The following is a 144,179-nucleotide window of genomic DNA, read 5'->3' on the forward strand; positions in this document are numbered from 1 at the left end:
GGAATTGCTCTGAAGCTGAGTACCTTGGAGATTGCTGAACAAAGTCATCTGTTCACAATACATAGGATGTGCTTAGGAGTGGACTATTCCCAAACACTTACTTCTGAGTAGCCCCATTGATGACATCAGAAAATGGATTCAGAATTGTATCATTGCTGCTAAATCAGTATAGCATCCTCTTATCCTCTTCCAGAGGGACATCTATGTAAGGCTCTTGGAGCAAAAACAACAGAGACTGGTGGCATCCTAAAGACTAATATATTTATGATGGCATAAGCTTTCATGGACTATGGTCTATTTCATCAGATATATGAAATGTTATTCTCAGTTGCTGGTATTTGTGATTTAAGAGAACAGCAATGGCTTACACTCAGATATATCTCTTAGCTGGCTCCCTATGCATTTTCCCCCTTCTTACAGGTTTGCTTGAAATCTCTCCTGTGGAAAGAGGAGTGGTGAGCCTCTTTGGTGTTAAAAGTGGACTCTTTGTAGCCATGAACAGTAAAGGCAAACTCTATGGAGCTGTAAGTAGTCATGAACCTGCTCAACTATGTGTCTTTAACCCCCTTTTAAAAGTGTTGATGTGTTGTTTTGATGTATAATGGAGTGCTCCTGAGTCTTGACCCTCTCAAAATATATTAACATGGAAACCAATGAGAGATACCCAGCTAAGTAATGCTCAGAGCTGAGTAGTCTATTGATTTTAGTGGTTCTGCTCTAAGCAATACTAACATCGAATATCAAACAATGATTCCACTCCCTTTTTATTTGATGAAAAACTCTTTAAACTGCAGGAAAATCAGCATAGAAATATTTGAACTAATGCATATTTTAATAGTCAGGTTAGGTTACTGAGCAAGTCCCAGTGGCAGCTGTTCAGTTATCTTGGATGTGGTCTATGGTAGAGAACTAGAAGTGCTTGGGTACCTCCCTTGCCACTGGAATCTTAATGTGCAAGCTTAACGTGCAAAAAATTAAAATAAAAAATACAAGCACCTGGTCATCTTGTTTGGCAAGTTAAAGGGCAATACAAAAAGCTTCAATCTGGTAATATAAGGATTTACACATATTTGTTTTTACGAAGCGATAAAAAATAAATTCCAATTTATGTTCCAGGGACACATTTGTGTGGTGCTATTGCACAAATATATTTAAATAAAATAAAATAAGGATGCAACCCTACATACAGTACGCTTACCTGGGAGCAGTGCAGGTCCGAGAGTCTGCCACAGGGACAAAGTAGCAGTAAAGAGAGGAGGCTGTGCTTGCTGTGTCTTGACACCATCTGATGCTCTGGCCTTCCCCCTTTTCAATTAGCCTCTGCTGGAGGCTGTATTGAGTGTGACCAGTCATTCTGATGCAGAGGTCCAGTAGAATTATCTGCCCTCTGAGAAAGCCTGTGCAGGGCAGCGACGTGTCATTGGACACCAGTTCCGTGGAGAGCCACAAGCTCCCCAAAGCTACTTGATTTAGAGCATCCAAAACATCACAAAATAGTGAGCAAGCTTTTGAGTTCTTCAGAGTTTTTCTTCAACCTGGGTGTTAAATAAAATGAGCTCAGGGAAGGAAACATGGGAGAAAGAGCTGGATATGATGTTGGAGTCCCAAAGCCTGCCACTTTTCCTAGTCTTAAGATGGAGGGCCAGAAGATTTTGGGATGGGGAACTTGGACTCTGGGTTGGACTCTGAACTCCCATCAGCCCCAGTCAGCATGGCAAATGGTCAAGGCTGATGGGAGTTGAAATTCAACAACATCAGGAGGGCCACAGGCTCCCCATCCTGCTTTAGATAGTCTCAAGGAGCTCCCAGGTCGAAGGTGGTTGTGGAATTGGTGCTGCTCATCCACACCGGTATTTGCAGGGTCTGCTGAACATTGTCATCATCAAATTGCTGGCATTTTAATCTGCATTCCCCCTTACTTCAGAAAATCCAACATGGAAAAACAACACTCTCTCTCTCTCTCTCTCTCTCTCTCTCTCTCTCTCTCTCTCTATATATATATATATATATATATAATGGTTACTGGTGGTATGGAAGCTTATGCGTGCATTTCCGACAGGTACATTGTTACATGTGTAGTGATGTTTCTGTGGCCTCTAATGCTATGTTCTTACTTCCATTTCTTCTTCATTGAGGAAGCCATTTTGTTTTTAGTGGCCCAAAGGATAGGACCATGCCAGCAATTGCTGAATGCTGAATTCACATTTCAACAATCTAGTTAGGAAGAGCTGCTCTCTCAAGATCTCCATCCAAGACATTACCTTGCAGTTGGTAATGTAGCACATACCATCATGCTATAATGATAATAATATTGATTGCAATGATATTAATAATAATTCTTCAGAATGCTTGAGCAGTCAACATTATTCAAGCAAGCAAACAAACAATGGGAAACGGATATTCTACCACCATCCCTTGACAGCACAAGCCTTCAATTTGTCTATCATGACACATGATAACTAAGTCAGGTAACATTTGCTCTTGTGCACTAAGTGGCAATTTTTGGTGCATATTCACAGGTACAGAAATACCTGTGTGCATGCCCAGTATTGAAGATGGCTATGGATATATTGCATTATGGTCAACCCACTAATTTGGATGGCAAGCAGTGGAATAGCAATGAAGATCTATGACTGGAAAAATGGGAATGTGTTGAAGCTAACCAAACACACACAGGGAACAATTGGATCTGAATGACCCAGTTGTAGTCTGGAAGCAATCCCAATCTGGAAGCACCAAGCACCATTAATTAGCTAAGTCCCAGCAAAGTTCAAAAGAGCTTTCCTCTTGCACAAGGAGCTGCTGAAACTAAGAAGCAAGAAGTGCTGCTTCCCATATTTTCAAAATATAAAATCTAGCAATGACTCAGACCTATCTCCCGCACAGATTCGGTCCCTTGTAAGGTGAAGTTTGGTTTCCAATTTTAATTTTAAAAAAACATGTATTAGAGTTATCTAAGTGGGGAAAGCACATTGTGCCGCAATCTGATGAGCAATTGCACCATTTGCTTATTGGCCATTTTTTGAAAAAGGGACAAAGCAAATCAGTAAATGATATTCAGACTTCAGATACACAAATATTCACCTGATCTTCTGGAGAAGGATTTAGTTGTTTGTATGTGCATTTTTACAAACAAAAAAAATGTTTTACAAAAAACACACAAACAAGCCATACACGATCTTGAGAACAAATAGCCAAAGGCATTTCATTTCTTGAGGCCCACTTGGTTACTAAAAATAATACAAGTCTTGTTTATGGTCATTTCCAGCTGTCCTTCTCTTGTGGCCTCACTGTTTGTCTAAGCTCGTGTGAGCAGGGCTTTGAGTCCAATGATTCCGCAACAGGATCACTTTTGCATTGACTTGTCCTAAAGGGAGCTATGGATGCAAAAGGCTCACGGCTTTCATTGCAAAAGTCTTTAACCTTGGACTTCTTCTCACTTTGGGAGATATAATTGAGTGTGACGCTTCCTTTTGTTTTCTGCGTCTATAGAGATTTGTCACCAATTATCTTTTCCCTTCTGCAGTATTATAACATTTTGTGTGTTTGAGCAAAGGCCGCATCCTTTGCTCTACATCTCAGAAAAAAGCCCTTAGAGCAGCTCTGCAGCAGCAGCGGCTCAAAGGCCTTTCTATTCCTTCTAGCAGGGCTCAAAGGCAGGAACCCCTTTCCACTGTTGCTCCCCAGCAGCTGGTATCCAGTGGGTTACTGATTCCAGAAATTCCTTATAGCCATCATGACTTGTGCCTATTGATAGCCTGGTCTTCAATGAATGTCTCATTCTCCTTCAAAAGCAATCTAAACCAGTGGCCATGATCACCACGTCTTTGTGCTACTACATGCCATATAAGAACATTTGAGTATAAAATGTCCAAACCACAGTCCACAACACCTTAGTTCCAGTTGGAGAAAGTAGTTTGTGGATTACTGTGGTCCACAAGGGCCTTGAGATGCCACACTTGCATTTATGTAGCGTAATGAGTGATGGCATATGTAGTCTTTGGGTTGTAGTATAAAAATCTGCATGCAGAGAAGATGCAGGTCAGTGGAGACTTGGAACAGTGCAAGATCTTTTCTTGCAGTGTCTCTGAGAAAAAGCCAAAGCCATGGGCTTGTAATGTATCCTCTAGCTGTGATGTTGCTATCTGCAACATTTGCAAAAGTCAAGATCAGCTCAAGATTAGCAAAGTGGAGGGGAGAACTAGTGAACTTAATGTGAAGGCTCGGAAGGTCTGTGTTCCAGTGACCAGGGATTTTGATTTCCCAGGAGATGGGGCAAAATCAAACAATGGACAAGGCTTAGAATTGTGTACCTGCCAGTAACTCTGTCTAGCTTCCTGTTTTACTATATCTTCCCATTAGGTTTAGTCATTTTCCTCATCAGTGTGCTGTTCTGAACTTCAACTCTTTGCAATTTGCTTGGCGGATTCCCATCAGTTTCAGAAAATCTGTTTCTAATAAACCAACAGTTCTGACTTTGACCCTTGGATGGTGATCAGCATTCTATGATGGAGATACATGAGTGTTTCCCCCCTCCCCCCTCCCCTCCAGCGCTAGCTATTCCATATATGCTTTTAACCTGGGAAAACACCATTCTCTTTCACTCCCTACCCAAGATAGTGCATCGATACAATAAAGATTGCACTGTGGAATGTGGTAGTGCAGGTATCATTGGGGCACCTATCAGATTTTGCCTGCGATATATATGGAGATGAGCCCCACGACTCTTTCCCTATGCCATTTTGTAACTTTGAAACGCCCTATTTCAGCAAGCCACCAAGCAGTTTTATTTAGGAAGAATGCTGGGAACACAAGCAAAACTCTCCCTGCCCCTCTCCCACCCTTGCCTCTTTATACAACCTTTTTAGCTTACTCCTCCGGGGCTGAAAATTCTCCCTCTCTAGTACTAGAGTGCATAGCTCCCCTGATAAAAATCTCCCTTCGAGTCCAATCTCCCTTCTTCGAAACATCCTTAATGTAATGGAAAGATGTCTCCCTCCCACTTCATTTTTAAGGCAGCTGCCTGAGGATTTTCCATGCATGTACAGATCCTAGAGGGTTTACAGTTGCAAGTGTAAGAGGAGACTTTTCCCTGCAGTTGAGTGCATGCACCCACATGCTTCAAACAGCCAATTCATTTAGTTTAGTGTGTGTGTGTAGCATTCAGCTATGCACTACTCAGAGTAGACCCATTTAAATTAGTAGACCTAACTTAATCATGTTTCATAATTTAAATACGTAATTCAGAGTAAATCTTAGTTGACTTTGACCCATAGATTGCTGAGATGAGGCTGGAGGTCTGACTGGCCAAACAGTCAGAGAGCAGATTCCGTGGTGGAATCACTGTTGGGGTAGATATCCCCGGAATCATTATTGTGGTGGATTTCTGAGGTGGATACTGAGATCTACCCCCCAATGTGGGTCAGAAGATAGTGGAGGCTATTTGCAGTTTGTACCGTGTTGCTGGATGGAGACATGCTACTGGAAAGCATTATGTACTAGCAGCTGAAAGAGCATGCCAGTATCCTTAACTGCAGGCGGACTTGATGCTGTGTTTGTGCACCAAGCACAGATGAATCGTTTTGTAAACCCGTATGAAGCATACAGGTAGGAATGCAGACACCTGAAGATATCCAGGTGCTGAGTCCCAGTGGTGGTGGTTTGTGTGAGCAGGTATGTAAGAAGCATTTCCAGGGGGAGGGAGAAGGTGTACATTGCAGTCACAGGGGTGGGCAGCTACTGCCAACACTGTATTACCAATGCTAGTGCTTTGTTAAGGCCAAAAGCCCAGAAATGGATCTCCTAGGCCTGGAGTGCCACCGTTAAGAAACTGAAAAGTTTGGAGACAATGTAGATTTTTATTTTGCTGTTTCTAACCATTTCAGATAACCAGCATGAAGTGAGATGCTGGGCTGTGCACCAAACAAAAGATTCAGTACGGCCTACAGTTTGGCACATTGGGAAATTGCCCAATTTGATCTCAAATGCTTTGGAGGCTGCCCAGTTTGGCTTGGGTCTGAATTTGAATTCCTATTCAGAAAAAAATGAAGTGTCAGGCCTCTCCCATTAAGGGGATTTTAAAAAATGGCTGTAGCCTTTCCCTTTTGACAAAATTGGGTGAAAGTTTCATGCACCGTGTGTCTTCCTAAATGAATAAAGCCTTGCAGAAAAATAGGTCTAGAGGATTGTTTTGTTGTTGTTGTTGTTCTGGATACCTTTACTTTTTGTTTTTAATGGAACTGTCCACATATCTTCTCTATATTTGTTGGCAGAATTGGGTAAAATTTGCAGGCAAGGTTATAATAATTTAATAATAATTTCTTATTTCTACCCCCAGCCACTCTGGGTGGCTTTCAACAGAACCTTAAAAACAGAATAAAACTTCAAACATGAAAAACTTCCCTAAACAAGGCTGCCTTCAGATGTCTTCTAAAAGTTGGATAGTTGTTTGTTTCCTTGACATCTGATGGGAGGGCGTTCCATAGGGTGGGCGCCACTACCGAGAAGGCCCTCTGCCTGGTTGCACCTTATAGTGGGGTAGGAGAACTGGGGGGAGGATCCCCTTTTATTTTGTGGGCAATTTGCATAAAAGTAATGTATGTTATTCAGTGCTCTCATATAAGAAACCTGCCAAATTACAGGCAAGCAGGTCTGGGGTGCATGTGCTAGGTGCATATAAAAATTATGGGTTTTTTTAAGGGCTGGGGGAGAGGAGCGAACCTGTTTCCCTCCCTGTAGTTTTGTAGGCCATGAGATTAGTATGAAAATGGCATCTTACCAGGAAAGTAAGATGTAACATTTCAGAAGGATGGGTGCTGGGGCTACAGAGTTACAAGGAATGGGAAGACAAAGAGCTTCACTTCTGCATTCTTTTTAATCGGCACCAAAGATCTCAGAAATACACTTCACAACAGATTTGACAGGCGTGGATTGTGGACTGTGCGTCTCTCCCAGGCCACACCCCTCACTTCCCCTGCTCTGTGTTCTCCGTTAGTGCTTTTCCTGGCTGGAATGTTCCCTTAAACTGTGATAATGTGATGGAGAGGGTGTGTGTGTGTGTGTGTGTGTGTGTGTGTGTGTGTGTGTGCATGCGAAATCCTTTGGTTTCTGTGTGGTTGCAATGTAGCCTAATGTTGCTCCACCCACTTTTGCCTATGACCACACCAACCACTGGCATGCAGCATTCAGAAGGGAATCCACAGCAGACCTACAGCATTTGCCATCCCTGTGCATGGATTTAGGTACCCACTCTTATCCTGTTTTCTCTGATCTATCATGTGGGTGAATATGCCATTAGGGCAGGCTGCTCATGAGTGGCTTGTGGATCTCAGAGGATTGAGCCTGATTGAATGTGTCCACGACACGTCAATAAAATCTCCATGTGGAAGTGCTCCTAGTCTAGGCATGGATTATTTGTGTTCATTCATAAATCTGTTCTGTCCAATTTCCTCATCAATCTGCATATGTTTTTAAAACTCCTTTATAAAACTGCATTGTTAAAAGTATTTTCCCCTCAGTATCTACAATTTTTTGTACATATTTCATTTGAAAAATACATATTTTCTGTATTACAACCTAAAATGCACATTTCATTTGCATATTGGTACTTTTTTTTTTTTTACCCAAGAATTGTATTGCAAACTTCAGAAAAATGCAGAAACCACAGTGCCCCTATCATGTAACGTTTAAAAATGGTGATGGGATGAAATTCTTGAGCAGCCCTCCAAGCATGATTCCAAGCCTGTGGGGTTTTTTTTTAAAAAAAATCATGGTCTCTGTCTCAAAAGGGCAATTTGAAGCCTCAGTTGTACAGTATGATACACTTGAAAAGAAAACTAGAAAAAAGTCAGCTGCTGAGGTGTATCGTTCCTGCACCTGTTCTACAAAACAAACAAATCTTTTCTACATTTAACTCCCTGTTCTGCAAGAAAGAGCTTGTAGTCCCTGTGGCTCACAGGAAATATTAATGAACGCAAAATGGAGCATCAAATACCACTTGTGTGAAGTTAACTTTCTGTCTGCTGTGCAGCTATGAGAAGGCACAAGAGTCCTCCCCCCCCCCAAAAGTTGTCAACCTCTAAATTCTCCTGTCAAATACTTTGAGAAATATATTATTCTTGAAAAGTGGTATACAGATGTGCTAAGAGAAATATAATAGCATATTTATTTTTTATATTTATTTAATTTTGTAGACCGCTTTGTTTTTCAGCAGAAATCTCTGGCTTCTGATCCCTAACAGAAAACTTCCATCGTTCTCTCTCCCTCCCTCCCTCGACCCCCAAATTCTCATTTCAGAACCATTTCAACGATGAGTGCAAATTCAAAGAGATCCTGCTGCCCAACAACTACAACGCCTACGAATCCCAGATCTACCCGGGGATGTACATAGCCCTGAGCAAAAACGGACGAACAAAGAAAGGCAACAAAGTCTCTCCCACCATGACAGTGACACATTTTCTTCCTAGGATCTGAGCGCTTGTCCCTTCAGACTTCACCTCAGGGAAGTGGGGAGGAGGCGAGAGACCCGAGAGGCGGAGGAGGGGAAACCTATGGTGCACTTTTCTTTTAAGAGTTTTATGCAAGAGTAGATGTAAGATATTTAAATTATTTAATTCTGTATATATTGCCAGAAAGTTATTTATAGTTCTGATTTTTAAAAAAGAAATTCCTTTTAAAAAAAAAGACAAAAAAAGCATAAAACAAAATCCTCCGACTTAAGCTATTCATTGCACAATGCAACGACAGAGGACTCTTTTGCATTGTGGCTTATTTTACTTTGTTTTGGGTAAGTTATCACAGGTGTGCTGCTATTATGTGTTGTTGTTTTTTAAAACGTGAAATCCGATTCCTATATTTACAATGTTTTGCACTGTTCTCTGTGTTGTACAGTGTTGGCTAGTGAACATGATTTTTTTGTTTTGTTTTGTTTTTTTAAAGAAACCAATGATAACTGCCAGGTAATGTCTTTAGTCTTTGAAGAATGAGTGGGCAAAACCTCCCTCTTGTTCTGATGCCAGCTTGCTGCAAGCAATGCACAATGTCTGACCTCCTTTTGTGCAGCATTGCTGTTTCATTGAAATGGTATCAGTTTACTTCTGGTGCAGAAAGTGCAGTGTTGAAGTACCACCCTGAAAAGCTGTTTTTAGATCTGCTGCTGCTGAACTCTGAACTTCCCTGCAGTCAATCTCTTCGGAGCCCCTGAGACGCAATTCACCAAGTAATATGGGAGAATGACTCTTTTGAACTAACATGGAGGCTGCTCAGCAGCAGTGCTTGGTGAATTGTGCCCTTAGCAGACAACTCTTAAACATATAGAATCAATTTCCAGGAATATTAGTCTATTTTAACTTTAAAAACAAAAACAAAAAACTGGACAAAAGCAAACCTTTTGACCCATCAGTAACTGTGCTCACTTTCTTTCCCCCATCAAGGTTCACACTGTGTGAAACCAGTAGGCCACAATTAATTAGTAACATTTAATTTAAATGTGATAACTCTATTACTCTTCCCTGCCAAATGCGTAATTCTGGCAATGTCTGAAGAGCATGTCATCAAAAAAGATCTCTCTCTCTCTCTCTCTCTCTCTCTCTCTCTCTCTCTCTCTGATATGGCCAGATGACTGAAGTTTCTCTACATCCTTATTGATGTATTGATGTATTGTTCCTCTTCTTCCTTATTGATGTATTGTTTTTAATGCTGCTGCCTTTAAGGCTGCAATCCATAACCCACTACAGTATGTCTAAGTTACCTTAGAACACATTGCTGTAACAGAAACTGGTTTCGATGCTCTGGTTGGTAGCTGTGCTTGCTGCAAAGTGATCATCTGAGTGATCGCCAGAGATGCACGAGGGCAGTCCCTCGCTGGGAAAGGGCCTGTTAGTGGTATGCTTGGAGATGAGTCATTCCAGTGATCACCGGCACTGCTAGCAGCTGGAGATACAGCTCTCCTACTTTCTTTCTTTTTTTAAAAAGATGTTTATTAAAATTTTCAAAGTTAATACAATAAAGATATAAAAATCAAAAAGGAAAAGGAAAAAAATATGAAAAAACAAAAGAAAAAAAAGATACATAAAAATTAAAAACACATTAAGTTCACAATAATTTACTTTCATTGACATATTTTCCCGACCTCCTCATACCTCCCCTTTTTGTATTCCAATTCAAATTATTGATTCAGCAAATCCTTAACCATAATTCTTAACCTAATTCCACCTCTCTTTTTTTCCCCTATCCCTCAGAACATTACAGCTGAAAACCTCTTAAATTCCATCCAACATCATTCTAACATTCATTAATTTTACAATATTTCTGTAAATAATCCTTAAATTTCTTCCAATCTTCTTCCGCCGATTCTTCTTCCTGGTCACGGATTCTGCCAGTCATTTCTGCCAATCCCATGTAATTGATCATCTTCAACTGCCATTCTTCAAGAGTGGGCAAATCCTGTGTCTTCCAGTACTTTGCAATAAGTATTCTTGCTGCTGTTGTGGCATATATAAAAAAAGTTTTGTCCTTCTTTGGCACCTGTTGGCCGATTATGCCTAGAAGAAAGGCCTCTGGTTTCTTCAAGAAGGTATATTTAAATACCTTTTTTAGTTCATTATAAATCATTTCCCAGAAAGCCTTAATCCTTGGGCACGTCCACCAAAGGTGAAAGAATGTACCTTCACTTTCCTTACATTTCCAGCATTTATTATCGGGCAAGTGATAAATTTTTGCCAGCTTGACTGGGGTCATGTACCACCTGTATATCATTTTCATGATATTCTCTCTTAAGGCATTACATGCCGTAAATTTCATACCTGTGGTCCACAACTGTTCCCAGTCAGCAAACATAATGTTATGTCCTACATCTTGTGCCCATTTAATCATGGCTGATTTAACCGTCTCATCCTGAGTATTCCATTTCAGCAGCAAGTTATACATCTTTGACAAAATCTTAGTTTTAGGTTCTAACAGTTCTGTTTCCAATTTTGATTTTTCCACCTGGAAGCCGATTTTTTTGTCCAAATTATATGCCTCCATTATTTGGTAGTAATGAAGCCAGTCTCGCACTTTGTTCTTTAGTTTCTCAAAACTCTGCAATTTCAATCTATGACCTTCTTGTTCCAAAATTTCCCAATATTTCGGCCATTTGGCCTCCATATTGAGCTTTTTCTGTGCTTTCGCTTCCATCGGTGACAGCCACCTTGGGGTTTTATTTTCCAATAAGTCCTTATATCTAATCCAAACATTAAACAACGCTCTCCTGACCATGTGATTTTTGAATGCTTTATGTGCTTTAACCTTGTCATACCACAAATATGCATGCCACCCAAATACATTGTTAAAACCTTCTAAATCTAGAATGTCTGTATTCTCAAGAAGCAGCCAGTCTTTCAGCCAGCAAAATGCTGCTGGTTCATAATAAAGTTTAAAGTCTGGTAGGGCAAATCCACCCCTTTCCTTTGCATCCGTTAATATCTTAAATTTTATTCTAGGCTTCTTGCCCTGCCAGACAAATCTAGAAATATCTTTCTGCCACTTCTTGAAACAGTCCATCTTGTCCACAATTTGCAATGTTTGAAATAAAAACAACATTCTAGGCAATACATTCATTTTTATAGCTGCAATTCGGCCCAACAAGGAAAGCTTCAAATTTGACCAAATTTCTAAATCTTTTTTCACTTCCGTCCAACATTTTTCATAGTTATCTTTAAACAAGTTCCCATTTTTAGCTGTCATATTAATCCCCAAATATTTCACCTTCTTAACCACAGTCAGACCTGTTTCATTCTGGAACCTCTCTCTTTCAATCAGTGTTAGATTTTTCTCTAACAGCTTAGTTTTTACCTTATTCCGTTTAAATCCTGCCACCTGACCAAACTCTTGAATTAGTTCCAAAACCCTTTTAGTACTAGATTCTGGCTCCTGTAACGTTAAGACTAAGTCATCTGCAAAAGCTCTCAATTTGTACTGTTTGGCTCCGACCTGTATACCTTTAACCAGCCGGTCCCTTCTAATCATGTTCAGCAGGACCTCCAGGACCGATATAAAAAGCAATGGGGAAATTGGGCACCCCTGTCGTGTCCCTTTTTCAATCTTGAATTCTTCCGTGACCACGTTATTTACAATTAATTTGGCCTTTTGTTCAGAATATATTGCACCTATACCATTCTCAAAACCTTGACCCACCCCCATACCCTGTAAGTTCTTTTTCATAAAACTCCAAGAGATGTTGTCAAAAGCTTTCTCCGCATCCACAAATATCAAAACTGCTTTAGTGTTTATATTCACTTCTAACTTTTCCAAAATGTCAATTATGTTCCTCAAATTGTCCGATAGATGTTTTCCCGGAAGAAAGCCCGCTTGGTCCTTATGGATCTCCTCCATCAATACTTTTTTCAGTCTCTTAGCCAAAATGTCAGCAAAAATTTTATAATCCACATTTAATAAGGATATGGGACGGTAGTTCTTAAGTTGAGTCTTTTCAGTCTCTGTTTTTGGTATTAGTGTAATATAAACCTCCTTCCACAACTCTGGTGCCCTTTTCCCTTCCATAATTTCATTGCAGACTTCCTTCAGAGGTTGTAATAACCACTCTTTCAAAGATCTATAATATCTGGAGGTCAGCCCATCCGGTCCTGGAGACTTGCCTAGTTGCATATTTTGGATGGCACCTTCTATCTCCTAGTCAGATATTTTACAATTCAACATTAGTTTGCTTTCTTGTGAATTTTTTTGTAATCCATTTGTTTTCAAGAAACAGTCAATGTCCATTTCATTCTGTGGCCCTTGTGCATATAGTTGTTTGAAGTACTTCTGGAAGCAATTCCTAATCTCATTTGGGTTATGTATGTCTTTCCCTTCTACTTCCAAGTTTGTGATGGTATTTAATTTTTGTCTTTTTTTCAATTGCCAAGCCAATAGCTTCCCACATTTATTCGCTGATTCAAATGTCTTCTGTTTCATTTGCTTAATTTTCCATTCTATTTCCTGATTCATCAATTCCATGTATTGTACTTGATAAAGTTTTATTTCTTCAAAATCTCCGGAGACTTTGGCTTTACTCTCAGTTTTTTCTTCCCTTCTTTTATTTTCTCTAAAATTTTGTCTTTTTTCTCATTTTGACTTCTCTTCTTTATTGCATTCTGTTGTATCAGAAACCCTCTCATCACAGCTTTACTTGCGTCCCAGATTACTCTTTTTTCAACATCTGTTGACATATTTATTTCAAAATAATCTCTCAAAGTTTTTTGGGCCTTCTTATATACTTCTTCATCTCTAAATAAGGTGTCATTCATTCTCCATCTGAAGGTGCCGGTTGATGTTTGCTTCATCTCCATCTTTACAGCATTATGGTCAGAGCAAGTTTTAGGGCAGATTTCCACTTTCTTTATCTTTGGTGCCATTCCTCTAGTAATCCAAATTTGGTCAATTCTAGTCCATGTCATCTTAGTCTCAGAGAAGAAAGTTCCCTCTCTCCTCAGGGGGTTCTTAATTCTCCAAATGTCAATCAAGTCCATATTGTCAATTAGTTCAAAGAAAGTTTTTGGTAGTCTACCATCTTTGGTGACTACCTGTTTTTGTGCCTTGTCCATATTAGTAGATACGACTCCATTCATGCCCCCCATCAGGATTATATTATAGTCCATATAGTCCAAAAGGATCTCATGCAACTTCTTTAAAAATTCGGATTTCCCCTCGTTCGGTGCATACACCCCTACAATCAGAAATTTCTCTCCTTGAAGTTGAATTTCAATTGCCAAATATCTTCCTTGTTCATCTTTAAAAATTAATTTCGGTAGTAGTTTCTCTTTCGCATATATCACCACTCCTCTCTTTTTAACCTTGTCAGACGAAATAAACTCTTGTCCCAATCTTTTATTGATAAGTATTTTCCTGTGTAGCCTCATTACATGTGTTTCCTGTAAACATATCAAGTCCAATTGTTCTTTTCTTAATATATGAAAAACACCTTTTCTCTTTCGAGGGGAATACAGCTCTCCTACTTTCTGGCATAGCAATAGCTGATTATCCTGGACCTCCGTAATTTTGTGAGAAAGCCTTGCCCGTGAATAGCAGCTTTCAGAAGCCAGGATCACTTCTGGGGAGGCCAAAATCTGCTTAGAGTACAGTCAGGATATGGCAGCTGAAGGGCTCTGGGATATGGTGAAAGCCTTGCTATACTAGCAGGACCTGGATTATGTCTTTGCTCCTGGACCAATCTGGTGCAAATGCATGGATACGCTGGCACATCTCAACGCTGGCATATCTGTTTTGCAGGTGCATCAAGATGTGGGAAGGGAAATGGGTGGGGCAGATGTAGAGCCAAACTGCCTCCAATGACAGTGCAGCTTTGCACCAGCTGTAGAGTGGGCATAAGGAAAATCCCATACTGAGGATGAAATGGAGAGAGAGAGAAAATTACTCCTCTCTCTTGCCCCCGGCATGATGGAGTAAAGGATATGGTGCATTGCTCCAGCATCAGTGCTCCCACAGCATCAATGGACTATAGGATTGCTCTGCCTGTTTGTTACATAGGCTTATCCCTATGCAGTTGACCTACTGTGATGTAAACGGTTTATGGGTTGCAGCCTTAGGATTTCATTCCCTGACATAACTGATTCATGTCTACCTCACTCACTCTTGAAGCCAGTTTCCTAACACAGTCTGCATGGAAGGTGCATACATTTCTCTCACTCATCCCCCCCTCCCTGTTCATTCAGTGTTGTAATTCCCCTGTGGGAGGGGGCATCCAAAATCCCCCACTCCCTATGTAGCCAGAAGTATTCCAGATAGTGCTGGTTGCATCCAATTTGAGCCTTGTCACATTTGTGCTATCTTTACCCAGTGATTTACTTTTAGTAAGGATAATCATGGTGAAAATATTTGCAGACAGCTGTCAGGCTGCAGCACTATATGGCCATCCAGTAACCCTATATTTTTCTTTATATATTTTGTGAATGTAAACCATGTCTTTAAAGCAAAGAATGAGCAGGCAGGTTTAAGAATGGTGGCAGGGGGATGGAGAGGCGGAGAAAAGGAAAGTCTAAAACTTCTACTAAGTTTTGAGCTGATTGGATGTCTTTTTTAAATAGAAGTGAAACTTTGAAAGCAATATACAAAGTTCTTGGAAAACCACAGCTAGGAAGCCTTAGCAATAGCTCACACGGTTCTGATTTGAGACCTGCAGCCCCAGCAAATCAAGGGTTATGATGAGGCATAATTCTAGTTGCTGCAGAAGAGCAATATCACAAATACAATATTATGCTGCTGTTACTGCAGGCAGCCTTGCTGCCACAGAGATTTATGATGGGAGTGGGCAAGCTGATGCCCTCAATCACTTTGTCTAGATAGGGCTGCTTTAGACCACAATCTGGAAACTATTCCCATTGACTTCAGTGGGGTTTCTTTTGAGTATATATGCAAATGTCTTTAATCTATAGCCTAACAAACCTTGAGTCGCCTGGTATTCAGTCTGCCTTGTTCCGCTTTCCTCTTTATGGCAGGGATATAGGAAGCCAACTTATATCAAATTGAACCATTTGTCCATCCAGCCTAGCATTGTCTCCTTGTGGCTGTCAGTAGCTTGCTAGGGCTTCAGATGGAGGTCTATCCCAACATCTGCTATTCAATCCTTGTAACTGGAAATTGATTGAACCTGGAACCTTCTGTATGCAAAGCAAGCGATGATCCTGGCCCACCAAGTCTCAAGGGTGGATCAAAATGGCTGAGCTTGAGCCATTGTCCCCCTTTCAGGTGGCAAAATCAGGTGTGGCCATATTGGGGGGATGTGGGGGGATTTTTTAGTTTGAGACATTTGTGTTTGGGGCAGGGGTGTTGTCTTTAAGGTAACCAAGTTTTGTTCCCCAAACTTGGTGAAATTTGTGGGGAAGGGCTGTAGTTTAACATTCAAACATTTGCTTTGCATGCATAAGGTTCCAGTTTCAGTCCCTGACATTTCCACGCAGGGCTGGAAACAGATCCTGTCTGAAACTCTGGAGAGCTGCTGCCATTCAGAGTAGGCATCCTAAGCTAGATAGACCTTCTTGGCAGGAGAAGATAAGGCAGCTTTCTAGCCAGTTTGTTTAAATGCTGGTCAGTATCAAACCATGTCTGATAAACTTGACTTGCTGACTACTTGTAGTAAGCTAACCAAGTTCAGACACTGCAGGGCATTCTGCTTAGTTTAAAAGTGAAAGTGAAAGCTCCTCCTGTTCTGCTGATAGCCACAGAAAGCAGAGCTGGGAGCCTTCAAGCCTGGGGCTCATATAAGCTCATGCCTGTGCACGTAACAGTAAACTGTAACTGGTGCCATGGGCGTAGCCAAGAGGGGCAGCTGCCCCCCCAATCAATAAAAATCAATAAAATTACATAGCAAACTGAGGTTCTCCCCCACCCCACCCAAAAAATCCTAGCTACAATCATGGTGCTACATTAAAAAAACAACAACAACACCTTATGTCCTGGAGTCATGTGTGTATCATCAAAATACCAAGGCTGCAGAAATTCATCTTTCATTTCATTTTCTTTTCTTTTTTTTACATTCCTGTATATTACTAGAGTTACACATACATGAACCGTATTGTGCTTATGAATGACTTGCATAGATACTGTAATTAATGGATGATCTTGAAGAATAAAGCTACTCATAGGTATTGTTGGAAGCTAATTCAGAATTTGGGGAGTATGGAAGATGAACTTCCCTGGTCTGAAACACACACACACCAATTATAAGGTGAGGCCAGACCCCTCCAAAGTTGGGTCTGGCACAACGTGGGGTTGCCCCATCCCCATTGCTAGCCAGTTCTCTCTCAAAACCATTTACCCTCTCCGGTTCCTCTCAAAACAACCTTACCCTTGAGAAAAGGGAGGGGGTAACAAAAGTGGCAACGGGCAATTTTATGTTTTGGACTTAATGCTCTTGCATTAAGTGTGTGTTACTTTGCTCCAGAAATGTGGTAAGTCAGCCCTACTGTGTTTGGAAGCAAAAGATTGGTTTCCCATTTCCTATTTTCCCCCGGGGATAACTTGGAAATAACCAAAGGGGCTTCTCCAAGCATTATTTGAGAAAGCTGGGACAAAATCAGCTGATTCTGAATAGAGCCAATGAGAGTATTCCATCAGTGCAATCAGAATATAGCTGGACCAGGGTTTCTTTAAACATAGGATGGGAAACCTGTGGCTCTCTTGATGTTGTTGGACCACACTTTCCATCATCTCTGGCCATTTTCCATGACGGCTGGGGCTGAAAGGAGTCTGACAAAACCTGGAAGACCACAGATTCTCCCATCCTCCAAACCATCTTGCTTCTGTTTATTTTATCCTAAGTGAAATAAGCTCTTGGCATCATGGGATGCTAAAGTGTTTCTGTGCAGTCTGAGGTATTTCTGTATCCTTCCTTCCTCTCTCTCTCGCTCTTCTCCTCTTTTCCTCTCACATGTGGGTATTTGCATTTGTAACCATCATGACTACTATCTGGAAGCTCAAGTATTTCTGTTTCCAAAGTCAAAGCAACTGGAAGCATTGGCTTTTCCTAAACCCATTGGGTGTAGACAGTTCTCCTTCAGTGTCCCTTTTGACTTCCTTTCAGTGCTCAGCTGACAGCCTCACCCTTGGTGTACTCAGAGGTAGTTTATATTGTAGTGTTCAGATAATGTTGTAAAACTTTGATATCAATGTTACATGGTACAAGCTTTCACCATTTACCAGATCTGTCTGTAGTTTTATACAGGTGTTGTTTAATATTGTGGTGTATGTGCTGTGCACATTTAAATGCATAATAAATAGATAAATGTTTACAACGGGCATGGTGTACAGGTTGAAATTATTTCAAATGCCATTGTGTCCACAGGTAGAAAACAAAAGTACTATATCTCCCTTTTATTTAAGTATAATAAAATGACTGCTTCACTTACAGCACAAGTTGAAGCATTTTTTTATGCAGAATCAAGTCCTGCTGCATCCATTTGGACTTACTCCCTAATCCTAAACATGCTTAATGAGGATCACGTTCTGTTGAACATAGTGTGGCTGTCTTTGGAGTAAGCATGTGTAGGCTCAGGTTACTAATCATTTATTAAGTGACTAACAGCACAGACCTATGCTTCCTTACACAGAAATAAGTTCCACCCTGTTCAATGGAAGTTTGCTTCCTGATAAGTGTGTCCCTTTATCAGGAATGGCTGCAATTACACTCCCCAATAGTGCAATCTTATGCATGCCTATTCAGCACTAAGTCATCTTGGCCTGGTTTGCACATCAGACTAAACCATTGTTAAAAATCTGTGGTTTAATGTGAACGTCCTGCATGCTGGTGCATGCTAATGATACGTTATTGCTCCGTTCCACTTCCAGTCCTGCTTCGGCACCAGGAAACCAGTCGGAGTTCAGCTTGTCCTGATATATGTCTAAACCCAAGTTTTGACCCACAAGCAGTAACCAAGGTTTGTTTGCTTGCTGCTCATGGTTTAAAGGAGACAACAATAAATGAAAAAACAACAGCACACACACACATATATGCAAATAAAATAATAATAATAATAATAATAATAATAATAATAATAATAATAATAGTTCACAGCAAAGACCTTCACACAAACGTTTCTTCTTGAACTATTTGGTCTCCACATTGAATCAGGATTTCTATCTAGACCTCCTTTCTGAGAGGAGAGGAAGACAAAGCAGGGAGAAATGGTCTCTCTTCCGAGCTACTTTGAGTGACAGTAAGCAGATGCAGGCTGCAGGCATGGGATGCGGTGTGGCCCTAGCAGGTTGGATGTACAAAACAGATGCACTGACCTGTTGTAAATATCTGGTGCTGACAAGCATTTCGCCTTTAACCGAATTGTATGAGCGACCGAGCTGGGTTGAGGATTTTATGTCACATATAGGCCACCCGTGATGAATCCTTGAGGCTTAGGCAAAAATATATGAGCTGTGCTGTAGCCTTCCCATCAGCACAATCCCAGCGGATGCATATGGCCAAGCACTTCACAGAAGAGAGTGACACAAGGCAATTGGTCAATATGTGTCTCAAGTTATCTTGTAAGGGACTCCCATAGCTCCTCTTTTTGTGGACAATAGTGCAAGAGCTTCCCAATAATGTAAAGCAAAGGAGAAGGAAGACAGAATTCGCCATGGAGTGCAGAGTTGTTGATTGCAGTATTGTGTGGTATTACATGTGTGCTAAGTCACACTAGATCAAAACACCCCAGAGAATTCAGGTCACCTCAGGCAGGTCACATATTCAACAGCAAATCACTGATTTGACAAGATATCACATGACATATGTGCATGCATAATTTGTCCTTTTCTCTTGAAAAGATAGGAAAAACTCCCAGTGTCTCACAAAGTCCAGTACCGTCTCCTGAACAAGCAGATCTCTGGACTGGGGCAATGACATGGCTAGATATCTCAGATGGGTTGCCCATCTGAGATATTGTAACACTTGTTGTTGTTATTTAGTCATTTAGTCATGTCCGACTCTTCATGACCCCATGGACCAGAGCACGCCAGGCACTCCTGTCTTCCACTGCCTCCCGCAGTTTGGTCAGACTCATGTTTGTAGCTTCGAGAACACTGTCCAACCATCTCGTCCTCTGTCGTCCCCTTCTCCTTGTGCCCTCAATCTTTTCCAACATCAGGGTCTTTTCCAGGGAGTCTTCTCTTCTCATGAGGTGGCCAAAGTATTGGAGCCTCAGCTTCAAGATCTGTCCTTCCAGTGAGCACTCAGGGCTGATTTCCTTAAGCATGGATAGGTTTGATCTTCTTGCAGTCTATGGGACTCTCAAGAGTCTCCTCCAGCACCATAATTCAAAAGCATCAATTCTTCGGCGATCAGCCTTCTTTATGGTCCAGCTCTCACTTCCATACATCACTACTGCGAAAACCATAGCTTTAACTATACAGACCTTTATTGGCAAGGTGATGTCTCTGCTTTTTAAAATGCTGTCTAGGTTTGTCATTGCTTTTCTCCCAAGAAGAAGGCGTCTTTTAATTGTGTGGCTGCTGTCACCATCTGCAGTGATCATGGAACCCAAGAAAGTAAAATCTCTCACTGCCTCCATTTCTTCCCCTTCTATTTGCTGTTGTGAAAAAGCAAAACTCAGCAGACATAATTAACACTTTTGAGGATATAGAAGTTGTGGGTGAATACAGATGAACAATTAAAGCACATAATTGTAGAGAACTCTGTTGATGAGAAATATTTTGAGAATATAAGGATTTTCCTACTCAATTTTATGATTCCCTCTCCCCCACAAACATCCACAACAACTAGTTACTAACAAAACGCTAGCCCTCATTCTTTCACCCATTTCCCCCTTGGGCCTTTTGATGAGTCTCTCATGCCTGATGAGGAATGCACCTCAAGGCTTGATCACTAGATTAGGGTGGGAGCAAATGAAAGGACATGGGGGAGATGAGAATATATTTTATAATCAGAATCAAAATCAGTAATCAAAATCTTGAACAATATAAGGAAAGTGAAGAAGGCTCCTGGAACAAATTTTTCCAGCTTATTGCAAGAACAGTGATTAGAGAGAGTACAAAGGTGGGTCCATAAGGGGGGGGAACACACAAACCAAAAAATTCACAATCCTTTATTGGATCCAACCAAAATGTCAGAAGAATGTGGCAAGCTTTTGAGTTGTCTAGGCAAGAAGTGATACCAAGCAGAGGGTGAGAGGGATGAGCAATAATGACAACAATAACAATAATGTAGTCATGAGGTCAGCTTGTAGACTCAGTTCCACGATACAGTTAGCAGGCTGAATAAGTCCTTCCTCAGTACAACGGATATCAGATTCTACACAAAGGATTCTGGAATGAAGAAGCAATGGCTGCTCCTGATCTCTGAAAAAATAAAGCTTGCATCCCATATCTAAGTACAAGTAATAAGGGTTCCACGAGGGTTTGTTGAACTTTTGTTAAACATGGTGTGCTCAGTCGATACCTCAGGAGTATTTTCACCCACAAACACGTGGAATCTCTATCATTCAGGCCATGGAAAAACATGTTTCTGCTCATAATCTCTTTACAGAGGTTTGCTTTAAACCCTGGAATCTAAACATTCTCTAGCCTTCCATCCCCACCCCAAGGGACTGGCATGAGAAGTATTTCTCCAGGTGGGTCTAAAACCCATGCTCTTTCAGGGTGACCTGCTGTGCATCATTTGACATTAAGCAGCTGTGTTGATCATCAGCTAACATTCCCAAATACATTTCTTGAAACCACTGGAGACAAAGTGTGGAGTGAATGCAAGAGAGAAGTAAATACCAATAGCAACTTACTGGGAACCATAGTGTTTTACTAAGTGGCTTTGACACTTCTCAGACTCCTTTAAGCTGTTGAAGGACAGATTTGTACTTCAGAGGTAGCCTGATTAACAGGCAGTTTGAACTGTGAGATGCTAATGGAGACAAACATTGTCAAATCACTTTCTTCAACTGCTATGAAACAGTGTAAATGAAGAAGCATGATGCTCCATAGGAGTGTGGTGTAAGGACCACAGTGATGCTCAAAGCAACAGTGAGTGATACATGATAATATTCTAGTCCTCTATAACTGATAGGAGCAAAACTCCACTTTTTAAATAATCTTTGAGTGTCATACAGAGGTTATCTTTTCATCTTGACTGGAATTAAGTATTATAATTTGTCTCTACAGCATTGCATTGATTCTTATTCACAAATCAATCAACCAAGCAAAAAGGTTTCCCAATACAAAACAAAGAACCCTCAGCTTGAATGTCCAATTAGATATCAGCAAAGAAATTTCAGCCTTTTAACTAAGCAATCCAGGATGCCCTTTGTGCAGACTGCATTCTTCCTAGTAATTTCCCTTTTATTTCCCTCTTAAAATAATAATAACACAACACAGTCTTCTTGGAAAAATAAGAATAAAGTTTACTCGCATCCAGTAGCAATCTGAAGGCAGGCTTGAGTTGTAGTTACAGGTACATTTGTAGATTGTAGAGAAGTCTGAGCTAAGTCTTAGACGTACAACATGGGCTTACATCCTTTGTTATGGATGAGCCATGTGCTGGCTATGAGCCAGGAGCAAAAGTTGGTCAAAAGAGAAGTCCAAAAGAGAAAGAGGGCTGTGCGCCTGGCCTTGGGTCAGCTAGGGTCACACCCATATACCTGGTCACACGCAGGGGGAGGTGGCTTCTAACCAGTATGACAGGAAGTCCTCCCTGTTTGGAGTCACATTCCCCTACGTGTCTATTCTAGGAAAACAGGAAATCTTGGACTTGACTGCTCTAGCAATACAGCCCACAGATCCTACACAGCTCTTCTTAAGTTCTTATTAACACTGTTAAATTGGTAGGAAGCCTGTGGTTCAGGATAAATTTGATATGCATAAAAGGTGTTCAGTAACAGATAGATGCAGTTATGCAATACAGCCACAGGGAAGAGTGAGATCAAGAAAACAATACAAAACAAAACTCAACCCCCTCTCTTTGTAATATGAACTCTTGCAGGCATAATCCTCTCACGTTTTTCCATTGACAGACCTTTTAATGCATTTCAATGGAACAACAACAATATGTGAAACACAAATACAGTGTCTTCGGGAAAACTAATGAAGTGCTACCTTGATATGTCAAATGTGCAAGTTCAATTCTGACACATTTCTCTGACATGTTCATTAGACTTCTCTGCTGAGATTACTCTCCTATTTTTGCCTCTTGGGCAGTTTCTGAAGCCCCACAGAACTTAATCTACTAAACTTTTACATAAGGCACCGATGTCCAATACTCCTATTCCTTAGTGTAATCACAGTGAAACAATTTCCATTCGTTCCAATGGGACCGATTTCCACATAGCGCCTAATGGAGAAGGTAAGAACGTTCTTTCATATGTGGTGGACCTGTAAAAGGGTAAACAAAGTATTGGGAAATAATCCATAATGAATTGGGGGGGGGGATGTTTAAAAGTACTTTCCCAAAAAAACCAGAGCCTTTTTTGTTGGGGATAATTCAGACGGAAATTCCCAGGTGTCAAAAAAGGCCACTTATGTATGCCACTACTGTGGCCCGTGTTTTGTTAGCCCCAAAATGGAAAACGAGCAAGGTCCCAACTAAAGAAAAATGGCAACTTAAACTGATGGAATATGCGCAGCTTGCAGACCTAACTTATAGAATAAAAGAACAAGAAGAACGTACATTTAAAGAAGACTGGAAAATGTTTATTGAATATATGGAGGGAAACTCTGTACACCTGAAAACGTTGGCAGCATTAAGATAGATTCAACAGTGTAAGTAAGTTTTGATGGATGTAATAATGGAATACGGAATGGTTTAGTTTATATAAAATATGCAGGGATTTATGCTATGCAAAGCGAACCATGGAAAGAGAAGAAGTGAAGTCATTGATATTTTAAGGCTCTTTAAATGAATCTTCTAAATTGTAAAACAGAAAATTAGATATATAGATCACATGACAGGAGCCTGCTGGATCCTGTCAGTGGCCCATCACAGCGGCTGATCAGATGCCTTTGGGATAAGCAGGACCCGAATGCTCTCCCTACTCTCTCCACTTGTGATTCCCGGCAAATAGCATTCAGAGGCATACTGGAGGTAGACCGTAGACATTGTGGCTAGTAGCACTGATTGCCACCTTCTTCATGCATTTGTCTAATCCTCTTTTAAAGCCATCCACATTGGTGGTTATCCCTTCCTCCTGTGGGAGTGAGCTCCAGAGTTTAAACTAGGCATTGCATGAAGTACTTCTTTGTATCTGTCCTGACATCCACCCTCATTGGATGGCTCCTTATCGCTCCTGGGTGGGTGTGCTTTGATTTACAGAATAAAAGAGTTTACTAATAGTCAGGTGAGACCCCCCCATGAGTTTTCAAGTAGTACGTTAGGTGGGGATAAGGAGTCTGAGAACTACTAGGGTATGACATTAGGGTGAAATGCACAACACTCATTAGTTGATCACAAATAGCTCTCATTCTGTAGAAATATCATAGACTGCTCTATGTTATCACTGCAGAGTCTGGTTAATTTTAACAGTTTTAACAACATGAAGAACACTTGGTAATAATGTATATAGAGTTTTTCTGTTGACTAAGTTAAAGGCACAAGATTTGTTTATCCCTTTATGTGCAAAATAAGCCTAATCCTGATAATTGAATTACGCACATCATTTGCATAGGCAAACAACAGTTACTTCAGGCAGAGATGCTAAATTTCACTCATCATTTGTTCTTATCTTTTTAAGCCATGTCATGACATATGTATAGTAAGTGGCAATCTAACACTCTATTTTCCCACCCATGCAACCATTAACAAAAGCCTCCTACCAGTTTTTGGAATAGAAAACAAAAACGTTCATCTTTGACAGAAATCCTACACACACACAAAGAAATGCAGAGGATTTAGAAGTAGCAGAATAAGAAATTGGTAAATTTGATGTCAAAGAAAATAATTTATCATACAAAATTCATTTATTCATTCAAGACTTTTGCCTTGGGAGTCATTTAATTTCATTCCACAATTCATAATATCTTTATAAGGCAAGCTAAAATGTCACATTTTGAATTATGGTGCTGGAGGAGACTCTTGAGAGTCCCATGGACTGCAAGAAGATCAAACCTATCCATTCTTAAGGAAATCAGCCCTGAGTGCTCACTGGAAGGAAAGATCGTGAAGCTGAGGCTCCAATACTTTGGCCACCTCATGAGAAGAGAAGACTCCCTGGAAACGACCCTGATGTTGGGAAAGATGGAGGGCACAAGGAGAAGGGGATGACAGAGGACAAGATGGTTGGATAGTGTTCTCGAAGCTACCAGCATGAGTTTGACCAAACTGTGGGAGGCAGTGGAAGACTGGAGTGCCTGGCATGCTCTGGTCCATGGGGTCACGAAGAGTCGGACACAACTAAACGACTAAACAACAACAAAAATGTCACAAACTGACTTTTGAAACCCACTGAATTTCACCAGTCTTTTAATGCCCCAAACCCTGGAATAGGAGGCAACAGCAATTAAAAGGAAAATAGGTGCTGAATAAGCTTTCAAGTACCAACAAGGAAGTCATATCTAATGCACAGGGAAATTCTCATTGTGCCAAACTCTGCTCTCTGTGGGATTTTACCATGTTCTGGCAATGTGAGTGGAAAATGACTTATGAAGATGAAAAATTATGCGGACGCTAATAACTTATTGCCTATGGGCGAACATTTTTCCCAGCCTAGCCATCATCTCTGGAGCCTCTACTTTCTTGAAAGAAAATGCATACAGTACTTTTAATAACTGTACTGGGAATTAAAAGGCAGGGCAGTTATCTGCCAGCTCAGTCGTTAAGATTGGTGGCTGCCGGCTGGTAGTGGGGTTGGGGTCCCTTGCCATAGTCTCATCAACAGGTGCTTCCTGGCTGATGGTGGGTCACAAGAAGACCTTCTCCATAGAGCATCCTACCCCTGGAATTGCACCAAGCATCTTTAGTGGAGATTTCTTGACAGCAGCTGAATATGCTCTTACCCAGCCAGACTTTGGGGACAAATTGCTTGTAATCTGGGTGTTGCGTTGCGTTGATTTTCTGCTGCTGTACAATTAAAAGAACATTGGTTTGGATACTTTGCGTTTCACTGATGGTTAACTGAGATTGTTGGTATTTTGGTGGCGTGTGGATTGTCAAGTACCCTGGTATTGCTGACTGCGGAAGACAATAAATAAATAATATGCACTCCAATCTTCCTCATTTTGCAGGAATTTCTGGATCTCTATTATACCTGTGGGGAAAGGATGCACTGGGCGGGTACCACACAACCATGTCACAGAAGGGCGTCCCATAATCAGTATTTGTAAATGCTGAGGACTCTGGTGCTTGAGCTTTACAAAAGAACGAAGTTGGTTTGTGATTTCATGTGGTGAAGGAGTCACCCAGAGCAGTGGTGGCCTCTGCCACTCGACATGGGTCAGGATCACAAAGGTTAATACCCTTGTCATGTCAGCGGGGTCAGCATACCACACACCAGTGACTACTATTATGGTCTGTATTAGGAATGGTGCTTGAGGAAGACAGGTCTGACAGCTGGTTGCCCTAGCAAGTAAGAGTTGTTCAGACTGCACATAGAATATACAAAACCTAATCAAAAGGGCCATTTTACGAGTCATTTTCCTCCATTCCATTTTGCTAAGCAAATTCACATCCTCAAGTCATGCTTTCAATACAAACAACTGCAGGCTGTCCATGGAAGCCAGTTTTAACCAAGAGAAGATTAATAATTATCTGCTCCCTGTTAATTGGCCTATATTAATTCGTTCTTTCATCCACGCCCTGTTTTTCTGCACATAAGGTAAGGGCAGCCATGTGTTCTCCTTAGCAAGCCTCGGCAGGAAAAGGAGGCTTTAACCAGAAGCTTTTTTTATGCCTCTGTTAGTTCCATTTATACCTGGCCATTCTCATACAAAAATGCTGGAGGCAGCTATCGGCAATAAAATCCATGATATAAAACAACTAGTTCAAAAGCAAGTAAGCAATATAACAATAAAAATCAGATAAGATAGGAGCACATTAAAATGCAGTTGGTTAAAAAACAGAGAGGAATTCAACACAGCACTAAGGCAATTGCCCCACCAGCGCAAGCATTTCTTCCTGTCTAACGGAGGGTCCCCCACTCCTTCCCCACATGTGATCCTAGAACCACCAAATTGTGGAGGTGCAAGGGACCCTGAGGATCATCTAGTCTAACTCCCTGCAATGCAAGAATATGCACCTGTATAAGAGAGAGAATTAATTGGGGGATGCTGGGGGATGCAGTGGGAGGAGAGGGGAGAAACCCTATTGTACTAGTGAAAATCTTTGTATGGGCTTCCAGGACCAATCAGTTGAATCCAGCCACAAACCTTCTAACCTGTTATATATAATGCAGTTTCCTATGTGCCTCAAAGTATCTGAGACCATTTAGCACATGGGTAGGCAAACTAAGCCCCGGGGGCTGGATCTGGCCCAATCGCCATCTCAATCTGGCCTGCGGACGGTCCAGGAATCAGCATGTTTTTACATGAATAGAATGTGAGCTTTTATCTAAAATGCATCTCTGGGTTATTTGTGGGACATAGGAATTCGTTCATATTTTCCCCCCAAAATATAGTCCGGCCCCCCACAAGGTTTGAGGGACAGTGGACCGGCCCCCTGCTGAAAAAGTTTGCTGACTCCTGATTTAGCATTTCAGAAATTAACATGAGAGGCAGGCCCTGCAAATTCTATACAAGGCATGGAGTCTTGGGCTTGCTATCTAACAAACATAGAGAAAGGTCGCTCTTTAAACGGTCCTGGAGACCAAATGCATTTTTATCAGAAAAGGAAGTAGTTTTTTTGGGGGGACAAACTGTAAGAAAACTAGCAAGGGGGAAAAAAGCATATTAACTGGCTTTAACACAGACAAAATATGGTAGCTGAGGGGGAGTGCTTGTTTCAGAAAGGTCATTTATCCACTTTGCATCTGCATTCCTTCCCCCCCATTTACACGCCCGCCAACGGTACTCCTCAAAGCTCTTTATTATTCTTGTTTTGGCACACATATAAAACAATCACTTTCACAGGCACTGACATAACCACCCGAAAGGAAAAGAGGAAAACGGAAAGTTGTTTACTTCATTTACGCGTTGACTTAAGAGGCATTTGAAGGATGTCACAGATGTTTGAGCTGAGATTCCTGCATTGCAGGGGGTTGGACTAGATGACCCTTGGAGCCTTTTACCAACTCGACAATTCTGTGATTCCTTGAAGAGGGAAAGTGGTGGGAATTCCCACATTATCATCACAACATACACACTTTCAGGAAAAGATGCTTTTAATATAATTTCAATGTGCCCTTATTTTTCTTCTAATAAACATGTTTGCTTTTGAAAAAATATTTACCTCAGGTGAAGGCCGGGCAGCTATCTAGGCACTCAGCATGCTGAGTTTTGCACATGGCTGGTACTCCCTCAGCACTGCAGCTGCACCCCGGCATTGCTTAAGAGGGGTGGGGAACCTCAGGCCCAGAGGCTGTCTGTGAACCTCCAAGCCTCTCTAACCCTTGGGGCTCTCTCCAGGTCACGCCTCCTTCCTAGGCCGCACCTTCCCTCTGCCATGTCCCTGAGGGGTCCTGCTCTACACAATCCTTGAGTGCTTTTGCCCAGCTGCAATATGTCCTTCAACTGTAAGGATGCCTCTTGGTTGCATAGACAGAGGTGCTTGTGTGTGCATACAGTGGTACCTCGGGTTACATACGCTTCGGGTTACATACGCTTCAGGTTACAGACTCCGCTAACCCAGAAATAGTACCTCAGGTTAAGAACTTTGCTTCAGGATGAGAACCTCAGGTTAAGAACAGTTTCAGGTTAAGAACGGACCTCCAGAACAAATTAAGTACTTAACCCGAGGTACCACTGTATGTGGAAACACACTTTTGCACGGCTGGAGTGCAGTCCACTGCAGAAAAAGGAAGAGTCACACTGATTGCTCTGCCCACTTTTCATCTCTCACCTCTTAGCCCACTCATCTCATTCCATACATCGCTGCCATGTGGCCCACAGAAGGTGGCCAGCAATGGAATATGGCCCTTGGGATGAAAAACGGTTTCTACAGCCCTGCTGGGGGCTTCTGGGAGTACATTCGCAGACCAGGTGAGGAGTCAGTGGGAGAGCCCTGCCCCTCTTTGTTGAAAGTAGCAAACCCTTCTGAGTTTATTCTGATTGATCAGATTTTGCTAAATAATATAAACATCTACCAATCAATGTTATCAGCGGGTGTCATGTCAAAATTATTTCTAGAAAGCAGCAGTAACTGACCAGCATTTCAAAACTAAGGTGCAGACAATGCTGGCCATTAGGCTGCTGTCAAGGTAAACTGTATTTTAATGTATTTGGCTGTGCTCTTTTTCTAGAAAAAGAGGTGCTGGAACTCACCATGAACACCTTCCTCTCTTAGAATGGCAGTGGCGCAAACCTGAGAGGTGCTGGAACTGAGTTCCAGTGAGTTCCCGTTTTAAAAAAGCCCTGCCCCTTCGCCACACAAGTGTTCGCGTTCCAAATTTGTCCTGTTATGCTCGTGTCAACACACATTTCCACATGACATGCAACCAATCAGACCCCACAGTTTGCCTTTGTAATTCCTACGAGTTCCCCTCCTCAAGACAGAAAAGGAAGAGCTTAGTCCCAGAAGGGTCATATGTGTTTGACCCTAAAATGCTTGGTGAACATCAGAACGTTTATTATCTCCTAACAGGAATAAGAAGGATATTCCATAATGGGCTCCCTTCTTTGGGCAGTGGATGCCTTTCTTTGAAGAAGGCCTCTATGGTAATTGATGTTAATGAGCAACAAGGCGCAGAGAAGCTCTGGGTCACCAGGTACGAAGCCACCAAAGAGATAATCCAATTACTCTCCAAAAACAAATTACTTTCAACCAAAACAAATTACTTTCAATCACTCGGCAGCAGATAAGATCAGCCAAGAGAGCTGAAAACCGATGACAGCTGGAGACTGGGGAAGGCTTGAAGAGTTGATGTGCTGATCGCTTTCCCCTTTGGTCCCATTTGCTGAATGACAATGGAGTGACAGAAGAGGGGAGCCATGAAGTGTGCTTGCCTTTCATATCCTTTGGAGAAATGCAAAAGATCTCACCAGCCCAGGACTGTTGGCAGTGACATACTATGATTGATGAGAGGCCTTGCCGATACTGAGGCCAAAAGATGTGCTACCTTGACACAAGTGACACATTAGAAAAAGAGGAGGGGGATTCTAGATCCATGGCAGACAGCAAGTGAAGATCTGGGGATGATTTGCAGGCTATCGGTAAGGGATTCTCTAACTCCCAAATGTTTATCTAAAGCACGTAAAAAAAAGGGGAGGGGGTGTTACACCATACCCTTAAAGATCAGTCAGTGTTTAAAGCACACAACTTCCTCCAAGAATTCTGGAAACTGTTGTTTGTTAAGGGTGCTGGGAATTGTAGCTCAACTACAGTTCCTTGGGTTTTGGGGGGCAAATCGAGCACTTTAAATATGTGTTGGATGTGCTTTAAATATATTGTGTGGATCTACAGTGGTACCTTGGTTTACGAACTTAATCCGTTCCGGAAGTCCGTTCTTAAACCAAAGCGTTCTTAAACCAAGGCATGCTTTTCCATAGCAGCGGGGGACTCAATCTACAAATGGAACACACTCAACAGGAAGCAAAACATGTTCTTATTTCCAAGGCAAAGTTCACAAACCAAAACACCTACTTCCGGGGTTGCAGCATTCTTAATCCAAGTTGTTCATAAACCAAACTGTTCTTAAACCAAGATACCACTGTATCCTAAGAGATTTTGAAAACATTAAGCAGTATATACATGCTTTAAAATCAAATCCAATAATAATAAACTGTAGATAAATAAATAAATAAATAAATAATGTCCTGCCAAGGCTGGCCTTCTGTTACTTTTATCAATTTTCTTTCAGTCTCATTAGAGCAATTGCTTCTGACCAGGTATTTGAGAAGCTCTGCTGACTTGATTTTTGAGGTGTGTTAAGTATCTGATTTATTGTAACTCAGTCTTGTCCTTACCTGTTTATTTTAAATCAGATGTAGACTGATGTATGCAGGGCACCCCAGTCTTTTGGGGGGAGGCAGGAAAAAAAATCCTGGTTGTATAAATTCCACCCCACAGCTGCCTCAAGTAAAAATAGTTAGTGTGTTTGTGTCACACCAAAGTCAGAAAGGAAGATTATCACCTGCTTTTCAGAACGGTAGTAATATTGAACTACAGTGGTACCTCTAGATACGAATGGGATCCGTTCTGGAGCCCCGTTCACATCTAGAATTAAATGTAACTAGCAATGGCACGTCTGCGCACGCATGCGTCGCTTTTCGCCGCTTCTGCGCATGCGCGTGCCGTCATTTTGAGCGTCTGTGCATGCGCAAGCGGCGAAACCCGGAAGTAACGCACTCTGTTACTTCCAGGTTGCCGAGGAGCGCAACTCGAATGCACTTAACTCGAAGCATATTCAACCCGAGGTATGACTGTACTACTTCTGATGGCACCTTCAGAGGATTGGGAATTGTAATTGAATGTAGTCATGGTGAAAATTGAAGCAGTGTGGTCTTTTGCCCAGATTAGTTAATCCAGAACACTACTTGTCTCTGACTCCTTCCATCATTTCTTTGGGTCTGCCCACTGCCAGTATGTGGCCCCTGATGAATTATCCCTGGATGAATGTGGCCCTCAACTAAAGAACAAGGTGAACCCCCCCTTGCAGGAGATAATTGACTTCATTCCCAGAGCAGCATTTTGTACCTAGCTTCCTTCTCCCTCTGGCCAGCTCTGAACCTTGCATTAGGTTCTAAAATTGGTGTATCTCAATATTCCGGGGACAGAGGGGAAAACTCACAAGCTTGAAGTCTGGCCACTTCTGATCTAGATTATTGAATGGCTTTAAAAAGTTGGTCCTGTTAGAAAAGCCACTTAAATAAATACACTTTATTATGCATTTTGTGTTTTTTATTGTGATTTTATGTTGTGAGATCTACAGGTGTGGGAGGGATACAAAATTAATAAATAATGTTAAAATATTGCAAAATAATGCATATAGTCTTGATAGCACTTTGCTGAGGAAACTGAACAAAAATAGTGTATAATATGGGGGGAAATAAGCAAACAGAGGTTTTGTCTTTCTTAGTATAGGGCTTGTACATAGCAGGGACCATGCAGATGGGAAACTCCCTCAGAACCACACAACCAATCAGGGCATATGCTAATTTAGTAAGGATCATGCTATTCTGCCTGGTTGCTAAGCAACACCTCCACCACCTCCACCACCACTGCTGCTCTGATTAGTTGGCTTACTGATAACAGAATTAACCCTTCAGTTACACATGAAATGATCCTTGCTGTTGCACTCCCAGCAGGTCCCATATAAACCCTATAAAGCCTTGTCTCAGGGACCACCTTATCCCATCATCAACCTTCCTGAGGTCCGTCATCAGAGGCCCTTCGCTATATGCCTGCTCTAAGGAAGGTGTGGAGCATGGCAACGTGAGAATGGGCTTTTTCACTGTTTGTGGAGTGCTCTCCCCAGGAAATCACACCTAATGCAATCATTATAGGCTTTAATTTAAGGCATCCGGCTAAGACATTTTTGCCAAGGCCTTGGGCTCTTACTTTTGGATGATGCCTTCATATGATTCTGCCCTCTGCTGAGGTTCTCATCTTTTAGTGGGGTGGGGTCAAATTTGCCCTTTTTAAATAGTATTATTAGATCTGCCCTTTAAGAATCTTATTTGTTATATGTGGCTTTTCCTCACTGATTTCAGCTGTTTTGTACTTTATGCTGTTGTAAGTCACTTGGATACTTTTCTTGTACAAAGTGACAAACAAACAAAAGAAATAATTGTTATAATTATATATCCTTTTAAAGAGGCATGCTATTTCCTGCAGCCGCCCTGTTCCTTATTCTGCAGCAGATCCTTACACATTGCCAGAGAAATCCCTGAAGAGGTTAAGAGAAACTGAGCTCCCTCAAGCACTTCAGGAACACTTATTAACCACCTCCTTTGAACTGAACAGAGTTTGTTTTCCAAGGAGTGATATGGACTTCTAATTTGGTAGATGCTGTTCGGAAAAATGCTCTATATTTTTATCAACTACTTTAAACAAAATGAATCAAAGTGTCTGGATTCATTCCTATGATATCATTGGTAAAGCAACACAAGCAGTCAGAGCCTAAGAAGTTTCAGTGCACATACACTTTTTCATGCTATTTATAGCCCATATCTTAGTGAATGGCACCATGCAGTAGACAGCTTATAATGTCATAAAAGATATACTGTAAATAATCATCTAAAAATGGGTCAAATCAAACACAGGGAATAAATGGGAAGAGCCATGAAACTTACCCACACCATACAGTGTGAAGACATATTAATTCACCAGAGTGTCCAAAATTGTCTCCAGTATATCTTTCTCTATTTAACCCGGACCTTTCCTCTCCATGGATTATTTTATTACGACTTAAAGTAAAACTATTGAACAAAACACTGACCAAGCAAATCTACCACTGGTCGGCTTTCGTACAAGTGTGCAGCCTCAGCAGACTCAAATTAAGATGCGAAGCATTTTATTAGTTAACTTTCTCTGTCTTTTCGTTATCCGTTCTGCTCATCTTACTTTCAAATCGCCTTTTAATTGACCATTTAAGTCTGATTACAATCAATCCAAATGCAATGTTCAGATGCAATGTTCAGATGGCCATTTGACTACCATTCTTTCAGATCCCAGGTTACTTCTGTTTTGTCAAATAAAGGTCAATTATAGCTGCCATGGCCAGGATGCTTCCAGTGACCTTTGGCCTTCAATTCTTGACCTCCACTGTGCCTGAGCCATGACTCATGGCGACAAAAAAACCCCAACATGATTAGTTAAGAAACTGTCATGAAAGCAGGGGGCAGTGCACATCACAGCAAATAATTTATAAAACATACTCTGGAAATGTTAAATGATTCACCAGTGGATGTAGGGCTCTCCTTTTCGAATTAAAATTATTTCAAAAGCTTCTGGAGTCAACCCAATTTAAATAACCTTCAGCGAATGTCATTTGGTCCAAAATATAAAGACTATAAATGATTGCATACAGGGCCTGATGATGATAATGATGATGGGGAAAAGGATAACATTCAAAAATGCTTTTCTCTATTTACTTCCAAAAGAAAGTATATGCAACAAAATGACTATTTCTATTAGTATACTAATGTATACTTATACTGTTTGGAGTCTCTCCATGCTCATGCTTATGTGGCAAAAAGTGCGCCCTTCACCCCAGAAGAGGCAAAGGTAAGTAAATGACCCCATGATGTTTAAGTCCAGTCAAAGGCGACTATGAGGGTTTGGTGCTCATCTTGCTTTCAGGCCAAGGGAGACGGCGTTTGTCTGCAGACAGCTTTCCGGGTCATGTGGCCAGCATAACTAAACTGCTTCTGGCACAACAGGACATTGTGGCAAGTGCCAGAGTACATGAAAATGCTGTTTACCTTCCTGCCACCTATTTACTTGCGCTGGTGTGTTTTCAAACTGCTAACTAGCCTGAACAATATGGTGCTAACTAGCCTGAACTATATAGGGTTCATTTCCAGGTGCAGTTAATGTCCGATTGAGCGGAAAGGCTATAACTTGGTGGGAAACCATTCACCTTGCATGCAGAAGGTTCTAGGTTCAGAAGGCTCACATCTCTAGCTTTGGAATGTCTTCTGCTTAAAACCCTGAAGACCTGCCCCCCCACCCCACCCCACCCCACCCAATCAGAACAGACAATACTGAGCTAGATGGATCAATAGTCAGACCCAGTATAAGGCAGCTTTCTCTATTTCTATATTCCTGAGTTAACCTTAGAACCAGGTTAGGTAAAGGTAAAGGGACCCCTGACCATTAGGTCCAGTCGTGGCCGACTCTGGGATTGCAGCGCTCATCTCACTTTATTGGCCAAGGGTGCCAGCATACAGCTTCCGGGTCATGTGGCCAGCATGACTAAGCCACTTCTGGCGAACCAGAGCAGCACACGGAAACACCGTTTACCTTCCCGCCAGAGTGGTACCTATTTATCTACTTGCACTTTGATGTGCTTTCGAACTGCTAGGTTGGCAGGAGCAGGGAACGAGCAACGGGAGCTCACCCCGTCGCGGGGATTCGAACCACCGACCTTTTGATCAGCAAGTCCTAGGCTCTGTGGTTTAACCCACAGCGCCACCCACGTCCCTTAGAACCAGGTTACACATGTAGAAATCAGCCCAGTGTTGTCTGTTTAGAGCAGGGGTGGAACATCTGCAGCCCTCCAGATGCTGGTGGACTACAACTCCCATCATTTCCCACCATTGGCAGTGCTGGCTGGGGCTTCTGGGAGTTGGAGGGCCAACATCTGGAGGGTCACAGGTTCTGCCCCCTACTCTAGGGCAATATGAAATCTCCAGAGATACAGTAGTATACCAAACATCTGGCCAGCTCAACTAAGAATTCTATTGAAAACAAGCAAGATTCATCTTACCATAGGAGTGGAAAAACAAAACAAGACAAAACATTGTTTCGGTCTACAAGCATTCCCAGCATGCCAAACCCAGGATGGCTGGAATGTAATGTGTGAAGAAAGCCCTAGTAAACAACGTCAACAACCCCGATTTACCCTTCTCAGGAGAGCTAGAAAATGTCTCCCCCCCCCCCTTATTTCTTTTTCCAGAGAAGAGTTGGGTAAGCTCTACCTGGGGTCATTAATCCATAGTTCAACTGAAAAGAACACATGTAAGCCAAAGTGTTTGGCAAGTAAACTTACAAAGAGAAATCAGTTTTTGAACACTGAGAGCAAATAATCTGAAAATGAATGTAACAGAAGGGCTATTTCCTTCTAAACCAGAGGTCAAGTTACATATGGCCAAAAACACTGGGATAGTAGCACAATAACACATAGGTCATTCACATTGTGACTAATGGGACATAAATGTGGGCAGGTTTGCAGCAATAGATTTTATCTATTTTAATTATGCAGAATTTCCTCTAAGGGAATATATTCCAGAGAAGAACTTGGAACTGCATGCTTAGATTTAAAACATGATAGAAGTTTGTGGTGGCATTCAGTGCCACACATACACAAGGAAACTTTGCTGGGCAGGGAGCCTGGCTGTCATTTACATTTCCCACAGGGTCCCAGAGCAACATCAGAGGCATTCTGGGAAATTTAAATGGTGACTCCAAGTCATCTTGGACTCACTGTTGTGTTGCTGCTGTTCTCCAGCACCACCAAGGAAGCCCACCGACAGAGGACACTTTGCTGACAGCTCCTTAAACCTGGAGCCAGCCATAGTGCTGGGCAAGGAAAATAGGTTGCACATAAAATATTTAGTATACAAAAAAAGGAATCCATCTATCTCATGTCCAGAACCAGGAGGAACTGGGATTCTAAGAGCTGCCTAGTTCAGACATAGGCAAACTCCAGCCCTCCAGATGTTTGGGACTACAATTCCCATCATCCCTAGCTAACAGGACCAGTGGTCAGGGATGATGGGAATTGTAGTCACAGACATCTGTAGGGCCGGAGTTTGCCTATGCCTGGCCTAGATTTATAAAGGGGATTACACCAGCCTTATTCAACTATGAGTTCCCAGATGTTGTTGAATCATGACTCCCCTCACCCCTTACAATTGGCTAAACTGGGTGAGGATGATGGGAGTTGTAATTTCATCATCTGGTGACCCAAGGTTGAGAAGAAATAGCCTGATGGACTTTGAACAGCTAGTGCTCATATCTATATCTATATCTATATCTATATCTATATCTATATCTATATCTATATCTATATCTATATCTATCTATCTATCATCTATCATCATCATCATCATCTATATCTATCATCTATCAGAACTACTGTAATCTCTTCATTTTCAAGAGCAGCTTGCCATGGGCTATAGCAGAGGTGTATGAGGGGAGCTGTTGTTTGAGGAAAGAAGTCTAAACACCAGTAGACTTATGGAACTGGTTTCATGAAACTTGGAATCTTGGCCAATATATTTATAATATTGGAAAGTAATTTTGTCAACTGATTCCAGTGACTTTTTAAAAAATGAAGTGACACAACAGTACAGCTGTTTGTTCTTTGTGTTTCTTTCTCTGTAGCAAGAGAGATCCCAAGCAAGGAATGTTTTTTACAGGAAGATTTTGCAGGGGTTTTTCTTGGTCAACTTACAATTAAAAGATGATGAAATGAGAAGAAATAAATAAAAAATAAGCTGATTCTTTTAAAGCTGATTTTTTTAAAAAAAATGTATTTCAAAGTTGTCCACAATGTGTGTGTAGGGAGGGGGGGTAAAAGATCTTAAAAATAAATTTGCATCACTTATGTATGCATTCCTCAAATGGCATCATCTTGAAGGTAATTGTATCTACAGTAGGAATGAATGGTGAGTGGGCAAGCAAACAGCAAGATGGGAAATTGTCTTATACTGAGTCATACCATTAATCCAACCATCTGCTCTGCAATGGCTGACAGCATCTCTGCAGGGATTTCCAGTCCTACCTGGATGTCCTCACAAGAACCCTGTGAGGTAGGTCAGGCTAGTGGCTACTCAGCCACTGAGCAATGGTCCTCTCCCAAATCATGTTTGACCTTGTGAAATTTGTTTCAATTAAGCCTTGCTTTCAAAACACCCGAAAGAAAATGAAAATAGTCCCAATGACTTCTGAAACTGATTGCTTGGGGAAAGCTGCTCCCTTTCTTTTTAATTAGAGGAGTTTCTGAGAAGTCTGAAGAACTGTGCGTCTCTTAGGAATATATTCACTACCAGCAGTGATAAAGAATCCATTACGTAAAATATCTGTCAGTGCCTTTTCATCAGCTGCACTTAAAATTAGCTTTCTAATTGTATTGATTTTTGAAAGACATCTGTAACTAGAGATTGAAATGCCATCCCAGTCTGTGGTCAGAGCAGAATATTACTTTTCACATTGTTAGAACATAGAATGGAATCCTTTATTTATATCCTTGCAGGGTTTATTTTAAAGTGTGGCGTCCAGAACGGGACACAGTATTCCAGGTGAGGTCTGACCAAGGCAGAATAGAGTGGTACTATTACTTCTCTTGATCAAGACACTATACTTCTGTTAATGCAGCCTAGAATAGCATTAGCTTTTTTTGCTGCTGCATCACAGTGTTGACTCATGTTAAGTTTGTGGTCCACTAAGACCCCTAGATCCTTTTCACATGTACTGTTGGCAATCCAGGTCCCCCATCTTATATTTGTGCAGCTGGTTCTTCCTACCTAAGTCTCTTTCTGCCTAAATTCATTATTTCACCTTTAATAAGCTCCCATTATCTGGGGCTCCCAAGTTGCACTGGTCAGCTTTTTCTGGACAGGGATGGTGGGACCTGTAGTCCACTTTGTGGGGTTTTTTATGCTCAAAGGTGTATATGTTTTAATTAATAAATAGCCCATCAACATCTGGGGGACTGCAGGTTCCCCACCCCTCACTTCAATTAATGGAAACTTTTGTGAATGAAATTGATGCCCCAAGAACAAGACCCTTTATGAATGAACCAGCTCTAACATAGCTGTCTTAATGGACTTTGTCGTGCCTAAAGCAGAGGCAGTGATAGTGTCCACAGCTTCTGCTACACAAAACATAAAGCCAAGTATTTGAGAAGGCAGCCGCAATAAGCTTACAGGGCACTTTCAAAACTGGCACTGCTTTATGTAGAATCAGAGAGAGGGAGAGAAGTCTTATGGCTTAAAGCGTCATCCTGTGGCCAAACAAAGAATTAAGATTAGCTGCAGAATTTGAGCATGGCTCTACCAGATGAGTCCCTAAATACCAAACATATATTGAGTCAAAATAAATCCATTCCCAAAATAAACCCATTTATCATAGATGTGTCTAATTTCAGAGCCTTCCTATAAAGCTAAAGAATCTCTGTATTGTCATTCACTAAGCACTTGGTTCTCCCCTTGGAATACTTGATCTGCGATTTCCCCCAAACGCAGATCCATTAATTCTCATGGGGAAGTTAATGGGCTCAATCCCCAATGCAGCAAAGCATTCTATCTTGCTACAAGTATTCTAATGTATCCACCTGGTCTTAGTAATGAAACCAAGACTTGCACAACACTCTGTATGTGACAGTGCCAGGTGCTTATATGTATACTGTTTCCTATGCAAACGAATTGGATCTCTACAGGGTAAGAGGTACAGAACACTTCACAGTGTTTACTCAGAAATAAGCCCCACAGAATTCAGCAGGATATGGTCTCACACAAGTGCATTATTTCATTTTATATATTAAATTTGTATACCATCCTTCCAACAAAGATCTCAGGCCAGTTCACAGCATCATCATCACCACCATCATCATCAACAACAACAATTTTATTATTTATGCCCCACCCATCTGGCTGGGTTTTCGCAGCCACTCTGGGCAGCTTACAACATACCTAAAAACATAATAAAAATATCAAACATTAAAAACCTCCTGATACAGGGCTGCCTTCAGATGTCTTCTAAAAGTCAGATAGTTGTTTATTTCCTTGACATCTGAAGGGAGGGTGTTCCACAGGGAGGGAGCCACTACCAAGAAGGCCCTCTGCCTGGTTCCCTGTAATCTCGCTTCTCACAGTGAGGGAACCAGAAGAAGACCCTCAGAGTTGGACCTCAGTGTCTGGGCAGAACAATGGGGGTAGAGATACACCTTCAGGTACACTGGGCCAAGGTCGTTCAGGGCTTTAAAGACCAGCACCAAAATACATAATAAAAACAGAAACAAAACAGTAAGGGTGTAGCTCTACAGGTCGTCTTCAAACATTTATTGACGGCTTCCAATCATTGCAAAAAGCAAAACAATTTACTCAAAAAATTGCCAGGAACTCATGTATTTTGTACTCATTTTATGAGATGATGATGTTGATATTATGCTGTTCTTAATGTTGGAGATAAAGACATTTTTGCGTATAAATATGTAAAAGTCAAGTACCAAAATGTTTCAAGCATAGTTTTATTTAGGAAAACTGTAAGATGAGGACAGTCATTGCAGCATAATTGTTGGGAAGTAAGTCCCACTGAAATCAAGAGAACTCATTAGTGAACAGAGAGCTGTATTCCAAGGAATTCATCCTCAGAGCAGGCCGACTGAAATCCATGGATTCCTCTTGGGGTTTACTCCCAGGGAAAGAGCTTTAGTACTGAGTGAAAGGTGACATTAGAGGCTTTGAAGAAAGTCTCCTGAATGTACATCATTAGGCAATGACCTGCACTATCCTTTGTCAGGACAAGGGAGTTGGCCCCGTGATACCTGGAAGCCCAACAACTGTGTGGCTCCAAGAGCAGGAAATCTAACGGAAAAAACCAAAGCTAATCAGCGCTTCCACCTCTGTTTTGACAGTCCAGCCTAGGAACTTTGGGAATGGGTGGAATGCTAAGTTAACCAAAGATGGTCTGAGAAGTCCTTGCCTATTGGCCTTGGAGTGCCACCCAGAGGTTCACTGTGTAACTTTTACATAACAGTTTTACACACACATCACTGTGTATGCTTGTACCAAATGCATATACATTTATGTAAGCACACATTCTATACACAGTGGTACCTCGGGTTAAGAACTTAATTCTGGAGGTCCATTCTTAACCTGAAACTGTTCTTAACCTGAGGTACCACTTTAGCTAATGGGGCCTCCTGCTGTCGCCATGCGATTTCAGTTCTCACCCTGAAGCAAAGTTCTTAACCTGAGGTACTATTTCTGGGTTAGCAGAGTCTGTAACCTGAAGTGTCTGTAACCTGAAGCGCCTGTAACCCGAGATACCACCGTACATCCAGAGTGTGCTACTCAATGGCAAAAAAATAATTGAGGTACCTCTTGTAGTACCTTCAAGACTAACAAATTTATAATGGCATATGCTTTCCACATACTCAAACCCACTTTGCCAGATCTTTATCACACTTCAAAATTGCATCTCATTACCTTCCAGCTCCTACCTTCCCATTTCTCCTTTATTAATTTACCTGCCAACTACCATTGCACTTCACCCATATCCCATGAAGCGGGCTTGAGCCCATTAAAACAATGTGTTCATCTTTTAAGGTGCCATGAGACTTTCTGATTGCTCTTGTTTACACTGCAAACTTTTTAACTGTTTTATTACTGAATTCCCAGTTTTATCTGTTTTTAGAATACTGTTTTGCTGTTTTTTATGTTGCAACTCTGTTTTTATGAAACTTTTTTTAAAAAGTCTTTAATGCTGTATTTTTTTGTATACAGCTTAGAGATTTTTAAATATTAAGCAGTTTGGAAATGCTTTAAGATAGATACGTAAAAAATAATATTAATAACAATATAAACTAGATAGATATGTGGTGTTATGTTATGATTTACAGTATATTAATAAAAAGCATATTAATGAAAATATTTCTTTAAAGCAGGGTAGCGTTGGACCTGGAGGGCCACAGTTCAAGTCTCTCCTCAGCCATGATGCTCACTGAGAGCGACTTTGGGTCAGTCACTAGTTGGGCCTAGCCTACCACACAGGGTTGTTGTAAATTGGGAGGGGGAGAGGGGTCCTTTGAGGAAAGGTGGGATATGAATGCAATAAAGAAAGGAAGAAAAGGAAGGAAGGAGGTTAGACATCTATACAAATACGTGCTGCTTGCTCTTTCCTTCACCCCTGAGGAGAGGCACGGATGCAGGGATTCCCTTGCTTTGCAATCTTGGGAGGCGTTGCATCAGCCAACGCGCTTCTGGCCACCTTGTGGAACAAAGGCGAGGCAACCTCCCCGCCCCCTAAGTGGGCGATTTTCCGGGTCATTAGTAAATTCCATTGAGATTTATACTTTCTCCAGCCGGCCTTTTTTCAAGCTCTGTGGTCTCTGGCGGGATACAATGAGCGACCGGGCCAGCCTCGCTCACGCCACTTCCAGAGATGCCAATGGGAAAAGGGTGATCTGCTGTTGCCTTAGCAGCACGGGGAAGGGGTATTTTAAAAAAGGCGCCGGGGTTCTCGTCCATAAAAGGGGCGAAATTCAAAGCAGCCCTTTCTCAACACATATGAAATTGCTTGCATTTTTGCAAGGAGTGGGTCGTGGGAATATGTTTTGGGGAAAGCGAACAGATTGAGGGGGAGGGAGGGTCAACGCCCCCACCCAAACCCTCCTCCCGGAAAGAATTTGGAACGTCTCGGGTGAATTCTGCTGCCTTTGATCTCCCCTCTCACTTCCATTTCTCCATTGATTTCCTCGCTCTTCCTATTCTTCGCGCCTCCTGGTGCACTCGGCTTTTCAAAGTTTTCTTTCTCGCTTCCCGCGCACCCATTTCTCCTCCCTCTGATCCTAGCTTTGGAAGCACGCTTGCTAGTCTTCCGAAAACTTTGCTCGTCGTGCGCGTTTTTTAAAGCCACGCTGGAAGAGCGGTCAGCGAATTGCTTTGGCAATAAAATAATGCGCGCGGGAGAAATGCAACCCGAAGGGGTGTCCCGGGGCTTGTGATGTAATCCTTATCGATCCAGCGGGGCGGGTATTGGCCCTAGTCCTGCGATGGAGCAGTGTCTATATTGGAATTAGCCTTATCGATTGGGCTGATAAGGAGACCTATAAAAGGCCACGGATTGGCTTTGCCTCTCCTGCAATCGCTCCTGAAGCAAGTCGCTCCCAAAGCCCTGAGCTTCACCACCACCCCGCCCTGTCTTTTTTGGCCACCTCGGTCTTCTTCTTCTCCGCGGGAACCTTTGCGCCTCTGCCTGCGTTTGCGCTGCGGTGGAACTCCTCTCCTCGCCGAAAGATGTGGCCGACTTTGCGCAAAGCTGGCGCGCTCCTGGCTCTGGTGGGGCTTTGCTTGGTCACGCTCGCCCGGTCCCTGCCCCTCACCGATGCTGGACCACATGTCAACTATGGCTGGGGAGAGGCCATAAGATTGAGGCACCTCTACACCGCCGGCAGACACAGCTCGTTCAGCTATTTCTTGAGGATCAACAGCGACGGCCGAGTGGACGGCGCCAGCGCCCAGAATCTGCATAGTAAGTAACCGGGCTCGCCAAAGCGCCGCGCAATCTTGCAGGGCCACTTCTCTTCTTCGGTTCCTGAGCCATGGGCGGGGGCGGGAGGGGGGGTCAGCTGACCCCGCTAGATCAAGTAATAAATACTTAACTAAATGTTAAAAAAATAAAAGTACAAAGAATTTGACACATTTTTTCTGAGTACTTGGGGACAAAAGAAAAGAATTTAAAACAATTGCTATTGAGATATTTCATTCCGAATCTGCTAGACAGAGCCGGACAGCGGATGGTGACAGGTTGGTGTCCTGCCCCCCCCCCCATAAAATCCTGGCTATGCCAATGTGTGGGTCCTTGATGTGTATCTGGGGGGGGGGGATAGGTGAGTGCAGGTTGGGACAGGGATCTAAAACACCGACGGGCTTGCAAAGCCGCGCGCGCTAGAGAGGGAGAGGTTGTTTCCCGCAGAGCCAACTTTCCCGTCTTCACCTCACCGCGTACTAACGCTGCGTTTTGTTTCGCTGCGCAGGTTTGCTGGAGATCCGAGCTGTGTCCGTTCGTACGGTGGCGATCAAGGGCGTGGAAAGCTCTCGCTACCTCTGCATGGAAGCGGAGGGAAGGCTGCGCGGGCTTGTAAGTTGCGGCGGGGGGGGCCCTCGACCTAGGCACGCCGAGAACCCCCGGGGGGGAGGGTTTTGCATGCATGCATTCGCCCCCACAACGGCTTCTGGCGATTTGTATCCAGCGCTCCCGGGCCAGACAAAACAATAGCAGCCTGGCCAAATTTATTTTACTCCCACACAACAAAGCAGTCTAAACACGTCGCGCCACGCTCTTAAACGGGTTTGAAAGGAAACCTATTATTATTATTATTATTATTATTATTATTATTATTATTAATTAGTTAAGCTCTGGGCTCTGTGCTTAGGCAACAGAAAGAATTTTTAAAATCCAACCACGAGGTAATTTGGGAACTCCAGTCTCGCTGGTGATAAGGTTCAGGCAAAGGGAAGAGTCCACGCTGGATAGGATTAAGGTAGCACGGTCATAAAATAACCATTAAGGTAATAACAATAACTTTGAACTGGACAAAAGAGGAAATGGAGGAATAGCTTCTTCTTTGCACTTACTCTGTGTATTTTTTTCTCTATGAATAGTGGCAGAACCAGCAGCATTCCAGAATTTTGACTACTAAGATTTACGATTTGTTTAGATTTCTTTTCTGAACTATTTAAAGGGGCTCCAGGCTGGATGGTTGATCTTTATCTCATTCTGTCCTCACAGCAACCTTTAAGGTAGGTGAGGCTGAGAGATAAGGATGTACCCAAGGCCACCCAGTAAGCCTGCCCTACTAAACAGAGATTTGAGCAGGGCTTCCCATGTCAAAATACAACTAGCACATCACACCATAACATTACGGAAGGTGTTTGCACCCTGAGATCTTTATTACATAACATTTGTTCCAGCTCCAATTTCTTACTCTTTTTATCCTGTTTTTGATTAGGATCATGTATGTGAAGGTGTAACTTTTTGCACCAACACATGATTCCCGATGTTTAAAGCTAGAAAAGGCATTATTCAATCTTGGTCTGAAATAACTTGGCGTGATTTGGTCAAAGTTAAGGACTTATAAATTCCAGTGAATTTGATGGGACAGTTAATCATGGGCTTAAATTTCTCCAATTGGACTGGGATATATGCCAAATATTTATTGCATGGAATTACTAAATTAGCACAAAATCGTCTTGCTCTTCAGGTTATTCTGCAGATAATCTGCCAAAGATTGCTCCTTTTAAGAGCAAATGCATTCCTTCCCACCCCAGCTCCCGAAATCTAGGTGTGGTTTTGTAGAAATCTAGCTATTGGTGAAGGAAATCGGCGCCTTTTGTTGCTTTCTTAACTGAAGTTGAGGGAACCTGTGATGGACTCAAAAGTTTGTCTATAGTGTCTGCAGCTGTCTTCCCCCAGCCTGGTGACTTCCAGACACTTTGGACTACAACTTCCACCTGCCCCAGCCAGCACAGCTATTCCAAAACATCTGGAGAGGCATCAGGTTGGAGAAAAGCTGGTCTACACAGTGGTAGCTGATGCAATGCCCACAGAGACTTGTTGGGCAGAAGGCAGGGAGACTGATGATAGGCAGATGCAGAGCTAATGCCAGGTAGAACTAATTCTAGGTTTGTCCTCATCCTCTTCCCTGCCAAGTCCTAAAAGGGCAACAGAGCGACTAAGGAGGAGAAGCCGAAAGCCAAGGTCACCCTCTGGACCAGTTCAAAGTACAAAGGCAGGCAAAGGGGGGCTGGCTGAGATGGGCAGAGTGCTGCCTGATTTGCCTCCACCAGATCTACAGGCTCTCTGCTACAATTGTAATGGGGCATTCTTAAGCTCTTCTACGCAACCCTTTTTCATTCAGTTGATACACAGCGTTTCCGTGTTTAGATGAGGGCATGAGCTAAGGACAGAAGTTGCAGTCTTGCCATGGCCTTCAGTGGAGCACAGACTGCATGCCAAAAGCTACACACATCTAGCCCAAAGTAATTCCCATTGAATTCAATGAGGCGCACAGGGAAATTGAAGGATTGAAGCCTAGATTTCCAAAAATCAATTACGGTACCTTTAGTTTTAATGTCTCTAACAGTGCAATCCTGGGCATGTTTTCTCAGAAGAAAATCCCCATGGGGCTTACTCCGAGGTGTGTATGTGCCCAGGATAACAGATAACAGAGCAATCTAACCCCCTCTTGCGCTGGGTGGCAGCGGTGGAAATGTTCCTTCTCTGAGCTCTCCTGTCTAAGTCAGCCTTCTACCAGGTGTGTGGGCAGGAGTGCCACTGGGGGAGGGGATTCCTTCAAGCAGGGCGGAGCCACCCCATGATTCATTGAACCCTGAGCCAGTCTCACTGCTGTAGCATGACGGCACTGGGCCATGTTGCTCCATGAGCAACTTCAAGCTGGCACAGTGATCTTCCTGTCCCTGAGCTTCTGCCTCCGCTACTGTGTGCAGCAGGGCTGCAGATAGGGTGACTGCTCAGTGCCGCCACCAGGAGGGAACAGGCTTGAATTGCAGCCTATATCACTAAGGTCCACAGAGCTCTAATCCCCATTCGGTTTGAAAAGCCTACATAACCTACTTGGAGGATAATGTATTCTTTCCTACCCTTGTATATCTGAGAACTGAGATGCTGCTGAAAAATCACCCTAGATAACCAGCACCAGATCTCAAAGTCTGATATGTGTCATTCTTATTTAGTTAACTTCATAAGAAGACTAATTTAAGAATATATGGCACTCTGCTCTGTAGGAAACCAGATTTGTTGTGAGGTGGATTGCTGCGGTTTTATTGATGTTGAGTCAGTTTTAAGTAGGTCAATCAGCCTAATCTAACCAGGATAGTGAGGGGTCTGGACATCAAGTCCCATGAGCAAGGCATGAAAGTGCTGTGTATGTTTAGCCTAGAGAAGAGACTATTAAGGGGAGATATGAGAGCTCTCTTCAAATATCTGAAGTGGTGTCAGACAATGGAGCAGACTTGTTTTCTGTTGCTCAAGAGGGAAGGATTAAAAATAATGGGTGGAAATTGCAAGGAAGCAGATTTCTGCTACACGTTAGGAGAGACTTCCTAATGGCCTGAGACGTTAAGACAGCAAAACAGGCTGCCTCGGGGAGTGGTGGTCTCTTCTTCACTGGAGGGTATTAAGCAGAGACGAAAGAGTCATTGGTCATGGGTGTCGCCATTGCATCCTGCAGTTACAGATCTTGCACTGAGGAGGGCTGGATTGGATGACCCCAAGGTCCCTTTCCAGCCCAATAATCATATAACTGCTTACCAGCACAACAGCTCAAATCACACTTATAGATGGTGGTGCCCTGTTGAAATCAGTGCATTGAAATGTAAATGCATATTGGGCAGTGCTGCTATTTTCACTTGAGCTTAACTAATCAACAAATTGTAGAGTTGGAAGGGACCACAAGTACTATCTAGTCCAATCATGCTTTCAAAGTGCTGTTTATGTGGTCTTCTAGCAGATGATAATATAGAAATTTAACAGGGACCTTGGGATATACTAGTATCTCCATCCCCATTCATAACTCTCTAATGTGCATATCTTACATGCCCCAATGTTATTTTTCAACAGTAAACACAGATATAAATAACGGGTTTTAAGTTTGGTCTCATTCAAGCTGCTGTCTGTAAATAGTGACAGAACTTGTTGTAAACTGCCTCTTGGTTAAGAACTAACATTACTTTTTAAACTACAGTGGTACCTCAGTTTTCAAATGTAATCCGTTCTGGAAGACCGTTTGAGTTCCAAAACATCTGAAAACCAAGGTGCAAAGGGGGGCCTGCAAATTTAATAGAGAAAATTGAGAAAAATACAATGGTACCTCAGCGGAAGCCATTCAACTTCTGAGGTGCATTTGAAAATGGAAGCATTTACATCCAGGTTTATGGCGTTCAAAAATTGAAATGTTCATCAACAGAGACGTTCGAAAACTGAGGTACTACTGTATAGTTTCTGTATAGATCTGTATCATTCACATTACAAAAAGTAAAGCTACACTTGAAAATAAGCCCCTCTGAACACTTTAGAATTCATTTCTTTGTAAACATGCCTGAGGACTGCCTTGCAAGTCAAACTGTTATTGCCATACTGAATTTTGTTCTGCATTGTGACTGTGTGAAAATTAATGAAATAACTCAACAGTTAAAGGCAGTTACCGTAAGTGACTTGCATGGCAGCAGCCTCACATCTCAAGATGTTTCCCTAATCTAGACAAAAACCAAAAACATGTTTTTCCACATGCCTGATAGCCCAGTCCACATCTGAAGTGCTGCACTTTAAGCCTATTTAGTCATTAAGAGAATTCTGCTCTAGCCTCTTCTACTTCTTAATGATTGTCAGCATAATATGTTACACGTGTAGGGGGGAAAGTATGACACAGGGACTTGGCAGGTAAAGAGTTCATGCACGAACACCATTTCTCTTATCATCGAAGCCCCAGACGCAATCAGCGATACTTCTGAGTTGACAGAGAGTTCAGTCACCTCTAATGACCGAACCAGAATAGTACCAGAGTTTTAAGAAAAACAGCAGTGACACAGAGAACCTGGAACAGACTAAAGTCACCATCCTGTTTTGTTTTTTGTTTGTTTTTCTTTTATTATGTGCTAATCTTTCTGTGTTAGCTAGCACATTTTTTGGTTCCAATACACAGAATATATGTTAACACTACATAACCAATTCTTACTCTGTGACATTATAAAATACAAATCCTCATTTTGTCAAAGTCAAAGGGATTTTTTCAATTAAGTTAGCTTACTAAACATGGTTCATGTCTAATTTTTAAATGCTGGCCACATTGCAGGGACTGTGTGCACACTGTTTAAAAATGCTTATCATTTAAATTTTATATTTTAAAATATCAATGGTTCTCTCACATAATACTGGAAGGGGCACCCTGAAAAATGTTGTCTGGATACCGCTGTGCTGATGCAATGGTGATGGAGATGAAAGTGCTCTGCTGTCACCATAATCATGGAGATGGTCTCAAAATAGTGTTTAGTCTGTGTTCGGCGAACCCATGTTAGATCTTTCTCCATTTGTGTTCTAGTTGTCAACTCTATTGCTTCATTGCCCTAGTATATAAAGAGGCAAATCAAGTTCTGGTAAATGGAAGAGGACACCTAGGACTCCAATAAAACACAGAAATCCCCCTAGAGTCTAACACCACAAACTTGATAGGGCATAGTTGGGATAGGTTGACACAACTTAGGTTATCCAGTCAGGACTTGGCAATGGCAGCCTGTTCAGCAACCTCATCAGAATCAAGACATGTATGACAGTTGCTTTAACTATGCAGCAATCTGTTTTACCATGAACCTTTCCCCTATTATTTGCCTTTAGCTTCTGGTAGCCTGTGGTGTCTCATGAACTCCAGTAAACTTTGGTTCAAGTGCACATTGAGCTGCAATGCTTTTGCTATGTTTACATAGCGAAAACAAGCCTTCTCAGCTAGGAACTTTGGGTTGCTGTGATGGGCCATTGTGGCTTCAAAACAGTTCTTGCTTTACAACCAGTTAGCAGAGTAAGAGAAATCAAATTGAATCTTACTGCATAAATCTATAAAAGCAGAACCACACCTATTCATAACTCCATGGAGCACTTCCATTCTCCATGTTTGGGTTATAAATGACTCCTTGTATCTTCCTGCACTAGTCTGTATCAAATTTAGCTCTATGGAAGAATGGTTCCCAAATAATAATAATAATAATAATAATAATAATAATAATAATTTATTTGTACCCCGCCCATCTGACTGGGTTTCCCCAGCCACTCTGGGCGGCTTCCAACAAAGATTAAAAATATATTAAAGTGTCGCACATTAAAAACTCCCCTGAACAGGGCTGCCTTCAGTTGTCTTCTAAATGCTGGGTAGTTGTTTATCTCTTTGACATCTGGTGGGAGGGCGTTCCACAGGGCGGGCACCACTACCGAGAAGGCCCTCTGTCTGGTTCCCTGTAACCTCATTTCTCACAATGAGGGAACCACCAGAAGGCCCTCGGTGCTGGACCTCAGTGTCCGGGCAGAACGATGGAGGTGGAGACGCTCCCTCAGGTATACTGGGCCGAGGCCATTTAGGGCTTTAAAGGTCAACACCAACACTTTGAATTGTGCTCGGAAACATACTGGGAGCCAATGTAAATCTTTAAAGACCGGTGTTATATGGTCCCGGCGGCCACTCCTGGTCACCAGTGTAGCTGCCGCATTCTGGATTAGTTGTAGTTTCCGGGTCACCTTCAAAGGTAGCCCCACGTACAGCACACTGAATAGATTATTCCATAAGACAGGTGATTTGGCTAAACACTGTTGCATCATATGCCATTTAAGAGTGCAAAAAATGTATAAAGCCAATGTGCAATATTTTTCACTTCCTCTCAGCTCAGTTATTCTACAGAGGATTGCTCCTTTGAAGAGGAGATGCGCCCAGATGGCTACAACATCTACAAGTCCAAGAAATATGGAGTCTTGGTGTCCTTAAGTACTGCCAGGCAAAGGCAACAAAATAAAGGGAAAGACTTTCCACTGTCTCATTTCTTGCCAATGGTCAACACTGTGCCGGTGGAGTCAACCGATTTTGGAGATTACGGCGACACTGGGCAGCATTTGCAATCCGGAGTTTTCAGTCCCCCTCTTGAAACTGACAGCATGGATCCCTTTGGCATCACCTCAGATGTATCCGTGAAAAGCCTTAGTTTTGGGAAATGAGAACAAGTGCTCCTTAGGTGAGTTGTGCTCCATAAAAAAAGCACTGCCAGCAGGATATTATTTCTAGCAGTGATATTTCACACATGGCTACATTCAGATGCGGCGCTACCCTTTCTTGTCAAACCGGCAATACGAATACCATGAAGACTACAGACACACAGGCACGGTATTTAGAAAGCTTTCCTCGAAAATATGCCATTTAATTCAGGAATGACAAAAATGCATAGCGTGCAGGTATTTCTTCTGTCTTGAAGGATGCTTGGAGGGATAAGATCGTGAATATTTTGCTTTACTGCTTGCTTGCTTCCTTCCTTCCTTCCTTCACCTCTGAGGCCTGATGACAGATGTAACAAATGCAATTCATTCAAAGAGGGATAAGTCCTTCTCTTCAAGACCCTTAAACACATCAGTGGCAGAAATTAAAGAGGAGCAGCCAGTTAAAGGAAGCTAAACAAGTAACCACTGACAACACTTAACACACAATCTTTTCACAAACCTCTGCTACTGGATTTCAGAATATTAACTATTGAAATGCAATTTCTGTCCTTGGATATTTGATCCCTACAGGAGGTCACATGAACCACAGGGAATGGGACAAATGAAACTAACAAGCAGTTGTGTTCTAGCAAGCCTCTTCAGGTTTTCCTCTATGGAGTTGACTAAACATACGGGAACACTATGCACACTAGCTCTGTCCCCTGACACCATTCCAGTTACCATCCATGAATCTGGTTGGGAGTCTGCTGTGCTCATGGAGGCTCCCCCCCCATTTTAGAACCATGGTTTTCCAGGGTTCTCAAGCACACAGTGGGTGTTCTCCATCAGTAATTGAGGCTCCCCACTTCGGACATTTGCCCTCTAACTTGTAGAGAGTGACCAGAATGGTAATGGGGTGAAACTAGCAACCCCTTTGCTGTGCTGCCCCTTTGAGTGTTTAGTGAACTGAAGTTCAGAGTACCTGAACGATGGTTGCCAAAAGAGTAGGCCAACCTTCAGGTTACACAGGGTTCTTCATCAGGCAGAACACGTGCACAATTCCAAAACGCTATTTGTTGAAAGAGCAAAAGTATGATAAGGCTGCAATCTCTGGAGTGAGTAAAAACAATTGAACAGGTAACCAATTCTATAACCAGAGGCTGATTTTGCCTCACCCAGAATTTTATGTAACTAAAATACTTTCATGCTACTTCAGCAAAAAACAAAACCAAACCCTGATAGGTTATTTTTTTGTATCATCTATCTGCTGGCTGGCTGAATTTGATTAGAAGGTTAGTACTAAGGAATTGTGATGATCAGGCAGGCAGATATCATCATAGCTCACATTCCAACCAGACGAAAACACTCAGTGGGTGAAGCAAGTTCTGTGAAGATGTGCCCAAGGGAGAGAAGGCGTGGCCTAAGGCGAGTGGCAAGGGCCAGACTGAGGGGCACGGAGGGCCAAATCCAAATCCTCAGCCTGAGGTTCCACACCTTGACCTAATGGATAAATCCCATCTATGACTTGTAAGAGATGCTTTGGGTATAATTCAGTTATTTTAAATCTCTATAGACTAACATGATGAAATTTTTAAAAATATATAATTGTGAGTATTATTTCATGGATTTATTTTTTTTGTAAATAACAGTTTTTACTACCGTTAGATTTTCCTCTAGTGAATAACTAGCTTACTATGGGATAACATTCTTTCCCAAAGGGTTTTGTATGTATATAGTAGCATGGCTCTGTAAATAATTATTTTCCTGATGTAGCACTTCCTTGTCAACACAATATTTATGATTAATTTATTAAACACATACATCCATTTATTTTGTTACCATATTTATACTTAAATTTCTATTTATGTACTCCAACAGTGTCTTTTTTTAAAACAAAAAACAGTCTGGGCCAAAGGTAGCAAAGCTTTGTAATTTTTATAAGGGTGAGCAGAAATGAAATGTAAAAATGTTTGTGAGTGTAAAATCCGTAGCTTGAGCATGTAACATTTTTAATAAAAACCAATTAGAACAAAAAGTTCAGTTGTCTGTTGTCTGTACTGGTGTCACTCAGATTGTTTATATGTGGCATCAAGGAAAAAACCAACCCTGGAATTTGTGTCCTGGGTACATTAATCGAAAGGGCGCATATTTGCTAAGTTTGCTCCTGGCAGTGCTCAGGAGAGGCTAAAGAACTATGCAGCACTCTGAAAACATACCCCTTCATTACTGGGATTCTGTGGTATCTCTCCCCTATCCAGTTTCTCAGATTTCTCTGTCTGATATTGCTATTGTTTCAAGGCTATTGTTGCAGCCTTTGAGATAGAAGCTTGGTTGTTTGCAAATGAAAACAGAGATTCTTACAGTGTTCTGTGCATTCCAGTTAGAGGAGATAAAAAAAACACCTATATGTTCCTGTGGTAACATATCAGGGAAAGCTTAGTAATAGATTCTATTGACTTCATAGACTCAGCTGCCAAGCAGGTGTGCAGTGTGTGTGTGTGTGTGTAGGAATGCAGCTATAGATTAACATCATACCAGATCAGTCTAGTCAGTTTAACTCACTGTCACCTGACTGCATTTCAAAGGTAGCCAGGAGCATCCACAATGGATCAGTCACTTGTGCAATACAACACAGAGAAAATTTCTCCTTACCAGTAAGGAATTTTGCAGCAGAAGAGAAGTTTCTTTCTGTCCTTGAGCAACACTCATCAGTTAACTTCCTTTGATGTACTAGAAAAATGCACTAGCTGTGTCTTCCTGAGACCCTAGATATAATATATAGGGAGTCTACATTTCCTTAATCTAGGCATAGGCAAACTCGGCCCTCCAGATGTTTTGGGACTACAATTCCCATCATCTCTAGCTAACAGGATCAGTGGTCAGGGATGATTGGAATTGTAGTCTCAAAACATCTGGAGGGCCGAGTTTGCCTATGCCTGCCTTAATCAAATAATTGATTCCTTTAAACAGACAGTCTGACTCTTTTTAACTACCCCCGTTCTCAGGAAAATAGCTGTCCTTTTTATTCTATACCGAAAGTTAGTATTATTTCTTTACATTTCTATCCCACACTTCTTCCATCATAGAAATCAAGGTGGTATCATTACCAGAAGTCTCCCATCCACATCCATTGAACACTAGGAGGCTTACCTCTGAGTAGACATGCATAGGATTACAATTTTTGTTGCTGTTTTGCCCATTTGCACTGCAGCAGCTAAAGCAAGGGCAGGAATAGGCTACATAGCTGCCAACACAACAGCTGCTTTTACAGGCGCCTAAGCTCTGTGGAGGGATGCGGGTGGCACTGTGGGTTAAACCGCAGAGCCTAGGACTTGCCGATCAGAAGGTCGGCAGTTCAAATCCCCGCGACGGGGTGAGCTCCCATTGCTCAGTCCTTGCTCCTGCCAACCTAGCAGTTCGAAAGCACATCAAAGTGCAAGTAGATCAATAGGTACCGCTCCGGCGGGAAGGTAAACAGCGTTTCCGTGCGCTGCTCTGGTTTTCCAGAAGCAGCTTAGTCATGCTGGCCGCATGACCCAGAAGCTGTACGCCGGCTCCCTCGTCCAATAAAGCGAGATGAGCACCGCAACCCCAGAGTCGGTTATGACTGGACCTAAAGGTCAGGGGTTCCTTTACCTTTTAAGCTCTGTGGAAATGAACAAGCCTATCTTATTGATGCATGTTTGTCATAGTGGGTTCAGCAACAAAGTGTTGCAGTAGTTCCTCACCTCCTAACGGGAATCCTCCCCATTGAGCGTTCCAAGCAGCCTGGTCCTTCTTAAGCAGGGAATTCCATCGCCCATCCCTTATATTTTATTCTTCCCCACCCTCCATTGCTACTAAATGTTCTGTGACTACTGAGCAATCTCAGTCCTCAGAGGGCTTTTCTCAGGATTATTTTTTAAAAAAATAATTGTATTTCTGCAAACCTCAAGCATGTTATTATATTGTTATCATTTATTAAATTTGTATATTGCCCTTCATCTGCAGATCTCAGGGCACTTCACAACATAAAAGTACAAGATGAAAAAACACAAAATACATGAAAAACAAGAACAAGCCAATAACCCTCTCCACATCTCTCACCTTCCACTTGCCTCCAATCCTGTTGACACTTGATTTAGAGGGAGTGACTGCAAGTATTCAAAGATACAAACAACAAACTGTAATAATGATTGTAAACAGAAACACAGAAATACAATAGATGATAAGTTGGAAATCACCGTAAATCACAACAGATGGAATGTACAGTGGTACCTCGGGTTACAGAAGCTTCAGGTTACAGACTCTGCTAACCCAGAAATAGGACCTCGGGTTAATAACTTTGTTTCAGGATGAGAACAGAAATCACGTGGCAGCAGTGGTAGGCCCCATTAGCTAAAGTGGTACCTCAGGTTAAGAACAGTTTCAGGTTAAGAACGGACCTCCAGAACAAATTAAGTTCTTAACCCGAGGTACCACTGTATGTGCCACATCAGCTCATGAGCATGGGTTCCTTGGGGCAACATAGAAAATGGCTTTATACAGAGTTAGGTCCATCTTGCTGTCTACACTGATTGGCAACGGCTTTCTGGAATTTCAGACAGAGAACATTCCCAACTCTACCTGGGGCATTCTGCGTGCAAGACAGATGCTGTAGTACTGACCTATGGCCCTTTCCCAATACTCAATGAATGCCAACCATTTCATTTTGATTGTTTTTTCTTATGCAAATATAGTTTGTAAGTTTGTTTGTTTACAAAAAAATTGTTGATTAACACTTTCCCATTCAGGCATCAAAGCCAGTATCTTGTACTTCTTGGTACGTGTTGCTTGCATCTAGGCAGGAGGCTGCAAGAGAATCAACTAAATTGGACCTTGCTCTTTGCTCAGTGTCACCCTGTGAAAGTTACTAGTTCTCCCAGTTTCCCCATAAACAATGTGTTTTAGCAGCTGAAATGACTGTTTACAGAAGGAAATTTTGACTGATAACTTTGGATGGAATTGCTCTGTTGTTTCAGCAGGGAAGATTAGATGGATGTCTCAGCGCTGCACTTGAATGACCATGTCTGGGTCTCTCAGTACTTGAAAAACTGCTCAAAAATAATCTTTGTCAATTTTTAACCAGCCAAGAAAAGAAAAAGAACTCATACATTTCACTATAGAATATTTCTAATCCATCTCTCTCATATACTTTCAAAGTATTATACTCTAACCACAGCAACCCTGCCAGGATAGTAGAACACAATAAAAGACACCAATGCAGTTCAAAATGCCGCAATTTGTTTTCGCATTTTGTGCCATTTTTGAAAGAGCAAATACATGCATGAATATTGGTAGCACAAAATTTTAACCAACCACAGATGAGAAGAGGCTTGCGGTTTTTGTTGTTTTGTTTAGAAAGGGGAATTTGTGCAAAACTCAATTAAACCAAATGCAACATATGTAATTTCTAAAAATAAAAATGTGTCGGATAGTTCTCAATAAACTCAAGCAGTACGATAATTAAATTGCAATGTCTCATATTATATATCAGAGAAAAAGAACTCCGTAAAGCAGAAAGTTGGCTCCTTCCTTGCGCGTCACGTGTGAAAACGCTCGACGCGTCACACCGAAAGGGGAAGCCCTTATCCTCGTGATAAACAGCAGTCAAAGGCGGCGCGCTCAGATTCAGCTTCTCTAAAGAGACGACACGTTTTCGCAAAGAATACCGGCGCCCTCTAGCGGCTGACCTGGGAAGGAGCAAAGAAACGCGGCGCTTGAGGAAAACGGCCCCAAACTACACCATGAGGGCGACGCTCCATCCAGTCGGCATGTGACGTCACGAGGGAAAGCCCGAGTCCCCCCTCCTCCAATCCATCTCCATCTTTGCAGCATGCGCGACTAGGGCGATCGCGTTTGGCCCCGCCGGCTTGCCGTCCGTTGCCCCCTTACGTCACTGCACGGTGAAAGAACCAGTCGGTGGTTGGGAGCCGGTGAGGCAGGATCCGTCGTAGGCCATGGAGGCTGACGCGGGCGGGTCGGACGCCTTCGATACCATCATCATGGCGGAGACGAGGTAGGTTGTGTTCCCGGGTCTGCCTTGGGCGTTCTTCGCGGGGAGCTTTGCCCGCTTCCTTCGCCTCCGCAGCGGGCAGAGAGGCGCGGCGTCCCTGGGGCCTCCCGCTTCCTGGGGCCCGTTGGACTCCTTGATGAGGCTGGTGGCTCTGAGCCTGGCTTTATGGGCCCCTCGGGGAGCGGGATGAACCCGGTGCTGAGGCTGCTGCTTTCGCCTTGAGAGATCTGGGCCCAAACTCGGCCCCATAAAAAGAGCCCTTCTGGATGAGGCCTTCGGTCCATCTCGCCCAGCATCCTGTTCTCACAGCGGCCAAGCAGCATCCAAGCTCCCCTGCAGTGGTTTCCAGCAACTGGTCTTCGGAAGCATTGCTGCCTCGCAACTGCGTCCATCGACAGCCCTCTCTCCTCCCATCCATTTGGCAGCCGTCCGCGTTGGGTGCCATCGCTGCCTTCTGGGAGCGAGTTCCGTGGTTTGAGGAGGTGCTTTCTTTTGCCCCTCCTGAAACTTCCAACATTCAGCTTCGTTGGCTGCCCACGAAGTCTAGTGTTATATGAGAGAGTATAGAATGTCATAAACTTATATTATGCCCCCTGTGGCTGCTGTCATTTTAACACCTGTGTGTTAGAAATGCAGTTTCTCATCCTCCCAGAGATGCAATAAGAGAGGAAAGTTTAACATGCTAGATTTCTGCCTGTTGTGTCACTGTTAAAAAATGAGATTGCACAGAGAATGATGGGGTGGCGGTGGTTCTCTCTCTCTCTCTCTCTCTCTCTCTCTCTCACACACACACACACACACAGAGAGAGAGAGAGAGAGAGAGAGAGAGAGAGAGAGAGAGAGCTCCAAGCTCATGGGTAGGCCTGGCCAGTTTTTACTTTTCCTCCATTCTCTAGTCTGTAAAATAAGAGTAAATGTGACCTGCCTTAGAAGGGCAGTTCTGTGTGATTGTATTGTTTCTTTTCACTTTAATGTTGTATTTGCTTCCCCTAGAACCCTAATGAGAATAGTAGCTTTTACAAAGTATGTTCATATTCACTAGCGTTAAGAGCACTAGGCGAGTCATTCAAGTTTCACTGTATGACCATATATCAGTAAAATTGTAATGCATGTATTCTGGCTCATCGTCATCACTTTATTTATATGCTGCCATTCTATAGTTAAAACAATGCTCAAGGCGGCTTACAGCATGAAACCAATTATGTGAATGCAAACCTAGCAAAAGTAAGTAAATGATATATATAAAACACATTAAAAAGTACACAACCAGATTGAAACAATTTCCACATAAATCATAAGATCTAAAAGTAGAGATACTCCCCAAACAAATAACAGCAGCAACAACAAAGACCCCGCCCCTAAATAATACTCCAGCCCAAGAGTCTGTTCCGCAGCCTCATCTTTTGCAGCTTTTTGCAGAGTCAGGGCCCTGCTCTGTCAGGCCAGATGGGAAAAGACCTGGAAGGCTGGTCTTCCAGTACTCACAGGCTCATATCTGCCATACCAGTTTATCTGCCTTACAACTTAGAAAATTTAAATCTATAAAACCATTTACAACCTTGGCAGCTTGAACACTTTTTGTGTGACCTGAATCAGTTTGGGCTAAAAGTGCAACCCTGTCACCTAAAGAGCATCTAACAGCTTTAGAACATAGCATGGTATAACTTCAACCACCTCTCTGCCCATGGACAAGTACTTTCAAAGTGTGGGAAATTAGTAAAGTGCCTATGCATTACCATAGACTCAACACCACCTAAAATAAATACTTGACTTAAACTAAGGGAATTCAGTTGCAATATAATTTGCTTGCTGGGGGAACTGCTTCAAAGAAGCTTAAGATGACTTTCTAAAAGTATGGCTTGCTGCTGGATCGCCTTGAAGCTCTTTTTCCAGAAGTTCTGTCCTGTCCTTAGGTTTTATGAATACAGTGGTGCCCCGCAAGACGAATGCCTCGCAAGACGGAAAACTCGCTAGACGAAAGAGTTTTCCGTTTTGGAGGTGCTTCGCAAAATGAATCTCCTATGGGCCTGCTTCGCAAGACGAAAATGTCTTGCGAGTTCCTGCGGTTCCCCCCCCCCTTTTTCTAAGCCGCTTATCCGCTAAGCCGCTAAAAGCCGCTAATAGCGCTAATCCGTCAATGGGCTTGCTTCGCAAGACGAAAAAACTGCTAGACGAAGAGACTCGCAGAACGGATTCTTTTCGTCTTGCGAGGCACCACTGTACAACAGAATATGAGTTCTTGTTGTTGTTTAGTTGTGTCCGACTCTTCGTGACCCCAAGGACCAGAGCATCCCAGACACTCCTGTCTTCCACTGCCTCCCGCAGTTTGGTCAAACTCACGTTTGTAGCTTCGAGAACACTGTCCAACGATCTTGTCCTCTGTCGTCCCCTTCTCCTAGTGCCCTCAATCTTTCCCAACATCAGGGTCTTTTCCAGGGAGTCTTCTCTTCTCATGAGGTGGCCAAAGTATTGGAGCTTCAGCTTCAAGATCTGTCCTTCCAGTGAGCGTTGCCGTGGCGAAGGGGCTTGAATAACTCAGAGAAGCTATGAGCTATGCAGTGCAGGGCCACCCAAGATGGACAGATCATAGTGGAGAGTTTTGACCAAACGTGATCCACCTGGAGTAGGAACTGGCAAGCCACTCCAGTATCCCTGCCAAGAAAACTCCATGGACAAAGACAATGAGTTCTTACTTTGGGGGGGACGGACCCATATAGCTAGATGGCTTTACTTAACTGTATAACTTTATTTTCTTATTTGCCTTATTTGTATGCCACCCAATAAAAAGTATGTAGCACTAAGATGATGTAGCGAAATTTGGTCATACTTGAAGAAATCAACTGCACATAGTTAATCCCATTGAAGCCGGTTGACACTCAGTGGGACTCCTTTTGAAGTTAACATGCATAGGATAGGGCTGTTAGCCTCCAAGGTGCAAGCACTCTTTCGCTGCTTCAGCCTAACGGCTCTTTCAAAATCTTTCATTTCAGATTTCATGGTGAAGGCTATCAGGAAGGATATGCTGAAGGAACACGTGCCGGACTCCTTGAAGGAAGGCAATATGGCATACAACAAGGTGCAAAGATTGGTTTAGAAGTATGTGTTAAAAAATAAAATGAGCATTTTGATCAAAAGAAGCAACATGACAATCTATGTTTCTTGGAGCCTGAATGTATATTCATCTAGAAAGTGAGCATCACTGTTTCTGCTGTTCTGTTACTGGACATATCCAAGTTCCATGCAAAATTCATATTGTAGTAACAATCCTAGATTCAAACAGGTTCGTTTAGGCTTCATTCTTAAGTATGTTTACATGGAAGTAAGTCCCGTTAAATATATATTTCTTAAATGAAAAAGACATAATTGGCATAACAAGGAAAATTAAATGATCTCTTTCCAAATTTGTAGATTGGATCATATCTTGGTTTTGCAATGACATGGCAGAAATTGCTTCATAAAGGCTCTGATGAGAAAAACAGGTAGGTTTTAAAAAATAAAGCCAGCGTATCATGCATTGGTTCTCTTTGTTTCCTTCAGATTAAAAAGAGAAAGAGAGAGAGCGAGAGAGCAGATAATATCACAGTAGAAGGAAGAGAGAGAACGTAACACCATAAGACCATAACACCAACAATAAAATAACTGGGGAGGTAGCAGCGCTGGTCACTAAGAGTGACCAGGATTTAAGCATCAAATATCTATTAATTTTATTTCATGAAATTTATACACTGCTTGGTTGTGTAAAAAAACACACCCTCAAAACATTTTACAAAAAGATAGAACCATAAAGTGAGGGGGAAATTACAATATATTAAAACATACAAGAAGTTAAAATACTAAAACAGTTTAAAATTCACACCAGCTTTTCTAAGCAACTGGGTAGGCTTGTGTAAACAAGAACATTTTTAGCTGGCACCAAAAATAATACAGTTCCAAAGTGTAGATGCTACCACACTAAGTGATTGGGTTTTGACAAATGTGGAGCGAGTATTATGTGACACCTATAATATCATATCATATACCAATAACTCTTAGCACAGTATCGTACATCGTACCATTTTATTTGTGTTCAGCAACATTACATCTATATCAGGATTCAGAAAACATGATTCTGGCTTTCCAAATTTAGCAATGCTCAAGCATGGAATTCGGTTGACTTTCACTGGGCAGTACAGATGTTTTTACCTTCTGAAACAAAGGGATGTAAGTTAAGCCATGTGTCTCTCCTCTCTCTACCACCTCTTTATAACATTCTTTCATGCTGGTCTGGCTGGATTACCTCTGTATTTTTAAGTGTTTTGGCAATGACCACCACTAAATATCATGTGGATGCAGTTTCCATTCCTCCTTCAGATACAGAGGTGACTGTTAACTGGCAGGAATCCACTGCTAGACATTAAGAGATGAGGTCATGTGTAGGATATCAGGGTTTTATATATATATAGACAAGCATTTCTGGGCTCGCTGCCTGGCAAATGGATGCCTCTCTGACCCAGCAAGTGCCAGATTGCTAAATAGGGATGTTTATTTAAAAGTTTTGATTGCATTGCTAGTTAGTACTCTGAAAAACAACTGAAATGTAGTATTTTTTGTCCAATGCACGGCATACATGATGTAACCTGTGGCCCTAACCCATGTCATTTGTTCTGCTGCATTTGTTGCTGAATTGCCCTCACTAAGCATGCTGAAAACCTGTGTTTACATGAATTCTTTAAGATGTATATGAAAAAAAATTCTGAGCTAGTGTTGTTCCGCATACAGGTAGAAGATACAGGTGTGGAACATCTTTGTTCAAATTCCATTTGTTCAAGCATCTTTTTTAGTTACTGAATGTTCCCTTCTATGGAACAAGAAATAATTTAGGGTTGTCATTTGATTTAAGGAATCAGTTGGTTGATTAAGCTTCTCTTGGGGGGCCCATGGGCCCATATGCAAACTGGAGAAAATGAACTCTCTTACCTATTCTGTTGGCTACAGTAGAATGCTTACTTCAAACCTATTTTCAGTGGAGAGGAGACCCTATGAATGCTAGGGAAGGCTGCCGTGTATGCTTGTGCGCTCATGGGCACCATGTTGTGAGCACAAAGCAGGAGGGCTTTTTCTGACTTCAGCCAAGATCCTGTGCAAAAAAGACAAAATGGAAATGCAGACATATTTGCAAAGCATTGCACTGGAGGTGAGGAAGGGTACTCTCTTCACACATTCAATTTGAATGTCCAAAGTGTGCTACTGTCTATATAAGTTTTGAAGATATTTCAGAAAAACAACTTTTCAAATGAATTACTACTTATAATTCTAGGGTAGCATGGCTGCATCTCATGCTGGTCTAATAAGGGGGGCACAAAGAAATTCTGTGGATTGGTCAAATGGCAAGGCTCCTCTGTTGCAATCCCTCAGAAAGAGGCAGTGCTAGTCTGGGTATCACAGTCCTGACTTGCGTGATTTGCCTTTCCAGGTATTATTGATGCCAAGGCATAAGGGGCCATTGTCAAAGTGGGTCCCACATCTCAGTGGTAGATATTTGTGAACATAGCTTTGCTTTTTGTGAGTTGTCCATCTTGGTGGTATGATACTGAAATGAATAACAGTTGCAGAATACATTTGAAGGGATTGTGTGACCAAAGTCTGCCTTTCAAAACATCAAATTATTAAATACTGTTTGTAAAATAAAATGGTCTTATTTTTTCAGTAAAAAGATAAAAGCTCTAGAGTCATTAATAGAGATGATTCGGATATTTCCTTGTGAGGATCCAGCCTATGAAAAACTTCAGGAAGACCTGGAGAAAATCAGAGGACGGTTTAAACAGGTTAGAAACTGATTTTAGTGTTGGAATAAAAGGAGTATTCATTTCAGCTGTATTCAAATTGTATGCTATTCCCATGGAATAATAATGTAATCATCATAGCTGATATCCAGTGTTGCATGAGCAGACCCGCCCCCCTGTTTCCCACCCCCCTCCATACCTTCCCATGTCTCCCAAAATCTGCTTTGGAGAATATGGAACAGATTTTGGAGGTGTGCAGGGTGCTGTAGTTCAGAGGGAAAGAGAGGAAAGTCCCACTGCATGTGCAAAAAGCCATTCGTGAAGCGTACGGACACAGTAAGATTAGTGCTTTTTGTCAGGGGGCACTCAAGGGGCACGCAGTACTGGCACATCTTTTGTTGCTGTTAAAAAATGTGGCCCTTACCGTAACAACATGGTGAGTACCGGCACCTATTTTTCTAGGGGGGGAAAGCACTGAGTAAGATGTCACCCAATGTAACTTAACTAACGGGTAATATCCAACTAAATCATACTAAGTAAGCTTAGGTTCATTGGCTTTAATGGATCTGTTCTGAGTGTGACTAATAATGTATATCACTTGAGGATAATGCATAGTATAACTATAAAAACCATTGCTTACAATTTCTGTTTTTCATTTTAGGTTCGTTCATTGCTGCATATTCCTTCTAGTGTTAGACTTGGTGCTGAAGGATCTGCACTTACATTCTGAAAAGGACCACAAATGGAGAAAAGAACTCCCATCAGGCTACTAAAGAAGTGGTGAAATCTTGAGTAGAGAAAATGAGGCTAGAAATTAATATTGGAAATTGGACTACAACACAGTGGCTTGTTAATATACTGGTGTCATTTTATTGAGTAGGTAACTCTGAAATGACTTCAGATACTTTGATCTGGGTCTTGTAAACACTTTCAAAATTTCATTTGTAAACCTGACATTCTCCTGGCAATGTGTGTAAAGATATATTGCACTATATTAGTGCAAGAAATGCAGCAACCTAATCTGTAAAACAGATGTTATCCGTATATGTAGTTGTGTCCCCGTCCCCCGCATGCTGTGCAGTCTCAGCTGATATTACTATAGTGATATAGTTCACAGATGAAAGCATACTTTTTAATAGATATCTGACCTGCTGGCCTTCAAAGAATGTTTTATTCCAAAACACCACTTTTCCTTTGAAATATCTCACACACTGAGATAAGAAATATCTTCAGTACTGAGATGTGGAAATGACTTAGCCTGGCTTTAATACATTTTCTAGAAAATACAATTAGACTCTCATCAAAATAAGGAAACAGAAGTGGGAGCCTTTGCAGAACATTTCAAGTGCCTTTATGGGCCAGTACGCACACCCCTGCCCTGGCTGCGGTTCTTTAAGCTTTTTAAAGGATCCATTTGGGAAGGGAACAAATTGGCCCAGTGTACCCCTTTTCCTCCTACCTGTGTCCTTAACTGGTTGCAGTTAAGGGTAAGTAAAGTAAGTACCAGTTTAACTCTCGGCTCTGGCTAGGAAAATCTATTTCTTCACTCTGTTCTTTGTTGCCACATTACTTGACAACATGAGACCAGCAGTTAAAGGAAGTTGGGTGGTTTGCTTTCAAAAGCCAGTGTTTCCTTGCAGTTTTTGGGATTCCCACTGACAGTGTTGTCTCTTTCTGCCCTACCCATTTTTAATCTCAGCATCTCTGCACTTGGAATATTCACTTTTTAAATGGAGGGGGTGATATTCCTGGTGCCTATGAACATGATTATGTAATAACTAGCTCAGTTTAGGTGTGATTCCCCCCCCCCAAAACAACAACAACAACAACAAAACCCATGCATGTTTGCTGGGGACAGGGCAAAGAAAAAGCTGACCCATAGCTCTGGTTTCCCCCTGTTATCTTGCTCTATATACATGTGCTGCATCCATGCAAAGATCCTTTCTGTGTAAGCTACCAAATAGATCTCCGTAAGCAAGCCGCTAGTTTAAGGCCACCTAGTGGGAAAAGTAAATATATCATCTAGAAAATAAAGATGTAAAACTGCTTTTGTGTTTCACTGGAAATTCCAAAGGCGGTTGATAATTTTTCAAGAGATCCTTTTTTCATATATAGACATGTAAACCTCAAAACCTAACCTCCAAAATGAATGGAACGTTGTATGCTTAAACTGCTTTGGGAAAATAAAATACTGAAATAAAATATTGTTTGTAATGCTGATCGTGGAACTCAAATGTACTGCATGAGATGGTCACATCCACAGCCTGTTTTGTATTGTGTTCTCTGTCTGGTGTTAGATGTCATTTTGGAATATCCTTTTCTTTGTATTAAAACCTTTTTCTTCATATTCTCTCTTGTGGCAGTCCAGTTCACTATCTAAACTGCAGACTCATGAGAATTTATTAACCCACTTAATTTAGTCGGATTTTTGTGAGGGGGCACAAATTAGCTAAAATAAACTAATGTGGAAACACAGTGAAGGGGGAGGAGTCTCTAGCAAGGGGACCAGAAGTAATTTAGCTATATGCCCCATTAAGTAAAATTGAGAAAAACAGTATACATAAGCCCTCTTCAAAAGTTACAATACGCTAACGCAACCAGGTCGTAGGCTGGTAGCATGTTTGCTTTCTCCCACTCCATCACCAGTCTTAATTTTCCAATTCACAGAGGCTCCCCCATCACTACCTGTTTTAAAATCCTGATTTTTCTAGGGTTCTAAACCACATGGGAATCCTCCACAGGTACAAAAGGTTCACCGCTACAGAGGCTTGCCAGCTCTGAGTAGGAAAGCAATGAAAATGGCAATGGGGGAATGGAGCTAGAGCATTTGTTCATGTGTTTACATTTACCTAATTATAATGGCTGAGGAGGGTGAAATAATATTGCAGATTTGCAGTCAAGGGCATGGATCTAGCCAGTGTTCAGAGTAGATGGGCTTTAGAGCCCACAAACAACATGTTGCCCTTTCCCAACCTAGCACCCAATGTGCACCAGTAGAACTGCAACCTCCTATGCCTCACTCTTGCCACTCTGGAGATGCTCCAACCCCACATGAGAATATTTTTGGCTGGTGCAACTGACTGATGTGGGGAGGAAGAGACACACAAGTTCCTTTGTCTGAGTGACTTTCCAGTTGCACATTTCTGAATCCAAGCACATATGTGTGCAGTAACAGAGACAGGCCATTTGTTGCCCAGAGACTTAATTTTCAGTTTTATAAAATATGCTTGGCTAAAATACCTTGCATTATATATGGCAGCTATCTCTTTGTTTTTCTAGAAATGGCCAACTACAGAGACTTCTCTGCCTCCTTGACAGAAATCTCTATTGCTTCAACAGGTGAGAAGGGACTATAGGTTGGAGCACCAACATGAGAGGGCTTAGAAGGGATCCTCTGGCAGTTCCTTCCCCCACCTAATCAGGACCACTATACCAGAAGAAGATGATCAGTTTATTAAATCTGATGGTTTGATTTATGTTGTAGGACTGATAAATGCACACACCCATTTTGGAAATAACAAGGTACAAATTGACACTTGTTAGAGACACGTTTATTGATTTAAATTTATTAAATTTATATACTGCCCTTCATCCGAGGATCACAGTTTATTTGTAACTTTAAAGTTATTTCCAAAATGATTTGTGTGCAATTTATCCATTAAGAGTTAATTTGCATATGGATTTCTGTCTAGAGACATTTGTTGAGTTCCTCTGCTTCGGAAGTTAGCCACTGAGACTTTTACATTAGATTAATTTTTGTTAAGAGCCAATGACTGTGTATGTAAAAATCTTTGGTGACCTCCTTATTGTCCAGCTGTATAGTGTGTACCTTTGGAGGAATGGTTGTAAATTAGCAACAAATCCACCTGCCCCCTAATATTACAGACTAGCTTAGGAAAGGTGTTGATTCCTTTATATGGGATCTGGTTTACACAAAGGAGATTAGATTAATCTCGGTTTGCAAGGTTTTTGAAACCTAAGATCCATAAACTCTTTTATGTCTACGCCTATTGTTCTCGGTACTACCAAATTAAATATACACCATGCCAAGTGTGGAATGTCTCTTTCTAGGCGGCAGCTTTTAAGGTGAAGATTTAATTATATCAAAGACTCTACACTTAGGAGTAACACAACCTGGACCATTAAAATATATAAGAAAATGTCTCCCTTGTACAAGATATTACACTCATGTTTGACACAGACAAAAATGACCCTTGTGCTTTGATCCTAAGTAGCATGCTGCCTTTTATGTTTCCTTGTCTGCAACCCATTCTGCCAATTAGTTAATTTGATTATTTAAAAAATGGTTAGAGCAGAATAGCTTGAGGTTTAGAAGACTTTAAACGTTGTTAATGCCACTTGGCTTGATGGTCCTTTTGACTATTAGTTAGAATGCCATGTGAACTTTCCTTGCAGGGATGTATGTCTATACAGTTGGCAAAGCAGTCAAACCAAAGATCACAAAAATATTAGTAAATAAATGCATTAATATGTAAAGGGTGACCCTAGGCAGAAGGGGGGGGGACATTTTCAGCCCAAGGGCTGCATTCCTTCATGGGCAGCCTTCTGGGGATTATGGCTAGATACATCTGTGGCTGGACACACGCCACTCACCATCCATGCAAGCAAGATAATGTTACAGTTCCAGGACCTCGGAAGGGGACACTGTCTGGGAGGATTGCGTTCAGCCCCTAGGCTTGAAGTTTCCCACCCCCCGTGTATTTACCATAAACCACTGAGGTCAGTGGAGCTTTTCCCCAGGTATATGTGTATATGATTGCAGCCTATAAGGGTGTGTGTGTAATTTTTGGTATTATAAGTTAAATAACTTCAATAGCTTTCATGAGTGCAAATATAATAGGACCTTAACGCAATTTTGCCCAAGTGCAGCTTCATTGCTCACATTCCTTAAAACGGACCATTAATTAATTTTAATATTTTTTTACCACTTATATCCTGCCAAAGTAGCTCAGTCCTGCCCTCAAGAGTGTTTATAACATTAAAAACACACAGCCGACATCTATAGAAATAACCATCCATGGTAGCTGCAAAAAACAACACCTCACCCCAAAATGAATAAAATCACAATTTTTGGGTGAGTTACACATATTGATTTCAGTGGGACCTAAGGGTGAGCTATTTATTTCATTTAAAAGCCTTCTAACCCACCACTCCTGACAATGAGTCTAGGGCAGAACATTGTGTCCCCTTTTAACATAAACCTCTAGACCAGTGGTTCCCAACCTCTTCTTTTTTTGGCCATGCCCCACCTCAGCATCTCTAAAATCCTGATGCCCCCCCCCGACTTATAATTCTTATTTTTCAAAAAGTGAACTATTCATGTGGAGGAAGCCTAAAAGGCCATTAGCTGTTTACAACTCATTCTCAAATTGCCCCCCTTAAAAATTGCCCTCCTGTGGGGCGTGTGCCCCACGTTGGGAACCATGGCTCTGGACCTTTTGCATATGGATGTATGAGGGGTGGCAATATTCTGCTCACTTGTTCACTAACAGCATAGTCCTATGTATGTTTACTGAGAAGTGAGTCCTCCTATGTCAGGGGTCAGCAGCCTTTTTCAGCCGTGGGCCAGTCCACTGTCCCTCAGACGATGTGGGAGGCCGGACTATACTATATTTTGGAAAATAATATGAACAAATTCCTATGCCCCACAAATAACCCAGAGATGCATTTTAAATAAAAGGATACATTCTACTCATGTAAAAACACAATGATTCCTGGACTGTCTGCAGGCCGGATTGAGAAGGTGATTGGGCCCCATCCGGCCCCCAGGCCTTAGGTTACCTACCCCTGTCCTATGTTTAGTGGAACTTATTCCTAGGTAAATTGCCCACAGAACTGCAATTTGCAGCCTAATTTAATCCAGTACCGGCTAATTCTTGTAGGGAAGTCAAGCCTCTTGACAAAGCACTTCATACTTGAATGAATTATTTGTGGTGTACTTTGGCTTCATTTTAATTAAATTTAACTACCTGCATTTAGGGGTGCTCTGCTTGTCTTGTTGCTGCATACAGTCTGAGCTTAACCCAAATAATGAAGAATGGTCAGGGATGATGGCTGCTGTAGTCCAGCACTCTCTGGAGGGCACAAAGAAAATTCCCCCAACCAAGTTTAAATGAATGGAGAACATTCTCCCTCATAGTTTAAAGAATCCAGTAGATCTGGAGGTTGAGTTCAGTGAATTCCTTCCCCAAGAGCATTTGTTCTCTGAGGCCAATTCCTGCCTCCTGAATTCCGGAGTTTAAACTGTGAGGGTACATTCCTTGTAGTTCAAAGGGCTGTGGGGGTAAATCAGATAAGCATAAGAGATCTCTGGGCATCATTTGAATACCAGTAAGAGCAGAGAGCCAATCTTGGAGACATTCTTCGTATCTGGTTTCTGGGCTTGAATATTAATTTTTCACATAGTAGTCCAGGCAGGAAACAAACAGCAGGGGAGTGCTATGATTGCTGCAGTTTTTATTTCATGATTATTTTTAAACAGCAGCAAATAAAAATTTTCAGGATGACCAGAAGAATACAAGATAAACAATTTGTAGAAATTATGAGAAATTATGAGAAATGAGGGAACAGTTTAAAGGCCAGAAATAAGGTATATGAGTTTGAAAATGTCATCTGCAGTATACCACTTAGAACAGTTGTGGGCTGCCCCTCGAAGAATTCTGGGAACAGCAGTTTGTTAAGGGTGCTGAGAGTTGTTAGGAGACCCCGCGGGTGGCGCTGTGGTCTAAACCACTGAGCCCAGGGCTTGCCGATCGGAAGGTCACGGTTCGAATCCCCACGACAGGGTCAGCTCCAATTGCTCGGTCCCTGCTCCTGCCAACCTAGCAGTTCAAAAGCACGTCAAAGTGCAAGTAGATAAATAGGTACCGCCCCAGCGGGAAGGTAAACAGCGTTTCCGTGCGCTGCTCTGGTTACGCCAGAAGCGACTTAGTCATGCTGGCCACATGACCTGGAAAAACTGTCTGCGGACAAACGTCGGCTCCTTCAGCCAGAAAAGCAAGATGAGCGCCGCAACCCCAGAATCATTCGCGACTGGACTTAATTGTCAGGGGTCCTTTACCTTTTTTTATTCCCCTCACAAAGCTACAATTCCCAGGTAAGAGGGATTGACTGTTAACATACAGTGGTACCTTGGGTTAAGAACTTAATTCGTTCTGGAGGTCCGTTCTTAACCTGAAGCTTCTTAACCTGAGGTACCACTTTAGCTAATGGGGCCTCCTGCTACCACCGCGCCACCACCGTGCAATTTCTGTTCTCATCCTGAAGTAAAGGTACTATTTCTGGGTTAGTGGAGTCTGTAACCTGAAGAGTCTGTAAACCGAGGCACCATGTACTCTGGGAAATGCAGGTCTGGGGGGGGGGGTCTCCTAGCAATTTTCAGCAGATCCCAGCATTTGGGGGGGGGAGCATTGACTACTTCAAATAGTATGGTGCTGCTTTAAATGTAGTGTGTAGTTTCATAGTTTCAGCTCCCAACACCACCAAAATATTGGCCCAAAGCTGTTATAAGGATTGCTAGTGTGCCATGTACCAAGTGTGCCTGCCACTTGTAATATGCTTATTACCAGTACTATTATTGCTTTCATCCCAATATCTTCTCAGTGTCCTCAATGCATCTTCTACCTATTTGTAGTTCTTTCTATAATGCAGAGTCCCAGGGGCACCTCAGGCAGCAGATATTGGAGGATAAGGAATGGTCTTGAGGCGTTGAAGGACCAAGCTGTGTGTGTCACTAAGTTAACCTGCTGTCCTGTGGTGAAGGGGGCTATTCTATCACCGGTGTTCCGATAAAATTAAATAAACTTGTGAGGTGCCATATTGTCCTTCACTTCAGGCAACAAAATGTCTTGGTATGGTCCTATAGATACTTGAAGTGAGAGGAAGAAATTATCAGCTAGGTAACCCTCTGTGTGTAATTAACATGCTTTTATGCTGTACAATTGTATGGTATGACATAATCAGCTAGAAATTGTCAGCAAATTAACAGTAACTTTCTCAATTTGAAAACATTACAGGTGCTATGTTTGTGTGTCAAATCCATTGGGAATGTTTCTGAAAGAGTTGCATGAGAGAATTTGTATGGCCATGACCATCATTTACAAAACCACACTTCTCATAAAATGATTATAGTTCTCTAACGATAGCTTGGTTGTATGAAAACATCTTCACACAGTTTTCTTATGAATGGCAATGTCACCTGCCAATGAAAACAAACTTATCCTTTGTATACACAACTGCCTCTGAAATGAAGCGGGAGAACTCTTGAGAAATGTCAACTTCCTGTTTAGAGAATTCCTATAAACTAAAAATTATAAAGTGACGGTGAGTACAACAAACAGTGTTGCACATGTCAGCCCTCTACTTGGTATTTGTAAGGTAGAAAAAGCCTACTCTGCACTTCAAAGGAAGCTATCAAGTACAAAGTAGCCCTCAGCCTTTTAAATTTTGGGAATACCAATTTTAGATAGACTGTGCTAAAAGCAGAAATGTTACAACAACCATTTCTTATTGTTTTTAATTGTATCTGGTTTCCCCCGAAGTGTTCATTTTCCTTTCCCCAAATAATGTTCCATCATGCTTCTTAACTATAAATCCTGCTTGAATACATTTTGGGAGCAGCATCTATCTTTTGTCTTGCTGAATAGAATTTAGAAGTGTTTCATACTGGGGCTCAATGATTTCATAGCAGACACAACAATTGTATTTTCAAATGGGTCTGCCTATTTTTAGGGCCCTTGTTGAGGAAAAGATTGTGCGATGCCTAGACAGCCTCCTCATCTAGCATTGGTACAAAATGGAGATCGATTGCATATGTTGTTGCTTTTCGTTGGAACATGAGTGAGTGCTTTCTTCAAATAATCTGAAGGTATAATGAAAGTTTTAAATCTTTCAGCCCCCTCTGAATCTGGGGACTAATCAATATTGCATGGAATCTTTCTTGAATGTAGGAACTGTGAGTCAGCAGCCCTTTAATTTTTTTAGTTGGTGCTATTGTTCCAACAGCAAGCTTTACTGCTATTGTCCAGTGTTTGTCCAGCTCACGTTTACTGGACTGTGGGAACGGATTAGGGTTTCATGGCTCCCCCCTTCTTGCATAAACTCTTGATCAAAGACATTCCTTGGATGACAAAACACTGTATACTGTGTCACACAGTCCTGACCAGACTGCACGAACAGTAGTTTAAAAACACATGCCTACATTGTTCTCTAACTGGCTTTTAATTTTTTTTTCCAAAAACCCAACACAAATTTTTGTATAGGCACACTTTTTTTAAGGCCCAATTTACTATTTTTATAAGCAAATGCAGCCACATATACAATTTGGTCATGGTGAACAGCTACCAGAGAGGTAGCCCACTCCCTGAAAGTAATGCAAGACTGCATCTTTCTATGGTCGTTGCAGTCGAGATTTGGCAATAATAGAGTAACGTGCCACCCTAATCCCTGAGCAGTGTCAAAATTGCAGGGGTTCCAGGCACTTACCAAGGGTTCATGTTTCCATTTGGCACAACAGAGACTGTGGTGTCTTTATGATATAAGGTTTATTTACACATATATACCACCTGAGCATACGATGGAGGTATTCACAACATCAACACCACAAAAAGGGTCTTCTTTCTCCCATAGCCTTGAATTCTAACAGAAATCAAATGTTGCTCTGCTTCTGTCTCCAGTCTGCAGTTTTTTCTTCTATCCACCATCACTGCAACTCAACTATGGCTTTTGCTGCTAACTAACCATGAGCTGGTGGAGGGGCACCTCCCATTTGCCATCTCACACAGAGCCCCTTTCCTTTGGTTCCCTTAATGGCCCATCACCCAGGCGATCACCTCATCAGGGAGCTAACCTGACCTCTATTTGAACACTTGCTGGATCCAGGGCTCAGGAAGGTATCTGCATACAACCTACTCCTCTTGCCCCCAACTCATAAACTAGAAAATAGCAACAATGGCATAACTGGTTTGTTGACATTGCCTCTCCAGCGTATCTTTTGCCGGCAAGAGCTATGCCATGTGATGCAATCTGTAAAATGTAAACACGGACCACACTTATTTTTTAAAAAAAGTTTCTGTGAGTTTATATACTCTGTTTTAAATAGGATAATATTTTATATGGTTGCATGTTCTAGAAATGCATTTTCTCCTTCATAAAAGCAAGATACTGTTATATAAAAACTGAGCCAATTCATTATGCACTTATTCCATTTTAAGGTACGTATGGACCCTGCATTTTAGTCTGGTGATTCCCTAATGCACCTTGCAACAGATTGTGACAAAGCAAATTAACTCCTCTCTTGATGGCAGGGGCAGCAAAAGATATGCTGGAATGGGACTGGGAAGAGAATGCCTCTGGTTCTCTGGAGTTTGTTTGTTTGTTGCTACTGCTGTCCATGCAGGGTCCGTGGTGGCAAGCCTATGCAGGGGAAACAAGCTTCTCTCACTGCCCAGAAAGGATACTAGGAAGCACTGGAATTAACTGGCACTAGTTGGGAAGCATCTCCTCAGTCAGGCTGGATGGAATGATCTTCCAGGGTTATCTCTGAGAATCCAAAGAGAGGCTGCCTCTAGACTTGTGTCGCTATTTTGTAGCAGGGATTCGAGCACATGGGTTTGCACAAATAAAGTGAATTATAGGGCAATGTCTGAAGGGACAAGGGTGGCGCTGTGGGTTAAATCACAGAGCCTAGGACTTGCTAATCAGAAGGTTAACGGTTCGAATCCCCATGACGGGGTGAGCTCCCGTTGTTCAGTCCCTGCTCCTGCCAACCTAGCAGTTCGAAAGCATATCAAAGTGCAAGTAGATAAATAGGTACCACTCCGGCAGGAAGGTAAATGGTGTTTCCGTGCGCTGCTCTGGTTCGCCAGAAGCGGCTTAGTCATGCTGGCCACATGACCTGGAAGCTGTACGCCGGCTCCCTCGGCCAATAAAGCGAGATGAGCGCCGCAACCCCAGTCGGTCACAACACTGGACCTAATGTTCAGGTGTACCTTTACCTATAGGGCATGTCCCAGAGCAATAAATCTACTTAAAAAATAAAAACCACACACAACGGTCTTTTAACAATTTGGAAAGTGATTAAAAATGCATTGGATGCATCAAAAAGTGTGGGATGAATGAATTATTGACAGGAAGGTGTGTAAACACCCTGTAAGCAAATCAGGATGAATGCTCATTGCTATAGCGTGACAACAAAAATTATGGGGAGAGTTGTGAACTTTTTAATATGCTTTTACACATGCAAGACCTAAAGAGACACGTAAAAAGATTAAGTGCATTCTTCTTCTGGACTTTGAAGACACTCAAACCTAGAACGCAAGGGAGAAATGTGCTAAGAGGAAGGCACACTTGGCAAATCCACACCATGATCAACTCCCGCCCAGAAACCAATGTCCCCACTGTGGAAAGACATTTGGATCCAGAATTGGATCCAGAAGTGTCCACAGTCACTTATTGTTAAAAACAATTGTTTAACATTGTTAAAACCGTGTTTATGGAAGACAATCTTACTTGGCTACGATTGATTGCCGAAGATCTATCCAAATCATCCATATTCTGAAAGTTACAGTTGAATCCATATCACCAAACATATGCAAATGAAAAATAAAATCAAGTACATAACAAAAACTATATTCAATCTATAAAAACTCAAGTCCAACAGAGAGCTTTCTTAACCCAATCATCTTAATCTCTTGATCTATTAAAAGGTTTAACACTTCATTTCAAACATTCATTAACCTTTCTTAAAATAAACCCAAAATGTTAACATCTGATTTGCATTAATTCAGCTACCCAGATATATTAATATATTGTAAGCCCAGAAGACTTATGTGGTCCCAAACGGTGTCTTTTTGTATTGTAAGTAAATTTCTACCAATTTGGCAAAAGCTTATTTTGTCTATTTTCTGCTACTATATAGGAAATTCTTTGTCTTCTGATCTCACTGTTTGACACTTTTTATAATTGGGCATAATAGGATTTCATAGGTAACATATTTGTGATTTATTATCTTCCGATATTTATTCACCATCTTGCACTTCCACCACATGTGAACAATCCCCCATCGCTTCTTGACATTTTCAACATAAGGGAGTGTGGCTCTTACTAATTTTATGTACCTTGGCTGGAGTACTATAACATCTTGTCATTACTATAAAATAGTTTTCTCCTTATGCCTATGTTCAAAGAGAATTTGTGAGCCGCTTCCCGTACGTTTCTACAAAGATCTAGGTGAATACGCTCTCCTATCATTTGTGCTCACTTAATCATGCACTTTTCAATTTGCTCTGGTTCTGTTTGATATTTGAATAAAAGTTGATATCTTTTTGCTGGCCTGTGTGTATCAGCAACATAAGACTACAGGAGTCCAGTTGTGCTAGCGGGGCTTGTTGCATTGGCTTCTGCTAGTGTTAGTTTCTGTATGTGCAATTTCTAATGCCTTATCATTCAGATACTGTGAAAGCTTTTGCAGATGATTTGGTTTTGACTGTACAGGAGCCGGAATCTAGTATGAAAAGAGCTTTGGAATTGATTAAAGAATTTGGTCATGTGGCAGGATTTAGATTAAATAAGTCAAAAACTAAAGTATTAGAGAAGAATTTAACACCAATAGAAAAGGACAGGTTTCAGAATGAAACAGGTTTAACTGTGGTTAAGAAAGTGAAATACCTAGGGATTAATATGACTGCGAAAAATTTGAACTTATTTAAAGATAATTATGAGAAATGTTGGTCAGAAGTAAAAAAAGATTTAGAAATTTGGTCTAACTTGAAGCTTTCCTTGTTGGGTCGAATCGCAGCTATAAAGATGAATGTTTTGCCAAAAATGTTATTTCTGTTCCAATCTTTGCAAATTTTGGACAAGATGGATTGTTTCAAGAAGTGGCAGAGAGATATCTCTAGATTTGTCTGGCAGGGCAAGAAACCCAGAATAAAGTTTAAAATTTTAACTGATGTAAAAGAAAGAGGTGGATTTGCCCTGCCAGACCTTAAATTGTACTATGAATCAGCAGCATTTTGCTGGTTAAAAGACTGGCTGCTTCTTGAGAACACGGACATTCTGGATTTAGAAGGCTTCAATAATGTTTTTGGGTGACATGCATATTTGTGGTACGACAAGGTTAAAGCACATAAGGCATTTAAAAACCATATTGTCAGGAAAGCTCTGTTTAATGTCTGGACAAGATATAAAGATTTGTTGGAAAGTAAAACCCCAAGGTGGCTGTCACCTATGGAAGCTAAGTCCCAGAAAAAGCTCAATATGGAGGCCAAATGGCCAAAATATTGGGAAATTTTGGAGCAAGAAGGTGACAGATTGAAACTGCAGAGTTTTGAGAAACTAAAAGACAAAGTGCGAGATTGGTTTCATTATTATCAAATAAGAGAGGCCTACAATTTGGACAAAAAAATTGGCTTCCAGGTGGAGAAATCAAAATTGGAAACAGAACTGTTAGAACCAAAAACTAAGATTTTGTCAAAGATGTATAACTTGCTGTTAAAATGGAATACACAGGATGAAACGGTTAAATCGGCAATGATTAAATGGGCGCAGGACATAGGTCATAACATTATGTTTGCTGACTGGGAGCAGTTGTGGACCACCGGTATGAAGTTTACGGCATGTATTGCCTTAAAGGAGAATATTATGAAAATGATTTACAGGTGGTACATGACCCCAGTTAAGCTTGCAAAAATTTATCACCTGCCTGACAACAAGTGCTGGAAATGTAAAGAAGCTGAGGGAACATTCTTTCACCTTTGGTGGACATGCCCAAGGGTTAAGGCTTACTGGGAAATGATATATAATGAACTGAAGAAGGTATTTAAATTTACCTTTCCTAAGAAACCAGAGGCCTTCCTTTTGGGCATAGTTGGCGAATTGGTGCCAAAGAAAGACAGAACATTTTTCATGTATGCAACAACAGCAGCAAGAATACTTCTCGCCAAGTATTGGAAGACACAAGATCTACCCACCATGGAAGAGTGGCAGATGCAAGTGATCGACTACATGGAGATGGCAGAAATGACCGGCAGAATCCGTGACCAGGGAGAAGAACTGATGGAACAGGACTGGAAAAAGTTTAAGGACTATTTACAAAAATATTGCAAAATGTTTGAGTGTTAACATGATGTGGGATGTGAAGGTAACAGGGCATGTGGGATTTGGTTAAAAGTGAATGAAAAGAAGAATTTTAAAAAGGAGAAGGGGGTTATGAACAGAATAATATTATGTCATAGTATATAAGATGAGGAATGGGCTAAGATAAGGGAAATTTGGGACATAATAACTAGAAAAATATAATTTTAAGTATGGTTTGAATAAGGGTTTGAACTTGCTGAATTTGATCGGAATAAAGAGGAACACAAAAAAGAAAGATGTGAGGAGGTCAGGACAGAGGGACATGGAATTTTGTAATTTAAAAAGTGGATTTTTCTTTTTTCTCTTCTTCTTTTTTGTTATGTATTCTTGTTTTTTGTTGTTGTTTTTTGTGGGCTTTATCTAATGGATTGATCTATGTGAAATGATGAATTTTTTGATTTGTAAAATTTCAATAAACATTTATATATATATATAAAAAATATCATTCAGATACTGAACAGGAGGAAAGTCCAAATTGTTTTTAAGTCCGGCTGCAAGTAGTACATGCTCCACTTTCTCACACTGAAATAACGAAGACTTTTAAAAGTGCTTACCTTTGAATGGATCCTCCCTTAAGCCTACGCATGTTACATGGCCTTGGAGGATTAAATTTGGAACTAATTTTGTTGGGTTTGGACAAGGGAAATCAAAGTTCAAAACCTTGATCAACCATTATGTTCACCTTGCAAAGTTGTCTTGAGGGTAAACGCAGGACCAGCGCCAGGGGTTGGCATTGTTTGGCATCTTCCAAGATGGCACCAGGGCTGGGTCCCCACTGCTATACCTCCTGGAGCCCCCTGGCTTTTGCTGCTGTCAAGATAGATCAGTACCTTCCAATGGGCAATTGTGTGGACTCTGCAAACGAAATGTCTGGGCAGTGGTAACTTTGGAGAGGAGGGCCCATTCAGAGAGGGAGCTCCATTGAGAGACTCTTGCCCACTAGCATAGGGTGATCATAGTATCAGGACATGTTGTAACTCACAGAATCAGGCACACAAGAGAACTGCAAGGACCTAGAGATCAGAAGACTGTATTGTAAAGGTATGGGATGTAGTCCACATGTTAAAACTAATATAATTAGTCAGAGCAGGTAGAGAATCTAGTGTTACACTTAAGAGAAAAGTGGAAGCTTTTTTTGGTCACGTTTAACAAACTGCAAGAAAATGCTGGCCCATATATTTCATTAGGAACTTTGCAAAACACTGTCAAGGACTGAGAGAACCTTTTTACATGGGTCTGTAAATGCATCATATTTGTGAAATAAAGGCTTCTTTAAAAAATGTGATCCATTATATAGAAACTTTGCATTGTGTTAGTGAGTGTGGGAAGGATTGTGCCAAGAATATATTCTGATCATTGCTTTATTCTGGCAATGCGTGAAAACATTAGGCAACATCTCAATCTTTATAGATTCAGTATACTGAATCATGAACGCTTTTAAAAATAAAGGATAATTGAGTGCAGATTTGTGGTTCACAAACCGTTCCCACTGAATAAAAGCACAGGACACAAGCATTGGGTTTTACAAATTTATTTCTAGACTTTTAGGGGAGGTCTTTATTCTTCTTTCTTTTGCTGGAAACTTATCTGTTACAGGTCTGTTGGTGAACATGTGCATTTCAGACCAGTGATGCCAATAAGTACAATATTATTATTTTTTTAAAGATACAAATCTGATTTGTTTTGTTTTCTATAGATCGTTATAACAATGTGACAAATAAAGCATCTCTGTTGGCACGTGAACCCGCTTAACAGCATTTGGCCTTTTAGTACATACAATACTTAAAATTTTGCAGTACACGCTGCTGCTTCTCAGTGAGCAACACATAATATAACCAACAACCACTAACTCAATAATCTTGTTTGGTTCAGAGACACAGAGATGCCACAAACAGAAATGTCTATGAGGTAAGCAGTAAGAAATGTTCCTGAAATTTGGACAGAATGAATCCAGTCCTCGTGGGTCCTGCGGATGCTAGAAGCCTTACAAGCCTGCTGTCCTTTTCCATTTGAATAAGCTTAGGTAGGATCTTAACTGCGTTTGCCCTCAAAAATGAAGTTCTAATTCTGTTTTGGTTTAGCAGCATACAGGCAACTAGATTATTCTTCACCATACAACTCTGTTAGCTGGCTTACTTAATGAGATTTACAGGTTGTTGTTTGTATTTTTTTTTTAAATTAGCATTATGCTATAATTAACATCAACAAAAACCCTAATATATCATAACAGATTAAACACACACAATACTTAAATTCCAGAAGATAACCTATCATACCGCATGATGATTCCCCAGTGATGGAAAGCATCGGGCATATAAGAGTTATATTATAATGCACCTTTCATATATCAAATGTGGCTAATAACACAGCTTAAAAACTACTATGATAATAAACCCCAGATCAGAAAAAAAGAATCCACTTTATAAAAAAACAAAAAAACACATAACCAAAAGAACCTGACATTACTCAATCTTCTGAAATGTCTGCTGTTTTAACATTAGCACAAACTAGTTGCAAATCGCGAGACCCATTCAGAATAATGTCCAATGCATTTCAGCTTGCAGTAGAACTATGAGGCATTGTGAACGAACATTAAAACCTGATCTAAACACGGTTAACTGAAGTATGAGGTATTGTGAAGCAGGAACCTTTTTTGGAATAGAGCAGTAAATCACATTAAGTAAAAATTGATCACATAAAAAAAAAATCTACCAAAAAATGTCAATAATATAATTTTCTATGAGAAAATTTAAAACCTATAACATGGCAGTATATGACATTGTATAACCAAAAAAAAAAAAAAAAAAGACCACAAAATAGCAGCAAAACACAATGACAAAGATACAGAAAAGCAATGTTAATTTTTCTTTTCAATTCATGCTGGGAATTTATCCATAGCAGCTCAATAAAAAAAACGGGAGCGTCCGCTCCTTTTTTTTTCCTTTTTAAAACTTTTTTTTTTGTTTTTTACAATCAACACCTTAGCGGCAGTTTCTCACATACATTTTGCCATCACATTCTCCTCAAGCATCAACTTCAACAGCTATGTCCACGTCCCTTCAGCTACTTTCTACAATAATAATAAAAAAGATACATAGCCAAGATGTGCAAATTTTCTATTTGTAGCTAAATTAAAAAAAAAGGAGGGGAATTACACTGGATTAAGAACTTTTCTTTTCAAGTACACCAATTCTACACTTTTAACTATGGTGCTTTCTCGTGGTTATTTTGGAAACAACTGGGTCGAATGTGGTACTATCTTGACATGTCCTCATTTCTTAGCAAGATGAGTTAAAACTGCAACATCAAGGGCAGAAAGATCTTTTTGTTTTCTCAGAATCAAGGGGGTGATTTATTTTACAAATTATACTGGCCTTCTGAACATCCTCTGCAATAAATATTCTTTTAAGCCTTAACTATAAATTATATATTTTAGTGTTTAATAGCCTTCAGTTGTACAAGATCTAGAGACAATTCTCAAAATATGTGTCCTATAGGTAAACCTTTCAGGCCCCTAAATTTATATTTTTTTAAAAAAAATGAATTGGCACCAAAAGATTTCTAAACATCTCTTCTATTGAAAAGGTTAGGAAGATATCCTGGCAATTTTGTGAATGCAATTTCTCTGACTGGAACACAACCCTTCAGAAAAAAACAACAACCCCACCTTTCCTCACACCATAGTTAAATGCACTTGCTTTGCAATTCTGAGTTTGCACACAAGCACTTTATATATATATTTATATATTTATATATATAATTTCCAAACCATTCCATTTGAAGAAAAAAAAAATTCCCACACACAAAAAAAGAAAGTATTTCCTATACCTAATGAACTGAAAGTGCTTTGAAATGGAATGGTTTTAAAACAATAATAATAATAAAAAAGAAGATAAAACTGTGGATTCAACCTGGATATAATTAGGCTGTGTATCGTTTGGGTGAAAACCAGCACGTTTTTGTACACTACAAAAATAGGAAGGTTACAAAAATATATTATATAGCTATTGGAACTTCTCTTTAATGTTGGAACAGAATGTCGGATCTTTTCCTGGCCATGCTAAGCTGGAACCCCTAGAAGCCTTACACACAGGTAATCCACAGGCACAGAAGATTAACATATAATAATGCTGATTGCTAACATATACTAACGTAAAGGTTACATTAAAACCATTTATAAGGTGAAGAGGATAAAAACCTAAGGGGATAAAATAAACATTTACAGATGAATTATAAAGTGACTAAATGCATAAGCAAGCAAGATACAGAAAAGCCTAGAACTGCATTAAAGCTATGCTTTTTAAAGGAAAAAAACACACACCCAAAACACATATAACCTATCTAAAAAAACACACCCTCTTCTACTTTAAAAATGGTTGGCTTTTTAATATGCAAGAATCAAATCTAATACCTCCCCTGGAGAGACTGTGTGTGTGTGTGTGTGTGTGTGTGTGTGTGTGTGTGTTAATGCCTATTTTTACAACATAAAGACAAAAACACTTTAATATATAAAAAACTAATTGATTATTATTGTATAAAATCTTCTATTTTTGTAGCACAAACCCCTGGAGATCATGCAAATACTATTTTTTTTTCTTTTTAAGACGGTTGAGAGTGAAGGGGGGGTTGTCTGTTAAGAGTCACAAAGGGTAGGAAGGAATAGCGAAGAAAAGAATGAATGACATTTTCCCTTCTGGTATAAAAAGTCCTGGAGAAAAGGTTTTCCTGGGTGGGGGGAGGGAGGGGCGGGGGGAGAAGATCCTGATTCCACTTCCTTCTCAGATGCCCTTTCGTTGTTTGCTGGTACTGCCAAGCAAACCCAACTGCAGAAGTCCTCCTTAAATATTCACATCTCTAACATCAGTGGGTGTGCAGGAAAGATCAGCTTCATCTTCAACAGTCTTTGTTTCTGAAGATATGTTGTGTTGCTGCGCCTGGCGTAGACTAGATTCAAGGAGGGATTCAATCTGTTCTTGGCAGGCTCGTAAACAATCCTGCGAAAGAGAAGGGGAAAACTCTTTAGCAAAACAGAGAGAAGTGTGCACAGCCAAATAGCTTATCCCTAGAAAGCAAATAAACAAATGGAAAAGAGTAAGTCATAAATAAGCCATAATAATACAGAAGTGGCCACCACTGTGTTCTCCAACTCAAAAGCCCAATGCATGTGACGTAGATATGAAATTGGAGGTGGGAAGAAGAATCAGGAGAATGCCTGGTGACCCTGGCCCCTGATGTTCACACTTTGTTATTATTTCCTTTATTCCTTGTATCCTGCTTTTCTTCCCCAGGTAAAGGTAAAGGGACCCCTGACCATTAGGTCCAGTCATGGCAGACTCTGGGGTTGCGGTGCTCATCTTCTGGGTCATGTGGCCAGCATGACTAAGCCGCTTCTGGCGAACCAGAACAGCACACGGAAACGCTGTTTACCTTCCCGCTGGGGCAGTACCTATTTATCTACTTGCACTTCGTGCTTTCGAACTGCTAGGTTGGCAGGAGCAGGGACCAAGCAACGGGAGCTCAACCCATCATGGGGATTCGAACCGCCGACCCTTTGATCGGCAAGTCCTAGGCTCTGTGGTTTAACCCACAGCGCCACCCGTGTCCCCAAAACAGCCAACAACTCAATTCACACAAAATATTGAAATAATGAATGCAGGTAGCAACTGTTTTGGGCGTGCCTGATATGTGTGCTGCTTTTGGTGTGGCGCAAGCCAGGTGATTCGCAGGGCCATGCAACACCAAAAGCCATGCATTTTTAAGCTCTGTGCTGCCCCACATAACAGCTGACTGGTGCCGCACTGCAGCCGTGCCAGCCAGTTAAGAGATGTTAGGTGCCAAACTTGGCACCCAGATGTCTCCAATTCCTCGCAAAAGGCTGGTTGCCTGTTGAGGAATGCAATTTCTGCTTCTGCACATATAACTTCCAAGTCACCCAAGGCGGAAGACGCAAGTATCACCCAAGGCAGAGGGTGCAAGTGTTCATTTCAATAGAAGGTCACCACTAATAGACCACTAAATGGTCCACAGCTATTATTCTCAACAGAAAAGCCAGTAAGCAAGCAGACCAGTGGAGCATCTTCTCTAGGTCTCCTTACAGGACAGAAGTATCATCAACAGCTATGAAGTAATCACTGGAAGATTCACCAGCTAGGTTTTGAGGCTTTGTCTTTCTTTCCGAGGGCGCTCTGATCTGGGCTTCTCCAGTCAGTTCAAAGGAAATAGCTCCTTTGCACTTACAACTGAATGAGTAAAGAAGCCTTCCTGTGGAGTAGGAGGCGGAAATTCGTAGCCCTCCAGGCCACAGGGAACTGTTGGGACTCCAGTTCCCATCAGCCTCACCAGCATTGCTCATGGCTAGAGATGATGGGAATTATAGTCCAGCAATGTTTGAAGGACCACTCTCTCTCCCCCCTTCCCTCCTGTAGTGCACAACCCAGTCAATAAACAAATCTGAGAGCCTGAACTTTGAATCACTGTCCATATTTGCTGTGTGAGCCTTAAATGCTCATTGCAGATATAGGCTTTTTCGGGCAAATGTATTCTGAAGTGAAAACTTAATGTGACACTAAGCATATTAAATAATTCTGCATGAAGCCCACAGCCATCATTAGTTTCCCATTCAATGGCTATTATAATATATACCATTGGTTTTCAACTGATGGGTCAGGACAGAGTACCAGAGTATGTCCTGATCTAAAGTAGCAGAAGCAAACAAATAGTAAAAAATTAATTTGAATTATACGTGGGTTTCTGGTCTGAAATGGCTGAAGACTATGGATTTCATATATACAACATGAACTAGGCCATTTCATGTATGCAACAGAGGTCAGAATGTATAGAAAGCTATTAACATATAGGGCTGTGTGGGTTTTTTTCGCCAGTAGTAAAATGGTAAGCATCTATTGATGTCTAACTATAGGAAGGGCTTTAAAGAGTACATCATAGCTGATGAACCAAGCTATTTTCTTGAATGCCGGCAGTGTAAACACAGCTCAACGAACTTAATATACTCTGACAATATGGCATACTTTTCTATTTTGAAAATACTACCCAGAGCCCCTTTATTGTATTTTATATGGCAACCACTTAGTACTCATCCACACTGTCTGCAAGGAGAATGCATTGAGATAGGGTATTTTAGGAGATTTGGAAACATTTAAACAGCATAAGAACAGCAAAAAGGAGAGTTTTGACATCTTAAGAAGAGTAACAAATTGATTGCGGCATGAACTTTGGGTGCCAAAGGTCTCTTCCTTGTTGTTTCTGCAACAAACTAACATGGCTACTTTTCTGGAATTGGTCCCAAAAGGATCAGCCATGCCAACTAGGAATTAAGACTGGAATGAGACCTGGTTGATCACCAGTACATGCATCCCTGTGTGTTGGTGGGATACCTTCTTCAGTGCCAAGTGCTTTAAATAGGCAAAACAAACAATCCCACAGCAGTCTGCCGAAATTCCTTTGGCTCACTGTTTACTCCTATCTTTCTAACAAACATCGCAGAAGCTTTTTTCAATATGTTTAACTCTGTGTATTAAGAACTTTGAAGTTTCCTTTTGGGATTGCCTTTTCTGATTTAACCTATGACATGTGCTAGCCCTTGCGGTGAACCCAGTCTTCCATGATAAATTGCCGTCAAAAGTGTTAGGATGTGCATGACTGAGAATGAATGTTGTTTTCCTGAGATGGTGACCTGCCTGCTGTTTTCTTTATTTTCCTGTTTCAATTCTGCCTTCATTCAGAAGCTTCTTGTGTGACCTACCAGCTTTTCACTGATTCCGCTGCCACAAGAACCTTCTCTACCACATGGCATTTGGGGGGTAAAATAAGATTAAAAACCCAAGCAAACAATTCTCTGCAAGCCTCTTCTGAGAGAGAGGGAGGTTAATCCTACCTCTAAGCAGATCAGACCATCAGTTACAGCTCACTGAAAACAAATAACCTTTGACCTTTACTGGTTTAAACTCTAGTGTAATATTTCCTCTTGACAGAGAGACAGTATTTTAAATTGCAAAAAGAAACACCCTATATCCTAAAGCAATTATGCCATAGGCACCCTACACAGTGCTGGCTTTTCTTAATAGATACGAATATGGTGTTTCCATGGTATGAAATACCTACTCTGATCTCACACATTCTTATTTAACCCAAATAAGAAATATAAAAAGAAATATATAGGCTTTTCCACAAGAGTTTTCAAAACATATTCTATCACTTTCAGAAAGTTTGGGGAAAGTTGTGAGTTTGATTCAACCATAACTGAACAGTATAGTCAACAACTCCGTATTGAATGAAGGCATATTATATTTTTTCTCATATTCAAATGCTGGCCACCCACCTGTGATACACTCATCACTTGAAGGTCCCCTGTTGGGACTCTGTTAAGCTGAGTGGCCAGACCAATTCCACCTATCGGGAGCTGTTCCCAACCTGGTGAGATCCAGGTGTTTTGAACATCAACTCGCATCAGCCCCAGTCTGTAGGGCTGTGCTGGATGGAATTGGTGGAAGCTGTGGTCCAAAACACCTGCAGGGCGCAAGGTTGGGGAAGGCTTACCTATAACACTTAAGAGGAACTCATATTCACACACACACACACAAACACGTACACACAAATTAACAACTGAGAAAGCATTATCAAACCTATAGACGTGGTCGGAGTTCTAAAGAAAGCAAGACCTCTGGCGTCCACAAATTCCAGCTGCTCCAAGGGGGCACAGGTCTTTCCCCTAAATTCATGCTGTAGTTTCCAAAACTCAGCATGACATCAGGGACAATCCTCAGCCCCATCCCATCTCCATGCACAGCAAGCATGCAGTTCATTTCTGTCACACACTTCCAATATGGCAGTCACATCTTACAACTACGGTGTTGACAGAGACTAGCCCCAAACTCTAAGCTTGGAGGTAAGGAACACAATGGTCTCGGCAGTCATCATCACCACTACTATCATTTATTTATCCTTTGCCCTTTTTCCTGACGGGGACTCAGTTCTGCTCTTGGATTTGGAAATCACCACACACACAAACACATGCCCACCAGAAGATGCCTTTGAAGCAAAGTGCAATGTTGGAAGGATCTCCTGGATTAGGCCAGTGGCCCACCTTGCCTAGCATCCTGTTTTCAAAGTGGCCAACTAGAAGCCTGTGGGAAACAAGCAGATACCTGAGCACAGCAACATCCCCCCGTCCTAAAAGCATACTGCCTCAGTCAGTGGTGGTAGAACACAGCCATCAGGGATAGTCGCTGCTGATAGCTTTCTCCTCCATAAATATGTCTTCTAAAGCCATCCGAGTTGATGGCCACCCCTGCTTCTTGTGGGAGCAAATTCCATAGTGGGATCCCTACTCCCTTCTCCAAGTGCAGTCCAATTGTGGAGCTGATACCCCAACATCTTCCCAGGATTTGGGCTGGAGGAATGCTGAAGCTCATCAAGCTTGCAAGAGGGTGACTGGACACTCACAAGATTTGTAAAAACAAACCAAACTGGGTGCATAGCACATATGGTTTTAGGGATTGTGACCAAAAGATTCGTTGTCACTGGAGGGGACCTGCACATTTTAGCTCCATGCTGCTTTTTCTCCCCAGTGATTACTGGCAAGTCTTTCAGCAGATGCAGGGAACTCAAGAGTTGGTACTGATGTCTGAAACTCAATTTTGAGCTTTGGAACCAACTAGAACCTTGCTGTTTCTGACTTTCCCTTCTCAATGCTTGACATGAATGTCAAGGGAGTTACCATGGGCCAGACACTGTGGAATCTCAAAAGTAGCAAGCAAAACTCATGCAGCATCCCATCTTCTCCAAAGGCAGTCGGAAACTGTCTGGGTGGAAATCACTGGAATGTATGGCAAGCTCAACAACTTTGCCAAAAGCTCTCACTTTGCACTAGGCATCCAGGGAAGAAATACAGGTGGTAGTATTAAAGTTATGTCTGGCAGTGCTGACTCTGTGATTATGTTTTTGGAATCCTGTTCCTTAGAAACTAATATATATTTGATTGCACTGGGCTACAACTGCCTAGTATTGAATTATTGGCACCATCAATCATAATGACATTAAAACAGGGAACCTGTGGATTATGAGAATTGTAGTCCAACAACCTTTAGAGGGCATCAGATTAGGGAAAGTTTACTTAGAGCTTGTTCAGACCAGGCCTGAGAGTTGCGAGCAAATGAGTGTGCTCTACTAACATAAAGACATAACTTTTTACTATAACTAAGCTGTGATCAGGCTGTATGTCAGTCAATTTGGGATTTGGAGATCAAAGAAAAGTAACAGAGACAACTTAAGAATCCTGCAATATTTATTGCCTGGTCCACTGTGGTTACAGACAAGATGCTCCCAGTGTGAAGCCACACAAATTCCAATGTATTTAACAGATAGCCTCAAAAACAAATTGAATGTAGCAATTTTCTGGCCTTGAAATGAATGTCAGGAACAGAGCCGATGGAAGACAGCCCAAGAGTCTAATGGTGGCTATCTGACTTCTAATTACCACTGATCAAAAGCAAAATGGGAAATTGGATTCCTACCAAAATGAACCATAAAGGAATTTCAGTCAGGTGCTATTAATTTTAGCTTTTACTTTCTCGTGGTTAAAAGTAAAAAATTAACCGTAAATTATTATTTTTTTAATCCTCTAGGTCATCTATTCCAGCCAAGAATTTTAAGTATATTTTATGATGTTCAAATGAAATGAAATGTTGATCTCTGTGGTTTTTAAACTTTAAAGTTGACGACTGTGTGACACATTATGAAAACCCATGCACTTGTAGAAGTTAAAGTGCAAGTTCTATGTTAAGCAACCCAGAAAAACTTTTGTGTGCCCTCCTGATTTTTGGACTGCAACTCCCATCCACCTGATGATTATGGACAATCAGCCTCAGCCAGGAATGGTGGCAGCTGTGGAAGGCCACAAGTTAGCTGGTCCCCTGTGCAGACAATGCGGCAGTGGTCTGACTTGGTTAAAGGCAGGTTGCCATGTTCCTACAGTTCAGAAGCTGCTATTAGATAAAAACTGAGCTTGAAAGGGGGAGGCATCACTGACATTCAGCCTCTACTGCCAAAGGGTGGTAAGCTTCAAAAGCTGATAAAAATGTTTTATTTACAGAATAACCCCATTTTTCTTTTGTCCACTGCATTTTTAGTACACCATACTCCTTCTTGGAGACACCTAAAAACAATTCAAAGTATGACAACATAAAATTTAGCAAACTGGAATTATGTACAGACACATCAAGCCTTTTTTTTTTTACAAAAGAATATCCATGGAACCTCAGAGATTTTTAAGAATGTGTTTCTACATAACGTTCATGTGCCAAATTTTATAATAGAATTGCTTGAATCACACTCTTGTCTGTAGCTGTGTCTAATGATGAACATAGTAACTAAAAATGCATGAGGCAAGAAATTGAGTGCTTCTGTAAATAAACAAACCACAAACCATTTTCTCTAGCACCTTTTGAGGTTCACCTCCTTTCTGTGGTCAGGAAAATTTAGTCCCAGTGCATACTGAACAGAGTTCTCTGGATCATAGCTCTTTTGAAAGACACTGGTGGGTTGAATCCAAAGAACAGAAAATCTTTGGAAAGCAGCTGTGAATGCTATTCCCAAGGGCTTGGACAAGTGCTAACAGAAATAATTGCACCGTGATTCCGTTTGTGCAAGAGTTTCAGCAAGTAACCAAACATCTTAGGTTTTATATTTCCTGCGTAAGGTAAAAAGGTAAAGGACCCCTGGATGGTTAAATCCAGTCAAAGGTGACTCTGGGGTGCAGTGCCCATCTCGCTTCAGGTTGAGGGAGCTGGGCTGGCGTTTGTTCACAGACAGCTTTCCGGGTCATGTGGCCAGCATGAATAAACCGCTTCTGGCACAACACAACACCGTGACAGAAGCCAGAGAGTGCACAGAAATGCCGTTTACCTTCCCACTGCAGTGGTACCTATTTATCTACTTGCACTGGTGTGCTTTCAAACTGCTAGGTTGGCAGAAGCTGGGACAGAGCAATGGGAGCTCACCCTGTCGTCCAGATTTGCACCACCAACCTTCCAATTGGCAAGCCCAAGAGGCTCAGTGGTTTAGACCACAGCGCCACCCGCTCCCCTATTTCCTGTGTAACACTCCAGTGTGATGTGTAAAATGCTCCTTCAGAAGAGGACCTTTGGATCCAAACCATTGTTTTCAATTATAAAAATCCCTCTTTCCGAGAAAAGCTCAGATATTGACCAAACCACGTAAGAATGCATTGTTTCACATGATTCAGAAGACCACAATGCAATAGACTCCAGTTCCATCTTATGCATGAAAATATGCTTAAATATAATTTCCTTATCACGATCAGTGCAGGATAGCGGGTCATTTAACTGCTGCGGAACCCCTAAGTCAAAAGTATTGCACTGGACAGAGGCAAAGTACAGTGGAGAACCTACTTGGTTCATAGGTAGACAAGACTGCAATTCAGATATTAAAGCCAACTTAAGTTTACCACCCTGCTCCTGCCAACCTAGCAGTTCAAAAGCACGTCAAAGTGCAAGTAGATAAATAGGTACTGCTCCGGCGGGAAGGTAAACGGTGTTTCCATGCGCTGCTCTGGTTTGCCACAAGCGGCTTAGTCATGCTGGCCACATAACCCGGAAGCTGTACGCCGGCTCCCTCGGCCAATAAAGCGAGATGAGCGCCGCAACCCCAGAGTCGGTCACGACTGGACCTAATGGTCAGGGGTCCCTTTACCTTTAAGTTTACCACACAAGTTGAGAGACAGCAGAGGCAAGGGCACTAACTCTAACCCCCATTGGGCTTCAAGAGTTTGAGGTCAACAGGCTGCAGTAGAGACCCTGCTCTTCCTAGGCACACTCCCTAAGCAATGTATATCCTGGAAAATCGAGCTTCTACAATGCTCCATGTCTTGACAGCCACCCTCAAAACTTGTAGAGGGCAACTGGGAAAGGGTAATAATAATAATAATAATAATTTTTTATTTATACCCCGCCCTCCCCAGCCAAGGCTGGGCTCAGAGCGGCTTACAAGCAATAATAAAAACAAGATGAATGATTACAACTTAAAAACAAAAATAAAATACAACATTAAAATAATGGAACATTAAAGTATTAAAATGTAGCCTCATCGCAGGAGGAGAAGGAAAAGAAAAAAGAAAGAGAGGGAGGGAGGGAATCAAATTGGCTCCAAGCCAAAGGCCAGGCGGAACAACTCTGTCTTACAGGCCCTGCGGAAAGAAATCAGATCCTGCAGGGCCCTGGTCTCATGAGGCAGAGCGTTCCACCAGGCCAGAGCCAGAGTTGAAAAGGCCCTGGCTCTGGTTGAGGCCAATCTAACTTCCTTAGGGCCTGGGACCACTAGGGTGTTGTTATTTATGGACCTTGAGGCTCTCCGTGGGGCATACCAGAAGAGGCGGTCACGTAGGTACGAGGGTCCTAGGCCGTGAAGGGCTTTAAAGGTCAAAAGCAGCACCTTAAATCTGACCCTGTACTCCACCGGGAGCCAGTGCAGCTTGAAAAGCACTGGGTGAATATGCTCCCATGGCAGAGACCCCGTGAGGAGCCTCGCTGCAGCATTCTGTACCCGCTGGAGTTTCTGGGACAGCTTCAAGGGCAGCCCCGCATAGAGCGAATTACAGTAGTCAAGCCTGGAGATGACCGTCGCATGGATCACTGTGGCCAGGTCGGGGCGGGAAAGGTAAGGGACCAACTGCTTGATGCGGCAAAGGTGGAAAAATGTCACCTTGGCTGTTGCTGTAACTTGCGCCTCCATGGAAAGGGAGGCATCAAGGATTAGTGGCACTAATTGGGCCCCCGCAAGAGAAGGGAGTTGGTCCCTCATCCCCATGCCATCCCGACCTAGCCATAGAACCTCTGTCTTCGAAGGATTTAGTTTCAATCGGCTCCCACGAAACCATCCAGCCACAGCTTCCAAGCATCTGGTCAGTGTGTTCGGGGCCGAGTCGGTGTGGCCATCCATCAGCAGATAGAGCTGAGTGTCATCAGCATATTGGTGACAGCCCAGCCCAAAGCTCCGGATAATCTGGGCAAGGGGGCGCATAAAGATGTTAAAAAGCATCGGGGAGAGAATTGCGCCCTGCGGCACTCCACACACCAAGGAGTGGTGCGACGACATTTCCCTCCCTAGTGGGAAGGGACCAGACCAGACTGTCCCCGACCAGAGATAAAAGAGCACAGCCAGTTACGGGCTATGCTCTGTATCCCCACGTCTGCGAGGCGGTGGTCCAGAAGATCATGATCGACCATGTCAAAGGCTGCTGACAAATCTAAAAGGATCAGCAGTCCTGACCCGCCTTGATCCAGTTGTCTACGGAGATCATCTGTTAGGGCAACCAGAGCCGTCTCCGTCCCAAAACCAGAATGGAAACCGGACTAAAATGGATCTAATGCCGCACATCCCTGCTCTCCTCGTTCACATGTTCTACTTATTTGTAAGTTCAACATCTGTATAAGGCTGACCCGACTTTGTTTCAACATTTGAAATGAAGCCAAGACTTAAGGAGTGAATTTAGACCTGGTGCCACTGAAGCACTTCAGGTACAGTCTTCAAGCTGAAGTTGTGCCACTGAAATCAACCAGTTTTGAGCATGACAAGGTGACTCAATCCACCTAGCACTACCACTACCACCTAGCAAAACACATCCTTCATTCAAGACAACAGGGGGATCATTTGTGAGCTCTGCAAAGGCTTCACGAAAAATGAGGAGAGTAGATCAGGCTCAGGTAAACTGCACCCTGCAACCCTGACACTAAATGTAAGTTAGCACTGCCTTCAATGAAGCGTTCTTTCTACAACACAAGACACAGCTCTGTGGTGCTTTCTTTAGCTCCTAATCTGGCCTCAAATCAAAAGTAGGCAGGATATGATTTAAAAGAACCTAGTGCCAATATTGCTTCTGCAGGCTGCTTTTCTCAAAGTGTCTTCACTATTCTCTCTCTTTTGCTATGCAGGCAGATGATGGATCAGCGCAGGCATCTATGTTCCTTGCACTGACTGAGCACATCCAATCCTGAAAAAAGACTGCCTATAGCCAAAACTTTGGCAGCATGAAAGACAAATAAAAAATAACATCATGAACCCATGTATAATGCAGTAGTGAAGCAAGCATTTGCAATCAAAGTACCACAATATTCCATTCATTATGAAGTCTCAGGACGTTAAGGAACCTCATTGTAATTGTGACAGCTCTCGTTTCTGCACTCTTATATTTTCTATATATTTATGGACGTATGAAACAAGGAATGTTTTAGCCGTGCCTCCAAGATTTGGTTGCAAGCCTTTATTTGACTCATTGTTGGTGCTTGGAGACCTCACAAGAACCTTTTTCCAAGCATCTTTTTATTGGGCTTTCACATTGTTCCAGCACAAAGCTAAACTCTGCCCCAACTTCACACACCATTAGGGCATGGATCATTGACTTTAGGTCTTCCTTGTAGGCTCCCTTCCTGCCCATTCATTCATGAAAGGTTTATTGCTCACTAGTTACTGATGAGCATCTCCAGGAAGCTGCGGGGCAAAAAGAAGAGTCCTATGAGGACCATCTACCTTTTCATGAAATAATGGGGCACTTAAAAAACAAAACAAAAAACAGCTGGGATGGGGAGGGCTTGGAATTCAGTATGATCTACTGTGCAGGTCTACCTTGTTGTAAACCATTAAAATTCTGTTAACATTTTCCCCACACATCATTTAGCAATATAAAGCATCTCAGGCATGGTTAAAAAAAAGAGAGAAAGCTCTGTTCACTGCAATCACTAGTTCCTTGACTTACTTTTAAGAGCACTTGTCCACACGATTTAATTATCTATAGATCAATACAGCCTCTCAACTTGTCCTCTTAAATTAAGAGTTTCTCTTTTCCTTTCTTGGTATTTCTTCATTGAAAGGCTTGGAACTAGTGGTAGCATTCAGCCCACACAATACATAAAGGAGACATTTGGGTACTAATGTAGACAATAAATAAGTGAAGATGAAGAAGGTGACAGATGTGAAGCAACTTTTGAGCCTTGCTATGATTTGAGGCCCACAAACAGAATTGATGCCCCCATCCAGGAGGCACCAGGACTACGGATCAAGCATCACTTACCGGGTCACATTTGATGACTTTCGAGAGGAAATGTGTGAGGCATTGGTAAGAGAGGAAAGCGTTGGTGTTCCCAAGGTGAAGGCCTTGCACAGCAGCTACCACACTACCAGCTGCAATCATGGAAGGTGGATTTGAAATAAACTTAACATCTGTTGGGGGAAAAACAAAGAAATAGAAGTGAGCTTGCATATACATACCACCCTACGCTCATGGGTGCAAATAAAGGCGGCTGACCCAGTGCACAAAGGTTTCCAATGGGCAGGTGCGAAGGTGGCTTAACAGAGCGTGTCCATGTGAACATATGCATCTAGGCTTACTGCTTTTCTTACAGCATCTCTTGGAACATTTTTTGGCCCATCTCAGTGAAAAGTCCCATGAAAACCAACCTGCATATAAATTCACCCATGCAATCGTTTCCTTCAATGAGATGTGTTGGTATTAGCATCCATGTTCTGCTTGCAAGCCTCCCATAGACATACGGTCAGCCACTGTGAGAACATGCTGATGGACTAAATTGGCCTTTGGCCTAATCCATCAGAGCTCCTTTTCAAATCCCATGTAGCTGCATAGATTTAGGGCTTTGTGGTACTTTATTGCACCAAAGGCTGTAGCAACTCCTTTGAAACTGGACCACCATCTTGCATTCTATTGTTTTTCAGGATGGTTCAGTCTCCGGCAGCTAAAAGAACGCATTCATCATCAGACCATGAGTTTGCAAGCAAAGCCAGTATAGAATCCCCCCCCCCTAATTTTTAAAGCTAGTATAGAATCCTGGTTTCAACACTGTTCAGAGAGAGCACATTTAGAGGGTTTTCTAATTTTCTGTCCAAATGGTTTCATATAATCAATCTATGCAGAACAGCCCAAATGTATAGTACTTTTTAAAAGCACTGCTGAGTCCAATGAGATTAACTCTGAAGTGAGTGGGACTGCAGTTCAAGGTTCCAATCCTCCATTAAACATACTTCTGACCACATACGCTGACCAAAAATTTCACTCTTTCTAATCAATAAAGGTGGAAACTTGAACCCCACATATACAAGAACTTCACCACTACAGTGAAATAGAGAAATCAGATGTAAATGGGCACTTCCTCCAGTAAATGTTTTGCTTCAACCTTTCCCTTATCTGTGACTGCCTTCCATTCGGGCAATGGGGACTTAGTGTAAGGGGGTCCCAAGAACTGGCAGACAATAAGCTACATTCTGATATGACACCACGCTGACAAGAGCCTGGGCCCACCTCCAAACTGCATTGCTGTAGGTCTTGCGGCAAAGCCACTCCCATGACTGCTTGGCCTATAGCTGCCATAGAGAATGTTACAGCAACAAAAAAGCAATCATTTACATTTTGAGGCTAAGGCTCCTTCTAAGCAGGCATGTTTGATTCATGCCTTCATTTGACCATCACCAGGAATTAAGAGAGGGGGAACATGTTTCAATATCTGATTGTCAGGATGAAAGCAGAAAATGCCAACCTATGTACATCAACTTAGGAAACGCTCCCAGCAGCTTGGAGCTCACCTGCAAACCCCAATCTAAAGAATTGCAATTTCCCTTCCAATAGTCCACTATGCTAAACGCTTTCTTAAAATCGTAAATATTTTAAATTGTGATTTGCAGCTGCTCTTCAGGAAAACCAGTGTGAGAATATTTTATCAGCAAAATCACCTCCAGGACTATGCAAAAATCATTTCGTTTGCATTCCTTGTTAAATGTAATGGCTTGCATTCAATTAGGTCTTACTAAGAGTAGATCCATTGAAAATACCTTAGTCTGTCATGTCCCTTAAGTTCAATAGGGCTACTGGGAGTATCCCTACCCAATATTGGCACCTTATTCCAATTTAAAATGTTGACAGTAGGGCAATATGCCCCTTTAAAATATTGGGAGATGAGAGATAGCTCAGTTGGTAGATCATGAGACTCAATCTCAGGTTTGTTGTTGAGGGAAATCACAGTTCAGGAGCATTTGCACACTGCGGTGCAGAGCAACACACATTTAAATGCTCAAAGCCTCAACTCTTAAATGATCCTCTAAGACGTGGACTATATGTATTGCTATTTAAACACTATGCCATGTTGCCTGAGATTACCTTCCTACTTTTCATTTTACAAAGGCCTGTGCCTAGGCATCAATAAATTTTCAACATCAGCCCCACTGGATGAATACACATCAAACCAATTAACTGTTGTACAGCTTCTAAAGGGTTTTGAAGAAGCACAGAAATGACCACCCTGATCTGGCATTCTGACTTCTACATCACCCAGATTCAATTCTTTTTCCAATCTTGGAAACTTTGCTTTTTTTCAATTTGGAATGAAGGCCCCACCTTTAAAACAAAACAAAACCAAAACCCCAACTCCAAAATGGGCAAAGTGATCATGAGATCATTCAAAGAGTAGCAAGTTTGGGAATGCACAAAGTACTTCCTTTTAAAGTGGCGAGAGAAAAAGGAAGAGGAATTCCTAGTCACACCCTCTTTCTTCCCAAGGTGGAAAAGCAATAATGAAGTTTAAATGACCGGTTTGTGCCTGTCCCTATAACCACTCTAGACAAGCGGCATGGACAGACTTTTTGTTGCGACACAACAAGGAATTATTTGTGGCAGAGACCACTAATTTCAGCATATTAATCAGGGGGCCCCTCTCGGCTGTAATTGGATGCTCCCAAGGGAAGAGTGTGGCATCATTGTCAGCCTCCATTGCCTCATCTTGCGCTATTGAGCGCTCAGGAACAAGGGGGCTTCGGTGAGATGAATTAGACCTGACACAGCTACAATGGGGAAGGGGGCCCCTCAATTGAAGCACACATCCCCAGTAGCCTATCTGAGACTTCATCCAAAAAGAATAAACAACTTCAGTGTTGTTAAAAGGAGAGGAGGGGGGGAGGAAAGAGGAGAGAGAAGAATGCCAGCCACCCTGAAGGGAGGACAAAGCAGGCATCTAGGCGCTGTAGCGCTTTAAAAAAAAAAAATTCCTAACAAGGCAAGTCACCCCCTTTTCCTTTTTAAATGGAGCAGCAATTCCATCCGTCTGGAGAGCTGGGGGCTATGAATGAAAATCTTTTCATTGAGGCAAATCAAAACTCCGAACATAAATCACTGGCTGCGAGATGCAACAGGTTTCAACTGGTCGCATACCTTGAGACTTCCAATTTTAGAAAGGCTCGCAGAATAGGCGAATTGTGGCAAACGCATTTCAAAGGGAGGGCTTTTCTCCAGCAAAATCACATTAAATAATGATAATAATCCTCCGCGGAAGAAAAGTGATGGGGGGGGGGGCGGAGCAGCAGTGGCAGACCCAATTATGTTTAGACAGCCGGAGGAACAGAATGAAACCCCGAATCTCCCAATATTTGTCCCAATTAATCGTTCTGCTTGTTTAGAGCAGGGCCTTTTCCCTAAGCAGTGGTCTCAGCTTGGATCAATGAAGCTCACTTCATTTGTGTGATCTGTGCCTTCCTTGGCCATGCCAGGGCCCTATTCATTAGGCTAAACAACTCGTGGTAATTTTTCCCCCTTCTTCTTCTTCCGTCCCAAGCCTCCCACCACACAAAAGGAGTCTTTGGAGAAAACATATTCAAAACAAAACAAAACAAAACAACACACACACACACATGTGAAAGAGAGAGAGAGAGAGAGAGAGAAATTACAAGGCAAATCCAGTCTGGTTAGACAGAGAGCTGAAGGAGGAACATAAAAGGGAATTCCTTTTAGCATCACCTTTGCTTGTAATCTTCTTTATATCTAGAACAAAACCACACTTCTAGAAATCCTCAAACATTTGTTTTACCCTGCCTTCACCTCATTTAAACTTTTTCGCCCACTGTTTAAAAGTAAGTAGTTCTATTGCAAAGTCCTCTAGGAACCTTCCCCCTTTATTCCGCATGAAGTGGAAGTTGTGCTCTAATGGCCAAACGGACCTTTAATTCAATGGGGTTTTGGATGAAGCCTCAGCAGTAGTTAATAAAACAGGGTTTGTAACTCATCCAGATGGGAGCTTGGCAAATTAGAATAGCAGAATGAGGAAACAGTAAAAAACAATCCTATCTGTAGAAAGGCCATGCATCCATTTCCTGATCTCTGTCTCAGCAGCCCTCAATTAATTTTCTTTCTTTCTTTCTAAAATGTGGCTGTTAAGGATAAATTCACCAACATAAAACCCTATTAAACACTGTTTACTTAGGCAAAATTCCCACTGACTTCATTAAGATTGGGGGTTCCCTTGTTGACCTCCACACACTTCTTTTAAAAGCCTGCATAGAACATTTTTCTGGACAAGGTTTGCATTCACCAATTCATTTTCCGGTTCTACGTATGGCGTTTAGAACAATGTTTAAGATAGGCCTCTAGACGTGCCTTCTAAACCAGAAACGTAACAACACTGACAGCAGATCAAAGAACTTGGCTCTTTGCAAGCCTCCGACCTTTGAACTATTCTTGTTTTCATCACTGCGGAACTGCTGATGCCAGCGCAATAACCCAGGTTAAACATCCCCATATCCAAAAGAGGACGCTGTTTGGGGGTAAGAAGCAAACAAACGAACAGGCTCGAAAACCCACTCTGTGGTTACAAGGCTTGTCGCACCATTGGGACTTGCTAGCTTGCTCTAAACAAATCTATTTTATATCCCAAAACTTGATTCTTTTTACAGAGCACTCCTGTTCATGTCTACTCAGCGGCAAGTCTCAGTGGATTCAGTGGTGCTTACTCCCAGGTAACTGTGCTTAAGACTAAAAACTATTTTAAAAAAACAAATAAATGCCCTAATGTTTTTAAAGAGCATGGTGAGGAATGCATTTTCTAGAAAACCCTGAGCTGCATACAGTCCTACAGTTAGGCTCAGGATGAAAGGCGAGATTGAAAAATATTTACAATATTTACATATTTCTCTTTGGAGAGTCTGCGGCTACCTCTCTAAACCAAACCCTGCAGTAGGACGGCCTGTTTAAAACCAACAAGGGGAGGTGGGTGGGTGGGTGTGAGGGGGAAATCTGCTTGTTGTTTTTCTTGGATCTTTCCACCAAATACATCTCAGGTGTGACATCACAAACTGCTGGGCTTTAACCTCAAGCATCAACTTGGATTTTAAATGCAATTCAAGTTTCCAAGCTCAGAGAAGTCTATTCAAGCTCAATTGTCCCGTGCCTACCTGGGAAAATGACAAATCGCATTTCACCAATAGAAACACTCCCAGAATGTATGCAAAAAACACCGGTTTGATCCTCAAGAGTCAACACTGCAGGCTTCCGTTCAAAGGAACGTGAGCATTGGTGACTTTTGCTTCGTTGTCCTTTAGCCATTTCCAAATCATTCTTGCCACACTGGAGGAAAACTAATTTTTCTCCCCCCTTTTTTAATATTCACACACCCCCCTTCCCCACTTGGCCTGCTGCAAAGAAGCACCAGCTGTGCTACCTGAACATCCGGAATGCAACAACACATTTCCAGTCTCAGACTCCTGCTTGTCATTTAGGGGGTGAAAGGAGTAAGGAATAGGAATAGGGTGGTTGGAATAAGGAATCAAGGAAATGAAACGGCAACAAGGGAAGTGGCAGGGCGGGGGAAGAGTGCTTAAAAGTGCTGGCATGCGCACGCACACACACAAAGATTGCCCTTGAAACAAAAAACCAGTCCCCTCTCTATGAAATCCTGGAGCTTTGTCATAGTCTCTGGCTCCTCCCGCGGTTCTGAGCGCACATGGCTTCAGCACAGCACGTGGTCAGCAGGGTGTGGACAGTAGAGACTCAGCTCTTGGCCAGAGAACTTCTACATTGGGCCCACTTCAACTTCTTTGCTCCTGCCATCTGCCAGCAGCACTTAAGGATTGGGAATGGGCGGGAAGAGGTTCAATTCTAAATGTTCCAGAGAAAGCGGACACAAACCCTGCACCCCAATGACTTTAAAATGGCAAGAACAGCAACAACAAGAGAGGGAAAAAACAGGTTTCCAAGGCCATCCAGCCCTGAAGCTCTTGGGCAGACCTCTGAGAGCATGACGCTCTGCAACGGACAACTAATCTAGCCACTTTCCCCCAGGCTGAACCACACTCCGCAAAGCGATTTTCAGCCTCGAAACAGAGAGGAAATGCCTCTTTCTGGCAAACTCACCTTTGGCAAAAGTAATCCGGGTTCTGGAAAAGGAGACACCTGCTTAGTGCATGAGCTAAGCTGAAAATTTAGTGCCCAGTTTTAAAGGGTGCGCCTATGGGATTCTGGGCAGCGGGTAAAGGGAGGAGGGTGTGCTTGCTGGGGTACACAGACACACAACACGCCTTCTGGAGAGTGCAAGGCTCATACCTGTAGCACATAGAGCCACAAAAGTCTGGGCGTGTTTACGGATGATCTGCTTGCTGTCCTCAGCCACAGGCATTTTACTTAGAAAATGTTCAATAAAGTCATGAGGGGTCATGGCAGCCAGATTCCATTTCAGCTTATTCACCAGAAGCAGTTCCATTTGCTACAAGGGGGTGGGAGGAAGAAAGGAGAGAAAGAGAGAAAAATGTGATTACAAAGTTCCCTTTATAAGCACCTGGAAATGCAGCGTTTGTTGGCAGAGTAGCTATCCTAACACTGTATCCTGAAGTCTGCTTCACTTTAGGTGCCTTGCTTTGTGCAGGAGGGTGAGCCTCGCCAGCAAAAAATGGGCTGTTGCCAAACATTGGCAGCAGCCATAATGCCACCGGAGGAGAACAGAAGCAGGCGGGAAAGGTGCCTTTCCACAGGAAAATTACATAATTCTGTTCCCTCCCTCCCCCCCCCACTCCAGCCCCCCCCCCAGCAGCTCTGAACCAGCACTCCATTAACTAGGCATGCGGCCGGACGGGTTTCTACCGCAAGAGGGCGCCAGCCACCCATTTTTCCGCCTCTCCCCCATCTTGTTACTGTATTTCTCCTCGTTGTGAGTTAATAATAAGGCTTTAACATATTAGGGAATTTTCATTCAGTTAATCTACTGCACAATATGGGCTGCAGCCGTCCAGAGGTTGACTTTATACACCGTTGCTAAAAATATTTGTTTACTCCCCGCCACAAAAAAAGAAAGAAAAGTGTGCTTAGGATTGCAGCTCAGCAAGTCTGTCTCCTTGGCGCATGTTTACTTGGAAATAAATCCTAAGGAGTTCAATAAGGCTCACGCCCCACAAGGAATGTGGAAGGGATATTATGCACCCCTGGCTTTGTCATTCAGAAATCTCAAGAACCATATTGGCCATATCTGTTATTTCCATTCAGGTAGTCTAGAAGCTTGTCTGGATAACACGGGAAGAGCGCAAGCCGGGGAAAGCCAAACACAGTTCTCAAACCTCAAATGTGAGGTGTGGGTTATGATGGGGATATAAATCTATTTCTTTTCCTTGCTGAGGTTTATAGCTTTGTTTCCCTGATGAAATTAAATAGGAAATTACCAGTAATTCGTTGGGTCTAATGGAGTTATCAGTGTAAATACACAGTTTCTCTGCAGTTAGAGGAATGGTTTCCTTCATTTTCGAAGCCACAAACATGCAGGTAGCTCCCAGCAGTTGCAGGCGGGTTTTCTTGAGGGGTTCGAAGGAGAGATATCGGTCCAAATAGTTCATAGCCAAGGGGAAAACCTCCTCTTCACATTTCTGCTCCTCACAAACCTGGAGGGGAAAGAAAGCCTGTTGAAACTAGCACTTTAAAAAGTAAAATAAAAAACCTCAAGGAGTTCCCCATGCCTTCTGGCAACCAACTTGCTTTCAGTGGCTATGAGGTGGTGAAGGGGAAAAAACAGAACAAATTAAGTGAATTTCCTTGAATAAAAACAAATAAACCGACGAAACAGTGCAAGAGAAGAAATGAAAGAGAAAGTCGCAAGTTGAGCAAAATGTGGCTTTCAAAAACGTGGTCGGCGTTCGGGCAAGAAAAAAAATTGGAGCTTTTGAGGGGGGCCCTATTGAACGGCAAGCGCCCCCCAAAAAAAATTGGGGAAGGGGGTTTCAACCCGTTGGGGGCCACGGCCTAGATGCCCCCTATTGGCTCCCCCTGACTTGGGAGCTGCCGACCCCCGCTTTCGTCGAGACACAAAGGTGGCGTCCAGTGAGGCAGCTGCAAGCCTTTTTCCCCAGACGTCATCTTTTCAAAAAATATTTAAAAATATTTAAAAAATCTGCAGAGCCCCCAAAAGAGTCTGAAAACACCGCCGCGGGGGTCCTTTACCGATCCCCCTTGGGATGAGACCCGGGGGACTCTCCAGGGGGACACCCCGAAGTCAAACTCCAGGGCTCCCCAGTCCTCTTCTCTCTCTCTCCCTCAGGAAGCAACGTGCGACATTTGCCAGCGCCCCGGCTTTCAAAAATTAATTAAAAATAGACCGCAAGACCGCAGGTCTTCGCAAAAGGGCTGAAAATGTAGCCCAGACGCCCCTGGTCCTGATGGGAACCCCCACAAACACGTGTCGCCGACGGAAGGCGAAATCCACACCGGTTTTTGCCGGGCGACCTTGCCGACAAGTTCGTGCAGCAGAAGCATGTCTTCCAAGGGGGAAGCCCAGAGGCTCGCTTCTGCTCTCTGAACAAAGAAAAGTTTCCAGCAGCAACTCCCCAAGATCTGCAAGCCAGGAGCCCGATCCCCTCTGCCCGGGGTCCCCCCGGGAACCCCACTTTCCTCTCTCCCCCTTCCGCGGGCTCCTGCCTTTCTAATTATTAATAAACACTTGGCCTTTGCAATAAAAGAACAAAGATGGCGCATAATACTGGCACGGGGAGCACTTGCATACGTGTCCATGGATATTAATTTAAAATAAAATCCTAGTCCGATTCATGGCAAGGTTGAAGGGCTGCCGAAGAATCCGGAGGGGGGCATGCTCCAGGGATCTGCCGATCCCACCTTTAGGATCCCGCAGAGGCACGAGGAAGGGGGGCGTCTTTCTGAAACTTCCAAAACTTGTTTCCCCCCTCTCTTTTTTTGCACGAATTGACTCTATATACTAACTCGACAAGCCCCCCGTTATTGGTGACAGCGTAAAGGCTGCATTCTATCTTATCTACCCCAAGTCTATAGGAAAGAGGGGAAAGGCGTGGAGGGTGGGGGTGGCGGGGGGTAGAAATCAATGCTTCACAGTATGTTTTAGGGTGCAGGAAATTGGAGGGGGGTAAAGAAAGACAGAAAAGAGAGGAAGAGAGACACTGGGACTCCGGAATGGTTTTATTGCGAGAAAGCGCAAGCTTTTGCAAAGCGCGTTTACCAACCTCCAACATCCAAGTGGCCACTATTTTCCTCATATATGGTAAGATCTCCTTCTGCACGCACTTGAAGTAGGAGACCGAGGGCGAGCAGGTCTCCTCTGCTTTCAGCATCGTCTGCAAGACCCTGTCATTGAGCAGGTTGGTGTCTTGGTAGGCTCTCCTGATGGTCTCCACTTCACAGCAGAGCAGCTGATGTTCCATGTCTGCCGCCTCCGCCTCCTCCTTGCTCCTTCTCCTGCAGGCGCAGCTTTGCTCCAAAGGACTGAGTCAGATTCTCTGGCTCTTCCCCTTCCAGGAGTCCCTCAGATGCTGCTTGCTGCTGCTGCTGCTGCTGCTGCTGCTACAGCCCTCTGGAGGCTGCAAAACTTTCTAACTTCCAACAAAACTCTCCTGTATGAGTCCCCCCGTGACGTGACTGTTGTTAAGCAGAGATCAAAGCGCGGGGAGAATGCGAAAGAGAAGGGAGAGGGAGAGAAGCCAAAAGCAGGGGGCAGAGCCCTAAAGCCATCCCATAGGCTGCAAGTCCTTCCCCCTTTGCTTAGCGGAGACAGAAGCAGGGCTTTTAATGCAAATGCAAATGAGGACAAGGGCTCGCTTTCTTTCTTTTTCTTTTTTTCCCCTTTTCGGGGGAAGGAAGGAGGGAGAGACAGAGACAGAGAGAGGTGGTGGGGGAAGCCCAAATTGTCTTTCCACTGGATCAGGCAGAATTTTTTAAAAATGGAGAGGGCTCCGGCAGCCGAATGATGAATGAGACTAGGCCACACACAGACACGGACAGGCAGTAGGGGCTTCGGGCTCCTTTTCCAAGGAAGGGACCCCACCGCCACTACGGTGGTTTGGAAGATATCATCTGCGTCGTGGGCCATCCATCTAGGAAACCAGCATTCTTAGCCGTGTTTATTTTTATTTTATTTTTTAAGTTATTATTTTAGAAGGCAAGCTCATTTTCTGGATAAGTTAGGAAAAGAACCCGGGGCAGCTATTCTAAATACACTTTCTAGAGAGTAAGCACATTGGGCTTCTTTGTGTGAGCATGTACGTACTTAGGATTGCACAGAGGGCCGAAGTTATTGCCACTGACTAGAGAAGATATAATAATAAAAAGACGATCCAAATTATTTGTGGCGTTTAATTTTGAAGTCCAAGCAGCCTGAGTCTAAACTCATTACGCGCGACAAAGGCTCCTCTACTTAGACGTAAGTCTCATTATTGTTAATGGAGTTTAGTCCCAGGTAAGGGCTGCTGCATATAGAATTGCAACTTCCCTTGACCATTCTGTAAAAAATAAAATAAAATACAGCCTTGCATCTGCATGCATTTGCTTGGAAGTAAACTTGCAGCCAATGGGGTTTCCAATTTAATGTATTTTGGAGCGGGGCAAGCCCTTCGCCCGGAAGATGTGGCAGATCTTTTGGTAGCCTGCCGTAGAAATGCCATAAGCATGGCATAAGCAAAATGGTGGCCATTATTTCCTCCAACGTGCTTAGCCGGAACCCAAAGAAGGGACGGGAAGTGCACTTTTCTATCCGGCCCCCCCCCTTTCAGAGTGAATTTAGATTTCATTGCTGTAGTCGAGGGAAATATACTTTGAACTGTTAATTTAAATGCATCTAATCCCTTGCGCCTTCATCATAAAACACGTGGTAAGTAGGCGTGGGATTCCAACCCATTTGAAATATTCCACGCCACCCAAAACTTAATATAACGTATCATCATCATCTAGGGAAAACTAAAAACCCTTCCAGACTGGAGAGGAAAAAGTAGGACCTTATCAACCACTTTTGGGGAGATATTGTCTCATTGAACTCAGTTGGAGGTTCCTTCTGAGCAGACACATAGGATTGCAGTACGCAGCCACAATTATTGAACAATACTGCTGAATATGACGCTTATCAAAACCGCCTTTAAAAACTGGCTCCCTGGCTTTCACTTCAACATCCAAATGTGGTATGCGTTTAGGGATGGGGATGTGCTGCTGTTTGCTTTGCATAAGGCATTATCACCGCATTTTAGGTAATCTTACTTTGGATGAGCCCCATTGAAGTCATTGGGACTTAATTCTAAGTAAGAAAGATAGAGCCGTCGGACACGGTTCTATAAGACTGGAGGATATAATGGAGAAACACTAGGGAGGAGGTCTGACAGCCCAGTCCTGTTTACTCGGAAGTAAGGTCATTGGAGCTTCCTCCCGCGTAAATGCGCAGAATTTGCAACCCCAGCTTTCTGCGCATGCCCAAAGTTCGAGTACATCGCTGTTTGACATACGTGAGTGTATATACGGATATGAATGTATATATATATTTCCTGTGCAGCTTCTGTGTCTCCAGGGTGCCTTCTAATTGAAGCGCAGCCTGGCATTGTGAAACGTTAAGTAAACTCCCCGCAAATTCCAGGCACGCCTTGATATGCAAACTTAAAGGATGTGTTTTTTTGCATAACCTTCCCAAGTCTTTTGGAATACACCCCCCCGGTCTCTTCGCTTTCCCTATTTCTAAAGCACACTAACGTTAGATGGTCAAGAGTGTCTCCGTCCTCGTTTTAAAAGCTCTTCGTCCGCTTATCTGCGACTCACATTTTTATTTCTTAATTTGCGTTTAGTAAATATAACTCGGGTCAGTGGCCAGCTGCGCGCACTCCCTTTCTACCAAACAATATTTGCTTTGTGAAGTCGGTTCCCCTTTCCAGTCCTTTAAAGAGGAGGGGGTGAGTGGCGGGGGGGGGGGATCCACGACGAGAGCAATGTTGTTGTTTTTTTCATTCATAAAAATCTGCGTCGGTGTGGCAGGAGCCCTTGATTTATGAGACGGAGCAGTATCAGCTACAGCTTTTCCGGAGCCCCCCTTGTACCACCACCCTCCAGCTGAGACGGCTGCACAGAAAGACCGGCTTCTGCTGCGTGTGGCAATATTGCAGGAGCGAGATCGCCCACTTAAAACAAAATTGGCTCTAATTCCTGGAGGGAACTCCCCCCCCCCTTCCCCAACTGGGCTCCAATACAAGAGGAAACTGGAATTAGCATAAGCCAATGGGGGAATAGATCTGTTACCAGGCGGATCAGGCAGATCTGAACTAGGAACTTGTTTGATTTCTCTCTTGACAAGACAAAAGGGGTTGAGGCAAAAGTGCGAGAGCCGAAGAAAAACGTGAACGCTGGACTTGCAACGGGAGGGAACAGGAAACTTTTGATGGAAGCTTTTTTCTCACGTTCATAGTTGCACTTCCCCGCTTGGTCAACGATCAAAAGGAAGAACGGAGAGAGCCGACATGCTCTTTATTTAATGGCGAATAATAATTGGGAAAGCGTTGGCAGCCTTGCAGACGCTGAAGCCAGGAAGGGGGCTTTCGTAGTGCACGTGTCTGGTTTAAGAGATCCCGTAAAAGGGAAAGTGTAGGGCAACCGCAGTTTGGGTGCGCGCGCGTGGGGTAGGTGGTTATGTATGAGATATGAAACACAGATTCGCATTTGGACATTCGCCCTTTGCCCATTCCCTGCATGGATTTGGGATTACTCAAATCAACGATTACCTTGCTGTCTTCCACGGTAGGAGGGCCGATTGCCCTTTCAACTGGAAAAGGGACCATCCGATATACCAGCTTCGCATATGCGCTCCGGCATTTCTGCCCCTTCAAATGTGCGCACTTTCCCCTCGATCCCCAGCGCCGGGAACCAGCCTTCTTTTGTTTGCAAGAATGCCATAAATTAAACAAACCACTTCCCACATGTGTAGGTGGAATCTCACCTTGAGCGAGATACCTGATCGGCAACTTTAAAGGAGTTCGTTGCCCCCTCCGCTCCACCCCCTCCTCTCCGCGCTTTCTCCGCTCGGTCAATGTTTTCCATTGTTAAATCTTTCCAAGGCTCTCATTAAAAAATGCAGCTCCTTTTAGGTCTCACGTTCCGTTTTCACATGGTGTTGGCTAAAGCGCACCCCTCTTTCATTTTTCACTCACGATTTTGATGGGGGGGAGGAATAATCAAGAGCTCGAATATAAACGGCACGTAAGTTTTAGGTTTGTTCTGACAGCTTTACCGAAGTTTTTAGAAAAAACACACCTCGTAGTTGCAACTCGGGAGGTGGCGGCGAGGTCTTTCGGTCTGTCAACCCCCCCCCCCCCAAATCCCTTTTTATTAAATGTTGGTTGCAATTAGTGGGTCTCTTTTAGAATAAAACTTATGAAGAAGAGTGGGGGTATCACTCCTGAGGGACTCGGAAGGAGAGGTGGAGTGGGGGCGCCGAGTCAAAGAGAGCTGTGGGGCTGTTAGGGGGCTGCGGCAGGCGATCTCGCCTCCTCCCTCCAGCCTGCATTGGCTTCGGGGTTGGTTCCTGCTCCGCTCGTCTTCTCCTCCGAGGAGGCGCGTATGAGGAAGAGGCGCCCTTAAGGGCACATGTGCTGCGCGCTCCTATGCACGTTTACTCGGAAGTAAGCTTCCCCCCCAGCGCCCTTGTGTTCAGTGCGACTTGCTCCTAGGTAAGGGGGCAAGGGACTGCCGTCTGTGCAGATGACATTAATAACCAGTCGAGCGGCGGAAAATGTTGCAATTACGCACACTGGCTCTCTCTAACCACCCCCCCCTCCCCCGTGTGGATTCTGGCAAGCGTCTTCTGAGTCCCTTAAAAAACCCACCCTCTTATATGTGAAAAGGTCTTTGGCATTCTAAACGAAACAAAACCGGCCACATATTTGGGAAGGGCCCGTGGTTAGATCTGTGTCTGTCGGCGCACAGCGCCGCATGGGTTGTTGTACCTTGGCCGGGCTGCGCGGGGGCGCATACTCTTCCTGAGGTTTACCTACCACACCGCGGCGCGCACGTTTGCCAGAGGCTTGCTGCGTCTTGCTTGCCTCTGCAATTGTTTGCAAGCATCGTGTATCTTGGCCAGCCGCGCTTCTCGCAAGGCATTGCCTCCCAAACCGACCCCAGCGACGTGCTTAATGCGTGAAATCCTCAACCCACCCAGCCACCCCCTTCCCGCCGCCGTCTGATAGTGCTTTTCTCCCGCTCTCGCTGTGAGAAATTCTGCCTGATCTTGCTTGGATTGGATATAGCAGCAACATCAGGAAGTTGAAACGTGTGTGTGTGTGTGTGTGTGCGCGCAGAAGAGGAATCTTGCAGGCACTTTCTCATGATGTAATGAACATTTTTCCTCTTGTGTCTCTCCCCCCCCCCACTCCGCCTCGCTTTCCAAAAAATAAAAAAGGAGAAAAGTATATGCAACCTTCTTCCAATCAGGGGGATGCAAGCAAGAAAGCAGAAGTTATCTGTTGCTGCGCTGGAGAGTTGCGGTTAAGACGAGTTTCCTCTCTCAGCTTTCTCGTCTGGCGAGCGAAGCTACATAATCTTGGGCTTTCTTGTGCGCATTCCTACTTAAAAAAGCAAAATAGCAAAGGGTCCCCCTTACGTAAGGGCCACTGCCTACATTGTACTTGAATAAAAGAGATGGATCAAAATGCAACCGGATAATGCATATGATGATTGCGGCGGAGTTGGGGGGGGCGGGGGAAAATCTGGGCTCTTTCGATAATTTCCGAAAGTGTGAGAGTGGGGAGGGGAGGGGGAGGGGAAGCTACCGGTTTCAAAGTGCTTTTGGAGATGTTTAATATACGATACGTCTGTAGTCTGCTCCCTTTGTGTGTGTTTTAAGAGCGGGGGGGGGCGCCGCTGAACAGCATCTGTATTTTTATAAAAAAAAGACACTGCTCATTTAATGCTCCGGTTCTCCTTATTTTCCCACGCTAAACCGGGAGGGATCCTAAGCGCGTTATAAGTTAACGCCGAGGCTCGTAGGTTAGGCAAGGTTTGTGGGCTTTGTATCGAACCCGAAGCTGGGAGAAATATTGGGCGATATCGCTTTAATTGAGGCTTCTGTGCTCTGATCATTAAATGGAAGCGCTGCGAATTCCTATCATTCCTGCCTGTGCCTAAGTTAACAAGCCCACATGGTTTCTCTTATCACCACCGCGCACCGTAATGTCTCTAAGACGAGGACCCGTCGGAACTGTGAAAGGGATTCACGTCAGCTCGCTGTTTTCATCGCAGGAGCTGCTGTTTTGAGAACCTTGGAAAACTTTCCAACAATAGTTTTTTGTTTTTTAAGACTAAAGGGAAGGTCAGTTTTTTTGTTGCTAATGCTGTAATAGAGCCCGGTGCTTTGCTTATGAGCAGTAAGCTTTATTATTTTTAAAATACAAGTTTTAGGATTTGGACTGGGAAGTAAACTGAACAAGACAATTGTAGGGACGTAGAAGAAGAGAATGTAATAATCTTCCCTGATACAGAAGGAGTCACTAAGAGTCTTCCTGCCGCTCTCATTGGCAAAGGAGCCCTATGCACATATTGTGCTGTACTCTCCCTGACCAGTTTGTTAAGCGCTATTATACTTAATTGTGCTTGTGAATCGGAAAGGGAGTACAGTAAATGCCAAGCAGTATACAGTCATACCTCGGGTTACAGATGCTTCAGGTTGCGTTTTTTTGGGTTACGGACCGCCGGAACCTGGAAGTACTGGAATGGGTTACTTCCGGGTTTCGGCGGTCGTGCATGCGCAAAGTGCTAAATTGCGCTTTGCGCATGTGCAGAAGCGCCGAATCACAACCCGTGTGTGCACAGACGTGCCGCTGCGGGTTGCAAATGTGCATCCCACACGGATCACTTTCGCAACCCGAGCATCCACTATACAAATCTCGTAGGCATACAATTGCATACAATATAGTGGGTTGTGTTTTTGCCATACATGAATAGGGAGTCTGGTGCCCTTGAATCCAGATGTTGTTGGACTCCGATTCCCATCATTCCCTGACCCTTGGCCATTATGGGAGTTGGCATCCAGCAACATGCTGAGGGCCGCAGGGTCCCTCACCGCCAGCGACGCGGACTTATAAAAAATATTGGGGGGGCCCGGGAAAGCTCATGAATAATAAATAAGCTCATGAATATGCAAATAAAGTGGCGCCGCCTCCTCGTGAGCGAATAGGGGAGAGCGTGCTGCGCCTATTAATCAGCTCCAAAGGAAATTGGGTGGAGCTTTTGCTCGGGAGGGAGGGCAGGAGGCATGCAGCCCGCCCCCCCTGTGCATTTTGGGCTGGGGGAGGGGCGGCGATGGCGCTCTGCTGGAGGGGCGCCGGAGATTATTGGGGGGGCAGAGCCCCCCCAAACGAATTTTTGAGGGGGCTCGGGCCCCCTCAAGCCCCATGGAGTCGGCGCCTATGCTCACCGCTGTAACCCCAAAACACGGATTGGAGCAGCTTCAGTGCTCGGAGGCTCCCATTATGATCATTCTAGAGCATACTTAGGATCTACTGCTGGGGAATACCTAGTCATAGAACTGGACTCAGATAAAATATATTTGGTAATACTATTTGTTACAGTTCCAAAATTATATTTTCGCTAACATAGATATATTGTAAGCTACTTTGCCAAGCCCTTTTTTTTTGCATTGAAAAGAAGGCAAAAATATCTAAGTAACAAATAGGTTTCCTTCCCCCACCAGAAGAAGATGGCAATCCAGGGACAATTTCAGGTGCTGCAATGGGAGTAGTCATAGTTCAGCAAGAGAGCACATGCTTTGCATGCCAAAGGTCTCGGGTGGAATCCTTGGCCTCTCCAGTTAGAAAAGCAGGAGGTAAAGTATGTGAAAGACCTCTGCCAAAGATGCTGGAGAGCTGTTGCCAGTCAGTAGAGTAGCAATACTTGGCCAGGGGTCCAAATAGTCTGATATTCATGTGTTCCCCTTACCATGCTTTTACAGTGCCCTGAACAGACCCCTGTACTTTTTGCCCAACTAAGTGAATTGCTGCCATTTTCTCCTTTACTGCCAGCGTTCTCCCAGGTGGGCAGGAATGATAATGTTGTATCTTCCTTATCCAGGTACTGATTTCCTTAACAGCCATGATGGATTGAATTCGACCATCTCACCTACACCCACAGCCCCAAAGTGATACTTCACATGGACATGCAGCTCAACATGGTTCTCTTCCCTCATATTCCAAGAAAATTACTGTCATTAACACACACATTTTTCTAGAGTTAGACCCCTGAGACAATCACAGTGCAATCCTAAGCATGTTTCCTCAGAACTAAGTCCCATTGAGTTCAGTAGGACTTACTTCCTACAAGGTTTGCATTTGATTGCAGCCTCAATGCATTCAGAATCCTATCTGGCACGGACCATGAAAACTCCATAGTTGTCCCCTGTTCCTTTTTCTGTCCTCTAAATGAAAGAGAGAATATTTAGAAAGTCCCTTTATTTTAATTTCATTAAATTTTCAAGAAAAATATGAGCATGAACATAAACAACAACAATACAATTGATTTCCCCCTTCCTATCCCCACCCCCAAACAGAAGACTAATGCATCAAATTTCCCCATAAATGCGTAGTTGACGATTGCCAATCATCAGGGTTTTCATTTGAATATTGTATAAAAGAGTGCCATAATCCAACAGGATTGTCCATATTGGATATGTCATTGAGGGCGTTGTCCGTGACTGGACCTTACATTCAGGGGTACCTTTACCTTTTTACTCTATTAGTTAGTGTCTCAGATAAAGCAATTGTCCATATCTTCTGTTTCCATTGTGTGATGTGCAAGCGATCAAGTCCTTTCTGGTTCTTTGCTATAAGTACCGTAATTGTGCCGCTACCAGAAGAAAAAATGGTGAGTTCCTTGCTGAATATCTTTGAAGATTGTTCATAAACCTAGGCATGGATTGCATTGCACGTCCTGGTTTGTGATTTTGCTTTGTTCTGTTTTGTAAATATCCCTTCCCAAAATGGTTCCACCCATTCACATGCCCACCATATATGAAAAGCCTTGTACCTTCTGCTGAAGAAAGTCCCTTTATTGATCCATGTCACACTCAGGTAGGAAACCTGAACTCACCAGTAAAACACGCCAGTAGAGAGGAATAACAAGAATTCACTAAGTAACTGGCATTTAGAGGGAAAGACCAAAACCATCTTGATGACGCATTGTAAATACTTCAGATAGCTGAGAAGAGTTGATCAGTCAAGCACCAGGTTGTGACTCAGCTGTTCCAGGACTTGATAACATCAGTATTTCTGAAAGGTTGGTGATTATTTCTTTCCCCTCCCCCCTAGTTTGCAGTGTCAAGATAAAATGTGTGGATGCATATATGCAAATGTGCAAGCCTGCTAACGTGTCCCTGGGAGATGCCAGCTTTACTTTACTATTACTTGCAATTTATATATAGCATCTAATGACTGTTCATCAGTGTGCCAGGTGAGTTGTGGAGTTCAAACCTTCACTCATTGCTTGGAACTGGGGGGAGAGGAGGGCACACCCTCAGTGCTGTCACAAGCACAAATAACCCCTGGAACTCTCAGCAAAACATGTTTAAAACATCTCACATTGCTACCTTGGTGCAACCTTCATCACAGAGTGGTTGGGAACAGAAAGTGGGAAAGCTGCTTGTGTTTCATCCTGAGCAACTTGTAGGAAGCATGCTGCAGACATTTTTTATTTTACTAATGTATTGCATTTATGGACTGCTTTTCACCATAATGCCTTAAATACAGCTAATTCACACACTTATTTAGTATAAACAAAATAAAAAAATTCCTTCCAGTAGCAGCTTAGAGACCCAACTAAGTTTTTAATGTATGACGTATCAGTGTATTTTTGGTATTTGTGGAAGCCGCCCAGAGTGGCTGGGGAAACCCAGCCAGATGGGCGGGGTACAAATAATAAATTATTATTATTATTATTATTATTATTATTATTATTGCTTTTGTGTGCATGCACACTTCTTCAGATACACTGAAACAGAAGTCACCAGACCCATATATAGGGAGAGGGTGGGGAGGGGTATTACTCAGAAGGGTGGTGGGAATGGGTGATTGGCTGATAGGTGTGGTAAACCTGTTAACGACTGTTAACGACTGCAATTGGTTTTACAGGAAAAAGCAAGGGGTGAGATGGTTTATTTAGTATAAACAGTAAAGGTAAAGGTACCCCTGCCCGTACGGGCCAGTCTTGCCAGACTCTAGGGTTGTGTGCTCATCTCACTCTATAGGCTGGGAGCCAGCGCTGTCCGCAAACACTTCCGGGTCACGTGGCCAGCGTGACAAGCTGCATCTGGCGAGCCAGCACAGCACACAGAACGCTGTTTACCTTCCCGCTAGTATAAACATTAGAATGTAAGAAAAGCCTGCTGGATCAGGCCCACTAGTTCAGCATCCTGTCCCCACAGTAGCTACAGAGCGCAAGTACATTTCCCCCTCCTGCAGTTTCCAGCAACTGGTATTCAAAAGCATTACTGCCTCTGACCATATTTGAATTGTGTGATTCGATTGCTCCATTTGCGTGTGGGGCTAAATCAAACCATGACACAGTGCAAACATGCTGGCTCCTAGACATTGCATCCCCTTTGCTCCTCCCCTGGTCCTATTAGCTTAGCATAGCATGGCAGCTTAGCCCAGGTTTGGCATAGCATGTTGTCCAAACACAGGATCGTGGTTAAGCCCTCTTCTCCCCAGCCACAATTTGTAGCCAAGACTTGTTCTTGATTGTATCTGAGGAGCGTGCTTAATTATGATCCTGTTCAGACCAACGCTAAGCCAAATCCTGCATGATGAAATCCTGCTACACAGAGCTAAAATGCCTGAGGAGGAGCCAAGTGGGTGCAAAGTCCTCATGGGGAGTCAATACATTTGCTTGGTCCCTGCATAAATCATATTGTGATGGGCAACGAACAGGCAAGTAGCTTGCGGGTATTTCTGAATCTATTACACCAGTGGCTGTGGTGGCATGAAGTATCTCCTATCAGCTTTGTCTATGCTTTGGTAACCTCTAGGTTACCACGCATTGCAGTGTTATACATGGGCTGCCTTTGCAGACTGCTCAGAAACTTCAGCTAGTGCAGAATTCAGAGGCCAGGTTGCTCACTGGGGCAAGATGGGTATGAGCACATAACACCAGTCCAGGCCTGACTGCATTGGTTACCAATCCTGCACACACACACACGCGCGCGCACACACACACACCCTAATTTCTTACAATGTATTTAATGTAGGCTTGTTCTCTCAATCACTGGCAAGGATGAGGAAGGACTGTGTTCTGCCTTTTTTAAAAAGGTAGCATTTTAAAGGCTTTTCAAATAATCCTAACAACTCTGTGTGAACAAAAGAGCAATAAGGGGTCATTAATCAGTGTTAGGGATGCGGGTGGCACTGTGGGTTAAACCACAGAGCCTAGGGCTTGCTGATCAGAAGGTTGGCGATTCGAATCCCCGCAAGAGGGTGAGCTCCCGTTGCTGGGTCCCAGCTCCTGCCAACCTAGCAGTTTGAAAGCACGTCAAAGTGCAAGTAGATAAATAGGCACCACTCCGACGGGAAGGTAAACCGCGTTTCCGTGCGCTGCTCTGGTTTGACAGAAGCAGCTTAGTCATGCTGGCCACATAACCTGGAAGCTGTATGCCGGCTCCCTCGGCCAGTAAAGCGAGATGAGCGCCACAACCCCAGAGTCGACCCCAACTAGATCTAATGGTCCCTTTACCTTTAATCAGTGTTAAGTGAATTTGTGAATGCTTCCCAAAGTGAGATGCATCTCAAAGCAGCTAAGGAATGGAGAGGTTGCTTTGGATAAATTCTATGCATAACAAATGTGCAACCAAATATTTGGTCTGAATTACAGAGTTGTCCTACCCCTGCTGTCCCCCAGTGAAATAAAATCTGCAGCAGAATATGGGGCAAGTAAAAATTCCCCTTCTCCCTCACCGCATCAGTATATGCGATTGAAAATGAAAACTTTAAATATGTATATGGTTGAAATACTACTGAATGGCCTATTTCACAGACTCATAGCGATGGAAAGGAGATAATCTGACTATAGTTCAATGCAGAAAATCAGACACAATATAACTTAGAGGTGGCCATTCACGCTCTGCATAAAAACCTCTAGCAATGAGTTTCCACCAGTTTCTGAGGCAGTCTGCTTTTAACATTTAGCCAAAATCCTCTTGTTCACTGAACCCGTTCTTTTGGGTCCTAACCTCTGGAGCATCAGAAAGCAAATTTGCTCCACCATTTATGTGACACTGTGGTTTGTTATTGGAATATCCTTTTGAGGTTCACTAAACGGTACCTCAGACTGAGAACTCCATGGGTGATTGGGGATTTGAACCTAAAATTACCCAATATCCTCAAACTTGATACTCAGAACAGTTGACCTACTACAGTACACTGGCTCTCAAGTACTTAAAAGAGAATAGCTGAAATGTGGCAGCTGTTTAATTGATTTTCTTTTTTTAAAAAATAACAAAATCACTTTCGTGCTTGGTTTAGATCCTATTTTTGCTTGTGGTAACAGACGTTTTGCCACCAATATAAACCCAAGCAGAACTGGAGCCTCTCAAGAGGCACAACCTATTACAGTATGATGTAGGGTCTTTTTCAAACTGAAATAAGGCTAGCCCAATTATTAATATAATTTAGCAAAGTACTGATCTGGGGGAAAGATCAGTGCCGACCAAGTCTTTGGGAAGCCAGTGTGAGTTCCATTGATTTCAATAGGATTTAGTCCCCCCCCTAACATTCTCCAGATTGCCCCCAAGACCTTAACTGAGTTTGTTCCATAGTGCCTCCTTTATTGATTCACCCCCGCCTTCCCCATAATCTCATTTTTATGACGGGGTGGCATTTTTTTTATCCCCCTATTCTTTGTGAAGAAGTGATGCAAAAGTATAACACCGGAAGATTATGAACATTTGCAAGTCTAATCGAAATGTCTTTCTTTTCTTTTCTCGCACCTCCGTAGTCTTGGCTGCATATTGGTTTTCAAATTTTCCCTCTTAATTTTCATCTGGCATTTAGCCAGCTGCAATTTACTCTGCTTTTTTATTGCTTTTACTAGACTTGGATTTCCTTTATTTTCTTTTTTTTAAAAAGGCACTTGGGTGGCTTGGTTAACCTTTTGAATGTTGTCATTTAAATAGACTAGCCTGAGTGGAGATGAAGGAAGGCCAAAGAGGAACAATAGTCACTTTCTGTGAAGGGCTTTAGCATATGAATGCTTCAAAAGGCAGACATGCAGTTATAGGAGAAGGGCACTTGGACATCACTGCAGAGTCATTAATTGCATTGTGATTCCAGAATGTAAATAACAACAAATGTAGGCCAGGATGTTAATAGTTAAAGTGACTCAGCACAAGGACACCGGACTGGAGAGTACCTTGGGTTTTGTTATCTTCTGAAGAACACTTAAAGCCCACTTTTATTTGAATGAAGAAAGGGAACTTTTGGCTTCATCTGTGTTGATAAGAACTTCTTAGGCTATGACAAGAGACACGAAGAAAAAATTGACCCAAATAGTTTAAACAAAAACGAGCTTTTGAATTTGATTGATTGACTGTATGCAAAACAAGACACTGCCAATTTTTAATTTGAGTGGCGTTTCCTAGAATGTGCCAGTTTCCTTTGAACGCATGCATGTTTTTCCTGTGCATTTGAACACTCTTTGACGAGCGGCACAATTCTACTCAAGCTTAGTGGGACTTGTAAATGTATATAAGATCGCAGCTTTCAAGATATACAGACCTGGTCAGCAATCACCATTTAACCTTGTCATAAGCAGAATTGTACAGTGGGAAGGAACCCTAAAGGGTCATGTTGTCTAAGCCCCTGCTAATGCAGGGAATTAACTACTACATCATCCCTGACTGGTGGACGGCCAGCCACTGCTTTGAAATCTCTAACCGCCTTTGTCAGTCAGCCTGATCTCCTGAGAAAATGGTCTGGAGCTAACTGGTTTGGGGGACTTTCTGGGAGGTGAGAATGATAGCTACCTATTTATTGTGGCTGAGCCATAGATTGAGGAGCTCCCCTACATTATCAACAACTTTGTTTCTAAGTACACATTCCCATAAGTTTTGTTGTTGTTGTTTAGTCGTTTAGTCGTGTCCGACTCTTCGTGACCCCATGGACCAGAGCACGCCAGGCACCTCTGTCCTCCACTACCTCCCGCAGTTTGGTCAAACTCATGCTAGTAACCTCGAAAACACTATCCAACCATCTCGTCCTCTGTCGCCCCCTTCTCCTTGTGCCCTCCATCTTTCCCAGCATCAGTGTCTTCTCTAGGGAGTCTTTTCTTCTCATGAGGTGGCCAAAGTACTGGAGCCTCAGCTTCACGATCTGTCCTTCCAGTGAGCACTCAGGGCTGATTTCCTTAAGAATGGATGCGTTTGATCTTCTTGCAGTCCATGGGACTCTCAAGAGTCTTCTCCAGCACCATAATTCAAAAGCATCAATTCTTCGGCGATCAGCCTTCTTTCTGGTCCAGCTCTCACTTCCATACATCACTACTGGGAAAACCATGGCTTTAACTATACGGACCTTTGTTGGCAAGGTGACGTCTCTACTTCTCAAGATGCTGTCTAGGCCTGTCATTGCCCTTCTCCCAAGAAGCAGGCGTCTTTTAATTTCGTGGCTGCTGTCACCATCTGCAGTGATCATGGAGCCCAAGAAAGTAAAATCTCTCACTGCCTCCATTTCTTCCCCTTCTGTTTGCCAGGAGGTGATGGGACCAGTGGCCATGATCTTCGTTTTTTTGATGTTGAGCTTCAGACCATATTTTGCGCTCTCCTCTTTCACCCTCATTAAAAGGTTCTTTAATTCCTCCTCACTTTCTGCCATCAAGGTTGTGTCATCTGCATATCTGAGGTTGTTGATATTTCTTCCGGCAATCTTAATTCCAGCTTGGGATTCATTCAGCCCAGCCTTTCGCATGATGTATTCTGCATATAAATTAAATAAGCAGGGAGACAAAATACAGCCTTGTCGTACTCCTTTCCCAATTTTGAACCAATCAGTTGTTCCATATCCAGTTCTAACTGTAGCTTCTTGTCCCACATAACTTTAGCACTATGCTTTTCTCTGCTTTGTTTAGACGTCCTGCACTGCGAATCTGTTAGGATCACCACCAGAGAACAAGCCACCGAAACCTTAGACCAGAACCAACCCAATGTGTCTCATGAGTTCAAAGGCCCACTCAGCCATGAAACGTACTGGGTGGCTATAGGCTATAGGCCAGTCACTATCTTTCATGGGGCATTTGTATGAATAAAATGGCAGAGGCACAACCATGTATGTTGCCCTGAGTTGCTTGGAGGAAGGGCAGGATAAAAATGTAATATAGTAATTATGTGTAAACAGCTGTAATAAAGTATCTGGAGTGGTGGGGAGGAGTTTAAAAGTTTGTTTATATAAACTTAACAATCAATACATAGCTAATTTCCAGATCTGTAAGTCTTGCATTGGGTTGAGAAAACATTTCCTCCCAAAATAAAATACATTGGGAAGAAAGTGGCGCAGTCTCTCTTTTTCTGAACTGTAGCTTGTTTTCTCCTGGGTGCTTTTACACGCTGGTATTACTGTTGTCTATTGCATATTTTCAATTGCTGACCGTGCCTAATTTGAAGGCAGTTAAGAGACAGAGTTTGTTGTGATGTGGCTTGGACTCCATCATTGCTGCAGTCTGGGCCAGAGGTTTCTCATAACTCCTGTTTACCGGAATTGTTTTGGGTTAGTTTCAGGTTTTGTTGCTTGAGAGGATGCAGACAGGATCCTTGGACAAGTGTGTCTGATAACCTGCCAAGTTACAGCCCCTGCAGAGGTATTCACCTACTTTTATAGCATGTATCATCAACACTGTGTGTTTACAGGATCCACCCTATTCCCAGGACCGTAATATGCTTTAACCATTTCTAATACTGTATTTTAAATTGTTGTAACATGTGGACTTTGTGGGGCTATTCTTGAGGATTCTAAACTTTACTGTATTTCTTAATGCTACTGATTTGATTGTTATCAAGTGATGGATATCACTGATATGCTTTGGCACTTTGGTTTCCAGGCAAAATCCAAGATGCTAGTTTTTCTAGGAATAGCCTGAACCCGCCATGCATCTTCCCATTTGACACCCTTCACCAACCCCCTGCATGGTAAGGTATTTCAATGAAGCATTGCTCTTAGCCTTTTCTGTTCCGCTCTTGCAATTGTGAAACTTGCTTCCTGGGTTTACTTGCTAGTGCATGCCGCCTTTAGCTGCTAGAATGGAAAGTTAAACATGGTTTTGCAAAGTATTTCCTTCACTTCTCTTAGTCTGTCTATTAGCTGCTCTATATACCACCTTTTAAAGTGTGGTTGCTCCTTCAAAGTGGGGTACCAGATTTCGTAAGATACAGTAATGAGAAAACATAATCAGATTAGAAGCAATTACTAAAGTTACCAACGTTAGCAGCAATGACTTACAGCAACACCTTTTACCATTAGAAGCTATTCTGGTTAGTGTTGTACAGATGTTTGTTGAAATATTTAAATATTTTATTATATTATTTTAATGATTGTTCCACTAACCTACTATGAGCTTCAGTTGCTATGGAAAAGCAAGACATACATTTTAAATAGATACATTTTTTAACAAAAGAAGAAACAGTGGCCATATCTGTGGAAGAAACTTTGAATGTGCCAGTAGACAAACACCGTTCCCCTCCCTCCATCCCAGGTACAAACAAAATCCCATGTATGCTAAAGGTATAGAACATCATCTAGGTTCACAATAATCAGATCTGTGTCTCAGTGCCTGGCTGGGAGACCTCCTGGGAAGCATGGATGGTGACTTTGCACTAGCAGAAAGTGCTTTGACTCATGTAAGGCAAGGCATCCCATTTTTGCCGAGCTCTCCTACCTATTTTTGTGTACCCAATTGGTGTGTGCTGGTGAACCCTCTGGAAGGTGGCACAGAGTACTGCAGCTGGTGGTGGGCACCGGTGCTTTGGGAATTCAGTGCTTTGACTAGGACGAGAGGAAGTGCATTGAAGGTCCCAGGCCACAGAGAAGTTAGGCTGGCCTCAACTAGAGCCAGGGCTTTTTCGGCTGTGGCTCCGACCTGGTGGAACACTCTGTCACAAGAGACAAGGGCCCTGCAGGACTTGACATCTTTCCGCAGGGCCTGCAAGACAGAGCTGTTCCGCCGGGCCTTTGGCCAGGGCACAGCCTGACTCCCTCCCTCGGCAATCTTCGTGGAGCTCTGGCCCAATGGTGGCCAGTGGCTTGAATTTAATTAATTTTATAATGAATGATTTTAGAGTGTTGTTTGTGTTGTACTTTTGTACTGTTTTATTGTTGTTAGCCGCCCTGAGCCTGGCTTTGGCTGGGGAGGGCGGAATATAAATAAAATTTATTATTATTATTATTATTCTGCAGGTGCAAAGCCAACATTGGGTACATCAACCTGCGTATGCCGCCTTGAATTCTGCTGATGAAGGTGGGATATTAATGCAATAATTTGAAAGACCTTCCCAATAAAACAGGTAAAGATAAAATACAGTCCTTGTGAAGGTTAGAACCATTTACATCTAAACTGTCCCTAATACATTCCAGGTTGCTGTTTACTTTGAGGTTTTCAATAGAGTCCTCGAAGATGTGCCTTGTTCCCCAATCCGGGGAGTTTTACCTGTTCATTTGCCCATGGAAATATAGTTTGTGACAGCAGGGAATGCAAGGTATGATAATGGCCTCCTATTTAGCCCAAATGAATTTCTTTTGTTGGGTAATCTTCACTTGGGAAGGTGGGGCCTTTTTTTTTTTTGCTTGCTTGCTTAGTACTTACAAGTGAATTAAATGAACAAAAGATTAGGGATACAAAGGAAAGAAAGGCAGGAATATTTATGTTAATTGGGGGGGGATGAGAGTACCAGTTTTCAATAGCATTTACATTACATCATATTTTGGTTAACAAGGTTTATATGGGAAACTCACATACGGACCATTTATATGTCACCTTTTATTTATTTGATCAACAAAACAGGGTACCAAATTATACATATTCTTCTTCTTCATAATTGAAAAAAAATAGTGTTTCCTTGGTATTTGATCCTTGCTAAATTAGCAAAAATGTAAAGAATGAGCACAAAAACTTGCTGGAAATGTAAAGAAAAAGAAGGTACCTTTTATCATATGTGGTGGATATGTAAAGTAATTTAAAAAATTTTGGGGGGTGATATATAATGAAATGAAAAAAATGTTTAAAATAACTTTTGCTAAAAAACCCAGAAGCTTTCTTATTAGGAATTATAGGTGCTGAGATTCCAAAGGACCAGAAAAGATTGTTCATGTATGTGACAGCAGCTACACGGATACTACTAGCCCAGAGATGGAAGGAAGAAACAGCCCCGACCAGAGAAGAATGGCAAACCAAGATGATGGACTATGCCGAAATGGCAAAATTAACTGGGAAGCTCAGAAATCAAGAAGACATGAACTTTAAAAGAAAATGGGAAAAGTTTGTGATTTACTTACGAGACCACTGCAAGCAGGTTAAAACATTGGCAGGATTTTAACCACACTTGTAAAGTAACAGAAAGTATGGATAATTTAGAAGGATAAGAATTTGGATAAATATTGATATGCAGTTGTAAATATTATCATCAGGACCCATGGAAGGGATGGGGGGGAGTCAGGAGATTCAGAATAATCTTGATATTTGGATTTTGAATTGTTGTTTGTAATGTGCTTATACTATTTAAAATCATATATCTTCCTTCCTCCTTCCCTCCTTCCCTCCTTCCCCCCTCCCTCCCTCCCTCCCTTCCTTCCTTCCTTCCTTCCTGGTCCTACTGTTGCCTTTCTGGGCAAGCAAGCAGTGGCAAGAGTGAGAAGCTGGAACAGCATCCTTCACCTTCCTCCTGATGTTCTTTCTGGGAACACTGGACCCAGAGGGAGTGTGTCAGTGAATGGGCAATGGTGACTATGGTGAAGAGGTGGGCCAACTCAGAGAGGTCTGATACAAAGTATGGATTGAGCAATGTGAGTCACCATATATTGGGGGGACCTTCCCTTCTGTGTTGTTGAATTTTAAAACAAAAATTTTTTTTCCTTCCAGTAGCACCTTAAAGACCAACTAAGTTAGTTCTTGGTATGAGCTTTCGTGTGCATGCATGGTATCTGAAGAAGTGTGCATGCACACAAAAGCTCATACCAAGAACTAACTTAGTTGGTCTTTAAGGTGCTACTGGAAGGAAAAAAAATTTTTGTTTTGACTATGGCAGACCAACACGGCTACCTATCTGTAGTTGAATTTTAAGATAATTGTCTCACATTAAGACAACACTGCTTTACTTAATAATTTAATTTGATTCATGGACGTAAATTACCAAGTAAAGCCTAACCTAACAGCAGTATTGATTGCCATATTGACAATAGGATTTCACATTCAAGATACCTTCCTGTGGATGTGAAACCCCAATAGTAATGGTCATTTTAAAAAGTACACAGAGCAACACGTTATGCCATCTCTTTTTTTAGGGTGACAGATCTTGTTGCAAATCCAAAGCAAATCCAAGATGACAGAATTTTACTTCAAAACCTGAATTATTATTATTGGGCCATTATTACAAATACTCTTGTGAAGAAAGTATATTTTAAGAGGAAATCTTACCAGATATTTTCCACCCCCTCCAGATATTTTAAAAATCAAGTGTATCTGCTTTCCTTGAGATTTGATATAGGTCAGCCTGTTCTTGGACTAACCTGTGAGGGTTTTAAATAGTTTCAAGTAGATGCTGACCCTGTCTTTAAATCAGTGCTTTTTTTTCCTTCTAAAAAAGTGTTTAGGGGTACTCTCATTTTCCTACTCATATTGAAATACTGCCCTTCAATGAGGCCAAACTTAGATTCACAAAATGTTTAGGGATATGCGTACCCCTGCATCCACCCCCAGAAAAAAGCACTGCTTTAAGTTAAAGTGGAACTCCAGACAACTAGAATTCCGACAACTTCTTTATATATGTTTGTAATGCAACTGTTTTCTCTGATGAGGACAGAGAACACTGATAACAAGAGTCAGAGGGGATCCCAATGGAAGACTGGTCTGTATTTTCCAGTCATAAGCAACAAATGTGTGCTCTGAAGAGAGACCCAAACGGAAATAAAGTGAAGTTTCAGTTAGAGAACTGATTTGAAAATAAAATAAAAAGTAACTAAATTAAAGTGGTATTATTGTTAAAATATTTGATGTCTTTCAAAGGAGCTTATAATAATGGCTTGTTTTTCAAACTGGAAGTATTCAAATAAATAATAACATGTCGTTTGGCCTACCAGCTTTCTCAGACTCAGAGCCCATCTTTAAGTCAAACATGCATTTGGGGCCCCATATATTTATATGGTGGTAGTCCTGCTGTTGTGACCCACATTAGATCAGATGGCAACCTAGTAGTGACTCTCAGTGCACTAGCAGAAGACGTCTACCTCATGATTCTTTTTCTTTAATTAGTTTTTATTGAAGTTTTTTTGGGGATACAAAACAAACAAATAAGCAAGAAAAGATACAGATAGCATCTCCACTTTCAATTCATAGAGTCTTTTACCAAGTTTGTTTACATTCAGTATGAGACACTATCTCCTTCATGGATCACTGCCACTGGTCCCATGACCTCCTGGCAAATAGAAGGGGAAGAAATGGAGGCAGTGAGAGATTTTACTTTCTTGGGTTCCATGATCACTGCAGATGGTGACAGCAGTCACGAAATTAAAAGATGCCTGCTTCTTGGGAGAAAAGCAATGACAAACCTAGACAGCATCTTAAAAAGCAAAGACAAAGGTCCGTGTAGATAAAGCTATGGTTTTCCCAGTAGTGATGTATGGAAGTGAGAGCTGGACCATTAAGAAGGCTGATCGCCGAAGAATTGATGCTTTTGAATTATGGTGTTGGAGGAGACTCTTGAGAGTCCCATGGACTGCAAGAAGATCAAACCTATCCATTCTGAAGGAAATCAGCCCTGAGTGCTCACTGGAAGGACAGATCCTGAAGCTGAGGCTCCCATACTTTGGCAACCTCATGAGAAGAGAAGACTCCCTAGAAAAGACCCTGATGTTGGGAAAGATTGAGGGCACAAGGAGAAGGGGACAATAGAGGAGGAGATGGTTGGATAGCCTTCTCGAAGCTACCAGCATGAGTTTGACCAAACTGCGGGAGGCAGTGGAAGACAGGAGTGCCTGGCATGCTCTGGTCCATGGGGTCATGAAGAGTTGGACACGACTAAACGACTAAACAACAACAACAACGAGACACTATTATCGCTGCTCATACCTCTTTCAAGACATGTTAATTTGTTGTTGTGATAACACCATCATTCAAATGTACTGATGGTGTTTCCTGCTTGGCAGGGGGTTGGACTCGATGGCCCTTGTGGTCTCTTCCAACTCTATGATTCTATGATTCTATGATTCTATGATTCTATGATTCTACTTCTATCAGTGAATTTACATATTCAAAAGGAAAAACTGATAACATTCTAATGTTCGAACTGTATTTGCCATGCAGAGTGTGGGCTACTTGCCCACCTCCAGCAGTAGGGTTCATCCATTGTCCATGGCTACAATACAAGTTGGCTGAGCTAGCCACTCATTGTAATAAGGAGCCTTTTGAAGCCATCTGACTGTCTAGCCCAGAGATGGGGAAAGCTGGCTCTCCAGATGTAACTGGACACCAAAGCCCATCAACCGCAGCCAGCATGAGCAATGGCCAGGACAATATGAGTTCCCCATTTCTGGTCCAGCTTAACAAAAGTTGTGGGCTTTTTCTGGAAGTTATTTGATTTAATTATTTTCATCATTTATATTCCGCTCAACGCTGTTGTTTCTAAGCGGTACTTAATCCTGTAGTTTCTAAGCAGGGATGCAACATACATCATGAAATAACTTAAAATTAACCATAAGAACAGAAAACTGACTTTAAATGCATGCCGAAATAATAATTAAAAAATACTTCCCCAAAAAGCAACAGGGCTGGGACTTGTGTGATCTCATCCACAGTTTTGGGCCCACAATAGTGAACACAGGGGTCGACTTTGGTAATATGGTGCCCTGAGCAAGGAAAAAAATTGGCTCCCCCCTTAATATAAGAAAGAGTTTGTTGTTTTGGGCCCCTCGGCTTGGTGTCCTGTGCAGGGGAACCACCTGCATTAGCTAAATCTGGTGCTGGTGAACACACGGCTCCTGCTATGGGAGACCACTCCAGCAGCTCCCCCAAAGACCCCAGTGAACAGGCAGGGATATGAGACATCAGGCAGCCCTTAAAGCATCACTGATCCCAGTTGTGAATGGCCTTGTGAATCCTTGAACTTGGCCTGGTAGTATATGAGCAGCCACTGAAAGCACCAGAAACGACTAGACTAACAGTCTAGCTGCCAATATGTTGCATCAGCTGGAGCTTCTGGACCAAGCACAATGGTAGCTCCACATAACATGTATTGCCACTGTCCACAGGGCTGGACAGTGTTTCTGTGGCAGCTGCTGGGTTGAAGACAGCTGTCTAGCTTGCGCACTCAGGCAGTTGGCCTTTGGAATGATAGTCTGAGACCAGCGGTGCCTATACTTGCTGCTGCACCTCTGACTTTTCAACTTAGACATTTCAGATTAATAGTATTGTGTTGCTGTTGTTGCTTTAACAAAATCATCCTAAGTCTGCAAAGCTCTCTCCCTGTCCGCTCCCCCAGACTCTTGCTGAAGGCGTCCCTGAACCTCCCATTGCTCACGGAAGTGGGAGGCAAAAACAAGATTGCTCCATCGCATTTTACTTCACTGTTTTCTGTACTGCTCCGTTCCGTGGCGTATGTAGCCCTGCTCCCCTTTTCACCGCATCTTCTTTTGATGTTTCAGCCCACCCCTTCCTCTCATTGGCTTAGCTTTTGCTTGTATAGTCTAGTAAGCTTTGTGGGGGTGAGCAGAGCCTGAGAGAAGCAACAGGGCCAAGGAACATTGGGCAGTAAAATAAAGTCTTGATGACATATTTCAGATTTTGCGGACTATGGGTTATCTGATTGTCAAGGGCATTGCTATAGTCTGGGAAAGTATGAAAGAATTTGCTCCTGTTTCTGACTTTAAATGCAGAGCAAAAACATTTCAGGCCCTGGCTTCAGTTTCTTTCTATCTGCAAGTGTGCGTTGTTTATGTGTTTTTTTAAATGGTCAAACCTTTATCTCTCATTTATTCCCCCTTTTATGTTGACTTCTTATGGATTGAAACTGAATGTTTTAAAAATACACATGAGACCCAGAAAATAATTGCACCATACTTAATCATTTATTCAGCATTTTCAGTTTGCCCGTAAATTACCAGTGTTCACTGCATTTTCTCTCACAACAGTCCTGTGATGTTGGTTACTTACTATTCCCATTTTATAACTAGAGTAAAAAGTTCAAGCATATTGCTCAAAGTATAGGAAGAAAAATACATAAATGCTGCCTGACCAGACATTTTATTGCCCTTTGCCCTTTTAAAGTGGTTTTTTTTTTGAGGGGGCATGTTATTGGGCTGTTGTTTTATTTTGATTATATATTTCGTGGTTTTATATTTTGATTTTGTTCTGTGAACCGCCCTGGTACCTCCAGGTATATAAATTCCATAAATAATAAATAATAATACTTTGCAGTTTGCACCAGATCACAGTGGTGCATACATTACTCAAGTGTTGTGTGCATCCATGTCCTTCTGATCCCATGGAACTGAACCGTACTCAACTATCTTGCGTAGCTTTCCTCTTTCTGGAAGTGATTATGCTAGACCCCTTTCCCAGCTGAGGAGAACTATAAAGAGTCAGGGTGAGTTGAGGGGAGGCGCTTAGAAAAGTGGGGGCCCCAGCTGAAGTGCAAGCTGGCTAGATGATAGTGTGGCATAAGAAACAGAGTGTTGTTATACCTGGGGTGGGTGGGGAGGGGAGAAACCAAGATCAGAATTCCTTTTTCAGCCACAAAGCTTGTTGACTTTAGGCTTTTTTAAAAATATCCTTCTAACCTACCTGTTGGAAGGGTAAGTAATGCTGCTCCTTGTTTTGATGTTATCTGACCTGCCATCACCGTCTCTGATTTTGTGTTCTTCGATCATTATTATTTCATGTTACGTCCTCGGTTGCTGGCAGTGTGGGGTGAGCTGCCTTGAGCACTGTTCTTCAGTGGAAGATATAGGATATAGGTAACTATGAAAAGCAAACAAGGCAAGAACCCTAAAAGCTATGGGAGTGTTGGACTAGGACCTGAAGAGTATGATTCCAATGCTCTCTTGGCCATGAAAATTACGGGGTGACCTTCGGCCAGCCACTGGTTAGAAAGCTAGACGGATGAAAAATAAAATGGAGAGGTACATTCCATTTTCCTATTTTCCGATTCACCTCTTGGCCAAACATCTCCTAAGGTAGGTCTCACTAAAGTACCTCTCACCAAAACACCTTTGCCCACGCTAGCTGGGGCTGACTGGAACTGAAGTCCAACAGCATCTGGGGAGCACCATGTTGGCTACCCCTGCATGCATCAAAGTCAAGAAAGACCTGGTTAGCGTCTCTCTTTTTGCAATCAGATGTGTTGCAGGCATCATTGTGGGCAGGCTAAGTGCTCTGAAGGCTTTTTGGAGCTGCTGTGCCTTTCCTTAACAAGCTTCCAGTTTGTACATCCTGCCCAATTTCTTGTAGCCTAGGGAATATGTTGTAGCTGAGGCATCAGCGGCGAGAAGCTTTAATTACTGTTTCCCCCTTACGTTCTGTATGCTAGTTCAATATAAAAATGTCAAGGAAAAAATGTGAGGAAATCAGTAATTAAAGCCTACTCCCTACAGGCCAGAAACTGACGTGAGGGCAATTAACAATGCAATCTTATACAGGTCTACTCTGAAGAAATCCCCACGGTGTTCACTGGGACCCCCAGATAAGAGTGTATAGGACTGCAGAGATTCTTCCAAAGACAAATAAAAGTGCTCATCACTAATTCCCCAGCCATGCTCAACAGGAAGCAACAATACACAGGACCTCGGAATTTTAAGTTAAGATTGGAAAGGACCTTTGTTGAGCCAGACTTCCTTGTGAGTAGTCAGAGGAGGATTTGTGTGGCAAATGCACTGCTGGAGAACATAGCACTATATTCCGTGCTAGTGCTGAATCTCTGGGCACTTCCAGACACCCTGTTTTCCTGGGGATTCATCCTGATTTGTTTGCAAGGAGGTTAGATGATGTTGGCTCACCTCACAGGGAGGTTAGACAACGCTGGGCCAAAGCATGCGTTAGCCCACAGTTTCCAGTGCATTTTCCTGTCACTTTCCTTATTGCAAAAAAAAGAGGGGGGGTAATTTTGGGGTGGAGCTGGTTCATTGCGCAAGACCTCCCAATCAACTATCATTGTGCAACTTAAATTTGCTGGTATAAAAGGAATCCCACCCTAAAACAGCAACAGACTAGAAGCACCATCCATCTAAATGCCTCTGCCTCAGCTGCATTCTAGCATGGAAGCCTTCAAAAGCTATGGTGGTACCTCGGGTTACTGACGCTTCAGGTTACAGACTCTGCTGACCCAGAAATAGTACCTTGGGTAAAGAACTTTGCTTCAGGATGAGAACAGAAATCGTGTGGCGGCGGCGGCGCAGCGGCAGGCCCTATTAGCTAAAGTGGTACCTCAGGTTAAGAACAGTTTCAGGTTAAGAACGGACCTCCAGAACGAATTAAGTTCTTAACCCGAGGTACCACTGTATCTCCTTTTCAAAAACACATTTCTAGCTTATCTACCACAGCAATTTTCAACTTTTAAATTCTTTGTACAAATACCTCAGAATAAGGTTGAGAGGCAGTGTAATAATAATAATAATAATAATAATAATAATAATAATAATAATAATAATTTTATTTTGTTTGTTTGTGTCATTTATGTAGGTTGTTCAGTAACACCATTTTTCTGGGGGGTTTGCTGGCCTGGACTTATGTGGGAGAAAGGATATAAATTCAATAATTATTTGCTTCACTATTATTCTTCTATAAGATGATAAACAATATTTTATTTATGTGGGTTTTTTAAAATGAAAAGTGTATGTGTGCTTTGCTTGAAATGCTGGAAAAATACTGTATTTTCAAAGATTTGCTGTGAACTGGATTCCCTTATATGTGCAAACATCACAATACATACATTATTTTGTGGATGGGATACACATGCACACATGGTATCCTAATAAGTGAAAATTGGTTATTCTGGGCAATTCAGGATTTTATTTCAAATTTATTTCAAAGAGATATACAAATAGGTGCATATAAGGCCATCAAACAACCCCACATAGGCTGCACAGTGATTCCTATGTGGAAGGACTTTCCATACAGAGCTTTGTCATTTTGAAACAGCCCTCATGCACTTCATAAACTTGAGTCTGAATGGCACGTCATGCTAAAAACATCCAATAATAACTTTCACAGACCATTAAGTTTTAAAGGTACAGTGTAAGAGTTTATTACAAAGGGACTTGGTTGGGGTGTTGGACTTTTCAAATATCAGCATGTGCTTTAAGCTTGAACGTGGGCTTTCCCCAAGGGAGTTATTTGTCCTGGAGTATGAGGTAAGATTTTGCTTTGGCTTTATATTATTTATGGTCTGAAAAAGACTGCCTTTGCCTTGCACTGTCTGTTGCAATGAAACCAGAAATCCAGCAGGAAAGGAGCAGAATATGGGGATTTACATGGCAAGATGTGAATGAAAAAGCCCCCCCCCCATTGCACAGTGTTGTTGCTTCTAATCTCTACTCTAGAAATGTAAGCATTGTAGTACCAAGGCTTGACAAAAAAAAAATCCTCTTGAGGGCTTCCTGATGTCTGATGTGTACATAAAAAAGTTGCCAGCATCCATAACGTACAGCAGGGTTGGGGAAGCTGTGGCCCCCCAAATGCTGCTGGACTGCAGCTTCCATCATCCTAGACTTTTGGATCATAATGTCTGAAGATAATGGGGGTTAGAGTTGACAACAGCTGGAGGGCCACAGGTACCCCACTCCTGCCCTAGGGAAACACTTGGTAGCATTTAGCTCCTGTGGAGGAGCAGTCTTGGGCTATGCACACACTATACTTCTGAAGCACCTTCAAAACACATTCCCCCCACCCAAAGAATTCTCAGCCCTATAATCCCAAAGAAACTCAACCCCCCTCCCTCTAGCTGGCATGGTTCTGGAGAAAGTCACTCACTGATCCAAAGACCTTCAAGCCAGTGACCTTGAGTTGAATGACTTTCCAGTGTGAATAAAGATGGCTGACCAGATGTTGCTGGACCTCATCTTGCATCATACCTGATTATGGGCCAAGCTGGCTGGGGTGGGGGGGAGTTGGAAGCCATCAATATCTGGAGGACCACACGTTCTCCATTCCTGGTGGAGTGGAGTGTCAAAGGAACGAAGGCCCCAGAATCCCCCAATGCACATGACATGTATCATGGTAGTGATTGCTATATGTGTAGAAGACCCAGGGGCAGCCCGGAATATTTTGCCACCTGAGGCGAAATGGGAAGGGGCAACCCCTGCTGAAGCCTGCTTACCGGGGTTGTGTGACTCTGGCGGTAGCAGCAAGTTTCAGTCTTCAGGGCCGGCCCTAAAAGACCCTTCACGAGGAAAGTAGTTTTACTCTTTTCTAATATGTTTTGTACACCCGTTCTCTCCCCCATTCCGGAAGCATGGAACTTCATTTTGACATACAAAAGAGAAAAGAAAATGTTTCCAACCTTCTTTGCACAAAATTCAGATAAACAGAAGACCAATTGGGGAGGTTTGAGAGGTCATGCAGGCGCATTCCTAACCAGGGAACTATCAGGTAAAGGAAGATTAGACACTCTTGCAATAGAGTTTATCAGGGATGGTTAAACACCTTTACATACTTCTTCAACCCCTAACAACAACAACAGCATTTTTGACTATGGTCAAAAGGCTAAGCAAAATTTCCAATCACCGGTGAAACAACAGGCATGTTGAAATGGAAGCCAAATGTGAACTGAGTTCCTTATCTCCCTTCTAAATAGTTCTGTGTCAATGTACCTAGGCATTCCAACTCAGCCAAACAATAATAGAGGCTCTTGGGAATATTAGGGGTAAGAGCCCACTGTCTCCTAGTGCCCTCTCTTTTCCTTTCGCTTATCTTTGCTCACCGTCACCTGCCCCTCCGAAAAGGTGACATATTTATCCCAGAATGCTGCTGTTCACATGATTTGCGCATATCCAACCCTTTAGTGATTTTGTAAAACTTGAAGGCAGGTGCCATCACCGCAGGTCTTTAAGCAGGTCCTAAAAACTTATTTGTTCATTGTGACTTTCTCACAATATTATTGGGGTCCTACTTTTTATCTCTAATTTGGTTATTACATTTGTATGTTTTTACTGGGCCTAGTGTTTTAAGGTCATTGCTGGTTCCTGTTGATTCATCGTCATGTTTTCTTCAATTCATTATATTTCTATATTGCTCGTATTCTGTTGGAAGTCACCTTGGGATGGTTTTGTCCTAAAAAGGCAGCTTATATATTCCTTAAATGAATAAATCTAAAGTTAAGATGGTGAGACAAAGATTGTCCCAGTTCACAAGAGGTGTTCTGTGCTTTAAATAACAACAACGGTAAAAATAAAAGATCGACAATATGTTTGTCAGCCACTTTACCTCCATATTTTAAGAGCGTACTCAGGGTACACCAGCAGTTTCTTCACTGACTTGGTAAGTAGCCGTGACGCTACAAAATGGAGGCCATTTTGATGCGCCACCGACCACTCCTCTTATATATTTTCAGCGGCAAAGTATATTTGAGTGCATTTATCACATATGACAATCCATGGCATTTTCAAAACGCAAGTGCTTTCTAGCTCCCAGTGATCTGACGCATACTATTTGGGCTGACGTGATAAGAAGCTTCAATATTTGTTTAAAAATTAATTTTTATTCATATAATTGTATTTTTTTCTGAAATGCATTACTTAAGGTTAATTCATTAATTAAAACAATCCATTATTACGCTTTCTTCAGAATTTGTTTTACCATCCAGATGTTGGGAGGTTTGTTTTACTTTGAAATGTATCAGCTTCATGAAAAACAAACCAGGCCTATGCAAATAGTAGAGGCTAGTCAAGAAGCAGGAATGAAGAAGCAAAATGCCTGGAGTTTCCCATGGCCCAAAAGTGACTCCCTCCCTGGCTTTGAATAGCCACAGGTATGCCGTTAATTTTCAGTCCTCTGGCCAGAAGGCTATAAAATGTCTTTTCATCTTCTGTTATGTAAGTATCTACCATATAAGAAGGCTGTTATTACAAAGGCAACCACACTGAAAAAGGTTTCATTTACTTGGAATATCTGCATTAGAGGGTTGTGATGTTTCCTTGTGCTTTCGAGGTTGCCGAGTTGCTTGTGGAGAGGGGAACATGGCACATATTTCAATAACATGTTGAAACTGAGTAACTCCAAAGTGGGGATGTTCTTGGGAGCGCAGATGTTATGAATGATGGTCTGTATCTCACTTCAGGTAGGTTCCACATACCTTTCTGAAGATAAACAAACACTGCATGAAACTGAGTTAGAGGCATGGATCAGCCCACAGAAAGCTACTCTGAGTGTTAGACTGTGACCAGGGAGATCTGGGTTCAAATCCTCACTCAGCCATGATGCTCACTGGGTGAACTCTCAGTCTCTAAACTAACAAAGTGATGTTTAGTGTGGGAGAAGACCATGGAACCTAATTTCCTGGAAAAAAAAGCAGGCACTAATGGGCTGTTCACAAGCTCGCCACTCATATCCCACAGCCAAGGAGGAGGAGTGCGACTGTTCACACTGGCCTTACCCTCCATGTCTATGCATCTTCTGGCCTTACCTTCTGAGATCTACAAAATCAGTATAAACATTAGCAAGGAGGACTTGCACTAATACTGCTGTCCATGTGCAGGGTCTCTTTGCAGATGTTCTACAGTACAATTGAATATTGGGGTGGAGAGTACAGTGGTACATCAGTTTATGAACGTAATCCGTTCCGGAGGTCCATTCTTAAACCGAAACCGTTCTTAAACTGAGGTGTGCTTTCCCTAATGAGGCCTCCCGCCACCAGTGCCCTTCCGCCGTTCAGATTCCGTTCTTAGACCGAGGTAAAGTTCTCAAACCGGGACATTATTTCCAGTTTGTGGAGTTTGTTAACCAAATCGTTCTTAAACCGGACTGTTCTTAAACCGAGGTACCACTGTATAAGGATGTCTTGGGTGGATCCAACTTTTAAACAGCTTTGCAATGGAATATTCTCATTGACAACAAGAGCAAGAAAATGTCCTATACAAAATGTCCAAGACATTTTGCTGCCTGAGGCAAAGGAGAAGATGGTCACCTCTCCACCCCCATTCTATGTATAGAAGCCAATTGGACTGGTTCTTGAACCTTGCTTCAGCAATGGCAACTGGACAGTGCTTTCCACCATACTGGTGGGCAGAAGGCTAGATTAGCAGGTGCAGGGTAGCCCCATGACACAAAAAGCTGTGTCCTCTTATACCTCGCCACCACTTCCTGCTTCCCAGCACCTGCTGCCTGAGGCAGCTCCCGCACTTTCCCTAATGGTAGTGCCTGTTGCCATGACTATCCCATTTTCTTCTCGTTTTTTGGTGCATCAGAATATTTGTTTATGTGACAGTGTGAAAGAAATATAAAGAAATGATAGGACTAATTTGAATTGTTCTTTGTAAGATGCTTCCAGGATAACTAAGAATATATTCCCAAACTGATGATATTATTATTATTATTATTATTATTATTATTATTATTATTATTATTATATTTTTAATTAATTTTTCTGTTTTACAATTTCAAATAAACATTTTACATACTTAAGATATCAATGACTTCCCTTTCCATGCTTCATTTTGCATATCTTATATCCCTGCATATTTTACAAAAACTATACCAATCGGTTTTCCATTATTGCATCCATCAAAACTTATTTACCCTGTTGAATTTATCTTAATGCGTTTTCAGCAATACACAGTTATTTTCCATATATTCAATAAACCTTTTCCAATTATTATATCTTTTGTGATTCTTAAGGCTTGCATCTGATAACCAATATTGAGTATTAGTTAATAACGGCTTAAAAATATAAATTAATATAGGCAGTCAATGTGTCCAAATAGGAATCTAAAGGAGATGGACGATTAAACGTATATGTTCAAATGTAGAAAGGGCAGTGAGGATGTCAGAGACTGAAAAGTAGATGTGAATGTTTATTCTTTCAGGCTCACAATATAAATCTCCTTGCAAACATGAGAGATCTCAGGATCCACTTTCATTGTCCATCTCTTCATCCCCCCTACCACAGGAACATAATTTTAAGAGTATAATACTGTGTAAACATTCACAAATATCAAGGAGTTTTGGAAAATCAATGTTCAGTTAGTTCAGTGGTAAATTATACAATAAAACCACGAAATTTTCCTAGCAACTATATCATCATCATCATCATCATCAGTATCATCCTTATTGAGGTGCCTGGGCATTGACAGGTAGTATGATCTACCTCTGAGAAACAAAAGTCTGATCTGAACATTGCCACAAGAACAGTTTTGTGAACCACAGCATTTACAAAATTCATATTGTAACTATTCTGGCTTCCCTGTCGTTCAGGGGACCAAAAACAATGCGTGGCTTTTAAGGTTCCAAAAGTCAAGTGTTGTAGCTGTCCTGAGAGCTTGTATGTCTAAAAAGTAAAATTATATCCCAGTCAAAACAGCTATTCAGACTGACATCAAAGAGGGAAAAATGTGTTCAGGTCAGGGAGTTTAATTTCCATAGCTCTCATACTTCGATTTCTCATGAAGTGTACAGTAATGACTCAAATGGCCGTGGGCAATATTGTAATCGGAGCTTATTGTGGATAAAGTGAAAATGCAGCAGAGGTCTCTCTTTAATAATGATCCTAGCCCAAGATTGTTGAAAGTGACTGGTGACCTGGGGTGCCTTCATTGTTTCTATGTCTGCTTAAAGCACTTCAAGGTTGGGGTTTAATTTTTATTATTATCAAGAAATTAGGATTTCCAAGATAGAATTTAAAATAGATTGTTCAACACTTTCTGAAAATCAAAGCCTTGAAAATTTGGTACCTTGAGTGAATGCATGCTCTGTTCAGGAAATGAGAGCCTCAGGAAGGGGAAGATCTTAATTTAAATTTAAGTGTTAATTTAATATTTAATTTTCCAGGTTCTCTCACTCACTCACTCACTCACTCACTCACTCACTCACTCTCTCTCTCTCCATATATATTCATTTGTATTTCACTCTTTCTCTGAGTGATTCCTGGGTGGGTGGTGGAAAGAAGTCTGAGGTAAATGAGGCCAAGAATTTATGACTGGTCCAAAGCCATCCAGTAAGCCAAAAAGAGATTTGATCCTGGGTTTCATAGCTCTCAATCAAATAGTGTCTCTGTCTAGAGGGCTGGCCTGTCCAAGTCTAGTTTAAAGATAAAAGAACCACAAGAAGGAACAGGAGGAGCCTTGAAGCTGCCCATCAACAGATAGTACCTGGAAAACAAACTGAGCAGGCACACACCTGGCCACATTCTTTCCCAACTATGGTGAGATGCATAGTATTCATTTATTTATTAAAACTTAAATTTAAATATGTGTATATACATATAGATACAGAATATCTATACTTGTTTTATTTTACAGCATATCTTAATCACATACGTTTATATTTTAACGTTTTGATAGTATCACCTTATTATGTATTTTAATTATGGTGTAGTTTTAATTATTCTGTGCAATGTTGTGCAATTGTTGTCTTTTTCTTTTTTTGCAAACCACTTAGATGTCATCTTGACATTAAGCATATAACTAAATGTATATAAATAAATGATCATATTAATATAAATTAGTACAAGGAAATTCTATTCCAGTCGGTGTCCTTTTATGCTTTCTTTTGGCGATGTACCACCTCCATTTCTCTATATGAGGTACACTGTATCTGCCAAAATGCTTTCTTTTAGTGCCCTAGTGATGCAAAAATATGGGGAAAGGAATGATCTTATCAGCAGAACCTGGCAATACCCTATACATAGAGCCGAAGGCATAATTCCTTCAGTTTCTAATCATGGATATTTCTTCCAAAGTTACCTGCAAAGGATGCTCTATGCTTTATGAGCCCAATGGACCTGTGTTCTCTCATACAGCTAATGTGTGGCTGGGAAGGGCATTTGACAAGTATAATCAGAGAGAGCAGAGGTGGGAAGCTTAAACTTTCACATGCCTGCTAATCCTCCCCTACGAGTCCCTTCTACCAGACCTTTATTTCTTTCCCTACTTTAAACTCTTTTATCCCAGACAGGATCCCTGAGTGGAAAAAGCCACATGGCAGAGAAAAGAATTTTTGTGGCTGAACCATTACACAAACTGTACCAGCGGTAAAAGCAAAAGCATTATAGATCTTATATTATATTGTATGAATGATCACACATAATAATAAACGATACATAACGATCATTTAACAGCTATGGTAAGTTATGTAAGTGGCAGAAAGTGGATCTGACACATGAACCGATCATGATTCCAGTTAATGGGGAGTTAGAAGTTGAAGTCATGATGAGATCTGTCCTCTTCTGGACAGATAGTATATTTGCCTGAAAACTACATGCAAAATTCACCCCTCAGATCTGTTGGGGGAGGGTGCACAGGGGAGGAGAGGCAGTGCCAACGTGTAAACCGAAGACCTTGTGCTGACAGGACAACTTTGTTGGATCCAACCCTTGGTGTAGTGTAACAGGGTGATGTTGTTGTATATTGTTAAGAATTCTGGCAAGACGGAGTAGGCTGTGTGCTGATACCCTTCCAATCCTTGGCTCTAGCAAGTGTTAAAATATAAGCAAGGATTCAAATTCCCAGAATTCCTGGTGAGGTGATAGTCTAGGTCAGGCATAGGCAACCTTCGACCCTCCAGATGTTTTGGCCTACAACTTCCATGTTCCCCAGCTAACAGGACCAGTGGTCAGGGATGATGGGAATTGTAGTCCGAAACATCTGGAGGGCTGAAGGTTGCCTATGCCTGGTCTAGGTAACAGGCCATTAAGGGGAACAAAGGAAGTGGATCTGTGCCAGATGACAAATGGGTGGGCTGGGTGGGCCGGGGGTGGGGAGCCCTCCTTCAAGTGGCTGCTAGTTAGAAAGACAAAGGTGAGAGTTGAGAGATGTGAGCTAGGAGCAGGAAGCAACAGGCTGGGAAGCCAGAGAGTCAGAACGATGTTTGAATCCAAGGCTGTGGCTATGGGGGAAGCAAGGCCCTCTTGGAGTGTTACTGCCATGAGCCACTCCATCACAGGCTCAGGTTATGTATGTGTGCAAATCAAGCATATATCATAATGATATCACAGTCTCCTTTGTACCTCATAGAATCATAGAATCATAGAGTTGGAAGAGACCACAAGGGCCATCGAGTCCAACCCCCTGCCAAACAGGAAACACCATCAGAGCACTCCTGACATATGGTTGTCAAGCCTCTGCTTAAAGACCTCCAAAGAAGGAGACTCCACCACACTCCTTGGCAGCAAATTCCACTGTCGAACAGCTCTTACTGTCAGGAAGTTCTTCCTAATGTTTAGGTGGAATCTTCTTTCTTGTAGTTTGGAACCATTGCTCCGTGTCCGCTTCTCTGGAGCAGCAGAAAACAACCTTTCTCCCTCCTCTATGTGACATCCTTTTATATATTTGAACATGGCTATCATATCACCCCTTAACCTCCTCTTCTCCAGGCTAAACATGCCCAGCTCCCTTAGCCGTTCCTCATAAGGCATCGTTTCCAGGCCTTGGACCATTTTGGTTGCCCTCCTCTGGACACGTTCTAGTTTGTCAGTGTCCTTCTTGAACTGTGGTGCCCAGAACTGGACACAGTACTCCAGGTGAGGTCTGACCAGAGCAGAATACAGTGGCACTATTATCATTCCGAAGGAAACACAAACCCTGGGTAAGAGCCTGGAACCCCTGGAATCTCGCACCCCTCAGAGATAGGTGTGGTGTGCAACAGTGTTTTTAAAGTGATTTTGCCCTTAAGCAATGCAGCGGGGAACTAAAGGAGGAGAAAGGAAACTTTTTGAAAGGTCACAAAGTAGTGTAACCATGGAGGAGTGGACAGCATTGCATCTCTCTCCTGTGGTACTTCTGGTAGACCTACCAAACTGACTAGGATAAAGAAAACTGCCCCAGACAGAGTGATCCCAGCCCAGCAAGGTTACAAGTCATTAGTAACTGAACTCTTGACATTCCTATTACAAAAGAATTCATGCCTTGGATTGTTTCTAATGCTGTTGGGAAAACAGCCTTTATCTCCAGTTGAGCGCTGGGTGGTTGCTTATGCGAAGATGTGTACGAACAGCTGGCTAGCCCCTTAGCTAGTGTAAATCATTGAGGATTTCCAAAAGGCAGTTTAAATGCTGAAGCTCTCCACCAACAGACACAGCAAATAATGTCTCTGACGTCAAGCTACCAAAAAATGTAGGAGTTCCAGTCTGGGGGCCAAACTAGACATGATGGGACAGCCATCTGCATGTGTCTGCTCCACTGACATATAAAGTGGGAATTGGAAAGAAGGGTGGGGTGGGGAAAACTGATTTTTTACATGAAAAGGAGCATCCACGAGGAGGAGAAGCTGCCTTGCTTTAAGCCGTTTCTCCCAACCTGGCTCTGATACTGGAAGCGAGCCAGTCTGGGAGAAGGTTTTCAAAAGGAGTGGAGCACAGTGAGGTAAGATGTGACAGAGAAATGGGTTTCACGGCCTGCGCCTCACATGCTCCTTTGCATGTAAAGAACAGACCCTCTTCCTCGCTGTATAAGTTAATGAGCAGCTATATGCAGAGAACACTTGCGGCTGCTTCTTACATCTGCTTCTCTTACAACTTACAGCACAATCCTAATTATGTTGCTACAGAAGTAAGGCCTACTGAATTCAATGGGGCTTATGCCCAGTTAAGTGGGGTTAGGATTTGCAGTCTCATTTGACCAATGTACCCAAGGGACATAAATTACAGGGTGGACAGAGTCTAACAAGAATATCCCCAAGAATCTCCACTGGTCCCAGGAACTGGTCCTTTGGGTTGCTTGAGTATGAAAGCCAGAGAAGCGAGTCCAGGTCTGACTCAAGACATTTTGCTGCCTGAGGCAAAGGATAAGTTGGCACCCACACACAACTGATTCCATATTCAGAAGCCAACTAGGCTGGTGGTTGAATCTTACATCAACGCTGGCAATGTGAGAGCATGCTTGAGGCCAGCAGCCCAGTATCTGCCATGAGAGGTGGCTGCTGTAGTCTGTCCAATAGTAGGGCTGGCCCTGGGTGAGCCAAGGGGCCAGTAGATGCTGCTCATCCCATGCCCAGCTCATGTCATTCTTTACTCCTTCATTAGTAGGCTTATCTTCCCCAGCAATTTTTAAAGTTATGGTTATCCCTTCTCCCCCTGTTTGCATCCTGCCTTTCTGCCTAATCAGATATGTATAGAGAAACTCGACCGGTACTTGCTTGTAGGCTACCTGTTTATTGAGCATTCACCCTGATTCATTTACATAAAGTTTATGGGGAGGTTAGACAATGTTGGCTGTTTATTTGCAGGGAGGTTATATGATGATGTGTCAAACAATTGCTATCCCACACTTTCCATTGCATTCCTCCCCTGTTTCCTTATTGAAAAAAGTCCATTTTGGGGGGGGGGAGAAGCAGATTTGTTGCACAAGAGCATCAAATCAACATTGCCTATCCTAAATTTGCCTGTGTGTGAACGAATCCCACCTGATGAAACTAGAGTCCTGTATTCTGTTATAAACCAATTGTACTGTTATCCTCTGCTGTAAAGGTCCCATTCTCTTGTTTTCTAATCAGAAGACCCTTTAAAAGGTGCTTTTAAAATAGCAAACAAAAGGAAGTAGACAGTAAAAGGAACCACAGGAGCAGCTGTTTGGAATCTGGAAATCAGGACAACGTGCTGCAAAACACTCTGCTCTCTGTTTTAGACATCTATTACTATAACAATAGGAGTTGTAAGGATTTAGTTTGACTTCTGCTTTTTTGTCCCAGGCTGTCCGCTTTAACCATGGCTGTAAGCAGATCCACTGCGTTTATTGATAAGCTAAAGTGCTGTCTACCATACTATGTATTATTATAGCCCTTATTCATTCGGTAAATCTTTGTTTTCAACAAACGTGTTTTATTTTAGAGCCGCGTGGTTATTATCCCTCGAGAGAACTGAAATGAATGAAATGCCAGCCAGCAGGTGGAGATGCATGAAAGCATTCTTAATCATGGACATGCTGCTTGATTGCTAATTCCCATTGCTCTACACAAGGACTAGAGCACCGGTCAGAGAAGTTTTGCTTTGTGACTCTTGGGGAAGTTCAAACTTTGGATGACTGATAGCAATCGTGTGGTGGAAGAGACCCTCCCCCTATGCCACTGCCACTGAGCTATCTAGCATCAACTATCTTGTTGGGAAGGATTTCAGGAGAGGGACGATGGGGCTGATCCACCATGCTAGTTTCCTGGCAGGTGAGTCACTCTTGGTTACCGGGAGGAACATGGGGAGAGGTGAGGCAGCGGGGAGATTAGTGCAGTGCAAACACACCAGCAGAACAAATCCCACACTCCTGCCATTGTGTTTGTACCATGCTGGCCTCTCCCTCCCAGTAAGCAACAATGACGCACCTGCCAGGAAGCTAGCTTTGCGGCTCTGCCCCACCTGGTGAGCTGCTTCTGTTTTGCGTCCTGCTCCCTTGGTCTGGACACAACAGCATGAACATAAAATGCCGCTTAAACCAACAGCAGCATAATAGAACAGGTAAAAGCATATAAAAGCAAATTAAAAAACAGGGGTCTGATTGTATGGTTTAGGTAAATCCTGATCAAGCAGGTACAAGACATCTGAGGTTAACTGATGGTTGCTGCTTTGCATATGGCAGAGGGGAGGGCATTCCATTGCATTGGTGAAACAGCAGCAAATGTCCACTTTTGAGTCACTACCCTATGGTATTCTACAGAGTGCAGTGTCACCAGCAGAATTTCCCCACATGATGATTGCAGTAATTCTACAGATTTGTGATCTGTACTGTGGCAGTAGGTCTTTCAGGTAACCTGGTTCTGAGTTGTTCAGGGCTTTATATGATAACAACAAGACCTTGAACGTGGCCCAGCGGCTGATAGGCACAGTGCAGTTCCTTCCACATAGCACTTAGGTGCTATATATGTGCACTCAGGTATTCTACTCAACAACCTGGGCACAGCTTTTTGCATCAGCTGCAACTTCTGGAACAAGGAAAGGCCTATGTAGAGCGCATTACAGAAGTCCAATCACAAAGTTACCAATATATGAATCACAGTGATTTTTTTGAATTTTTCTGACTAACCCCCCCCCCACAATTATTTACTCAATTTACTTTTTGTCATCCCTGGGGAGCCTGTGGTCATCCAGACGTTGTTGGACTACAACTCCCATCATCCCTCAGCATTAGCCATGCTGGCTTGGGCTGATGGTTATTGAAGTCCAACCAGGTATCTCATCTCTGATTGAAACCTAATGACTTTTGTTGGTGAACCCTGTATTTCCCCTTATGTTTTTCTATTCCTGAGAAGCTGGGGTTAAACATGCCTTCCAGGAGACAAAGCATGCATAATATAAAACTCCTGAAAACATAAACATACTGTAAAAAAACACCTTAATCATAGTCTGTTTCCAGATGTGCACATTTGCATTCCAGTCAATCCTTTTGCTTTGAATGTTTGCCGAGCTATTGAAAGGACATTCTTCAAAATGCATGTTATGAAGGCACATAGAGGATTCATAAGACATCCATCAACTTCTTTTTTTTTTAAAGTAATATTTATTAAAGTTTCAAAAAGTTACAAAAATAAGAAAGAAAATAATAATAATAATAAAACAAAAAATACAAAATACAGAAAAGTAAAAACAATTAAAAACAGAATTTTTTTTTCCTTCCAGTAGCTATGACTATGGCAGACCAACACGGCTACCTATCTGTAATTAAAAACAGATCAATCTTCCCATTACTTATCTTTCATTGGCCTTGTTTCCTCGACTTCCTCACACCTCCCTTTTTGTATCCCACTTCTAATATTTGTTTCAGCAAATCCTTTCCCTCTTTCTCTATTTTCTGTCATTTTATCAATAGCATATTCTTTAACCTTATTTCCCATTACGGGTAAATTACCTATATGTACTTAACTCCTCATATCATTTCTGCTAAATCCATAAAGTGTCATTCCATCATTTTTCTAACAGTCATTACTTTAACAATATTTCTAAATAAACATTTTAAATTATCCAATAATCTTCCACTATCTCCTCTCCCTGGCTTCGGATTCTGCCAGTCCTTTCCGTCAGTTTCATATAGTCCATCAACCTGGAGATCTTATGTCCGAGGCTCTTAAATCTTTTCCAAGCCCCTTCTGCGGATCTTCTTCATATTCTTTGATACTCAGGAGCAAATCTCGAGAAAACTCCAACCTAGCAATGCTTTTATTCCTTCTGAACAATTCAACCAAATTTTCATAGTTAAAAGTAAAGTCAATAAAGAATTTCTGGACATATTTCAGACTTCTTCCACTTCTAGATGTCCCCAAAACTTCAGGCACCTCCAAACCCAAACCCATGTCCCAAAAGTCAATCAATCCCTGGATAGAGAAATCTTTCCAACTTTCCTTCTTCAATCCAAGTCGGGATCCAAACCTCCAAAATTGGCTTTTGCTAAGTTCAATCCTGAATGACCTCGATTTGTAATCCACAACTTGCTTCTGAGAAGTTAAGGGACCCGCTTGTACAACTTTAAGTTCTGCAACATCACCTTTCTCCTTTTCCTCCACCATTTGACCTGCCAAGATATGTTCCTGTGCCAACTCCTGAATTGTTTCTGTATTGATGCTCACTTTTTTGGCTCAAGTTAGTCACTTTCTGCTCCAAGTTGTCAATTTTAAATATCGGGTCCTCTGTCTTTTTGTGGAGCTGTTCCAGCGTATAATTTATCTTATATAAAGCAGTCACAATAGCTTCTCCTATCAACATTTTGAAAAAGTCCAAGGTCAGTGTCTGGTTCTCAGAGACTTTATCTTGCAGCTGGGGTACTCCTTGTTACTTTCCTGCAACAGTTTCACATGCTCCCTCTAGAGGGGAACAGTATTACTTGTAACAATTTTTTTGAACACGACCCAAACGAATAACAATAGCTTCAATTTTCGGTTACTTTTTCCTCCTTTTTTTTGAACGCAAAAGAGGGCAAATGGAAACAGTATCTTTCTTGTGCTAACTGTCAAATCCGTTCTGTCAATAAACTTTCCCCGAACATCAACTGGCAGACCTTTTCCAGGCTCGGAGCAGTGGCAATTTAATTTTGACTCTCTCCTGCAGGCACACTAAATCTGAGACTACCCCCCTCTTCTCCTGCTTCCAAGGGGGGTTATATGATTTTGTCCGATGGAAATTTAATCCTTTGTCAAAAGCTTTCAATGACTTTAGCTTATGGTGTCTTTGCTTCAGTCTATTTACAAAAAGCGGAAGGCGGACTTCCTGTTTAGAACCTTCCCGCTTTGGTGCCAAATTAAAGAATTTCAAGTATTTCCAAACCCAATTTTCTGTTCTACTCACGGGTACTTGTTTAGAGTCCAATTGTCCACAAGAAAAAGTCAGCGCTCTCCGGCAACGGCTATGCGGCTTCACTCCGTAAAAATAGCGGTCGATTCAAAACACCGCGCCGCTCACCCCACGTCGCTTCGGATCCCCGAAAAAGGGTTTCCCTGCGAGTAGGGGGGGCACTCCTGGTGTCAGCCGAATCCCACATTCCCAGGCTTCCTCCGCCTGGGATTTTTGAAGGGTCTCCGCCTTCGCCGCGGCGGCAAGACCCAATTTCCGTGGAGCGGGTCCCTCTCGGTCAGAGGAACTCCGCCATTGCCGATGGCGCTAACCCGGAAGTCCATCAACTTCTTAATGGATTATGAGGTAGAATAGTTAAATGTGAGGGATGACTCATAAACAGCACTCTGAAAGAAAGAAAAATGCCAGATAGAAAGCAAGTCTCATTAAATGCACTGAGACTTACTTCTGAGTAAACATGCTTTATGGATTGCAGTTAGAATGTTGAGATTCCTGCATTGCAGGGGGTTGGACTTGATGTCCTTTGGGGTCCCTTCCAACTCTACAATTCTTCGAATCTACGCATTACTCTTGAGATGCTTCCTTAAATCATGAATGTATTATTTCATAGAGGAATATATTTCACTCCAGTGTTGCAAATCTGTAGGGATGATTCGGACATCCCTGTCATGTGTTAAAAGAATGGTCAAGGGACTTATGGACTTCCTCTGGGGACTGCATGTTTGGTGAGTGTGAGGAGGGACCTCATGTGATACTGATGTAAATACATAGACAGGGTCTACATGCATTTGCCCATTACGCATGCTTGCTGAATGGAGAGCATGATCAGCAGGAGTGATGTGGCTAGCAAGTGCCCCAAGAAAAAGTATGATGGGTATCAATATGCAGTGCTGTTTATCCTACTGAACACTCAGCTCCTTTCCCAGTTAATCTGATGTATTGTGATTTAAGTCAGTTTAGCCTCCTTGATTTCAAAGCGAACTAATAGTGTCATTGGAATACTTCTGCTTAAGAGTGTTGGATGGATTAATTATGTATTATATGCTTTTAAAGGCCCACTCCTCTGTAATTTAGCAGGTTTATCTACTATGGTAGAGTTAGTGTGCCTGCAAATTCCATCCATTTCTGTGAAAAGACGAAAATGTCACAGATGTTTTTTGATTTTCCCAACAGTAAATAGGGAATTGTTCCCTAAGACAAACTGAGCACCCTCCAGATTAGTCTGAGCTGAATCAGGCTGTTTTATGATGTACTGATTTGGGATCTGAACTAAATCTTGTGTTTTGTGTACATTCCTAATTGTAATAATAAAATTATTGTAATAATACAATAATCCCAATGGGAGCACACTCACAAACTCAGATATATGCACAACCCAGCAGCCCTTAATCCTTTGGCTGATAGATGGCTATAGCATGCTTCCCTTGTACCTTGCAGGCCCCAGAGAACTGGCATATGGAAAACAGTGTTTTTCCTGGCAGGGAGGGTTGGTGGAAGAAAGCTCCCTGTAGCTACTCCTTCTTTAGCCATAGGTGATGCTAGGTTGGACTTGTTAAGATATTTTTTCCGAGAAGACTTTGTGTGGGACCTTCCATTGAGTCTTGATCCCCTGGCCCGTGTTAGAGGCTTCCCTTCCTCTCTGCAGTCCAAGGGCAATCAAACAGAACATGAAACAAACAATCCCATTATCATTTTCTTCCAAATTGCACGTTAACAGGTCTGGGACAAACCAGGATCTTAAACAAAATCACTTTCATCTTTCTTTTTTCCAACCCCTTAACTGAATATTAAATCAGATTGCTAGACAAATCTTTTCTCTCCGTATCATTGCACCTTTAACTTTGTGGAAATAGTAGTAGAGTACCTTGTTCTGAAGTGGGAGAGAAAGAAATCAAGATGCTTTTATCATTGGTTTGCCCTGCAGACTAGACCTGATTTACACAGGGGACTGCCCAATGATAAGGGTAAACTACTGCCCTCCTGCTTCAACCTCTTCCTCTCACAGGTTGGGGCAGAAATGTTCCACTCGGGAGCAACTGCCAAAGCCTACCTTGAGGACTTTGCTTCATATCACCTTACATTGGCTCTCCTTGAGAGATTTTAAGCTTTTATCTCGGATGACTCATGTGCTTGGTGGTGTGTGCTTTGATCTGCTCACTTGTTCCTGAATTGTAGTGATTACAGACTTGGTTTTGAGGGTTTTGTTTTTCAGTAAGATATACTTCTGTGGAGTTCAGGATTAAAAAAAAAAAAAAAGCAACGGCAGAGCACTTCCTATGTATACAAAGGTCCCAGCGCTCTGCCTGAAACCCAGAGTGCTGTTGTGAGTCGGTGTGGACAGCACTGAATGTGATGGACCAATGGCCTGACTCAGTATAAGAAAGCTTCCTACGGTCTTTATTCTTTCTTTTGTCATCCATACTAAGTTCTCGGGAAAGATGAAAGCATCTTGTCTGATGGACATTTATGGATGATTTTGAACAAGAAGACCAACTCCTCAGTGCCAGATAGGCTCAAAATTTAACCTCATTGTATCATTTTTGTAAAAGTACACCTCTACGGGATTCCCTCCCCTATGCTTATTCAGTATGTTTAATTCTTATGCTCCCTCCCCACCTCTACACAGCAGAAGAGACCCACAGCAAGGTACAGCACTGTCTACTCAACTGACTTTTCAATGATGGCACCCTGTTTGTGGAATGCTTTCCTTGGAGCGGCATGCCTGGTACCATCGTTATCTATATTTAGGAAGCAGGCAAAACTGTTTCTTTTTTACT

At 42.4% G+C, this 144,179-nt stretch overlaps 4 protein-coding genes across 5 annotated transcripts in view; 3 read left to right on the plus strand and 1 right to left on the minus strand.

Moving 5' to 3' along the window:
- FGF4 (fibroblast growth factor 4) overlaps positions 1–9,691 on the plus strand; it is a 13,875-nt gene extending 4,184 nt beyond the window's left edge. The window contains exons 2-3 of the mRNA XM_053388773.1: positions 421–524; positions 8,296–9,691. Coding sequence (XP_053244748.1) covers positions 421–524; positions 8,296–8,472 — 281 coding nt within the window. The 3' untranslated portion in view covers positions 8,473–9,691. The remainder of the gene's footprint in view (positions 1–420; positions 525–8,295) is intronic.
- A 31,633-nt stretch (positions 9,692–41,324) lies between these two features.
- FGF19 (fibroblast growth factor 19) lies at positions 41,325–49,869 on the plus strand. Its single transcript, XM_053388798.1, has 3 exons — positions 41,325–42,487; positions 42,993–43,096; positions 49,403–49,869. Exons 1-3 carry the CDS (start codon positions 42,253–42,255, stop codon positions 49,727–49,729), a joined length of 666 nt encoding a protein of 221 aa, XP_053244773.1. The 5' UTR covers positions 41,325–42,252; the 3' UTR covers positions 49,730–49,869.
- Positions 49,870–55,586: 5,717 nt separating this feature from the next.
- Positions 55,587–63,307, plus strand: LTO1 (LTO1 maturation factor of ABCE1). Of its 2 annotated transcripts, none has more exons than XM_053388812.1 (5): positions 55,587–55,742; positions 58,730–58,835; positions 59,148–59,218; positions 61,426–61,543; positions 62,163–63,307. In XM_053388812.1, the coding sequence occupies exons 1-5, from the start codon at positions 55,684–55,686 to the stop codon at positions 62,229–62,231; spliced, it is 423 nt and encodes a 140-aa protein (XP_053244787.1). In that variant the 5' UTR covers positions 55,587–55,683; the 3' UTR covers positions 62,232–63,307. The 2 variants fall into 2 exon arrangements, with proteins under 2 accessions (XP_053244787.1, XP_053244797.1); XM_053388822.1 differs by having other exon boundaries at positions 55,620–55,742; positions 58,730–58,815.
- A 13,866-nt stretch (positions 63,308–77,173) lies between these two features.
- CCND1 (cyclin D1) lies at positions 77,174–101,486 on the minus strand. The gene is made up of 5 exons (XM_053388788.1): positions 100,970–101,486; positions 99,167–99,382; positions 98,061–98,220; positions 91,761–91,909; positions 77,174–80,652 (listed from the first exon to the last, which is right to left on the minus strand). The coding sequence occupies exons 1-5, from the start codon at positions 101,165–101,167 to the stop codon at positions 80,497–80,499; spliced, it is 879 nt and encodes a 292-aa protein (XP_053244763.1). The 5' UTR covers positions 101,168–101,486; the 3' UTR covers positions 77,174–80,496.
- Positions 101,487–144,179: the final 42,693 nt, after the last annotated feature.

The sequence above is a fragment of the Podarcis raffonei genome, chromosome 1, assembly GCF_027172205.1.
Source record: "Podarcis raffonei isolate rPodRaf1 chromosome 1, rPodRaf1.pri, whole genome shotgun sequence".
In the NCBI taxonomy this organism is placed as follows: domain Eukaryota; kingdom Metazoa; phylum Chordata; class Lepidosauria; order Squamata; family Lacertidae; genus Podarcis; species Podarcis raffonei.

What these genes read in the sequence shown, in the direction of transcription:
- FGF19 (XM_053388798.1), top strand. Translation starts at nt 42,253, where the DNA reads ATGTGGCCGACTTTGCGCAAAGCTGGCGCGCTCCTGGCTCTGGTGGGG. An exon ending in CAGCGCCCAGAATCTGCATA is followed by an intron (nt 42,488 to 42,992) that starts GTAAGTAACCGG and finishes TTCGCTGCGCAG; the next exon opens with GTTTGCTGGAGATCCGAGCT. An exon ending in AGGGAAGGCTGCGCGGGCTT is followed by an intron (nt 43,097 to 49,402) that starts GTAAGTTGCGGC and finishes ACTTCCTCTCAG; the next exon opens with CTCAGTTATTCTACAGAGGA.
- LTO1 (XM_053388812.1), top strand. Translation starts at nt 55,684, where the DNA reads ATGGAGGCTGACGCGGGCGGGTCGGACGCCTTCGATACCATCATCATG. An exon ending in ATCATCATGGCGGAGACGAG is followed by an intron (nt 55,743 to 58,729) that starts GTAGGTTGTGTT and finishes CTTTCATTTCAG; the next exon opens with ATTTCATGGTGAAGGCTATC. An exon ending in GGCTCTGATGAGAAAAACAG is followed by an intron (nt 59,219 to 61,425) that starts GTAGGTTTTAAA and finishes TTATTTTTTCAG; the next exon opens with TAAAAAGATAAAAGCTCTAG.
- CCND1 (XM_053388788.1), bottom strand. Translation starts at nt 101,167, where the DNA reads ATGGAACATCAGCTGCTCTGCTGTGAAGTGGAGACCATCAGGAGAGCC. An exon ending in TTAGACCCAACGAATTACTG is followed by an intron (nt 98,221 to 99,166) that starts GTAATTTCCTAT and finishes ACCCCCTTGTAG; the next exon opens with CAAATGGAACTGCTTCTGGT. An exon ending in TGTGGCTCTATGTGCTACAG is followed by an intron (nt 91,910 to 98,060) that starts GTATGAGCCTTG and finishes TTCCCCCAACAG; the next exon opens with ATGTTAAGTTTATTTCAAAT.